At 50.4% G+C, this 142,555-nt stretch overlaps 3 protein-coding genes and 1 long non-coding RNA gene across 8 annotated transcripts in view; 2 read left to right on the forward strand and 2 right to left on the reverse strand.

Annotated features, from left to right (window-relative positions):
• Positions 1-8,889, reverse strand: part of NCF4 (neutrophil cytosolic factor 4) — a 20,564-nt gene extending 11,675 nt beyond the window's left edge. For both annotated transcript variants that reach the window (XR_013994108.1, XM_081061550.1), the window contains exons 1-4: positions 8,651-8,889; positions 4,096-4,180; positions 3,569-3,722; positions 1,267-1,337 (exon numbers count right to left, since the gene is read on the reverse strand). Coding sequence is in view for 1 of the 2 variants with exons in the window: in XM_081061550.1 (XP_080917676.1) it covers positions 1,267-1,337; positions 3,569-3,722; positions 4,096-4,180; positions 8,651-8,682 (342 nt within the window). In the remaining variant the exon portion in view is untranslated. The remainder of the gene's footprint in view (positions 1-1,266; positions 1,338-3,568; positions 3,723-4,095; positions 4,181-8,650) is intronic.
• A 39,884-nt stretch (positions 8,890-48,773) lies between these two features.
• On the forward strand, positions 48,774-66,407 carry PVALB (parvalbumin). Of its 3 annotated transcripts, none has more exons than XM_081061553.1 (5): positions 48,774-48,877; positions 51,051-51,118; positions 52,771-52,903; positions 54,092-54,201; positions 66,188-66,407. In XM_081061553.1, exons 2-5 carry the CDS (start codon positions 51,058-51,060, stop codon positions 66,214-66,216), a joined length of 333 nt encoding a protein of 110 aa, XP_080917679.1. In that variant the 5' UTR covers positions 48,774-48,877; positions 51,051-51,057; the 3' UTR covers positions 66,217-66,407. The 3 variants fall into 3 exon arrangements, with proteins under 3 accessions (XP_080917679.1, XP_080917678.1, XP_080917677.1); XM_081061552.1 differs by lacking the exon at positions 48,774-48,877 and adding an exon at positions 50,478-50,570; XM_081061551.1 differs by lacking the exon at positions 48,774-48,877 and adding an exon at positions 50,561-50,790.
• LOC308502930 lies at positions 63,209-85,129 on the reverse strand. Of its 2 annotated transcripts, none has more exons than XR_013994109.1 (4): positions 84,979-85,129; positions 71,142-71,230; positions 70,332-70,486; positions 63,209-65,783 (listed from the first exon to the last, which is right to left on the reverse strand). It is a non-coding gene; the product is annotated as an uncharacterized lncRNA (long non-coding RNA). The 2 variants fall into 2 exon arrangements; XR_013994110.1 differs by having other exon boundaries at positions 63,209-65,650; positions 84,979-85,115.
• Positions 85,130-85,306: 177 nt separating this feature from the next.
• On the forward strand, positions 85,307-102,893 carry IFT27 (intraflagellar transport 27). The gene is made up of 8 exons (XM_081060720.1): positions 85,307-85,357; positions 85,656-85,753; positions 92,472-92,551; positions 92,884-92,943; positions 93,984-94,043; positions 95,374-95,491; positions 96,329-96,438; positions 102,679-102,893. The coding sequence occupies exons 2-8, from the start codon at positions 85,720-85,722 to the stop codon at positions 102,775-102,777; spliced, it is 561 nt and encodes a 186-aa protein (XP_080916846.1). The 5' UTR covers positions 85,307-85,357; positions 85,656-85,719; the 3' UTR covers positions 102,778-102,893.
• Positions 102,894-142,555: the final 39,662 nt, after the last annotated feature.

Raw genomic sequence — 142,555 nt, forward strand, 5'->3', positions numbered from 1 at the left:
ACCAAGTGTAGGATGAAGGGTCCCAGCTCTGCAGTCTCTTCCTCCCACCAGAGTACTCTACTCTTCCAGACCGTGGAGAGAAGGGTGGAACTTCCAGCCACCCTGAAGGAGCAGCTATCACCGCACCCCCTTGAGGAGAGACACGGCCAGTGCTGGAGCTCACAGGGCTTCCCTTCCTCTCTCATTTGGCTCAGAGCCCAGGCTCCCCTCAGCCGCCAAAGAGGGCAGGCTGGCCATCTCCACTAGGAATCACGATCTCAAATTCTGGAAGCAGGTTCGCAGTTTACAAAGCACTTTCCTGTCCTTTTCTCAATCGATCCCAGCGTCACTCCTGTGAGACCAGAGAGCTGGAGGCACTGCCCCATTTCATAAGAGAACCAAGAACCAGAGAGCATGGAAAACTCGCCCCACGTCACCCAAACAGTTAACATCAGAGCAAAAATGGAGAGACTCCTAGCTCAGTGTTCTTTAGCAGTGAAAGTAGAAGAGGAAGGGGAGCCCTCATGGCTGTGCGGACGCCTCTGCGCTAAGAGGAGGGCTTCCTCCTCCAGTTTCCTGAAGTTGCCATCAAGCCATGGTTTGCACATCTCTAGTGATGGGGTGCTCACTACCTCATGAGGAACAGTGTCCCTTTCTTGCATAGCTCTGTTTGGTGGGAGGCCTTTCCTGGCCAGCCTAGTCTCTGTCTTTAAGATGCTCCTACCTCTGTGCTCCCATCTCCTAGGGATGCAGACAATTTATAGGTTGGGGAATATACAAGGGCACCCAGCCATGGCTCATGAATGCAACTGACATCCAGCCTGTGCCCTGGCAAGGGGCCCTTTCTCTAGTTTGCACAAAGGGGCTATGTGAGAGAGCTGGTGCCCTGTACATCACGCCCCCGTTCTATAGGCCAAGCCTCTTTGTGACTTCACGACCCAGCTGACCATATTCCACTGGGCAGTGGGTACCTCGGGGGCAGGCACCAGATCCCATTCGCCTCTGTATCAGAATGCCCAGCACAGGTATTAGATTTGTCCATTCAAAGCATGGCTCCTTGTATCTTCACGGCTCCTGCACCACCTCTTCCACACCCTTCGGAACCCTGAGACACATCCTGTTTCTCTCCCTAGGCCAGGCCTTCAAGGACTGAAGTTGCAGGCAATTGGAGCAGGAGAACCAGCCCCAGTTCCCAAAGCCGTGCCCAGAGATGGTACCTACACTATCCCCTCCCTCCCAATACCCTGTGCCCTCCCAGGTGCCAGGGTGGCACGGCCCTGCTGTTACCTTCATGTAGGCATTGAGGGCAGGTATCCGCATCTCGGCGATCTCCTGTTTCACACCCATGTAGACTTTGGCTGAGGAGAGGCAAAGAACTGTCCTGGGGGCCCAGCCAAGAACATGGTCTCTGCGGTCTTCCCCTCGGGGCTCTTCCCCCTCACCTTTCCACGGCACTGAAGTGGCCACTGTGGACCATCCCATCCAACTGGCATTCTGTGAGTTGCACTATTGAGAGCTGATGTTTTTCTCGTTTTAATTGTTTATGTATTGATTATCTACCACATACGCATGCACGCACACACACGATTCTTAGCTCTAAGGGAACCAGATCTCTGCTTCACTCACAGCTGTATCCCCATCACCTAGGTCCTTATCCCAGCTGCATATTCAAGTCACCCGAGGCGAATTAAAAATATTGTGTGGTACTCACTCCAGAGCAACAAAAACAGAATTTCTAGACGTGGGACTTAGGCATTGATTGGAGTTCTTTAAATCTCAAGTGACTTCCATACGCTGCTAACATTAAGAGCCATGGGTCTACAATGTTGCCCAAATCAATAAATAGTTGTTGAGTGGATGAATGAATTATTGCTCAAGCAAGGCCCCAGTGTTTGGGGGGAGAGAAACAGACAATGGCTGAGCAGAGAAAAATGGCCTCTCCAGGACCCAGAGGCAGGAGCGCCAGTGGAACCACCCACCCTGAGAGAATGTGAGCCGTGTCTGGCTGTCACTGCCCACGAGGCAGGCAGGCCTGGTGTCTGGCAAGTGGCAGGAGGGTATCATCTGAGGTCTGGGGTAGAGACGACATTTGAGAGTTAGTAGCCAGAAAAGGACAATTAAAGTCACTGGCAAGGGCTCAGATTGCCTGGGGGTGAGGGTAGGGGTGTTGGGAGTAAGAAGGCAAAGGTACAGAGAGTGCCACCTTCCAAGAAGCAGCAGAGGCGGCTTCTGTAAGAAAACACTGGAGGAGCAGCCGGTGAGGTAGGAAGGAAACTGGGAGATGCTGGCTCCATGGAAGGTTGGAGAGAGTTTCCTGGAGGAGGAAGCAGGACAATGAAGACGAGGCCGGAGATGTGGCCGTGGAAGTCAGAGGTCACAGGTCACGGGCCGCCATCCCACGGGGAATTCAGGGGAGCAGTGAGAGCTGAAACCAAGCCTGTGGGGTGAGCAGCTGGTGGGAGTGAGAAGGTGAGACGGCGAGGGAAGATTTATTGTAAAAGGTAGAAAAGGAGGTTTTTGAGGGTTCTTGGGGCTCAAGGAGGCTTGTTGCAAGAGTGCTTACTGATGGCACATGTTTGTTTAAAGACGGAAGAGCTGAGACTGTAGAATCTTGGCAGAGTCAAGACATACTGGAGGAGGTGAGCATAGGAGTCACGCTGGACTAGCTGTCAGGGGAAAGCACCAAAGGAGAGAAGTCAGCTGAGAGCAGGAGAGACCCCCGCTTCCCCTGCAGCCCAGAGAAGGGGAAGGGGCAGATGTAAGCAGAACCAGCTTCAAAGGAGAAAAAGAAAAGCCAGGAGCCCCCAGGGAACAGCTTCAGTTCCTCGTGCGGCAGGAAGCGAAGAAACCATGGGCGTTTGCTGAGACAAAGTAAGAGCTGGTGGAGATGGGGTTTGATCTTGAAGAAGGAAAGGGCAGGAACTGCTGCTGTTGTTTGGGGGAAGGGTGCTCCTGTGTTGCCTGCAGGGCGTGGAGGTCACTCGGAGACCACACGGGTGGGGACTTCTGCTGCAGGGCTCAGGAGGGCAGGTGCGGAGAAGTCAGAGCTTTGGGCCCGTCCAAGATGCAAGTGAGGACCGAGTTGAGGAGGAAGGCCAGGAGGCAAGGGGTGAAGGGACTGTCCAAAAGCAAAGGGGTGACGCCCACAGCATCTCAGCGGAGCAGAGAAAGAGGGGGAGCCGCAGGGATTGGCGGAAGCTGGGACTGCAAGGGGAGAGGGCAGTTCTTATGGAAGGGCCGGAAGGAGTGCTGGAAAATGAGTCTGTGTGTTCGGCTAGGGAGACACAGAGCGCCTGACTCGGCGGGTAGAGGCCGGTGCTCACATGCTCCAACCCATGGCCTCTGTCCCTGGTGGATGGCTAAAGCCGTGAAGGTCATTGGAGCACAGCAGGTCAAGGGCTATGAGGCCAGAGAGCTAGAGGTGGCAGCCTGTGATGCTAGGGAGGGGCCGTGGACTCAATGAATGGGTTTACTGTGGGCGAAACCAGAATAACCGGATAGTGTCCACCTAGCAGGATAGCCGATGGACGCAGCTCCGACCGGGGGAAGGAGGCCCAGAGGGCAGCAGGACCGGGAGCAGCCGGCCTACCTGGGAGGGTGGGTAGGATGCAGGTGAAGGGGCTGGTCTTGCTCTCTGGCCCATACCGCTCCTCCAGCTTGCTCTGCAAGGCATGGAACTGGCGGTAGCGGCGGTAGATGAGGTACTTGGATCCCCCTTTCGTCTTCACTTCAATGACGAAAACCTAGGGAAGACAGAGGCCGGGGGTAGGGCCTCAGGAGCCCGGGGTAACAGTGGGGGAGGGAGGTTCAGAGGTCCTAAGGTCGGAGCAGGGTGGCTCAGCGTCGATATGACATTTGGGCCCAGATAATTCTTTGCTGTAGGGTATTGGGGAGCTTCCCTGGGCTCCACTCACTAGATGCCAGTAGCAGCCCCACCCCAAGTTGTAATAATGAAAAATGCCTCGAGATATGAACTGCCAGATGTCCCCTGGAGAGCAACATCACCCTGCTGAGAACCACTGGGATAGAAGTGACGAGATGAGAGAGGTAAAGGTTCAGAGGTCAGATCGTTAGAGTTTCAGAGTCAGAGGGTGAAGGTTCAGGGGTCTCTCTTACAAAGTGGCTGCTGAAGCCCCTCTTCTCCTCGATGTCGGCGATGTTGGCTGAGATGGCAATGTCGTCGGGAAGCTGTTCAAAGTCGCTGCGGGAGGCCGGAGGAAAAGAGCCTGGTCATCATCCTGGTGTGTCCGGTGGGCCCACGGGGTGTGAGCAAAGTGAACCCAGGTGCATTCGGCATTTCTCATTCAACACCCTTTTGCAAGCCAGGCCCGGACCCAGGCCAGACCTCCCGAGTGCAGGCGTCGGGAGATGGGACCATCCGGCAACAGCCATGGTATCGTCTAGCAATATCCATCCAGAACCAGTGCATTCCTGATCCGGAGGGATGGACAAGGCCAGCGCGGTCTCCTCCCCTTCCCCCGTCTGCCTGCCCTGAAAGCACATGTGACATCTGGACCTGCAACAGTCACATTGCATCCTTGAGGCAAAACCATGAGGAAAACCAAAGGAACGTCTGAGCTGCAGAATCGGCTGTGAACCTCTGCACTTGTTATATGAAAACGAACAAACAAACAAGAAAAACACCCTGTTAGTTTAAGCCACTGTCAGGTCTTCTGTTCCCTGCAGCCTTAGGCATTTCCAGTGGACACACTACCAATTTGCCAGTCGTTCTTGAGTTATGACCAGCAGGGATTGGGGACTGTTTGGTGTGGAGGTGAAAGAAAAGGCAGTGCAAGAGTGACATCCGCATGTCACCCATATTCTGACCAGGATGGGAGCAGCTTCAGGCACGCTAATTTGAGAGGCCTCTTGCTCACCTAAGTGGAGGTCCAGGAAGAGCTGGTGTGTGGCTCTGGAGCTAAGGGGAGGGGGGCATAGGTGGGAGAGGTAAGAACTGTCTGTCTATGACTTGTGGTTAAGACACCCAGAGAGGAGCCGTGAGCGGAGGACAGGGCTGAGAGGGGCAGATGGAGGAAGAGAAGACACACAACCAAGAAGAACGAAGAGGTCACTGAGTCTAGCCATTTGTGAACAGTTAAGGAAACAAGAAGCAATTACGATTCTATGGTTGTAGCAATTGGGAAACAGGCAGTGAGGTGGGGGGAAGGGGCAGCGGTTGCCACATCAGAGGCCTCAGAGCTGGCCAGGGCCTCAGGAGAAAGCTGTTTCAAAGTCTACACTCCTAGTCCCAGCCCCTGCTGGTCCTCACGTGACCCGCACTGCTTGGGATCTCAGGCTACCTCGGGATGCAGGAGGCTGCCATCGGGAGGTGACTCAGGGTGGCTGTGGGCAGGCAGAGGAAATCCCCACCACTCCCAGCACAACTTAGTGGCCACTGGCAACCTCCGCACTCACTTTCCACGAATGCCTCTATGGTGACACCCTTGGGAGACGCTTCCTCCTTCACTTTCTCCCCTGAGGCTGCACATTTCATAGGTATTTCATCTGTAATGTGATGGGGGTGGGGCAGGAAGGAACCAGAGGGGTAGAAGTGGCTTTGCACAGGGAGCCGGGCAGGTTGGGTAATTATAGCTACAGCTAACTGTTTCCTGAGCGCTCACTGTACACCAGGTTCTCTTCTAAGACAGGGTCACCTTGTTACAGACAAGGAAACTGAGGCACAGACAGGTTAAAAAACTTGCCCACGTAAGTCGAGAGGGAGGGCTGCTCCTAGTTTGAAGCATGAACTTAGATAAATCCTAGCCTTCGTTTCCCCCATCTGAACTAATAATAGCAAACTGTTGTTAGCACACACAGTAGCTCAGACACTTGTTCTGAGCACATCAGGACATGGTCTATGCCTGCCTGGGTCTCATGGTGAGTGGTCACTAAACAAAGAATTATATAATTTCAATGGTGATAGATGCTATGAAGGAAAGCACAAGGTGTTTGGAGCTGCAGCAGGAGTCTGGCCGTTACTATTCTCCCTCCGAGAAGCAGTATGCAACAGGCAAGAGAGCTTGGCCCTGCTAAGATGGGGGTGATGTTCATCAGAGAGAAAAGCAGGGATGTTGTGCTTATACGACGGCCAGGCTCGCTCAGACCGAGGGTGGTCAGGGAGGGCTTCCCAGAAGCAGCAGCACTGGGTCAGCCGGGAGAAGCCACGAGGAGCCGGCCACAGGATGACAGGCAAGGGAAACAGTGAGTGCCAGAGGCCCTAGCCAAGCAAGAGGGGCAGGTTCTAGGAACTGTGGGGTGGCGGTGGGGTGTCTGAGTGTGGCTGGAGCACAGAAAGAGAAGGAGAAGGTAATGTGAGATGAAGCTAGCAAGACAGCACGAAGGGCCCTTGTGCCTTGCCCTGGGCTGGGGGTGGCAAGGAGGGGTTGTCGGGCGGGCACAGGAGGAAGATGACGATATGAACCCCCACTCTGCCGTTGCCAGAAGGGACCTTGGGAACACTCTTCTCTGAGCTCTGGCTCCTGCCTCCTCTGTAAAATGGGGACCAAAGGAGTATGTACATCCCGGGAGGGTAAAGTCCCAGTGGAACCAGCACAGCCCGAGAACCCTCACAAGAGCAGGGACCTTGCCCACTCTGCGTCCCCGGTGCCCAGAACAGCACTGGTCACACAGCAGCTGCTCAATAAGGGCTACTCCCTGTGTCTGTGTTTTAGCAAGTCCTCTGGTGGGCAGCGTGGGAGTGACCTGGCTGTCCGTGCAGCCAATCCAGGAAGGTGCTGCACTGGGGTGGGGGCAGGGGTACAGCAACCCCGACTGGATGTCCCCCTAGAATAGCCGCTCCTCAGGTCTCCTAGAGACCTCAGCCAGGACCCCTCAGAACTGAAGTCAACTCATGGGCCCCTCAGGCACGAATGCTCAAGGCTCACACACACGCCTGTTGTTCACGAAAAGTCCACTTGAGAGCCTACACAAGGGAGACCGAAGGTGGGAAAGACACTTGGGTGTCAGCTAGTTCAGGTTTTGTGGCTCCTGCACACAGTAGGTGCTCAAAACATGTTTGTTGGAACCAAACACAGTCTTTTCCATCTTTAGGCAGCTTGGGTCTTAGAAAGGCCTGCTGTGGGGACTCTGTGGCCTTCCCACTGGGTCCTTGGCCTCAAGCAGAACACGCGTAAGGCCCACTTTCAAATAAGGCCTCTGAGGCACAGGGAAGGCCAGTGACCCCAGGACTGGATTTACGGCCCCATGAAGGGCTGGAAGAGGCAGCCATCCTCCTTTGGGAGGCAGTGGGGGCTGATAAGGGACAGGCAGTGGGAGGGAGGGAGGCAGCATGGAGTCCTGCTGGCCCGCTCCTGGTGTCATCTCTCGGATCCACGTACCCCGGGAAATAGGAAGTGCCACAAGCCTCCGACAGCAGCTGTTTCCTGAATGTTCGAGTTCACGTGTCAGGCCCAGAGAACTTGCGGGGATGAGGGGCTGGAATCTGATGGGACCACCTCCACCCAGGCCTCCAGCACCACCCTCTGTGGCTGTTCTTGACCTGCCCTGTACGCGCTGGCTTCTGCAGCCCCTCAATCCACACGGCCACTGACAAGCCTTCCTCCTGACATCCAAACTTTGGAAATCCCAGATTGGGCTAGAAGTTCCATTTCTAGCCCAATTCCGCCGTGGGCCCTCTGTTGCCCACTTCAGCCCAAACCAGCCTGACCCATCTCCCATGATCCTCTGAGTCACCTACACACACTTAGCACACGCTTTTTCTGCTGTCACCTGCTGTTCCAATTCCAGAAGGCAGGAAGCAAGTCTTGTGTCCTCAGGGTCCCCACAGCTTAGAGCACAGGCCCAGCTACTGAGGAAACATTCAGAAAATGCTGCTAGAGATGAGGCTAGGTCCTAGCGAGGCACTACTCCAAGCCCCTGCCTTGCTACTCACTCCCTCTGTCCCGAGAAAGTACATTATCTTCCTTGGGCCTCAGTTTTCTCACCTGCATGATGACAGGATTGGACTAGAAGGATCTAAGGACATTTTCCAGCTCAAAAATCCTCCCTCATTCATTCAGTCAGCAGCATTTACTGAGGACTTAGTCTGTACCAGCATTGTTCTACATCCTAGGGATACAGCATGATCAAAAGAGACAAATACAGTACGCTCATCAGACTTTCTTCTAATGGTGAGCCAGTGATGAAGAAAACAAATAAATGAGTCTAGAATATGATGCCAGTAATATAAGGACTATACAGAAAAAGGAGGTCATAGAGAAATGAGGGGGCAACCAGGGAAGGCTTTTCGGAGGAGGTGACATTTGAGCCAACCCCTAAATAAAGAGGGAGAACAAGCCAGGTTCTGTGATTATGGTTGAACAGAAGATGAAAGGCCATTACTAACCACAATGCAGAGAAGTGAACCCAGCCTGGGACCCAGACCATCTGAGTTCCTGTCCAGACTCTGCCACCCACTCCTGTATGACTCTGGGAAAGTCACTCCCACTCTCTGAGCCTCATGTCTTCATCTGTGCCTGAGGGAGGTGAACCGGAACATAGTTTCCTTAAAACAGTTCTAAGAGTCTGCATTTCTGAGTATTTGGTCTCTGACTCAACTCCCGCCTCTCAACTTTTGACATTGATAAGGGGCTGCAGGAGGGCCTACCTCCATCCCCCAAGAACTGCTGGGAACAGCGAGAAGGCCCAAGAAGGGCTGCACCCATGCACTCACCTCTCAGCCCGCAGTTGCTGGGCCACGGCCATGGTTATCAGTGTTCCAGGGGAGTGAATGACGGAGGGTCTCACCCAACTGGCCCAAGCTGAGTTCTCCTCTCACTTCCCTCCAGCCACCCTACGTCTGGGCTGTGGTCCCAGGAGCCTCAAAAGCGGCCTTTGGGGAGGCCCCACCCCTGCTTTTCTCAACTGTAGAAGAGGCCCCTCCTCTAGGTTCTCTAGATTTAGCTGGTGCTCTGCACTTCCTCCCAACCGTCTCCCAGCTGCACTGCAATTGGGGAAGTAAGTGCCTACCCTCAGACACTGGGTTTGCAAGAGTCCACTGATTTGGAGGCTTTGGGGACTTCCTCGATGACAATTCTTGGTGCCAGGCCTCAGTTGGGCATCAGAGAGCTCCACTCCGTCAGAGACAGGGTCCCAAGTGCTGGCTCAGCCACCAAGGGGTCTGCCTTGTGACCTTGAGGAGTCACACCTCGTCCTCAGGCTCATCAAACCCAACACGAACACCGTCAGTGGGACTTTGCCCAAGGGATTCCTAGGCCTGGAGTGCTGGCCTCTACCAAGCCTGCTATCCCTGGAGCCCAGCTCAAATGCCACCTCCTCCAAGAAGCCTCCCTGGTTCCCCCAACAGAGTGACTGCTCACAGGCTCCTCCTATTAGAGTGTGAAGGTTTGTTTTTGCTTCCATCTTCCCCTTCCTCTGGAGCTCTACGTTATGCTTTCCTCTCTACCGGGCTGCCAGACAGAGTGAGCTGCACGTTACAAACCTAACCACACTTGGCCCTGCTGAAACTCTTCAACTACTCACCCTGCACCTAGGAGAAAGTCCAAACTTCTAGCTCTGCCTGCCTCCCTGCAAAGCTCTAAAGGAACAACTAGCGTCCCCAGGCCCCTCTCCCAGGCTCTCTCCTTCCCACACTGGCCTCCATGCCATTTCTAGGGTGTTCCAAGCTGTCTGCTCCTCAGGGCCTTCGGGCACGCTGTTCCTCTGCTGGGATGCTCTCTCCTGCCTCCTTTAGGGCTTGACTGGGAAGTCACTTCTTTAGCGAGGCCCGCCCTGACCCTATGATATTCTCTCCTCCATCCCTGTGCTTCTACTTCAGAGCATTTGGAAGTACTGTCATTCGTCTTTGTCTGCGTATTTATATGTTTAACGACTGCCTTCCCGGCTAGCACAGTGTGTGGCTCATTGCCAGTACTCCATCCATATTCAGGGAGTGAATGGAAGCTTCCAGTTGGTGATTCTGTGGCTGCTCTGACATGTATGGCTACTGGATTCTGAAGGGAGCTCTCTGAGACGTCTACAGCCGCAGCCAGTAACCCCAGCTGGTCACATTCACACACTCATACACTCACATTCGCACCCACTTGTGCATTACAGACACAAAGCAGAAAGACAGATGAGAATGCAGCCATGCCTTGGGGTCCATGAATCACAGAATGGGCCCTTCTGACTGCCTCTGCCCCAAACCCATGCTATCTTAGGAAATCACAGGACTGGGACAGGTATCTGTGAGGACAGAGCCACCTGGGTGGAACCTGGAGCAGGGCCTCCCACTGCAGTCCCTTTGTCACTTCCCAGACTAAAGGACTGGGGACAGGAGACATCCTCAGGATCCCGAGGGCTGTCTGGCTCCAAGAATGCCCATCAACTGGCATTCCTTCCTCTGAGCCTGGTCTCTGCTCCTCCCAGCTGCCCCAAGGGACCTTCTGCCCCATATAGAGTTCAGGGTGAAGCAGAGTCCCCAGAAGAGAACGTGCTCTAGGCCTAGCCCTGCAGCCCCGAGCCAGGAAGATGCCCCACTCGTCATCCATCCAGGCCAGGGCCAAGGGCTCTTCTGAAACCAAGACGCCTTATGGACTCTTTGGGAGTCAGGGCCAGAGCTAGAGAAAGACAGAGGAGAGGACAGAAAGGAGAAAAAGGGAGAGACATTCTCAACCAACAACCATATTTTGAACAAGGCAGTTGGAATACAGAGATAAATTAAGGTGGCAGGGTGAATACAAGTTGAAATTTCCCATCCTCCTCCAGGCACATAAAAAATGCTGGATAGTATATTTTTAAGTATTTTAAACATACAGAGCCCTGCTCAAAAGCAAGAATTTTCAGGTTCTACGAGAGAGGAACCTATACCAGTGAGAGAGGCTGGTGCCCATGGTTTTCCCGTATGAACCCCATGGGAAAACTATGGGCAGATAGGTTGTTGGGGCTGAGATTTTAGTGCTAATCTGGCTATCGGTCCTGCTGTTGGCAGAAAATCAAGTTGAGCTCCCACGGTGAATGGGTGTCAGAACTGATTAGAGGAACAGAATTTCTCAGCTATCAGCATGGGTCGCTGCAGAAATTGAGATACGCTCCCAGGCCATGGGTGACTCAAGGAATAGGGACACCAGATCAGAGCCTTAAGCTTGAAACATGCTCTGGGGAGAGGCCCAGATCTAAGCTACCTGCTCAGTGTAGAACTCCCAAACTGAGGCATCACCTCAAAGTAGTCTGGAGTCCATGAACCTGCAGGGGCAACAAGAAAACTGCCCTGTGAGCTCACAGCCCCAAATTACAAGTCATCTAAAGAACGCCCACGCCGTGAAAGACAGCTTATTGACTCAACTCACTGAAGAATTCACACCTGAAGAACAAAAAAGAATGCAAACAATGACACCGACCCAATCCCTGGTGTCTCGAGGCTTCCAGTCTGAGGATGAAACCATTCAAGGAGCAGTGATAGGCTTACGTGTGGCGGATGTGGCAGGTAAGCACCTCACCACGGCTGGGGACAGGAGGACGCTGGCCTAGAGTTGGTTAGGAAGACAGGAAGTGAAAACAATTGTAAATAAGTATGATCGAGCCCTGGCACGTGATTGTGTGTATCGTCATATGTTTACAGCTGACAACACATTGTTGTGTATAAACATATAAGAACTGCGTAGGCAAGTGTGAGTGTGTTTCTGTTGTGTCTTACACAAGAGCCTGCAATGTGAATACTTGTGACACTGTGAGGAGAGGATATATTTAGATGCTTGAATCTCAGTGGGCGCATGGTGAGCTTAAGCATTTTCCCCATGTGAATTTGGGCAAGCTCACGCGTCCTTTCTGGTTCTTTCTTTACTCATCTGTAAAACAGGCTGGCTGAATGGGGTGATAGTGTAAATTCGTGTGAAAAATGCATGAAAACTGCCTAGATACCTGAGAATTTCTTATTGTTTTATATTTTTCTGTGTGTGTGTGTGTGTTTGTATTTTGGATAGTTCAACTTCCCAGGTTTCTCAAGGTCTTGCCTTCCTATCCTCTGCCCCTTCACCCCCAAGAAGCCTCCCACGGCCCTGACTCAGTTGCCCCTCCTCCTCGCAGTGTGGGGGTGGGGTTTCCAGGGATGCGCCCAGGGGCCCCTCTTCCCAATGCCCTCTCTCCCTTTCTTCTGTCCCTGCTGTGGTTCTGCTGAATGTGGGTATTTTTCTAGCTCCTCACACACAGAACAGCGCTGCTAATTTTATGCCCGAGCTCTGATACAGTGTAATTTGAGGCCAGACACTCTGTCAGCAGTGGGCTCCCATCCTGCTGCTCTCTGGTATCTTGACCCCCACCCCCACCATTGGTCTCCTGCGACTGTGGTGTGGGGGGGAAGGGGAGCAGTGGGGAGCAGAAGGCAGGGGAATAGCCTGGAAGAGGAGCTAAACTCTTCGCACATTCCATTAAGCAAGTACTTATCGAGCTTTCACGGTGGGTACAAGAAATGGCTGAAGTGACTTCTCGCATATGGAGAACATAACCTCCAGTTTCCACAGCTTGTGAGTAAACAGTCATTGAACAGTCCAAGTGGATAGCCCCTGTCCAGACATTAAAGCTTGTATATATATATATTTTTTTTCATAGAAGAAGCACCTCCAGTCCTCCCTTCCTTCCAGATTATTTGAGAGAACACCAAACCTAACAACCTAGAGATTTTAAGCCATGATTTAGGAAGAAGACAACTACTAGAGGCAGTCAGAAGCAAATGACAGTTAAGTGGCATTCTGACGATGACAAAGAGGATGGAAGGCTGAAAAAAAAAAATAGGCTCAAGAACTCAAAAACAAATACCAGGGGCCATTCAGAAAAGGGGCATCGCTGCATTGTGAAAGTTCACTAACGGCCATTCATAACCTCCTCTCCAGGAAGAAGTTCAAGACACTTAGCCCATACCTGAAGGGTTCCTAGAGCCTGAATGAGAACTGGATCTAAAACTCACCAAATGCTGAAGCACAGCCCTCAGTTTAGAGACGAGGAAACCCACCTCCAAGAAGCCAGTGATCAGGCCAAGAGCCCCCGCTGCGGCAAGTGGAGCTTGGTGACAGGGAAGTGGAGCTTGGTGACATTCGGGAACAGGTGAGCATCTTCTGCAGGAACAGGGGACGCCCCTGGGAGCTCATTATGGAAGCTCAGCAAATGCCTGCTGCCTGAGTCAGCGACTCTCCCAGGGAAAAGAAGGAAAATCCCAGATTAGACTAGCAAGATTCCAGAAGATCCCTTGCCCACTGAATTCCCCAATCCTGACCTACATGTGTCTCCCTTCATAATTTATGAAGGGAACTTCACTGGACTGCCTCCCTGGGCCACAAATAGCCACCCCTGGCAGGCCTCTGGGGAGAAGTATTTGCAGACAGCGAGGGTGTGGATGAAGCCATTAGACAGCAAGCTCCCTGAAGGCAGCGGGCCCTGCCCTTGTCGGTGACACCCCAGCACCCAGCAGAGCTCGTCTGGAATGAGGTTCCTCCGGCTCTGGCACGTGCTAGCCGTGTATCCTCTCTGACCACGAGTTTCTTTGTTCATTTTCTAAACGGAAATGATAATATTTGCTTCATAGGATTACCGCATTATTCATTTGTTCAAAATATATTGAGCGCCTACTATGTGCCAAACACCTACTGTGTGCCTGATTCCAAATGAAAGTCATTTTTCTTGTGACACATACCTTCTGGAGGTGTGTTAAGTAAGACGATGAATGCCAAGTGCTTAGTACAATGCGTGGCACCTAGAAGGCGGTCAATAAATTATAGAAGTTAATGTTATTATTATTGTTGATGATAATTTCTTTGGTTCCTTCTTGGGCTATCTCCCTCTGAACACCTGGTTCCTCTCTGTCTTAAAACTTATCACATTAAATTCTAATTTCCCCGCCTTATTTGTCGTCCACTCGAAGGACACTTGAGTTGTGGCAAACAGCTCTGCCCTTAGTCAAAATGTTGACGGGAATAAACCACCAGGGGGCGCCACGACTCAACAGCCCGTTTCCACTCTGCAGCGCCACCTAGAGAACGAATGTCATAGCATCAAGGACCAGTCCAATTAGAGGGTCAAATCGTGAGCGAGCCAGGCGGAGTGCTTCCTGCTGGACAGCACTGTCGTCTCCAGACAGGCCCCGTCAGTCAGAAGCTGAGCGAGATGCTCCCAGATGCTAAGGATCCTGAATCTCCTCTTCATTAATCATAAATATGGTAGCAGCCAAGATGCATGGAGTTTATTGTTGAGGCACTCCTCCACCGTAAAATTGCAAGACTAAATGAGTTAGCATTTGCAGAGCTCTTAGTACATATTGACTCTGATTACTGCTGCTTAATCCTCACACCAGCCCCTATAAAACAGGTCATATTTTTTATCCCTAGTCATATTTTTATCCTTGGAGATGAGGAAAGGGAAGGGTTGGGAGACTGAACCAAGATGATTTAGTAAATGAGCAGCGAAATAAGATTTCGACTTCAAATTTGGCTGACTCCAAAACCCACACTGTTAATAACTGCTACACTGGCCCCCCTTCATTCGTTTATTCATTCCGCAAGCATTCATTTAGCACCCACTCGGCACAGGTATAAAAGATACAGAGATGAATCTGCCCTCAAGGTGCTCATGCTCCTGTTGAAGTACACATATAAACATGCATGCACGTGTGCATGTGCCACACACATACACAGACATACATGCAAACGGCGTGCACACATGTATGCATGCACATGAATGCATGTGTGCATGTGCCATACATATACACAGACATACATGCACACAGCGTGCACACATGTATGCATGCACATGAATGCATGTGTGCGTGTGCCACACATATACAGACATACATGCACACGGCGTGCACACATGTGTGCATGCACATGAATGCACGTGTGCATGTGCATATAAACAAACATGCACACACAGTGCATACGTATACAGACACATGCATAGAAATACACATGAATGCATGCATACATGCATAGACATACTTACATAGGCATACACACAGGCATGCACACACATGAACGTGCACGCACACACACATGCACACATACACACATGCCCACACATACACACATGCACACGCCCATGCACACATGTGCACATGCACACATACGCACATGCAAACATACACACATGCTCACATGCGCACATACAGAACAAAGTACAGCTCAGGGAGAAAGCAGGAGATCTGTGTTAACAATCCACTTTCCCTGATTCCATCCCAGTACTGTCTCAACCCCGAGGGGGTTGTCTCCAAGGGCCTAGCAAGTATCCTCACCTTTTCAGATGGAGCTGAGGTGGAAAGCAAGGGCGGCTAGGCTGTGGCTTAGGGTCTGTCTGTCTGTGCCATCTCCTTCTGGCAAAGAACACCAAGGACTCCAAGAATTCTAAATTTGAACCTGGCTTTCCAGCTCGTCCTGAAGTCATACTTGCTGAGGAAGGAGGATAGGACTTGTCTCATTAGCAGTTTGTTAGCTTGATGTATAGCTTTGTATATTTAGACATGTACACAGGCCTCCATCTGTATGATTGCCCCAGTCCTTTCCAGTGTTGGGGTCAGTAAGTGGGGCAGAGGGCCTTGTAAGCCACAGTAATCTTCTGGATGTCATTCAAAGAGGAAAGAGAATCCATGAGCGTTTAAATAAACGCTCGTAAATCCATGAGTGTTTAAATAAAGAGCGATGTAATCTGATTAACATTTTTAAAAGATCCTTTTGCTGCTTAGAAGGTGGTTCACAGGAGGTGGCACTGGAAATAAGTAGACCAAGTGTCCCCTTCCCACAGCATTCTAACTCCATTTTTTAAATCAGCTTTATATCGAGGCATCATTTACATACAATAAAACTCACCAACTGAAAGCGTACAAAGTCCATGGGTTTTGACAATTATGTAACCACCACGGCACAATATAGGACATTTCTATTATTCCCAAAAGATCCTTCGTGCCCTTTTGAACTCAATCTCCTCCCTTCCCTACCCCAGGCTCTGGCAGCCACTTCTGTGCTCCTAGCATTCTGTTCTGCCATTCCTGAAATGTCATACAAATGGAATCATACCGCACGTGATCTTTTGTGGCCGGCTTTTTCCACATGGTGTTAAGGCTCTTGAAATTCATCAATGTTGATGTGTACGTCAGTAATGTGTCCTTTTTATTGTCAAGTAGTACTCTAGTGTATGGATATATGTCAGTGTTAAAAAAACCATTTGTGTGCTTTCTGTTTTCCCAACCCTCAGCCAGCCAGGCCCCAAGTCCAATGTCGGGAGGGAATCAGGATGACCAGACAGTTGGAGCCTTGCGCTAGAAGCAGAGGGATGGGCCTTTGGATGACTCACCCAAACACTCTGACCGTCAGTTTCTTTATTTGTAAAGGGCACCCAGCTGGAGTCTGATATCATTGAGAGCTCAATAAATATTTGAGGAAGGAAGTGGGAGAAGGAGGCATTTTATATTAGATACTGAACCTGCTCAATTTGGTTGGGCACGTTACAAATTTTACTCTGATGCTCGATAAGAAATGCAAACTCCTTCCCCCCCCCCCCACTCTGTGCTCTTGTTCTTGACTAGGGACTGCTAAAATCCCCTAGAATCCATGCTCCCCTTCTTCCTTTGGTGATAAAGTCCCTGAGTTGTAGCTGGACTCGTGACCACCCAGCTAAAGGTAACATTTCCCAATGTGTCCAAGTGCTGGCAAGTGGGGTGGGAGGGGAAGCTACGGGCACAATTTCCCAGCTGTGCCCTCAAAGGGACAGAAAGTGTGTCCTCCCTGTCCCTTCTCTCCTTTCTGCTGGCTGGAGCTGCTGAAGACGGAAGACATTTGAGTAACAAAGTAGAAAGAGCTTGGGTCTCAGATGGCTTACATTCAGACTGTTCATGAGAAAGAAAGAAATCTCGATTGTGTTCAAGACACTGAGATTTTGACCTTTGTTACAGCAGCTGAAACTGTGTCCGATTTCATGCACTAGAGCCGGGGTTAGCTAACATTTTCTGTAAAGGGCCAGAGAGTCAGTATTTTAAGCCTTACAAGGTATTGTTCTCGGTCACAATTACTGGATTCTGTTGTCTGAGCACGAAAGAAGCCACAGGCAGTAAGTAAATCTTTGAATGGGTGTGCTCATCTCCCAATAAAATTTTATTTACAAAATTAGGCAGCAGATGTGGCCCTCGGCCATAGTTTGCAGACCCCTGCAACACTTTAGAGCCAAGAATCTCCCTGGTCATAGTTCACAGAGATTCTGGGTAAGAAGAGCTCAGGAAAGTGAATCCTTGGGGATGAGGCAGAGCAGCTGCCCAAGTGCTTGGCCGTGTCCGCACCCAAGTGTCACCTCCTCCCTGGGCGTCTGCCTCCCTCGTTTCTTGGTGCTACTACAATGCCACCACCTTGAAAACTCTGCCCCTGGAAAGGAGGGCTCCTCTAGCTGCAGTTTGCATAGTCTGGACCTATTGGAACTTGACTTTCTTAAAGGCACTAAAGGAGGGGAAATATAACCACCAGAAAAGCCGTGGCTCCCAGCTGTCCAGTGTCTGCACAGGGCTCTATTCAAAATTCAGTGCCATCTGCAAATGGTAACTAAAAAGGAAGGCCAGCCCTCCCTTCCCGTGAGCCCCCGTCCTCCTCTGTCTTCACAGCCCAGCCCCAGCCCCTTCCTCCCCTCCCTGCCTGTTCTTTACCCTTTAGATCCGCTTGGCCTCTCTCCAAGCACTCTCACTGTCCTCCCACCTCCATGATTCAATGGCTTTGCCTCATCCGATTGATTCTCTGCATCACCTAAGATTCAAAGCTGGTCAAAGACTTTCCTCAACCTCTCTCTCTAGCTTTTATGGGTTGGGAGTCTCAGAGTGTCTTCCAGGCTCTATCAGAGCATCTTCTAGAATTTTCCACTTCTTCCTTCTAAGGATTACGTACCACAGGCACATTTAGGTCAAACACTGGGTTACATTCATCTATGAATCTCCAGTGTCCAAAACAAGACCAACAAGAGTTTGTGGGAGGGAGGGAAGGAAACAGGCAGAGGTGAAGAGAGGATGTGAAAAAGAGGGCACAGAAGGTGAGGGGCTTCCCGTCCCAGACACTCCGGCCTCCCTTGGCCAGGCTGGACCTTGGTGACCGAGATCATGTCTTTCCTCTTCCTGTGGCCTTTGCCCTCCACATGAGGGGAGAGCTTCCTCTCTCCCAGCCCACAAAGTACAATAACTGCCTGGGGTGCCCCACCACCCCGAAATTGCACACCCAGGAACCGGGCAGCTTTGCAATAGAAGGTCCTGGACATTCTGTAACTGCTGTTCCATCACCTCATCCTTTGGCAATCTGCTCCCACCCCCAAGGCCATGAGACCTCCTTTCCAGGTCGCCAGTGGCCTCCTGATGCTGTCCTCAGTGCACCCTGCCCCAGCCCTCACGGGGGGCCCCTCTCCAGCCCTGCCCTCTGCTGACTGCCCACGATGCTCCCTCGGTCCCCCCGAACCACATGCTCTGCCACCTCCTCCTACATGTCTGGGGCTCCTTCATCTGCTTCCTCAGCCCCTTTTCACCGCCACATGACCTCTGCCTGTGAGCTTCGTCCACTCCCATGCCTCCATCACCGTCTGCACACTAGTGGTTTCCCAGTCTCTCCCCAGAGCACCAGGCCCATGTAACCAGCTGCCTCCAGGACACCCCACTGGATGTCCCCAGCTCTTCAAAGCTGGCAACCCTACTCTCATCATAGCAGCTCCTCCTTGTGCATTCTGTTTCCACCAGTCACTGAAGCCGGAAACCTGGGGCCTACCCAGGCCTTCCCGTCCTCCATTAGCTGTTATAGCCAGTCCATCAGAAATGTCTTTTACCTCCAAAGGTCCCCCAACAACCCCCTGTCTCCATCTCTGCAGCCTGGTCTCAATTCGGACTTCCCTCTTCTCTTGCCTGAGCTCTACCAGCAACTGTCTAACTCCTCTTCTGGTCCAGTCTCAGCCGAGTTGTCTGTCATTCTCACTGTCTCTGGGGAGGCCTTCCCTAAATATAACTAACTCTCAGGTTTCCAAGCCTCCAAGCTATTCCAAGACGAGTCCAGATTCTTCTCATTTAAGCCAGGCTCCAGCCTGCCTCCTGCCTCATTCCTCTTCTCACCCAACTCAAACCCACGTGGCAGGTTGGTCCCCAGTCATGCCCACCCACACCTTCTCTGCTTGAACAACTCTGATTTCTCCTGAAAGACTACGTACCATCCACTGGAAAGGTGTCACCAGTGTAGCGATAGGGTGTAGACTTTTCCAGCCCTCTAACCCAACTCTTTCCCAGAGTCCCCTTCTTCTCGGAAGAGGGGGAAGACGGGCCTTGTAGTCTCAGCAGCCACACCCACACTCGTGGCCTCCCTGGGCTCCTCTTTGTCCCATATGGGGATGGCCCTGCTGCTCATCCCCCCAAACCGCATGTACAGGCTTACATGGAAGGGTGGAAGGTATAGGCACGACCAGAGGAGCGCGGGGCTCCACACACTCCAGCTGTAGGAAACTTCTCACTGTCTCTGTGTCCCCATGCACGGCCCATTGCATCACTTTGCCCACGTTCGACCCTTCCAACTCTGGTCTCTATCCAGTGGCTCTGATTGTACCCGTTATTTCTTTTCATTGCCTTGTCAATGTTTGAATAAAAGACACAGGCACTTAGTTCACAAGAAGGAAGAAGAGTATCAAAAAGCCTATGCCCTCTTCTGGTTTTATGGATCGTATCATTCAACTTTTTCTGTATAACACCAAAAAAAATCTCGGTGGCATGCAATAGTAAGCAACTTATTTTTGTTTGTGGATCTGTGGCTTGACTGGAATCTTTCTAATCCAGGTGACTCATTCTTGAGTTCAATCTAGAGGGACAGTGTTTCTTCCAGGTTCCACTTTTATCTTTTTAGTTTGGTGTTTCTCTTTCACATTCGAGGGCTTTCCTCTTTGTTCATTTCTATTTAAGACAAATGTACTAAAAATGCTGATCAGAAGTTCTGCGAGTGTAGGTGAGGGTCTGTGGATTGACAGGTGTCCATTTGGGTGTCGGGGCAGGGCGGCAGCTGAGTTGTTGGGAAGCCCCACAAAGGACATCATGCATAAGGCTTTTTCTTTAGTCAAATTTCCAGTCACTTGTCTGGCAGCTGACATTCTATGCTTGGAATGTAGTTACGGAAAGTGTGGTTGCGGGTGGGAAGTTCAGGAGGCTATTCGGACCGTTTAGAATGCAGATTTCCAATTCATACTGTTTTCAGCCCTGTGTCTCGTCCCTGTCCTCTGTCATGTTGGTGGCCCTGGTGTCCTGAGAAGGTAACCTTCCTGCAGGAGGCTCAAGGGTAAGGCCTTGGCTTTCAACTCACCCCATCGTCCCCTGAAGCCATGGACCTTGTCGGGATTCTGAAGGCTCATTTGTTTTCTTCTCACATGTATCCCCCTCGAATGTTCTTGTTTCTTGTGTCTTTCTAAATATGTTACCAGCATTCCACACAAATTCCCCTTCCAAAATATGTTCAATATCTCATCTGTGGATGCCACTTTCTATTCCCTTTGTCCTTGTGGGATTATTCATTTTACATATTTTTTTCTGTAATGGCAGCGAGTGCTGGGGACGGGGGGAGAGAAACCAACTGCACTACTTTTTTTCTACAAAGTGATTTATCATTTTTTCTGTGTGTAAAACTAATGTGCTCAGGAGGTCTCCCTTTCTTACAACACAAAAATTAATCTAGGTATTTTTCTGAGCTAGGAAGTCATCGTCCTCCAGGAATGAAGCACACAGGCATTTCTTTATCATTTTTTTCTAATTGGCAATGTATTTTTCTTTTCTTTACACTACTGCTCTCATTTCATAGATGAGGAAACCAGCCTGAAGAGAGGAATAAACCGCTCAAGGTCACAGAGCTGGGACTTGAGTTCCACTCTTCTTATTTCAGAGTGCTGCCTGCTTTCCTTACATGACGTGGCCTGGGGTCCAGAGCACCACTCAGTGGAGAACACAGGTGCGGGCGCCATGGGCTGGCCAGATGCTTTACCTGGCTCATTCCACATTGGTGGCCAGAGTAGCCCCCATTTATACACAAAGAAACTGAGATTCTAAACTGCCAAAGTGACGCAGTACACATCTTCATAGGGCAGCTCCAGTCACATAAAGCTGACCTCGCCATTTCCTACTTATTCCCTTATGGACATTTCTTTGTCACAAATTCAAAGATGGTTTCCCAATGGATCCCACAGTCATCCACTAAGCTGACCCATGAGGCGCCATGGAGAACATGGAGCAACAGACGCTTAGGAGAGGGTTTTCCCTTTGAAGCCATCATCCTCCATGACTGGTGGGGACCCAGAGGCCTGGAGAGGCTGAGTACCCGGTGGACGGTCACCCGGCTCCCATCAGCCCAAGAACTCTCAATTCTCACCACCTGCCACCTGAGGGACCACACTCTTCATTTTTAACATGGTTACTAAACTGTTGTCTCAAAGGCTAACCCAATTTGCAAACCTATTTGAATGAAGGTCTCAGGTGGTGAATTATTATTTTTGCATGCTGCCCCTGCTGTTTATTTAGCGTTTGCTGGAGAAAGATGAGACGTGCAGGCTGGGAGCTCCCCATCCTCATCCTGAGTTTTGGGGGTGAGGGGTGGGGGAAGGACATAGACCTTTAGGCTGAAGAACCAGGCCAGATGGGTGTCCACAATGCCATGTGGGGAGGAAGGCTTTCCAAGCCCTGTGGACAAACTCAGAAGAAAAAACAGGTCACCCAAACCCTGTGCAGACTTCAAAATAAAAGCCTCCAAATAGTAATGGGCTGGAGGTAGCTGGCAGGGCACAGACAAGGGCTGGCGACACTGGGGGGGAGGGGGGAAGGGGCAGGGCCAGGCATGGGGAAGGAGCTTTCTGGGGTAGCAGGCACAGCTATACCATTGTTCACATATTGAGATGCTTCTACACCAGCCCCTTAAAAAAGCACTGCCCCAAGGTCCCTGTGCCACCTAACTTTCCCCCTGGGCCCCCCAAAATCCTCACAACCTGGCAACTGAAGGGTTAATAATGCCTGGCAGGTGGGGAGGCTGAAGACCAGACAAATGTGGTTACAGATTTTGACTATGACCCCTGTTAAAAGAATGACATTAACTGACCTGGATACCACGCTGGCTGAGAGCATTCAGTTCCATGCATTCTCCCACCAGCTCATACAGGGACCAAGGTTCACAGAGCTCGTGCTGCACGCCTGCGCTAGACCTGGGGAATCAGGCAGAAGGCAGGGACAGCCCAAAGTCAGGCGAGACCCAGACACCTGCACTTTGTTCGTTTAGCTGAAAATGGAGCAGGAGGGGAGAAAGAGGAGAGGAGAGGCAGAGAGATCAGCAGGGGACAGGGGACAGAGGGCCTTATAAGTCAAACTAAGGAGTCTGGACTTTATCTGGCAGCCCAGGAGCAGCCAGGGAGAAATCTGCATGGGGGAGGGGCCAGGTCTGATTTGTGTTTTATGGAGAACACCAGGGATGCCGAGGGGAAGATGGGTTTGGACAGGGCAAGACTAGAAGCTGGTTGCGTGGACAGTGGGCTGAGTGCGTATCCAGGGGAGGGTTGATAGGGTCTGAGGAGAGGGGCAGTGGAGATGGACAGTTAGAAAGCAGGATCACAGAATCCCTGGCTGCTTCCACAGGGCCACACTGCGCACTGAGCAAGGTTCCATATCATCCCATGTGAAAGACTGGGAATGTTAGGGCACCAGAACAATAAAGGCAACCCACCTCTATTAAGTGCTTACTGCATGCTCAGCATTGTTCCAGGGGCTTTACAGGTAAAGTACCCAATGACGTTTACGTTCCTATCATTCCCATTTTACAGATGAAGAAACCGAGGCAAAGAGTGTGTAAGTGGTCAAAGGTCACGTTGCTAGGAGGCAGTGGATCCCAGACAAAACCAGCCAATGTGAGAGGAGGAGAAAATTCAGAAAGAGACTCATGCTGGTTTTGAAGAAATTTAAATTCATTCTGTGTGTCTTTAGGGCACCAGGGTAGTAGCGACTAGAAGGAAATGCAGCTCAGTATAAAGAATTTTTGAACAATCCAGGCTACCTTGTGAAGCAGTAAGCTTTTGGTCAAGGGCAGTATTCAGGGGTGAGGTCATGCCCCTGCAGGGTGAACCACCTGGAGGTGAGGGCGGTCGCTGAGAAAGACGTTTGGACAGAAGGGAGACTCTGGATCCAGACTAATTGGGTTCAAATCCCAGCATACTACTTATCAGCAGAGTGACTTTGGGAAAGTCACTTAGCCCCATGTGACTCAGTTTTTTCACCTGTAAAATGGGGCTAAGAATAGTGTGTATCTCATAGGGTGGTTAAATGAGTTAATAGTGAATTTACTCACCATTACCGGCATCCCCATCACACCCCTGGGGGTGGGTGGCAAACAACACTGGGCCCAGGGAAGTAGGCCAAGAGCTAATTAGTGAGGGATCTAAGAAAGCAATCTCTCTGCGTTCTGTCGAGGGGCAGATCACAAGCAGGTTCTAGACTGGGTAGTGAGCAGGATTGGCTCCAAATTTAGGCCTTCTTTGCGTTTACTTCTCAGCTGTCCTCCTTTAGGGTTTAGGAAAGTCTTTTGACAATTTCGGACTGAGTCCACCATTCTAAGGATAAATGTAGGAAGGAATTTGTGGCCCTGGTTGGGAACATTAAAAGGATAACAGCGTCCCCTTCCCAGCCCTTGAGGCCAGAGTGGAGGTGTTGGGAGACGTCAAATCCAGAGTTTAAGGAAGGTCATGTCCACTGACCATGGGACATTGGACTCTCTGAGCTCCACCTTCATTTCGTTATGCTCATGCCCTTGCCTGTTGGGGTTATCAAAGTGAAAAACCAAAACCAAGAGGAGAGAGAGAGCTCAGAAAGTCATATGAGAAGATCCATCTCATGTCTTCATGGTCAAGCTTTATTTCTGATGGAAAATGGTGTTAGCTTACTAAAATTGGTATAGAAGGAAAATACCTCAACATAATAAAGGCCATATACGACAAGCCCTCAGCTAATCTCATAATTAATGGTGAAAAGCTGAAGCCCTTTGCTCTACGTTCAGGAACACGACAAGGTTGTCCCCTATCACCTCTGCTTTTCAACATAGTATTGGAAGTCCTCGCCAGAGCTATCAGGCAAGAGAAAGAAATAAAAGGCATCCAAATTGGGAATGAAGAAGTTAAATTGTCACTCTTTGCAGATGACATGATGCTATATATATAGAAAACCCTAAAGACTCCACCAAAAAGCTATTAGAAACAATCAACGAATACAGTAAAGTTGCTGGCTACAAAATCAACGTACAAAAGTCCATTGCTTTCCTATATGCCAACAATGAAATCTCAGAAAAAGTGATAGAAAAAAAAGTTCCTTTTGCAATTGCAGCAAAAAGAATAAAATACCTAGGAATAAACTTAACCAAGGATGTGAAGGATTTATATGCTGAAAACTATAAGACATTTTTGAAAGAAATTGAAGAAGACACAAAGAAATGGAAAGACATTCCGTGCTCATGGATTGGAAGAATCAACATAGTTAAAATGGCCATATTACCCAAAGCCATATACAGATTTAATGCAATCCCCATTAAAATCCCAATGACATTTTTTAAAGAAATAGAACAAAAAATCATCAGATTTGTTTGGAACCACAAAAGATCCCGAATAGCCAAAGCAATATTAAAAAAAAAGAACAATACTGGAGGTATCACACTCCCTGATTTTTCCTTGTACTACAGGGCTACAATAATCAAAACAGCTTGGTATTGGCGGAAAAACAGACACATAGACCAATGGAATAGAATTGAGAACCCAGAAATAAAACCACAGAAATATGGACAGATAATTTTTGACAAAGAAGCTAAAAACATACAATGGAGGAAAGACAGCCTCTTCAATAAATGGTGCTGGCAGAATTGGATAGCTACGTGCAAAAGAATGAAACTGGACTGCTATCTGTCACCATGTACCAAAATTAATTCAAAATGGATCAAAGACTTAAGCATAAGACCTGACACAATAAACTGCATTGAAGAAAACATAGGTACTAAAGTTATGGACCTTGGGTTCAAAGAGCATTTTATGAATTTGACTCCAAAGGCAATGGAAGTAAAAACTAAAATAAACGAATGGGATTATATGAAACTGAAAAGCTTCTGCACAGCAAAAGAAACTATTGACAAAATAATGAGGCAACCAACTGAATGGGAGAAGATTTTCGCAAACAGTTCCTCTGATAAGTGGCTAATATCCAAAATATACAAGGAACTCATGAAACTCAACAACAAAAAAACAAACAACCCAATTGAAAAATGGACAGAGGACCTGAAGAGACATTTCTCCAAAGAGGATATACAAATGGCAAATAGACATATGAAAAAATGCTCAACATCGCTAATCATCAGAGAAATGCAAATGAAAACCACAATGAGATATCACCTCACCCCAGTCAGAATGGCTTTCATCAACAAAACAAATAGTAACAAGTGTTGGAGAGGCTGTGGAGAAAAAGGAACCCTCATCCACTGTTGGTGGGAATGCAGACTGGTGCAGCCGCTATGGAAGGCAGTGTGGAGGTTCCTCAAGAAATTACGAATAGAATTACCATATGACCCAGCAATCGCTCTCCTGGGTATCTACCCCAAAAATATAAAAGCATTTCTCTATAGAGACGCGTGTACGCCAATGTTCATTGCAGCTTTGTTTACGGTGGCCAAGACATGGAAACAACCAAAATGTCCTTCGATAGATGAATGGATAAAGAAGATGTGGTACATATACACAATGGAATACTATTCGGCGTTAAGGAAAGATGATATAGGAGCATTTGTGACAACATGGATGGATCTCGAGAGAATAATGCTAAGTGAAACAAGTCAGACAGAAAAAGCAGAGAACCCTATGATTTCACTGATATGTGGTATATAAACCAAAAAGAACAAGACAAACAAATGAGAAACAAAAACTCATAGACACAGACAATAATTTAGTGGTTACCAGACGGTAAGGGGGTGGGGGGTGGGAGATGAGGGTAAAGGGGATCAAATATATGGTGATGGAAGGAGAACTGACTCTGGGTGGTGAACACACAATGGGATTTATAGACGATGTAATACAGAATTGTACACCTGAAATCTATGTAAATTTACTAACAATTGTCACCCCAATAAATTTAATTTAAAAAAAAAAAGAAAATGGTGTTAGATGGCCCAATCCAGTCCCTCTCCTCCCCCTCCTCCTCCTCCTTATCCTTCTCCTTTTCCTTCTCCTACTTCTTCTTCTTTCTAAGAATAAGGTCTGAAGAATGGTTACTGCCCCAAATCAATTTACCTTGTGCTTCAGCCGGGATCCAGCCAAAAAGGAGAAAGCACACCAGTTATTTTAATACAGAGAATTTACTATAGAGCATTGTTTAGAAAGGCTTGAGAATCTAGAAGCTCAAAGGGACAACATAGAGCTGGGACTCAGACCACTGAGGAGGGGCATTACTCAGCTGACTCTGGGATCTTGAGGGAGTGTAACGGGTCTGGTTTTGGGGGTGCTGGAAAAGCCTGGAGATGATAGCCAAGTGCTGCCCCTCAGATGAAGGGCCATTGCTACGGTGAAGTGGGGCTGGGTGACACCCAGCAGAACAGCAAGCAGAAGGGAGAGTGCAAGGCTCTCCGCCACCCTCCAGCCTTGCAGTCTCCCTCCAGCACCCACTAGTGGCAGAGCCTAACAGGAAGCAGCTGGCAGTGTGAAAACTGGTTTGCAGGGTCTCTGCCTGAGCAACACAGAGTGGAACGTAGAAAAGAGTGAGTTTGTAGCTGAGATAATAGCTTAATCACCAGCACATTCAGGAAGGAAAACTGTCTTTACCATTGGAGACTCAGAAAGCAATAGACCACAGGCCTTGGTGCAACTCCCAAAGCACAATTTAGAGGCACAAATCTCTTTTAGAAAGAAATTCTGGGGCTGGCCAGTGGCTCAGGCAGTTGGAGCTCCATGCTCCTAACACCGAAGGCTGCCAGTTCAATTCCCACATGGGCCAGTGGGCTCTAAACCACAAGGTTGCTGGTTCAACTCTTCGACTCCCACAAGGAATGGTGGGCAGCGCCCCTGCAACCAAGATTGAACACGGCACCTTGAGCTGAGCGGCCGCTGAGCTCCCAGATGGCTCAGTTGGTTGGAGCGTGTCCTCTCAACTACAAGGTTGCCAGTTAGACTCCTGCAAGGGGTGGTGGGCTGTGCCCCCTGCAACTAGCAACGGCAACTGGACCTGGAGCTGAGCTGCGCCCTCCACAACTGAGACTGAAAGGACAACACCTTGACGTGGAAACATCCTGGAAGTACACACTGTTCCCCAATAAAGTCCTGTTCCCCTTCCCCAATATAAAAAAAATAAAGAAAGAAATTCTGATTTAGCTGACATTTATTGGTCATCTGCTATGTGTCAAGCACTGTGCTGGGCCCTGGTGGGGGGCTTGGAACCAGAAATGTCTTCAGAGTTGAGTGTCCAAATGCTGGCTCTTTATCAAGAAAAAAAATTACAAGGCAAATGCTGGCTCTACTGTGGCCTGCTGGGTGACCTCAGATGAGTCACAGTTTTGACCTCTATTTTCTTGATCATAAGATACAGGTGAGGCGGTCACCTTATGTGTAGACCTCATGACATAATTACAATTGCATGAGCTAAGGAATGTCAAGGGTCGGGCACATAGTAGCCTCCAGTTGGCCCTTCCTTTTTCCCTGTCTTTTTCATTCACCTCATCAAAGACCTCTGCTCCTGGTCTTTCTTTTTGTCCTTTTCTTTTACCATCATCAATCATCATCATCATCATCACTGTTTATTGGTTACCTCCTAAAAAAAATGATTTTCCAAGAAATGCCATTGACAAAGTCCAAAGTGAACAATAAAATGGGAAGAAAAATATTTGCAGCACACACAATGGAAAAGGGGCCAGTTGCTGCTGGTTTACAAAGAGCTCAGAATCAATGAGAAAATGAGGAAGAATCCAGCAGCATAAAAGGATCCAGGGCATACACCGAGGGTAGAAGGAAAAGAAATACAAACGGCCAATGAACGTGTAAAACTGCTGAGCCCCATTCACCATCAAGAAAACACAAAGCAAAATGAAATGCGTTTTTTTTAACCTGTCAGATGGACAAAGATACAAAATTGTACACCTGAAATTATGTAATTTCATTAACAATTCTCATCCCAATAAATTAAATAAATAAATAAGTAAATAAAGGTATAAAGTATGATCCCATCCAGCGATGGCAATGAAAAGAGGAAATGTAAACTTTCCTTTTATGAGGGAAATTTGGTGATTTCTATGCAAATGAAAAATGCACAAGCCCTTTGGCCCAGAAATCTCACCACTAGGTAGTTACCCTATGGATACTTACCACTGTTCCCCCAAAGGAATGTTTATTTCAGAAGATTTGGGTAACCGCAAAACTAAACAATAAACAATTTAATTTGCCGTCATTGGGAGACACCTATGAGTTAGCCATACAATGAAATATGCTGTGGAGTTTGTTTTTTTTACCATGTACATAATTTATTTTTATTAAAAATGGTAATGGGGATAATCTGGGTCACAGGATGATTAACCCATTTTTATTTTCTGACTTAAAAAAACCTAATTACATGCAATAAAAAACCAACTAGAAAAACCTGCAGCTGGTTTCCGCAAGCTGAATTCCAGACATGCGGCCTGGAGGTGGCATCTGATGGCTTTGCCATGTGTGAAGACTTTGGGTAAGTTATCTCATTTCTTGGGACCTCAATGTTTTCATTTGTTTAAATGGGAGGAATACTTCCTGGTTTTTATTGTGACTTTGGGCAAGTGAATTCTCTGAGACTCAGATTATCTCCATAACTATTTTTAATAAAAATAAATTATGTAATGTACATGGTAAAACAAAAAAAAAAACACCACAGTATATTTCATTGTATGGCCAATTCGCAGACCATACAATGAATTCATCAGTACATGGGACACAGTAAAAAAAAATGGCAAATTAAATTAGCGTTTACTTTTGCTGTCAAATCTTCTGAAATAAACATTCCTTTGGGGGAACAGTGGTAAGTATCCATAGGGTAACTACCTAGTGGTGAGATTTCTGGGCCAACGGGCTTGTGCATTTTTCATTTGCACAGAAATCACCAAATTTCCCTCATAAAAGGGAAGTTTACATTTTCTCTTTTCATTGCCATCGCTGGATGGGATCATACTTTAAAATCTTTGCCCATCTGACAGGTAAAAAAAAAAAACACGTTTCATTTCACTTTGTGTTTCCTTGATGGTGAATGGGGCTCAGCAGTTTTATACGTTCATTGGCCATTTGTATTTCTTTTCCTTCTACCCTCGGTGTATGCCCTGGATCCTTTTATGCTGCTGGATTCTTCCTCATTTTCTCATTGATTCTGAGCTCTTTGTAAACCAGCAGCAACTGGCCCCTTTTCCATTGTATGTGCTGCAAATATTTTTCTTCCTGTGTTATCCTTCGCTTTGGACTGTGTCGATGGCATTTCTTGCCTCGCAGAAATTTCTCACTGTCCTGCAGTCACGTTTGTCAATCTCTTTACTGATGGGTTCTGGGCGGCCTTTTGGCTTTAGAGCTGTTCCTCTCCTTGGCGGCGGGTTGGAAGTATTGCTCTGGGCTGCTGGGCGACTGGGCATCCCTGCATCGCCCTCTGCCACCCACACGTGGAGGTGCTGCCCGCTCAGAAGGTTTAGTACTGCTGCCGCTCCGAGAGGGTTGCTGCCTCGCCTTTCACAGCCAATTTCAGAGTGCGCGTCACTTTGCTTCTCCCTGATAGCAGTTCCTTTTAAGGAGCTATGTATCTTATATGTGCCTTAATCCTCCAACTAAATTTACCAGCTCTTGCCTGCAGCCAAGACATCAGCTAAATTAAACTTTGGAGTTGCAAACACAGTGTATCAGATGCACTTCGGTGGTGAGGTGTGGTGGGAGCAGCCATGCCCCATGTGTCCTGAGGGCTGGGGGTCAAGCTTTCCCTGGCCCTCTGGCATCTTTCTTCACTCAGAAACGCCACTGTCCCACCCCCAGGACCCCACTTACATTGAGCTACTTCCACCATCTCAAGGATTCATCCATTCATTTCAACAAATATTTACTGAGTGCTTCCTTTTGCCAGGCACCGTTCTGGAGGTGGGCAAACTTCTGAGGTTTTTCCTTCTAAGTGGGGGAGATGAATCGTGGACAAATGAATGTGTGGCCCCAGTCAAGCAGCAGAAGAGCCTTGAAAGTAAAGCAGGGGAGAGAGAGAAGTGGAGAGGAGAGCTGGCATGCCGCCAGAGACATGGTCACTCCCATAGGAAACATCGTACAGAGACCCAGAAGAAGTGCTAGGGAGCCATGAAGGTAGGGTGAAGGCCTGGAGGTGAGAACATGCCTGGGAGCAGCAGTGCTTTCAGGGCTCCCGGAGCTTCTGGCAAAGGAGGAAGGGCAGGGTGGGAGGTGAAGCGAGAGAGAGGACGAGTGGAGCACCCGGAGCCCTGTAGGTGTAGGTCCTGGGAAAGAACTGGGGAGTCATGGGAGGGGTAAGAATTGGAAGTAAAGTGATTGAATTTCCATCACTTGGGTTTGGTTTGCATTTCCCTTCTATAGCAGCTACACTCAGGAAAGGCCAGACATGGATTTCTGCTAAGGACACCTGGCTGGTGGCACCATGCCAGCTGTAATGGCCGTGCTGCAGGCATCTACGACCGCTACTGTTCCATCATGGAAAGCTGCCCAACGCCCTCCTTGCTCTGGGCACAATCACAGGCAGCAAGGCCCACCTGGCCCAAACCTGCAAGCTCACCTGGAGGGAGGAAGCCCCTCCACCACACCTGGAGACTCAGGCCCACCAAGCTCTGTGTGGGCCCAGCTGTGACCCTGCATCCTGGTGCCAAGCTCCAGCTGCTCAGCTTGGCCTTGAGGATAAAGTGGGAGTGGCAGGGGTGCCCATTCTGTGCAGACACCACGGACTGGGTCTGGCTGGCTGTGCTGAAGCCTCCAGAGTTGGACTGGCCAGTGCACTCAGAGCCAAGCCAAATGTGCAGCCCTGTGCCAGCTTATGAGGCTGGCAGGAGGAACAATTACAAAGCACCACGGCGGCACACCTGGTGGACAGAGAAGCCTGGGTAAATACAGCTCCCTCCCCGGCTCCCTCTCCAACCACATAGCAGCCGAGACCAGCAGACACTGCTGGGTGCTGAGACAGGACGAGCCCAGAAGGAGCCCGACCACAGTTTGCTGAGTTGACAACACACACACACACAGTCTGCTCCATACAAATACATCCCATAGTCCATTTCTGCAGAGGGCTGGCCCCCAGGCCCAAGTATCACCCCCATCACTGCTAAGCCCCAAATTTCACCATGAAATTCCACCTGAATCACCAAACTCTGCACCTATGTAGCCAGGGCTCACTCAATTTGACTTTCATTGACCATGCAGAACAAGCTATGCCACAAAGAAATGCCTCCTAGCCATTCACAGTATTCCAATGCATTGGAAGTAGGAAGTTTATGCCAATCAGAGAAAAGACTGCGTTTTGGGGAGAAATCATCCAAGCTGGATGTATCCACGTCCTACTATTGGAGCACCTGCCCAGGTCGAATGGGCATTGACAGTCAGTTGGAAAATAAACACAACCACGGCTTCTTTTAAGACATTCTTTAATCTTCCTGCATAAATCTTCATCCAAACCAAAATGAGCTTTGCAAAGAGGAAAGAGCATTCTTCTGCCATTTCCACTGTGAGTTAATTCTTCCACTGTGAGGTACGGGGATGATGGCAAACATGAGAGAAAAGCTCTTAGGAGTTGAAATGATGGCTCAGCATTGCCGGCGCCCTTTTAATGTAATCAAAGGGAGACGCTGGGAGTTAAAACATCCCTGGATAGAGGAGCCTGTCACATCAGCGGGATATGCAGCAAGTCTGAACAGATTAGTTTCCTCCTGGCATAAAATATTCCTTCTGATCATAAAGAAAACTGCTTGGGAGTAACGCCAGCAAACCTTAGAACTATTACAGGAGGGCTGCTGAGTGACAAATCACAACTTTGATGGTGACAAGAAAGAGAAAATGAACATCTCTGAATTCAACTTTGTCCTTCCCTGTCATCTTTCAAAAATGAGATTCCCCAACCCCCCATCTTACCTCCACTAGAGAACCGTAAGTCTCTCACAGCTTAGTATGAATTAGACTGTTTGTGACCAGATGGCAGGCAGCCAGGTGGTCCTAAGGAGGAAAGACGGCACAAAGGTCAAGATGAAGAGAGGATCAAGAATTCCTGGCTCCAGGGTCCTGTCTGAACATCCACCATCTTTCACATCAGGCAACAGGAGTTCCCAAAATGTGTCACATGAAACACAAATTACGTAAGAGGCTCCAGCAGACAAGGTTCCAGAATATTTAGGAAAACAGCATGTTATCGGCCCCTTCTTGCCCCCTTGGAGAGAAGGCTGCAGTTAAATACTCTTATTTACCTTTTGTTTTTCTCTTGTATAGTTCTCACGCTTATTTGGCCATGGAATACTCTATTCATCAAATATCTGAAACGGTATGTTAAAATGAAAGCAATTCCACCTAATTTTCAGCTGAGAGTCCAAGACAAGAGCTACCAACTTTTCCCACACACCCAAGTGAGATTCTAAATTGGACAATTTTCTTAAAGGGCCTGGTAGTACATACTTTAGGCTTTGTGGGCCATTGCTCATGAGTTATTAAAAACATAAAGAAAGGTGGTTGGTTGGATTTGGGTGAGCGTTTGCCAAGCCTTTTACTAGACCCCTGATGCTGGTTTTGCAGAAATAAAAGGGTTAAAAACAGTTTTGTGACTGTAACCCCTCATTCACTGGAAGCTATAAAAGGGTTAAAGTCAGAGAGGCAGAGAAGTTGAAGACTGCAGATTTTTCTTTAGATGGAGTTGTTGGAGGGCCATGTGTCCCAACCCCAAGTGTAATTATTGGAGTATGTTTCAATGATCTGTTACTGTGGTAAGAAAGAAAAAAAAGAAGAAAAAAAACAACTCAAAACTGAATCTCCAATGCTATACTATTTCTAATGAGTCTTTGGGTTCAGTACTTGGGGAGTTCTTTTGCTCTATGTGGTGTCATTTGGGGTTAGAGCTGGGATTTAGCTGGAACTGGGAGCCCAAGGTGGCATCGCCCACCAATCTGCACATGGGTTGCAGAGGGCCAGAGAGGCTGGTGGCTGGTTGGGCCCCTCCCTCCATGGAGGCACTCATCTTTAGGGGTTTATCTCAAGCTCTGTAACATAGTGGCTGGATGGTAAGGAAACCAAGGTGGAAAGAGCTAGGCATCTTGAAGCCTGGGCTCTGAAACTCACTCAGTGTGACTTCTGCCCGTGCTGTGGGTCAGTGAGTCACAAGGACATCACAGAGTCAAGGGGGTGGGAAACAGACTTCTCCTTGTGCTGGGAAGGGTGGCACGCACACGCAGGGATAAGAGGAATTGTTGGTGTGGCCGTCTCTGAACATAATCTACCGCAGTCTTCGCTCTGGCCATAAAAATTTATAATTCTCCAATAGGAAACATACACCCCCTCTCTGCCAAGACTCCCCCCCCCCCGCCCCGTGTCATCCAATCAGAGCACCCACTGCAAGGCCAGCACCTTTTCATCTGGGATGCAGATGAGATTCCTCTTGGTCTGGTGACTGAAAAACTCAAAGAATCATTTACTTGCACCTCCTGTCTATCCACACGCACCCAACATACAATGGTGAGATGGGGACAAAATAACTGCAATGGACACTTTCATGAAAAAATAAGAGAGGAAACAGAAGGCGCATATCTGTCAATGGGCCACAGCAATTTGAAATCAGCAGACACATGTCACCAGTAGCTTCAACATTTGCACAGGTTCAAATCTCACTGCTAGTACTAGCTTCTGTATCCATTTTCCATTGCTGGATAAATGTTAATCCCAATGTCTACTGTGTTAAAACAACAACAGCTGTTTATTTGCTCATGATTCTGCAACTAGTCAAGGCTTGGTGAGAACAGCTTGTCTCTGCTCCACGGGGTTTGGCTCGGGCTAGAGGATCCAAGGTGGTTTTGCTAACATGTCTGGCACCACAGAGAGTGGCTGGTTAGGTTCTCTCTTACCCTTTGTTGTCACTCATCCTCCCGGGCCTCTGTCTCCAGCAGAGTGATCATATTTCCTTATGTGGTGACTGTTTTCTACTGAATTGCATTGGTCAAAGCAAGTCACAGAGCAGCCTGGTTTCAAAGAGCAGAAAGAGACTCCACTTCTTGAAGAGAGAAGAGGCAAAGAATTCACGACTATCCTTAATCCACCCTGTTTGGCCACAAGTATCCCACGTGTAAGATACATTCCTTCCCTTCCAAGACTTCCCAAGTCTTATTTCATTTTGACCTCCGGCTCGAGGTCCAGAACCTCATGATCTCAATCAGGTCCACGTGTAGCTGAGGCTCCGCAAGTTCAGTTTCCTCTGATAGACTTGTGAATTAAAATACAAGGTTTCTGCCCCCACACACCCCGCATATGATGGTGAGATGAGGATGAGATAACACTCTCATTCAAAAAGGACTAGCTGTCACGAGTCCATAGCAAATCCACCTGACCACACGTTACCACTTTCCCTGCTCTAAGGCAGGAGATGCTACTTCACTGGGGAATAATTCCCTAATCCATTGTTCTTGGTCTGCCCTCTACATTCCTGGCTTCTCCCACTGAGTCATCTTTCCTTTCCCAGAAGAAATGGCTTTTATTTGCAGCAGAGTAACTTTCTCAGCTTGCTTCCAAATTATAGAAAGCTGGGATCCCAAATACCTCTTTTCAATTGGAACTGTCTGTTTCTTTAAGTCCAGTCTGATGGTTCTTTGACCGAACTTTCCTTCAACACTTTGTAGGTTTCCCATGAATCTTACTGGGAATTACTCTGAATCCCAAAAGACCCATCCATAATTTTTTCCAAGACAGAATTCTTTCAGTGTGGAGCATAGCAGGCCATGTGGAAAATTTCCCTTAATATTTTAAAAATCCTTTGGTCTAGCTGAGAGGGTCTATGAAGAACAACCTTAAATCTTTCAAATCTTTAAAGAGGTCACATAGCCTTCATACAATCTTTCTTCTGGCAGCACTCCTTCTGTGGGTATTCTTTGCCCTGAAACTATTTCTTACTTTGAGAATTTTTTGCTGTTTCCTCAAAATCCGACTTGAAAATTGGACAGTTTCTTCTTTAACATACTGTTCTCTTGAAATACCTTTCTACATATCACTAAAAGACACTGTCACTTTCAACATTTTACCTGAAAACTTCCTTAGAAGATCCATAAATTCAGGAGGTACATTTTCTACCACCTGTATTATTGGAGGTAACAGCGTTGTTAAAAGTTCTGCCACTCCATAAAGGGGTCCCCGCTTTCTATAGCCTCTAGAAGCAGTGTTCTCACTGTTCTTGCAGCCTCTGTTAACACCTTCTTTCCCGCCCTTCCAGCTCTACCTGCTACCAAGTCCCAAAGCCAATACCATGTCTTTCAGATCTCGTTCCAGCAGCACCCACTTCCAGGTACTGATTTCTATTTCAGTTTTCTATTTTTTTAATTAGTCGTCTAACACAAAGAACAGTGTATTGTGACTAATGATTCTGTGGGTCAGCTGGGCTTAACCGAGCATTTCTTCTGCTCCCCATGGTGTCATCTAAGGTGACTGGTGGCTGCATTCAGCTGAAAGCTGGAGTGGTAGGTATAGTGGGGTGGGGGGGCGGGCTGGCCAACGCTCTCTCTTCGTGTAGTTTCTAATCACTGAATAATCTAGTCCGAGTTTCTATACCTAGTGGCTGGATCTCAAAAGAGCAAAAATGAAAGCTACAGTGTCTTGAGGTCCAGTCCAGACTCCAGAACTCGTGCAATTACCTTTTCAGTGGGTCAACGTAAGTCACGAGATCATCTCCACCCATCAAAGGCGTGGAGGAATAGACTCCACCTCTTACGGAGATCAATGGCGTGCCCATACTAATGGGAGGGGTTATTGGTGGCCATCTTTACAGATGAGTCCACCATGGAGTGCTTGAGAAGCTCCAAGGGGACCAATGGGAAGAGTTGACCCAAGTATCCTGGGTATTTATGGCCCCGGGCATTGCTGTCTGATGAAGTGACCAGGGGCAGCAGAGTACAGAACTCTGATTGGGAAGGAACTGTCCTCTCAGCTACAGTACGTCGAATGCTGTCTGCGCAGTTTATCTTCTATAGACTGTGGCCACACAAGAGAGCAAGCCAACGTAAGGTCATCTTAGACCCTGCTCTTGACAGCAGCCTGGAGGGGTAAGGAGACCTCAGCAGAAAACTGTTACAGGGGTAAATCTGGATGCCCAAGGGTGGATCAGGAGGGGAGTCTTCAGTGTCCTTCCTGAGAAGTGTCACCCACATAAAGGGGAGGAGTCTCCAAGGAACCCACACAAGTGACCTCCTGAAAGACTCAGCTTTAAACATCTGCCAAACCCAAAAAGAGCCGACACCGGTTCCCAAGAGTGCCAGAGAGCTCAGAACTTCCCGGCCCCTCACCATCAATTCTCAGCCAGTCAGGAGATGAGTGATAAAAGTGAAACGTAGGGAACCAGAAAAGAGTGGGTCCCATCCCCCTCTTGCTGCAGGCTCCAGCTAGAGGAGGGACGAGGCTTTATCTCAGAATAAAGTTTGAAGTTTTGATTATTAAATAAAATTAGACATGCTAGTTACTGAACTGGCAGATTTGGGGTGGTTACCAACACAAGAGAGCTTTTGATCACTTCTAAGTGAACCATTACCTCCAGGAGTAGGGCAGGAACTAGCCCCACAGTGTTGGGGCAGGGCGGGAGACAGGAAATCGCTTTCTGGTTATACCTGCTCAGTTGTGTGACAGTTACAAATTGACCCCCATCCCAGGAGACTGCTTGGGAAAGACTCTGAGTGAAAATTAGTAGGACGTGCTGGAGCCTCATTAACGCCAGCAGGGCCTGGTTCTCACAATGATGTATGCTTTCGTTTCTGGCTTCATTTAGAAGACGCCCTCCCTCTCTACCCCGTGGACCAGAGAGCAGAACACCTCATCCATCCTAAATGCCTACGCTACCATGTGGATTGCTCATAGCACGGGATTTGGGGTCAGAAAAACCTAAGTTCAAATCCTAATGCTGCCACTTATTATTCATGGACTCTAGAATAATTCATTTAATTTCTCTGTGTTCATTTTTCTCATCCATAAAGTGGAGATATTGTGATGCTTCCCTCCTGAGGTTATTATGAGGATGAAAGAGGTCATGGCTGCCAAATGGGTCCGTGTGTGCAGTGGGCGACCTCCCAGTAATGAAAAGGAGGAAGACTGCCTCTGTCTGGAGTTGTTGCGTAGACGCAGACAATGTCTCAGAGGAAGTCAGGGAGCTGGTAATGTCAGTTGCCTTTGCGGAGAGAGCTGGGTGCCTGGGACAGGGATGAACCGAGAGTTTATACTGTTTAACTTTTTGTACCTTCTGAATTTTGAAGCATGTCAATGTAGTGACTATGCCAAAAGTAAATTTAAATTTTGAATTTTCCAACATTTTATTATGAAAGTTTTCAAACGTACAGAAACGTTGAATTTTACAAAACACTACCTAGCCACTGCTGAGAATGGCCATTCTGCTATACTGGCTTTATCTCGTATAGATGACATTTTTTAATAAAAATGAATTGATCTCTGAAGCCTAGGCAAGTCGCTTGGCTTATTAGAGTCTTGATTTCCTCTCTGCAAAATAAGAAGCTTGAGGTATTAGAGTTACTCACTACACCCGGAGCTCATTTGAGCGGTACCGCTGTTGGCTGCCTGGCCCATAGGCCATAAGCTCCTCGTGGCTTAACCTCTCAGGTTTAAAACCGTTTCCTGTCCTTGAGAACCGCCCCGTCACACATGAGTCCCCGATGGCGACATGGGTACAGCATAGCCTTACCTGGTGGCTCAGGGATGAAGAGCAGATATCCTTGCTGCTCACTGGTACGTCTAGTTCTTCTCTCTGCAGGCCACTATGGAGGATTGCACTTCCTGCCTCGCGAAGTTAGGTGGGGTCACATGACTGACTTTGGCCAATGAAATGTAACTGGAAGTCAGGTGTGTCCTTTCTATGGGAAACAATTTAAGAGCCAGTGTGGTGGTGTCCGTGCCCTGTGATCCCCTGATGTGCCAGCCAATGAGTGAGTGTTCCAGAAGTTGCAGGGTGATGGAAACGCCCTCAGTGTAGGCTGTTGAGTTGCTACGAGGAGATCAGTTGCCCTGAAAAGTTGTCTGGGCCTTCAGTGGCCCATATGTCCTTTGGATTGAGTTCCATTTGAAGTATGTTCAGATAAAAAAAAAAATGCTAAGGACAAACTATGCATAAGGTTCTGGGTTTTACACTTTACAAATACTTCCCCTTGCTGTTCATCCATCCATTCATTCATTCACTAAAATTGACACTGACAGAATGTCATATGCCATATACCATAGGACGTTTCGTGCTGGACCCCAGGGATACAGCAATGACAATGACAACTTTGTTACCCTCAATGAGCTCACAATCTAATTTGGACAACAGACATGTAATAAGAATAACAAAAACAATAAGAGAAAGAAGACTTGGTACGTAAAGAGCATTTTCTGTGTGCCAGGCACTGTGCTAAGCAATTGACATGCTCTATCTTACTTCATTCTAACAACAATCCTGTGAAATAGCATGTCAGCCTGTGCTCGGTCATCTGCTGCTGTGTAACAAGCAATACCACACGCAGGGCTTAAAGCAACCATCATTTTGTTATCCTTCCAAATTCCGTCGTCTGAGTGGGGCTCAGCTCTGTGGTTCTTCTGCTCTTGCCTGTGATCACGGCTGTGGCTGCATTCAGCTGGCAGGTTGACGAGGGACTGGGCTCAGCCGAGACACTGGGAAGCGGGGCTTCTATCTCGTGAGGGGGTGTCCGGACCTCTCCCTTGCCACATGGCATCTCCAGGGCCCCTGAGCTCACACGGCCGCTCAGGGCTCCCAAGAGCACAGGGGCTGTCAGGCCTTCTTCAGGTTCCGGCCCAGAACTGGCAGAGCATCGCTTCCATCCCGTTTCATTGATTAAAGCAAATTGCAACCCACCCACAGCCAAAGGGAGGTGACAGCACAAGAGCACGGATACTGAAAAGCATGGTTCATCAGGAACCATCGATATAAGAAACTGTCATAGTCAGAGCTTTTTCTGTTGCAAGTGAAATAAATTTGACTCATGCTAACTTAAGTTTTTTAAAAAGGGGTGAGGGAGACTTTATCGGCTTTGAGAACTGGAAGCCAAGATGTGTGTCTGTCTTCAGTAATGGCTGGATCAAGGGGCTTGGATGATATCACCAGGGTTTCATCTTTCTCTCCAATTCTCAGAGAGATTCTATGTGGAGGGTGAGATGGCTGGGCACCCCTCGAGAATCACATCTTACCTGCTTAGCAACCCTGTGTGAAGAGACAATCTCTTCCTATTTTCTTACAGAAAGTTCCAGACAGATCTAGGTTAGCTTATTTGGGGCTACGTGCCCATCTTTAAACCAATCACTGTGACAAGGGACTGGTCTGGAACACCTGGCCACCACTGTGAAGCCACATGGAACAGATTTTGTATTTAAAAATAGGAAGAAAGGAAGGAAAGATAGAAGGAAGGGAGGGACGAAGGAAAGAAGGAAGGGAGCAATGGAAAAACCAGCCGAGGTGCAGAGACAATGGAGTAGGGCTGTTTGCTGGGCAATGTTGGGAATGATGAGTCAGGAAGGACTTCTCAGAGGAGGCCATGCTTGAACTGGGCCCGTGCTTGGGCCTTAACTTAGGATCACAGACAAGATTCTGCTGAAGTGGATGGCTTGTGCCCATTTGACAGATGGAGAAACTGAGCCCAGGTGGTGAGAGCATTTCCTTGAGTTCCCAGGTGGTCTAGAATTTGCAGTACATTTCCTTCCATGATGAGTAAGAAGGGAAGTGAGAGGAGGGAGATCAGGGAACCATCCCATGTTTTTTATTTATCCTGCGGACATTTCTTTATTCCTTGTGGATCTAAGACTTTAATTTCACTCCTGCCCTGGAATTTAGAACCTTTAGGAAGCTGCTTGCTCTAGCCTCTTCAGCCTGGAAAGTGGGGCCCCTGTCCATGCCCTTGCTCCAAGGTCACTCAACAAAGGAACTTGACTTTCACTTGCCCTGCAGAACAATCCTGCTCGGGCTACTCACCCCCCCACCCTTACCCTCAAAAAATGGAGGGGTCTTAGCCCACAGCTGTGGTCTGACTGAAGTAGGGGCATTGTTTCCTGCCTCTGGCTTCCCGTGTCCCTTACCTGCTCACCAGTGAGCCTGCCAGACCAAGCACTAGCCATACCAACAAGAATGGAGCTCTCTTTTCTTGCTTGTCTGCAAATCATTTGAAGTTTGGGTAGGAATTTGAAGTCCTCGAAAGCTCACTTACCAGAGAATCTATTCAAGATCCAGCAAAGAGTTAAGTATATTTACATTTCTGTTGCATGGCATTCTTCTCCTACATAGCATGTACATGACACAAGCAAGAAGTCATGGTGGCCCGCTCTGAATCTCTGCAGGGACTGAGTGCTTCCTCTGATCCTCTCTCTGCATTCGGTCATCCTGTCTTCGTTATGTTCATTTCACCTTCACAGCACTCCAGGGAAGTGCTCTCCTGAGTCTCGGTTTACAGAGATAGAAACCAAGGCTCAGAAAGGACAAGGCTGTGGTCGCAGCACACAGATAGAGGCAGCAGCTCAACCCAAACATGCTTTCTTGTCCAGCAGGAGACAGCAGCAGAAATCTGCCCCTCAGCACTCACCCCGGGACTCCCTTCCTCGCTGCCTCGGCTCCCCCAGCTCGCCCTCCTGTACCACCGCCACCCACCCTCATGGACATCAGTTGCCGCAGAGCACGCATTCTCCCCATTCTGTTGTCCATATGGTCATTGAGACTGTTCGAAAGATTTAGGAAAAAAGCTAAAACTATGGGAAAATCAAAAGTAATATAATAATAATAATTAATAACAGCAACAACCATGGCGTGGGGGGAAAAAAGGAGAAGGCGGAGAAGAACTTAAAACTCTCTCAGGGGGGCCAGACCGGTGGCTCAGGCGGTTAAAGCTCCATCCTCTTAACTCCACAGGCTGCCAGTTCAATTCTCACATGGGCCAGTGGGCTCTCAGCCACAAGGTTGCCAGTTCAGTTCCTCAAGTGTCGCAAGGGATGGTGGGCTCCGCTCTCTGCAGCTAAGATAGAACACAGCACCTTGAGCTGAGCTGCCTCCCAGATGGCTCAGTTGGTTGGAGGGCGGACTCTCAACCACAAGGTTGCCGGTTCAATTCCTCAAGTCCCGCAAGGGATGGTGGGCTGTGCCCCCTGCAACTAGAAACGGCAACTGGACCTGGAGCTGAGCTGCGCCCTCCACAGCTAAGACCGAAAGGACGACAACTTGAAGCTGAACAGCACCCTCCACAACTAAGATTGAAAGGACAACTTGACTTGGGGATAAACAGGCCTGGAAGTACACACTGTTCCCCAATAAAGTCCTGTTTCCCTTCGCCAATAAAATATTTTTTAAAAAAAGAGTCTCTCGGGGAATGAGAGCATATAACCAAGACTCCTTGGCACAGCCCTATAAGGAAAATATTATCTTCATTCTCCACATGTGATACCGATATTCCTAAAGGTTAAGCAACTTGCCCCAAGGTCACACAACCATTAAGTTGGCCGAACCAGGTTTTGAACCTATGTTAATGTGGCACCAAGATCTACGTAATTTCCTTTCCACTCTGCCTCTGAAGGGTCCCTGACCTCAGCAGGCTCACAGAGAAGATGGGGAGCAGGCAAATCAATGGGTCATTGCTCCCCAATAGCAGTCATGGTAAATGCAGGGAAACATGGGAGCGGCAAGGAAGCAAGGAAGGCTTCTGGTAAGAGGTGATGCCTGAGCTAAGCCGTGAGGAAGGAGCAGCAGGCATTGAGGGCCTGCAGAAGGGAGAAGGCAAAAGAAACACCCGGGGAGGGAGCACGCTGTCACTTCCAGCCATTACTACAAGCCACTGTCATAGAGGTCTATGCAATCCTTCAACACATGCTGAAGGCAATGGCTCCCTTGAGTGTGACCCATATGACTAGATCAGTAAAACAGCCATCACTTGATATGTTGTCACCTACAAGACTCACTAAGAATTTTGTGGGGGAAAAAATTAATGGAAATGACAGTCATACAGAACATCCACCATTTTAAAGTGCACAATTCAGTGGCATTTAATGGCTTCACAGTGGCCACCACCTCTATCTGGTTCCAAACCATTTCCATCACCCAGAATAACACTCTTTACCCATTAAGCAGGTACTCCCCATCCCTGCCTCTCCCCAGCCCCTGGCAACCATCAACCTGCTTTCTGTCCCTATGGACTTACCTATTCTGAATACTTCAAATAGATGGAATCACACACTACGTGACTTTTGGGCCTGGCTTCTTTTACTTAGCGTCATATTTTCAAGGTTTAATTTGATATTTTATACCTTTTCTAGTTGAGAAGGAGAGAGCAGAGCTCGGACCATGGTCTAAATGACCCAGCATCTCCTGCTCAGGCCTGGGCTCTCTCCCTCCACCCTGCTCTTCCCCTCCGCGTGGCCTCCCCTCCCTCTGGGCCCAGTAGGTGACCAACAGGCCTGGGTGTGACCTTGCTCTGCCCACTGATCTCTGACATGCTACATCCTCTCTGGTCCTCAGGGTTCCCATGACATGACACAACAACGTAAATATACTCAACACTGGACGGCACACTTTAAAATGAAGAGGGTAGATTTGGTTATGTATTTTTTAATCACAATTAAAAAAGCAATACAAGGGAAAACCTAGAACAAAATTAGATGGCTGGATTGATCAATCGATCGCTAAGGGCCTCCCCATTCTACAGACATCTAAGACCAAGAACTCATGACTGAGAGTTGGGAGAGAAAGGCGGGCCAAGGAGACAGGAAAAGGAGCAATTCAGTGAAGAAAAAGAGAAGGGAGAAAGGGAGGACGGGGGAGGGATATGGTGAGAGAGAGAGAGATCGAGAGAAAGAGAGACAGTGGAAGAGAAGGGATGGGGAGGAGAGAGGGGGAGGCAGAGGGAGAAAGAGAGGGAAAAGGAGAGGCAGAGGGAGGAGGAGAGGAGAAGGAGGGGAGAGGGAGGGCTGTACTATAACCCCAGCCAGTCCTTCTCTGTCTTGTGTTTATTTCCTGATTGTCAGCCTGATAGTCATTCTTCACAACTCAGTCCTAGTCTCCACCATGATCTGTGGGTCCTACATACAGTACTGGAGCAAGATGGGAACGACTGGGTTTTCAAATTGATTTGGCTTCTGTGATTTAAGATTTTTTTTCAGTAGAACTGGACCCAGAATCAGGATGAAAGCAATGCGTATTAGATAAGAAGAAACAATGGTCCAATATGACCTTAAAAAATATCGGTCACATCACCTAGGGCTTTCACAACACACAGGGGCCAACCTCAAGGCCCGCCCCTCCCCCCACCCCATTTGCCAAAGGGCTACCAAGACGTATAGAGACCACACAGTCCAGATTTGCTCAGCCTGGTTTCAATATCCAGTTCCCTGTTCCCCAAAGCACCCTCTTTTATCAGAATATGAGCTGCAATTTGGGTCAGGAAGAGAGAGCCCTGTGGATATGAGGCTTGAACCCCAAGGGAAGATCCCAGTTCTTGAAAGACTAATTATACACCAGCAGAAATGGATTTAGGCAGCATTATAAGTAGAAATCCAATAATGTTTTAGAGAACAACGACCGTTGTCCACACACAACCAAAAATAAAATATCAGTTTGATTTATTCTCCTCAGAGGCCCCCCTAGATAGAGGCTGGATGCCAGCGTTGGTGCCTCAAACTCCCAGCTGAAAGGGAGGATGGAGAATAGTGGAATAATGGGGCCATCATTGAGGTAGTGATCTAGGTCAATGCAGCTGCTAGGAGGAGCTTGAGGTGGGGGGAAGAAATCCAGGAGGGCTTCCAGTAAGTGGTAGCAAACAAGCTGAATCACCAAGGGTGATAGGCAGGTGGATGGCCCAGCAGGAGTGAGAAGACAAAAGACTCCAGAAATTATAACAGTGGTTGTACCTGGGTAGCAATGTATTATTGGCAACTCCTCCTCCTCTTTAGCCCCTCTATTTTCCGTTGTTTCTTTAAAGAGTATATGTCACTTTTTAATAAAAAGTTTTTGAAGAATGGAAAGGTAACCATTTCAAAGAACGTGGAGAGTTTCCATGAGAATATGGTCCAGCGTCTGTGTCATGATCATGGGAATGGGGAGCCTTTCTCTCTTGCACCCCCTCCAGCAGCCTCTTTCCATAGCTGGTATATTAGGTCCTGGGGCTGCCACAACCAGGGACCACGGCTGGGGGCTTAGATAACAGACATCACCTTTATCTCCTTACAGTTCTGCAGACTGGAAGTCCGAGATTAAGGTGTCAGCAGAATTGTTTCTCCTTAGACCTCTCCTGGCTTATAGATGGCTGTCATCTCCCTGTGCCCTCACGTGGTCTTCTCCCTGTGCGTGTCTGTGTCCCAATTTCCTCGTCTTTTAAGGACACTGGTCAGATTGGACCAGGGCCCACCCTAGTGACTGCATGTTAATTACCTTGGTAAAGACCCTATCTCCAAATACAGTCAATTCGGAGGTCCTGGGGGTTAGGACATCAGTAGATGAATTTAGGGGGACATAATTCAGCCCATAACACTGGGATACACATAAATGGTTCTAGATGAGTCTTTCGTTTTCGCCCTTTGCTATGAGAGAATTCAGAACATTAGTACTTACCTGATTTAGGTGCAAAGAAGCTGGGTGCTAGAGAGGATGCCTGTGGATGGTCAGAGCTCCTCAGCCCACCTGCGGGGGCCTGCCAGGCATGGGGCATCCCAGGAACACACGCGCTGGGAGTCCCAAAACAACACATGGAAACTTATCACCTGTCCCCTATGGGAACACGTGCTCACACACACATATGCACACCACACCATACACACCACACACACATACACATGCACGTAGACACACACTTTTTTCAATGACCATTCTAACTCTTGTTATGGGATGTGGGTCAGTATGAGGGAGACGCGGATTGAGGAAGAGATGATACTGTGAGAAGGGCTGTTGCTTTTATCTTCTAGGATTGTCGTATCATGCTCAGCGGGGCTCAAGACGTAATGTCCTCTGCAGGCATCTGGGAGACTAGCGAGTTCTTAAAGACGGCAGACCAGCCTCTCTCTGCTCCTCCATGCACCTCACCCAGCACAACCCAAGAAGGGAGAATCCAGAGACCACCGAGACCAATTTCTACCAGGGCTTCTCATTTCCACAGGCACGAGCTGGGGATGCCCCGCTCCCCTTGACAACACCAGCCCACACAGGGACCAAAAGCTCCCCTGGTTTCCTCTGAGCACCACTGAGCCGCAATGGGGTTTTCAAGGGAAGGACACAATCCCAGGTGGCCAAGAGCCATAATCACCTCGATTTATACAGCCCCAACCCCAGCTTCACCTGGGACCAGCCTGGGTCTGAGACCCACGCTCAGCCACTTCCATGCTTCACGTTCTCCAATTGCCCCTTCTTTCTCTTATCTGTAGCCCCGGACTTCCCCAGCAAGGACACTGAGGCCTAGTCTTGGAGACCTTCCTGACCTTCCTAGGAAAGCCACGGGTGGTCAGGGGCTGGCAATCCCTGCTTCTCTACCTTTCTATCCATAAACCACTCTGGGGTCCTCTCATCCAGTGGCAGGATGGGATCAAGGGTAAATGCCTCACAACAACCCCCACCCTGACGATCATTTGTGTAGGATTTTGCATAAACCTCTGACTCAGATGTGATCTCATTTAGTATTCACCACAGCTCCATTTTACAGATGAAGAAGATGAGGCCCAGAGAGGTGGAGCAACCAGCTCAAGGTCACACAGCAGGTAAGCGGCAGAGCCAGGATAGGAACCCAAGGCTGTCCTTACCACCCTCAGAATCCTCTACCCGTTGGCCTGTCAGTGGTGAAACTGGGCTTAAATATGGGTGAGGAGTGGGAGAGGAACCCAGGCCACAGCCTTGAGATCTGGGTCTCAGGAATGGGACTGGGATTCCTCTGAGTTGATACACATCATCTCCCCGGGCTGACTTCATGAATATCATTAGATCTTGCAGCATCACCCAGACCACCAGGGCCCTGGATGTGACGAAGTCTGTATCTTGTTCCCGGCCACAGCAGGTGGAAATAGTGTGAACTAATGAAATATCACCAGCAAAGCTAACAGCTGAATGCTCATCTCCTGGCAGACGGCAGCTAAGAGACTGCTGACCCACACACACTGGCCTCCTCCCCTCCGCCAGCTGGGAGGCCAGCATGGCCTTTGGGGAGGGCACTGGACAGGGGTGGAAGGCACACAGACCAGGCTCTGGCCTCTGCATGCTGTGTGACCTGGGGCAAGTAACTGCACTTCTCTGAACCTCAGGTTTTCTCATGTGTAAAAAGAGGATAATGAGATCCACTTCCGTAACATGTATGTGGAAGTGTCCAGCTCAAGTCCCGGCACAGTACTGCGACCCAGGGGTTAAGAGAGGTGGGGTCACCGTGGGAATGTCACAGCATGTATCCACCCAGCAGCCTCATTGCTGCTCAGAGTTAAAAGCCTGAAGCTATGGGGAAATTCTACTGGGCACTGCTGCTGCCTTTCAGCACAGGCCCAGGGGCTGGGAGTAGCTGCCTATGAGGCCCCACGGGTTAGAGATCTCAAGTGCAAAAAGGCCACTTTGGGCCCCAGGGTGAATCATTCTTTGAAAGTTCACTGCATACTGTCATCACACTCCCCAAGAACTTAGGGCATACGCCTCTGCAGCGCCTGGCACGCCTGGGTGCCTCCCAGGGACTCACTCAATGAACAGTTCACAGGCTTACAGTCCTCCCCATGCGGTTCCAGTGCTGTGGACATTCCGCCCTGCCCAAGCTTGAAGGTAGCTTGTGGCCCAGGCTTGTGTAACACATGAAATTGACAGTGACTGGTTCCTGGACGGTGTATGACCAAACCGAGCTAATCACAGCCAATGGAGGAAGGGCTTTGGAGTCAGAGAGACTTGGGTTTAAGTCCTACTTCTGCTCTGTGACCTTAGGCAAGTTGCCTAACCTCTCTGAGCCTCATTCGCTCATTCGTAAAATGGGGAAGGCAATGCCTACCTTGTAAGGAGGTACAGGACAAAAACATAATGCGGCGTACTCCACACTGGCACATTGCTCAGCAGTGTGATTATTTTCCCAGGCCCTGGCCAGGGATCTTCCCCAAGGGTTGGTCCTCAAGACTCTGCCGCACTCTGTCCTCCCTGAGCTCAACCACGCCCCTGACCTCCCTGATGACCACCAAAGCTCTGTGCAGGCCCATCCTCTCTCCAGAGTTCAGGCCTCCTGGGCATCTCCACCAGAATGTCCTCCAGGCACCGCAAACCCAGCACAATGTCCTGGCTTGTCCACTACTCTCTGTGTGACTTGGGTCTGTTACCTTGGCCTTGATCTCTATACTATCACATGAGCAGGTTGCAGTTGACAACAGAGGCTCTCCGGGCCCTGATATCCTAGGATTCTCCACTCCGCCATGTGCTCTCCCCAGCTTGTCTCCACCCCCTCCCCAGACTTGCCACCTTCAAAAAACAGCACCTCCATTCTCCAACGGATCCCAGCTTAAAACCTTAGAGCCAACTTGGATTTCTCCATCTTGTTCATCACAGCCCCCAAGTCTGGGAGCGTGTCCCTCGGAAATGCTACCCGGTCCCGACACTCCCTCCTGGGGCCAGCACCCTAGTCCAGACCCCCTGCCCCTCCAGGCTCCAGCACTGGCCTCCCCATCCAGGCCAGCCTCTGCTCTGTCCATCGTGGGGCCCGTGCTCTGGCGCAGCTCCTGCCCCAACGGCCTTTGCCTGAAGGCTGGGCCTCCTCCTGTCACCGTCAAGAACAGGATTTCAACAATGTCAGCACCCTGGACACTCTTTCTCAGGTTTGGGGATGAAAACAAGAACCGTTCATGGTATTCAGACTAGATAACAAAGATTTGTCAAATTCAGCCGTTCATTCCTGTTTTTCAAAACACACCCCTTGGATAGCCACGTCCAATCCAAGACAAACCACAGCATGAAAGCTCTGGGCCTTTGCTTCACAAAGGTGCACTTGCATGTAACTTCTTACATATAATTTCAGGGTGTTCATAGCCCCCCGCACCCATCTAGAGAGCAAAGTTTGTTCTCAATTGAGCTCATTTTACAGATGGGGAGACTGAGATGCAAAGAGAGGAAGGGATTCATCCGAGAACATGCAGATCCTGACTTTCTGCCAGGCGCGCAATCATCTTACGAAAGTGCTGGGTCCTCTCCCACGCCAGGCCCACAGCTTTGAGGAGTAAATCATGTAACTCCTAACATCTTTGCGCTCTATTTCCTCACCCTCACGAGACGGACTAGGTCTGCCCTGCGAGGCTGTAGTGAGCTGATGTGAGTGCAGGAACCCAGCCCGGCCCCGTGCATGGAAGACAAGTCCTGTTCTGTTCCTTTGCTCGCCTTTCTCTTCCTTTCTTGATAGGATTTGGGAGCACAGAAACATTGCTGCCATCTAAAGTGGTCGTGGAAGTCTTCGTGGAAGAGGAGAGCCTGGCCTGAGCCTCCATTTTGGGTGCTAAAGAGAGGCAGGGGCCAAGGTTATTAATAGGCCTAGCTAGATGGGCCCAGGGAGGCTGAATGTGATACAGATACCCAGCACCACAGTTGAGGAGTACCTGACACCGGAAGGGGAGGGGGCCAAGGGCTGTGGGGAGCGCCGCCTCCCAAAATAGCCAGAGCAGAAGCCTATATAGGCGGCCATCCCACCACAGGCTCACTTCCCAACAGGACCTCCCAGCAGCCCAGCATTTCACGGCAGGTTCCAGCCCTCCACCCCTACCTGAGGTGAGTGGCAGCTACTGAGGTTGGAGGAAGATGGAGGGATACAGTGGGGAGGAGGCCAGCTGGAAGGGACAGCCACATCTCCCCTTTCCCCAGTGACACAAGGGCTGGGGTGAAGGCTGCCGGAAGGTAGGCAGCTGTGGAGTGCAGGCCCGAGAGTACGACATCCTGGGATCTCCGTCCTCACTCCTGGCTGGGCCTCAGGTTCCCCACCTGTAGGAGGAAAGGGTGGAGCCAGACATCTGTGGACTCCAGCGATGCCATCAGAGGAGGCAGGGAGAAGGGGTGTGGACGGCTGACCTAATGACACGCTGATGCCGTGGTGTGTGTCGAGCCGCCGGGAGGCTTTGCAGCAGGAGACATGGAGAAGGATGGGCCTCTGTGGAGCCCCTGACGCAGGGGTCAGTGCTTGGGGGCTCTCAAGGAGCCGTTCTGCGGCTCAGCCATGGGGCTGGGTCCGGAGCACTGGGGAGGAGGCCCACGGAGGGGGTCACTGAACTCCAAGTTCGCGGCCCTGGGGGCGGCCCCTCTGGGCCACTGCCTCCCTGCATGTCCTTAGAGCCTTCACTGACTCGCTCTGGCCTCAGTTTCCCCACCAGTACAGCTGGGGAAACAGATTTTCCAACAAAAGTCTCGGGAGTGAACTGAACCTGGGGCTTGATAGATAGCACAGAAGCCCAGTATGTCCAAGTTAACAGCCAGGCTGGGGTGGGGCAGCAGGGGCTGCTGAGGGCTCCAGGTCAGGAACTGCAGCCTCGGCTGGTGGGCTATTGCCTGAAGGAGCTGACTCACAAGGAGGGGGCAGCCAGAGCCAGCAGTGTCCTAAGGTTTCCAGGAAGGGCAGCCATCCAGGGCGGAGCAGAGGGAGACAGTGTTGACAGTGTGAGGGCACTTGAGGTACGGGGCAGCTAGATAGCTCTACCCGGCACCCCATCCCCAAAGGCCAGGGTTCTTAGCCCCTGCCAGTTGCCCACACTTTAAATTGGAGTCTCAAGATCCCAACTTAGGAACCAACACCATGAACACAAGAGAGGGAGACAGAACCCTAGAGATGGGGAAGGTCACAAGCCAAGATGACAGCGGACTTCATGCAACCGCAGATCAAGACCCCAGGCCTCCTGACTCCCTGTCCAGTGCTCCCCACATGCTAGAGGCAGCTGGTTGCCGTGTGAATCCTTGGGAGACCGTGGGAAAGAATGCAACTGGTTTCTGGCTGCATAAAGATTAGGAAGTGTCACATTTCCCAGAGATGACGGTCAGGCCATCAAACCTGCTTAGGTTGTCTGGAAACTATGGTCTAAAGGGGCCACCCTCTCCCCAAACCTGGGCCTTCTGGTCTCCAGGAGGGTGCAGAGAGATTTCAAGTAGCCTCTCCCACTACCTTCCCCCAAAAGTTTTGTGGGGACCGGAGGAGTCTGGACCGCACTATATTCCACGGCTCAGGAGACCAGGAAAGCAAGTCGCTATGGGGATCTGAGAAGGGTTCTTTGAAAAGTCAGACGAGGGAAAAAAAAAAAAAAGGTTTCAGTAGCGCACCCTGAGCAGATGTGGGACGGGGCACCCGCGGAGAGCCCGCGGAGAGCCCGCCTACCTGTGCCACCCCCTCCCAGCGTCCAGTGGGTCAGGTTTCCAGACCTCAGCGCTCAGATTTTGCAGCATAAATTTGCAACCAGGACAGACAGGAGCGGAGGCTGAGGTAGGAGCAGAGAGAGAATGGGAGCAGGGCCACGGGGCCCAGAGGGCGTAGGTCTGGCCCCTGCCTCCCATATTCTCCGCGAAGCGGCGGGACACCCTCCGAGAAGCACCGACCCGAGACCCTGCGTTGCACCACCAGGCCGGCGCCTCCTGCGTGCCCTTGAGGGCCAGCGAACCCTCCAGACCCGGCTGGTGACACCGGCGCCCCATAAATTCCAGAGGTCCCCCACACTTGCCCCGGCGCCCCGGTCGTAGCCCCTGGGATGGGCAGGACCCCCGGCGGGGGCGGGGGCGGCCGCGGGACGGGCGAGCGGCGGGACGGAGCTGCTCTGGCTGCGCGCCCGGCCCCGCGCCCCCTGGCTCCGCGCCAGGCCCGCCCGCGTGCGCCCGGCGCGCAGCACTGCAGCGCCGGTCATATGAGCAGAAATGATGAGAAAAGCACTTTTTAATCTTTTCGCACTTGCTCTGCCCGCTCAAACAGTTGCAGGATGTCGATAACAGACTTGCTCAGCGTTGAGGACATCAAGAAGGCAGTGGGGGCCTTTGCCGGTGAGCAGCGCGCTCCCCTCCCCAGCCCTCTCCCCTCACCCACCACCCCGGCCCCAGCGCCCCGGCGGCCGGCAGTCCGCCCCGGCGCCCCCCTGTCCATGCCTGTCGTCGGGTGCCCGCGGGCCGGGGAGGGGGTGTCCTCAGCATTTTCCCAAACTCCATCCAGGAGGGACGTGGAACGGGTGGGGAGGCCGGGCGCCCTGAAACCGACATCGCGGGCGCCAAATGCTGGGTGGCCAGGTGGCCGAGCTGGGAGCACTGGGGTCCTGGACCCAGGGTGATGACCTTCGGGTCCTCGTGGGCGCTCGGGGCTTCCCCTTCCAGGCATGTGGAAGGGGCTACAGGCATGCACGCCTTGTCTCCGACCCCTTTCCTCGACCCCCACTCTGGACAGGGCTCTTCTCGTCCATTGGTGGCTGGGGCTGGCCCCACCACTGTCCCAAGCCCCACTCCGGGGTTCAGAGCCCCCGTCCAAGGAGCCCGCGAGCCAGGTGACCTTCCCGCTCCTGGCCCCACCCTGCCGGGCCATCCTCAGAGCTTGCAACTTCCAGCCCCCTGAGCTGCCCGGGGAGGGAAGCAGGCTCTCACCTCCGTGAGCTGCCCTGGACTCCAGCACTTAGCTGCCTTCCTTCCCCCGCCCTCCCATTACCAGGATGGGGCAAACTGGGGCTGGGAGAGGGTCAGAAACTTGCCAACAGCCACCTAGTAGGCAGAAGGGAGATTAGAACTGCGGTCCCATCCAGGCCTTGGTCCCCCACCCTAGTGTCAGAGGTGGAGCAACTTCCCTTCCCTCCTGCCTGGGGTGAGCGGAGGAGAACATGACTCGCAACAGGACCCCCCCCACACACACACACATGTTACTTGGCCTAACATGGTACCCTTTCCTGGATGTTCTTAGAAAGATGCTCAAGACATAGAAAATTGGGAGGGGGTCCCATTTCCTTTCTGCTTGGTGCCTCTTCCCCTGGGCATGAAGAAGCTGGGAAAAGCCACCCTCCCAGGGCCCTGTGATAACCCACCCACTTCTCCTTGACCCACCTTGCTCCCTCTGAATTCCTGGCGAGCTTTCTAACACCCCCCAAGTCCCACTGGAATGGATTTCTGCAGCAAAGCCAGGACTCCTGGGTCCTCCCGGTCTTTCTCTCACTATGTGACCTTGAGAGAAATTTGTCCTTTTTGTGTTAATTTTCCGGCAACACCATTGGTGACCAAAGAAAAGGTGGCTCCTGCCCTCACTCCTGATCCCACTCCCCCACCCCCAAAACACACACCATTTTCACACCCCCTCCAATTCCCCTGCCCACTTCCACTCAGACGCCACACAAAAGGCTTCCGGAAAACCAGGAACCCTCTGCCTTCCAAGGCTACCCCCACCATCAGCAAAGGGTACAGTGAAGGGTGGGGGCTTGGGAGCCAGTGAAATGTGGGGACCTCTTCCACCTCTAGCGACGGGGTGACCTTGGACAAAGCCCCCGCTCGTGTCCTGGCTGGCATCCCTCAGCCCTCTAATGGAGGCCCATCCCCTCGTCCCCCAGGACTGGCACAGAGGAGTCCATCAATAAATGCTGTGACACACCCCATTCTCCCCCCTTTGCTGCTGCCCCTTCTTTGTCCTCATTTTAACCCACACTTCTCCACCCCCACCCCCACAGCTGCCGATTCCTTCGACCACAGAAAGTTCTTCCAAATGGTCGGCCTGAAGAAAAAGAGCCCGGATGATGTGAAGAAGGTGTTCCACATCCTGGATAAGGACAAGAGTGGCTTCATTGAGGAGGATGAGCTGGGGTAAACTGAGGGCTGCGGGGGCTGCCCAGCCTGAGGCTCGGGGAGAGGGAGTAGGGACTGGGACTCCTGCTTCTACGTTCCCATCAGATCTGCCCTTCTCTCTGCATCCTTCACAGAAAACAACCCTGCCCGACCACTGTCGCTTCCGGAAGAATAAAATCCTCAGCAGAAAGTGTAACTAACTAGGTTAAACTGTCGCCACTTAATATTGCTAATGGAATGATGCTACTTAATAATTTAATACAACTGAAGAGGCCGTTTTTCTCTGCCTACCACCACAGGCTACACAGAGAGAACTAGCTCGAGGATTGCATTGATTTTGCATTTGTCTAAAAGGCACCTTCCGCCACCCCACAGACCCCCACTTTTCTGTACCAGTGTCGCTAGAGCAGTTTCTGGGCAAATCAGGGTTGCAGGATGAGCTTTGGGGCTTCGGGAGTCAGGGGAGCAAAGCAAAGCTCCTTTGCTGATGCAGTTTTGCATTTCCCGGCTGTGCCTTATATCACTCTGGACAAGGCTGCCTCGAATTTTGTCAGAAAGAGAAAGAGGAGGGTGTGGAGTGGAGCCTTTCAAGTAGGGACTTCCCCATCCATCCAGCCTCACCCCAAACCATCCCACAAGGATACCCTTTGTCTAGAAACTTCTACCCACCCACAACTTCTATGCCCAATGCATGTGCGCATGCACACACACACACACACACACGCGCGCGCGCTGGCTTCTCCCTGTCCTCCAGGTATCACTTTTTCCAGGAAGCCTCCCCCGACACTTCTCACCCCAGGTGGGATGGATGTGCCCTTTCAGTAGCTGTCTCTGCTGCCTCTTCATTGCATCCATCACACTGCACGGTCCCTGTCAGAGTACTTGACCCTCCTCATTTCTGCAGGCAGTTTCCTAGGACCATCTCTGTGCCCCCAGTTTCCAGGATGGCCCAGCACACGGAAGACACTTTTGTGTTGGTTGTGTTGGCTGAATAAATAAACAAGTGCAGGGGCCCTGCCTGAAGTGAGGTCAACCCTTCACTGAGGACAGCCTGTCCTTCCCACACACCCACCCACAAAGGCACAGCCACAGCCCGGGCTGCCTGGCCCCTCTGCCCGCGTCCCCAGCACAGATGCCAGCCCACCATCCATCCTGTGTTCCTGCAAGGTGACGAGACCTGACTCCCTCCTTGGCTTTTCTTCCCAGATCCATCCTTAAGGGCTTCTCAGCAGATGCCAGAGACCTGTCTGCTAAAGAAACCAAGACGCTGCTGGCCGCTGGAGACAAGGATGGAGACGGCAAGATTGGGGTCGATGGTGAGTAGCCATGACCTGGGGCCTGGGCACATGGTGGGTCTTGGGATGTCTGGATGCTAAAAGCTCAGCGCTATGTCTGCCACGTGAAAAGGAGAGGAGGGGTCCCGCACTCCCCACGATCAGAAGAGAAAAGGCAATCGGTTAGGTCTGAGGGGCTCTGTTGTGTGAGCCAGGCAAAGAAAATCTGGTATATTTTTTTCTAAATTTGAACAACCCCAAAGGAACACATTCTTTTTTTTCTCCTACCTTGTGGAGAATTCAGGAGAGTGTGGGATTTTCCCTCAACTTTGCCTGCACTTTTGCTGGGTTCTGATCCCAGCTCTTCCCAAACGGCTGTGTGACCTTGGGTACTCTCTCTCTTCCTCTGGGCCTTAGTCTCCAATCTGTAACCCAAGGAGATGAGGCCAACTGATCCCCCAGGACCTTGCCGGCTCTCACGTTCTCAGATTCCAGGGATGGAAATTCCTTATCTCCTATCCTCCTCAACATCTTGTCCGGGTGTCTTGTAACGTCAAGTCTCAGAACCTGTTTTGGCTTCACCTAAGTCCAAGGTTCCAGCATTGTAGGAGAGCCAGGAAAAATAGCCAGCCAGGGATCGGCTGGGAATTAGGAAACGGAATAGCTTGCCTTTCAAGCTTTGTTTTCAGAACAGGTGAGGGGCTGGTGGTCCAACATCTCCCATCCTTCTCTATTCAGATCTAACCTGTATTCACAGAGTACATCCCATCATCATTCTCTTTCTTAGCATCACAATATCCTTAAGAGTTATCTCCATTTTGCTGGTGGCTAACTGAGGTTGAAGATGCTTAACCTGGTCAAAGAGCTAGGACAGGAATTTCTGGTGAAGCAGGAATTTTGAACCAGGTCTGAATAACGCTTTCCAACATGCTCTGCTGCACCTGCTTCTGGGCCATCCTTTCTGCCGGGCTAAGAGAAAACTGCATGGAGGTGTTGGCCTCTAGATTCAGGTTGTCTGGGGTCAAATCCCAGCCCTGCCACTTTCTAGCTGTGTGACTTTGGGCAATTCAGGTACCTAACTTCTTTAGGCCTTCAATTTTCTCATCTCTGAACTGAGGATAATTCTCATCTCTAGGATTGTCGTGGGGATCAGATGTGTTCATGTGTAAAGTGTTTAGAATAGTCTCTGGCACAGAGCAAGTGCTATTACGTGTCTGTTAATTGCAGTCATCCTTTTTGCACCCAGCGTTGAGCCCATAGCTGCCCCCATGCTCTGCTTCCTCTGTCCTTCGCCAGCTGTGACCTTGACCAGACTTCCGATCCCATACCAGACAAATGGGATACGCAGTTTTGTCCTAAGACTTCCTTGGGCTTGTTGTGAAAATTAAGTGGCCATAGACAGAAAATTGCTTTAGGAAAGGTACAGGATTCTGAACGTGGGCATAGTTTATTAAAGTTTTATGCCAGAAACAAGAACAGAGAACCTCTGTCAAGGTCAGAGACAGCAAGTTGCCTGGCCTTGTGATGCCAGCTGCCCTGTTTGTGGCTGGGGAGGAGGGAGGTAGTTTTAAAGGAGCCAGAACAGAGGGTGCTGGAGAGAAACTGGTGGCTGGTCTTGGTGACTCTGGTGAGTGGCACACTCCCTACACACCCATCCTCACCAAACCACTTATCAGGTAGCTCTACCCGATCCCAGATTCCCACCGTGAGCCCATCCCAGGCCTGCAGACCTGCCTCCCATTTTTATGTGTAGCCAATACGCCACCGCCCAGAAGCCCGAGGCAGGGTCTTCATGACTAGCTGCTCAGCAACCACCTAAATGATGAAGAAAGGCCAGATTCTGGCCTGCTTGCCTCCCTCGCTCCCTCCTTGCTGAACTCAGATCCCAAAGAGCTCACTAAACTCTTCCAAAAGACATTTACGGAGAGGCAACCCTGTGCCAGGCAATGGGGGAAGGAAAGTCGAATTAGGCCCAACCCCCAGAGACACCATTTCCTGGCTGGGTGCCCTTGAGCCCCCGTTTCTTCACCTGTAAATTGGGCACCATCATACATACCTCACTGGGATTGTGTGAGGAGTCCCTGACAGGACTTAAGGGAGCGCTGAGCGCACAGCCAGGGCGTATAGTAAGTGCCCAGCAAACAGCAGTGAGACGCTATTTCTCATCTACCTGCATGTTGCTTGCAGTCCTATGTACACGTAACACAAAGCAACAGCGATACAGGCAGAGGCCGGGAGGCACAGAGGAGCTCTGCGGAGAGGGCACGACAGCAGGCGATCATGCAGGTCTGGAGGCTGTGGGCGCAATGCCTCCGGCTGGGAGGGCAGTGGAAGGAAGGCCAGGCAAGGCGCTGGTATCCGCAAAGGCACTAAGGCTGGGCATGTTTAGAAAGGGGCGAGATGACTGATTTGCCCAGAGGAAGAGGGGACAGAGAAATATTACCAGGGCGTGTAATGTGTGCCCAGCCTAGTGCTGGTTCTACACAAATGTCACATTTGACCTTGAGACGACTGAGGACATAGGTGTCGATGCAGAAACAGCAGCTCCAGTGCCCGAGGTGACAGTGAATTCAAACCCAGGTCTGTCTGCCAGGACACAATTGGGGTGGGAGGGCAAGATCACTTGCGGTGCTGGGGCCCCACACTTCATGCTTCTGATGTGAAAAGATGCAGACACCTCCCCCGAGCCACTTCTGCCCCAAACACAGTACATTTTCTGGAGGGTGATGGGAGGGATGGGGTGATGTTGCCCAACAGGCAGATGGGAGGCAGAGCCCCAGGGGATTCTAGTTCTGCTTTGCTGCCTGCTCCCTTTAAAGATTGAACAGTATAAGCCCAGCTTCCCAGCTGGAGGCTGCTTTCAACGCATGGTGGGGCCTGGGGCATGTCGCAGAAGCCCTGTGACCATGCCTGCTCTTTAAAGTCAGGAGTCACATCTCTAGCCAGCCACGGGGGTCCCTTCCAGAGCTGGGACTCCACGGATGCCCCAGGGAATAAACCTCTAGGAGAGGCCCAGCTCGGCAGTTAGGCTCGGCTGTGTGACCTTGAATAACGATATCAATAACATCTAACATTGAAACTTCCTAGCTATGTGAGATGGATACTGTTACTATCCCCATTTGATAGATGAGGACACTGAGGCTCAGAGAGGCTAATGGTTTGCCTACAGGTCCACACCTCAGAGGAGACAAGGTCAAGATTGGAGTACAAGTCTGTTTAGATCCAAAACACATGCCTGTGCTCCTCGCTTCATTCATTCACTCAGTTTAGTGACCTCCCACCATAAGATGATTTATTTATTGACTTATTGCTTGTTTCTATCTCCCCCACTGGGATGTCAGTTCCACAAGAGCAGGAACTTTGTTTTGTTCAGTGCTGACCCCAGCACCTAGAATAAGACCTGGCACATGGTAGGGGCACAAGAAAAGTTTGTTGAATGAATGAATGAATGAATGAATGAATGAATGAACGAACGAACGAATGAACGAACAAACGAACGAACAAATGTGTCTAGCTCTGGGGATGGAATGATGAGGGAGTGTGGGGTGGAGGGAAGGAAGAGGTCTGCCAGCTAAGATTGGAGATGTATGTGGGCTGGGGGGCTTGCATGTAGCAGGCGCTGGGGATTCTAGAAGCAGGGACTACCTCCATCTCCAGCTCTGTTTGCCCTTCTGAAGGTGAGTGACATTGACCAAGTTCTTGAGGACCCCAGACTGAAGGGAGGGGAGAGAAAGACAAAGTTCTAATAATAACCCTTTGCATTCGCATCTCTAGGGCAACTGCTTCCAGGAAGCTCAGACTTTTATAGATGTGGTCGATTGATTCTCAAAGGCCACCCAAGTGCAGAGCTAGTAAAGGGGGGTTTTAAGGCAGAAAAAGAGAAGCTGGACATAGGTGGAAGTTGCCCAAAAGGTCAGTTGGGCACAAATAGGTGAGACTGAGTGGCATATTCCTTCCACGCACTCGCCCTTTGCAATGGTGGGTCCTGAGTGAGAATCACCTGGAGGGCTTTTCACAACAAGATGGCCATGCCCCATTCCCCAGTTTCTGATTGCTGGGTGGGGTGGGGACCAAGCTCCCAAATGGTGCTGATAATCCAAGGACCACACTTGGAGAACCATTGCAGTACAATAATCTTATAAAGCAAGTACCATCATTCTTCCCATTTTACAAATGAGGAAACTGAGGCACTGAGAGGTTAAGCAACATGCCCAGGGCCACTCAGTAGCAGAGCGGGGATTGGGGCTCAGAGGTCCAGCCAGGACCTTCTGCCACCCTGCCTCTCACACGGGCATGTGTCCCCAGCCCGGGCTCTCCACACCCGGTGTCTGCCCACATTGAATGTGCAGGCGGAAAGGAATAGCGATTACCATCCCTGGGGCACTTCCTGTGTGTTGGGGCCTGCACCCTGGCCTTCCTTCTTTTAGCTCATTCAGTCCACACAACAGCTTCTCAAGATACACCATCACTGCACAGACAAGGAAACTGAGGCTCAGGAAAGTGGGGCAACTTGCCCAGGACCACACAGCTATTCAGCATGGGGGCCTTCTGCAAACCTTGACACCTTGATTCCCCATATCTCACTCCTCCCCACTAGGCTGCAGACGAGGTATGCGTGCCCCATACAAGCACGCAGGCAATCCTGGTTCCATCTTCCCTGAAACCCGATCCCGTTTCCTGTGCTTCACGCCTATTTAACTCAAGAGCTTATGGTGTGCTTTTTGCTTCTGTTGCTAAAAAAATTTAGTCATAATGATTGCCTGACCTTTGCAGTCGGCTCCACTCACGTGCCTCAAGACATTTTTGTCTCTTCTGCTTTCTTCTGGCAAAACCTGTTCTCTTTTATCCTTATGTAGCCTATGGAACAACATGGGAGGTGGGAGAGGGGAGGAAACCTTGGGGCTGAAACACCGGAAGTCCGGTAGAAACAATCGTGGCATCAGCATGCGTGCTACCGCGCGGGACTGGCCAAACTTTCCTCTCTCTGGGCATCCATTTCCTCACCCCAAAGCGGGGCTAAAAATACCCACCTCAAAGGCTTGTTGCTTGAATTAAGTGAGTGCTCTGGAAATGATTCCTTTCCTCTTATTTTATGTCAGTGCTTTCTTTTGGAAGCCACCCCGAAACCCTTTGGAAGTAGTGGAATACCAGTCCTCAGAGATGAAATTGAGTCTCAGATGGGAGGGAAGTGAGAAGGATGGAAGGAGTCTTGCCAGCCTCCCTGTAATGCTAGCCCGCCAGCCCCTATGAGATTGGATTTCCAAGGCAGGCCGGATGTGCTTATCAGGGCCAGCCCGCAGTCCTGATGGCAGGGCCCTACGGTGTAGTGTTTTGTCCCATCTTACTGCATCCTCCACCAGCCTGATAAGGTCTGGGGGACAGAGTCTGTGTTCAATACTGAGATGTGGAAACCAAGGTCCAGTAGACAGGAAGTGCCAAAGTCACAAAGCAAATCCTTGGTCTAATGGAACCGGTCTCCTGACTCTGCCACTCCCTCCACAGGCTGAGCTGAGACATTCAAGTTATCAACGGTTTCAGTGCTTAGTAAGATGCGGCTTTACTTCCCACGTGGAACTCCCTAACCCTGGCCTTAGGCTGCACTAGGTAAGATTTAGCAGAGGGAGAGAAAGCAGCACTCCTTATATAACTGCCCTCCTGTAAACAGGGCAGCGAGAAGACACTCCCTCTCCATTGATTCCTCTCCTGCCTCTGGGTTGTAGCTTGAGTCAGAATCCAGGGCAACTTCTACTCCAACCTCTGAGGAGACACACCCTGGCCTGAGTCAGGCCTGAGTTAGAATCTTCCTGGCCGAGTGACTCTCAGCCTTAGTTTCCCTGTAACTAAAATGGGGATGAGAGAGCCAGAGAGGATGAAACGGGACGACACACAAGGCAGTGCCTGGGACAGCCTGAGCCCCCAGAACTGTTTACGCAGGCTCCTTGAGGCCACCTGGCATGCCCCCGGATGACCCTGCCTCCCCGTTCTCAGGGTTCAGAAAGTGATCTCTGTTTGCAATAGCAACTTATAAGAAACCCAGCCCAGGAGCTATTTAGAGGCGAGGTGATAACAGGAGGTCGGTGCCTTCATCCTGGTCATCACGACAGAGGGAAGGAAAGAGCCTTCCAGGCGCTGACTCAATGTCCGTCTCAGTTTCACTGCGGGCTATCAGCGTGTGCTGGTCTCACCTGTCAATGGCTTCTAAATTTGTCCAATCCCCACAGCACCCAGGACTGGGACAGACCTAATTAGGCTAATTTCAGTTTCCTAAGGGAAAGAACTGAGTCCTCCCATCCTCTGACCCTGTATCTGCAGCTCCCCAGCCCCCACCCCTACCTCTCTTTCTGATTGGATGATGAAGAAACCAGTAAGCTGGCCCCAGAGGCTTTGGGTGAGGCTTCTACTGCAAACAGAGGGCTGTACTTGCATTCTAATAGGATGGAGGACTCTGGATCCCTCCAAAGGCACATTCCCTCGCTGCCTCTCTCCAATAAGACTGATTTCACTTCATTCCCTCTGTGTGCCAGGCGCCACTGTAAACGGCACCTCTCATCCATTGTCTCCTGTAGCCCTCACCATAACCTGATGAGACTCAATATCCCCATTTTACAGATGTGGAAACTGAGTGTCAAAGACTGAGTTTCCATGGATGCTGGAGGTGGGATCCTAACTCGGATGGGATAGGCAGTGTCAGAAACTTCTACCAGGTCAGCTGCTTGATCCTTAGGCTTCTCGTGCCCTCTGTCTGTTTACATTTTCCTGGTCTTAGTTTCACAATTTGTGTGGCTATTACTTCAGAGCTCCAACCTATGGCAGTTGTGCTGAGATCCTAGGGAGGTTGGACTAACATGTATAGACCACCTACTATGTGCCAGGCCCTTTCTGTGTTTGCTCATCTCGTCTTCCCAATAGCCATGCAAGTAGGCATGATCATACCCACTCTACAAATGAGAAAACTGAGGCTTGGAGAGGAAAGTAGTGATCTAAGGCCACCCAACCAGGAAATGATGGAACAAGATTCAGCTCCAGGGTTGCGAGAAGGTTGTATGCAGGTACTAGGTGGGGACAGGAAGTGGTGGGGGACAACAATAATGCCAAGAAACAGAAGCTACAGTGCCATTGGTGGAGACCTTGCTCCGTGACAGGCAGTAACCAGGCATTTCATAGGCTTAGAGCTGTAGAAGCATCTTGATAACAATAGCTACCAATGGCTGAGTGCTGGCCATGAACCAGGCCTGTGACAGAGCTTTAGTGCTGCTTCCTCTGAACAATCCAAGGAGCTCCATTGTACAGAGGAGGAAACTGAGGCACGATGAGATAAAGTAGCTCGTCCAAGGTCACAGAAGCACGAAATGGGAGTTGGGAATGGATTCCCAGCTCCTGTACTCCAAACACTGTGGGAGCGCTGGAAAGGTGTCTTCTAGACCCGACACTGCAGATAAGAAAACCAAGACGTGGAAGGGTAAGGTGTCTTGTGCAGGACATGAGTGATGGCAGAGCCAAAACTAGAACCCTGTTCCTCCGACGCCCAATCTCCATCCCAGCATCCTACCGCCAACTCAGATGACCTAGACTTGACAGGGTCTTTGTATGTTTGCTCATTTGTTTTTCTCTAAGGAGGGACATGGACATTTTAGAGGAGACTTTTTTTGATAGGAGACTGCTCGTTAATTGGCTTGCTCCTAAGAGCTCTGCCCTGAGGGAGACACAAATGGAGCAGAAGAGGTGACCCCTGCCCTCAATTTGTCTACAAAGTGCCCTTCTCCACGTTCTGGGACGATAAAATTAGAATCCTTTGTTTTCTGCAAAAACCCAGGGCATATGGCCATTGTGATATCCTGGCTGCGTCAGAGTGGATCCCAGGTTGAGCAGAGGGGTCTGTTTGCAGAGGCTTTTAAAAACCCCAAAGGTTCAAAATCTCTCCCATAGTTGGACCCCAAAATGCCTGACTTTCCACCTTCGGGGAATCCCCTGAAAAGTGTTCCTTGGTCCCCCGCATGCTGACTGTGCCAGATGCCCTCCAGTGTGAAAGCGATTAACGAGCTCTTTACTGATGAGCATGGGAGCCTGTCATTTCTAGGGTGAGAGTTAGGGGAACTCATCATTTCTAGGGTGAGGGTCAATGCAGGCCGGGAGAGGGTGAGGACCAATTTTCCCTCCTAACAGTCTCTCCATGAGCTGGCGTTGGCAGACGGATTCACGTCTCCTTTATCCCAGGACAGAGCAACTCGGTGCCCAAGGACAGGATATACTGGTTCTGGCCAATTTCCAATTGAATGGCAGGTGAATCTAGAGAGAGCTCATGTTTCTACCCCACCTGGGATGTTGGCCCAATCAGGAATGGCCTCTCCATATTCATGTAGGGGGTGTTCCTGAGACCACAGACCAGGTCCTGCCTCTGCCTCTTATTTCCCATGTGATGCTGACACTTCACCTCCCCAGACCTCTATTTCCCCATCTGTAAAGTGGGAATCATCTCACTTACCTCCCAGGCTCTTGTGAGAATTATGCGAGGTTAAGTCAGTACTTGAACCCTCAGGAGAACTCAGGAGCCACCCAGCCAGCCAGCCAGCTCTCCACCCATCAGTCCATCCATCAGGTATTTGTTTACTAGCACCTGCTGTGCCAGGCCTGTTCTATTACGAGGAGCATGGTGAACAAGACAGATGGGACTCCCTGCCCTGCTGGAATTTACATCCTAGTAGGAGAAGGCCAATAAGTACATAAATAAGATCATTCCAGAGAATGCTAAGTACCAAGAAGTAAATAAAAAAGGGCTGATGTGACAGAGTCATGGCCGGTGGCAGTATCTGAGCTGGTTCAAGTGTCTCTCTATACTTAGGCCAGACTAGTTTGGGAACGTCCAGGGTAAAGAAGGAAGCCCAAGAGCATAGCTTGAATCACATCTGCTATGTGACCTTGGTCGAGCCACTGCACCCTTGGGCCTCAGTTTCCCCATCTCTAAAATGCAAACAAAAGCATCTCTCCCGTGGGATAATGGTGAGCGTTTAATGAGATAATATATGCAAAACACTCCAATGTAGGCATTCAATAAATCGTAATTTTTTAATTCTATAAAAATGGACAATGTCCATAAAAGACATCTCAAAGAACCACCTGCCCTATGAGTTGCTCTAGGATCACAGGTGCTCATTGGCTGAGAAAGAAAAACACTTTGACACCTGGTTCGTGGGAGGGATTTTTAGAGGGTTTGGTGTTGGGGTTATGTCCCCGCCACGCATTGTTACCACCCAGCCTGTGACCCCGGGGTTCTCAGGACCAGCTGGAGGCCCCCCCCCCCCGTCCTACCTTGAGTTGATATCCAGGCCCCCACATCCGGTCATCTGCCTTTCCTATTCTCAGGGACAGCCTGGGGACAGGAGAAGGCAGTATCCACTTCCCAGGTCAGACCTCAGAAAGGTGAGAAGCTCAGGTACGAGTCCCTCCATGTGGCCATCAGCAGCTGGTTATTTCTATGGCGACGGCACGTGTTGGTCTGGTTGGTTTTGTTTTTTTTTTACCTGGAGATAGTTCTGGCTTACAGAAGAGCTGCAATAGTAGGACAGAGCTCTGTGTACCCCTCCCCCAGCGCCCTCTAATGCTAACATGTTATGTAGCCCTGGTACCGTGGTGAAAACTAAGACATGACACATGTGCTTCAACCAAAGTCTGGGGAGGGCAGGGCGAGCCTCAAGGGAGCCCCAGATACTTCTCGTGGCTTCTTTGAAGCCATTTCACATCTAGTTTTTCGTTTGTCTCTCAAGGGAATTGTTACTGCTTCTCCTTTCACTCCACTGATGAGGGGGGAACTCACACACAGGGATGGACATTTCCCAGGACACAAGGCCGGGCTCGGCCTGGAACCCTAACTCTTGACCCTTACCCACACTATCTCCACCTTATGACACTGAATTTTCTAGAGGCTACGGGGGCCCACACTCTCTGGCAGGCTGAGTCATGCCATCTCAAGGACCCATAGTGGCAGAGGATGGCAAACTCCTTTTTGTTCTCTCTTGTCTCCTAGAGAGAAAAACCACAGAGGAGAAACTCCCTGGGCCCCCCTTTATTCTACATCAAGGTCTCAGAAGAGCTGGCTGCTGAGCAGCACCCCCTGTAACCACCACAGGGAGGACCCCACAGTTCAGAGGCCATGGAAAATGGGCAGGGGGGGTTCACAGTGAGAGCTCAGCACCCCCTGTACTCCAGTACGTCTCTTCCGATGACCCCCAACTCAAGATGCAGAGTCGACTTGCTTCCTTTATGGATAAGGACAGTGAGGCTCAGAGAGGCTAGGCGTCTGAGGTCACACAGCCCAGCAGCGGCAGAGCCACCTGGGGCCCAGGCCTTTGCAGCTGTACTCGTCCTATCATACAACATACTAGTCCAGCCCAGCTACTGGGTCTTTCCCAAATACACGCCATTGTTTCTGTCCTCTGAGTCCTGATGGTGAAAGCCCCCCTCTGCCATCCCTTCCCCTCCATCTTTTCTTCCATGGGAATCCTACGTCTGCTAACAGGGTTCTATCAGAAGCCACCTTCCCACTGAAGCTTTTGCTGACACCTTAACTAGAAGGCACCTCTTCTCCCTGTGACACGATCAAGTCTCGGTGCCTCTTTGGCCTTTTCACAAACATGCCCGACGCCCTCCGTGTCGGGGGCTGAGCCAGGGGGTGGGACGGAGCAGTGAACAAGACGAGTGGCATCTGGAGCTTTATGTTCCAACGGGGGAGGCAGACAATAAATGAATACACCAGAATATACTCAAAAGTGTTTGGAGAGTGGTAAGTGCTGTGGATATAATAAAAAATGGTGACAGCAAAGAGGATCATGGTAGAGGAGGGTCACTGCTTTCTCCAGAATGGTCAGAGAAGGTGCCTTGGAGGGTGACATGTGGGCTGGGTCCAGGTGAGTGAGAAGGAGCTAGCCAAGAGAAAGTCTGGAGAGTGGACCAGGGGGCGCGAACAGCAGGTGCAAAGATCCTGAGGTCGGAATGTCTTCAATATACCTGAGCTTCAGTGAAAAGGCCAGCAGTGTGGAGCACTTCCTGCCGGATATTGTCTTCCTCCCCGACTAGACCAGAAGCTCCTGTGGAGTAGGGGCCATCTCCTTTTCCCCTGCATCTCCCCTCATCTGGAGGCTCTGCAAAGTCACGTCTCATCTCTGGGCCTCAGTTTTCCCTCCTGTAAAATGGAGACAATACCTCCAGTTTTCCTTAGTGTGAAGCTAAACGAGGAGCTGTGTGAGACAGAGTCCAGCTCATTCTGAGCCCCTCTGTGGATACGCTCATCCCTCTGAGCTGTGCGGAGATGTCACGTACTCAGGGTCTTGCTCTGTCCCTGAAGAGGATGAGCGCACAGTGGTTCCTGAAGATGGCTGCTCACCAGAATCACCTTCTAACAAATAAAATAACTCATCCCTTTTCCCAGACCTCCGAAGTCAGAAATTCCAAGGCCAGGGCCTGGGAGTCTGTGTCTTCTTAGATTCTGCTGGTGATCCTTGGGAAACAATGAGACCCAGGTGGTTAACAAGACGTCAAAGTGGCACAGACCTGGGTCTGAATCCTGGGTCTGCTTCTTAGTAGCTGTGTGACCTTATAAAAACTGCTGGACTCTGAGCCTGTTTCCTCATCTGTAGCATGGGCATAATGATAAAATACTCATTACAGGATTACTGTCAGGTTCAACTAAGATATTGTATATAAAGTACTTAGAATAGTGACTGGCATATCACAAACGTTCAGAAAATCATCGTTGCTATTATTAGTGCAGTTATCATTAATAATTATGGGTGGCATGACACCATGAAACCAAAGGTATGGTAGGCTCACCATTTCCCATCTCACTTCATTCATTCATTTATCCATTCATTCATTCATTCATTCCCACATTCACACATGCCATCACTCCAGGACTTCCACAGCAGATGTGAAAACTAATAGAAAGCACCGTGCAGGATACCCAACGGTCAGGCTGTCGCCAGTCTCTTCTGCACCGTCCACCTCTGACTCACCTCTTTGTCATTTTCTTTTGCAGAATTCTCCACTCTGGTGGCTGAAAGCTAAGAGGCTCTGACTGCCCTAGGTCTCCCACCTCTCTACACCAAACCCCCAATCTCCGCCCCTCTTGCTGCCCTCCTGCGTTTCTGTTCAGTTTGTTTATGTTATTTTTTACTCCCCCTGTCCCCCTCCGGCCCTCAAATGCCACCATCCTTCTGGAAAATGCTGGAGAAACAATAAAGGCTGTACCAATTGGATTCTGCTGCTCAGGAGGATCCGACCCAGGGATCCTGCCTTGGCTTTCCAGACATATCTGCACAGGATTTAGACAGAAAAGATGGGATGGAAGAGAAATTTACTGAGCCCCTCCTCTGCATTTGGTACTGAGCATGGTACCATTTGGTGATGGGCACGGGGGTTGCCCGTTAATCCTTGAAACCACCCCATAAAGTAGACGATGAAACTCCCACTTTACAGATGCAGACACTCAGTCTTAGAGAGGAAATGATGTTTCTAAGCCCACACAGCTGGGAGTCGTGGATGGATGGATGGATGGATGGATGGATGGATAACAATTAAGATTCTTGTGACAAATGACAGAAACCCAACTCAAAGTGACTTAAGCAAAAAAGGAAGGAAAAAAACAAAGGCTTGATTGGTTATGTACCTAAATAGTCTAGGGGTAGGTCTTCAGGAACGGCGGGATCAAGGGACTCAAGTGATGTCATAGGATTCAGTCCTTCTTTCCCCACCTCTGAGCACTGCTTTCCTTTGTGCTGGATTTGCTGTCAGGCTGGCTGTCCCTCATGATGGCAAAATTCCTCCCGCAGCTCCTCCCTATGTATATTCAGCAATACCAGTAAAAACAAAACAAAACAAAACAAAACTGCTTTTTCCCATTCACTCCATCAGAAGTCCCCAGATTTAGTCCCATGAATACCTGCAGTTAATGTTTATTGAGCACCTACTCTGTGCTGAGCTCCTTCCGTGATTCCATCTGTACAACAACCCTACGAAGTGGGGGCCGTTAGTATTTCTGTTGTACAGATGAGGAAACTTAGGCACAGAGAAGTGAAACGTTTGTCCAAGATCACGCTGTGAGAAAGTGGTGGAGCCAGGACCTCAAGCCCGGCAGTCAGCAGTCACGTTCGGAAACTGTGTCCCTCCCTGAACCGGTCATCGTGGCCAGAGGATAGGAGCCAGGGTTGGCCTATTCTGGGTGGGGTCAGTGACACCAAAAGCTCATGGCCTGAGAGCCAGGAAGAGGTGTCCCCAGTGGGAATCGGGCGGCGGGCAGAAGCTGCGTGGGCAGCTCAGCAGCAGCCCTGCAGGGTGGGTTCTGCTCTTTCCCACGACAGCCTCGAGGTGGGAACTGAAGCGGTGGTCTTTCTCCCTCTCACGTTGGGTTTCCGGACCCCATACACAGTGCTGCCACCTGCCCCTTCCCCGAACCTGCAGTATTGCCCTAGCAGGGCTGTCGGGGAAGGTACTCGCTAAGGGAAAGGAGCAGGCTGAGGAGCAGGGATGGGCTGGCCACCTTCCTGGGGGGCAACCAGGGACAGCCCACAGCCCAGGCCTGGGAGGGGACTGGGGGCCAGAAATGGATATTGGGCCAAAGCAGCAGCAGGCCCTGAAGAGCCCACAGGACACAGGACACAGGAGGTGCGGGGTGGTCTGCATGAGACGGCAAGTATGAGCAAGCGGGTGGGCGTGAGGGCACATGCGCACACACGTGCACACCTGCTCGTGACAACAGTCAGGATCAGGGTGGACCCAGGTTTTATGTGAGGCTCTGAGGAGGCCTGACTTTGGACACTGAGGACAAGGTGGGGCTGGGCAACCCCGTGCGGGGCCCGAGGGGAAGGCAGGTCAGGACAACAGTGACAGCCGCTGCGGCCCGCTGGCCTGGGCTGGCCCCACACCCAGATGGCCCTGTGGGCAGTTCAGACTCGGGGCAGCACATGGCACAGCAGCACAGCATGTTGGTGAGCAGGGCCACTGGGGACACGGGACATTGTCTCCGGGGTCCTCGATGTAGAAAGGATTTACCTGGAGCCTGGGCAGGACAAGGTCAGGACAAGTTGATGGGGGGTTGGGGGGTGCTTTGTGAGGGTGGGGGGCAGCAGTGTGGTCAGAGGGCGTATAATGACAAGTGACACTGACAACAACAGTCAATTGCCATGTGCTCAGACTGTGGGCATCGCTTCAATGAGGCAATACCTCCAGTCACTGTGTGTCACTCAGGTTTGGCATCTTCATAGACTGGGACCTTTACCACCGCATGGACGTGACCTGTCATCAACCAGGCTCTGAAAGATGCTGGTGGGAGACGCCCCAGCCCCTGGACCCCCGTGTGTCTCCAGCTGGTGCCTGACCCCCCCACCTCCCCAATGCACTCTCCACCTCAGAGCCCCCAGGGCTCTCTCGAAACCAGATCTGGTCCCTTTGTTCTTCTGATTACAACTACCTAGTGGCTGCCCCATTATAGAATACATTCTATTTTATTTATTATTTTGTAACATATTTATAATAAAATATTCTATAAATTAGTTTCCATCATAAAAATCCAAGCACGGCCTTCCGTGCCCATAGGGATGGCCCAGCCTCCATCTTGGGCTTCTCCCTCAAGGCTCCGCTCCAAGCTGTTCCCTCAGCCTGGACCATTAAGCTCTTCCTGCATCCCCACCCCCTTGCCCCGGCTCAGGCCTATTCATCCTCAGGAAAGCCACCCTGGCCATATGACCCCTGCTGGGGTTAGAGCCCCTGAACTTCCTGAGAAAGTATTTATCACAGGGGAAAAGGGGGCGCGGGGGTGGGGGTCAGAGGGCAGAGTGTGACAACCTAATATACGGCTATGTCTCCCAGAGATCAGAAATGCCCAAGGCACATCTGTGGGGTTCCCTGCCTGATCCCAGGGCCTGGCACACAAAAGGGTGTCATGACGCAAATGTGGCCACAGAGGCCGGGTGCGGCCAGTGACCCACTCAAGGTCACACAGAAGTGCCGAGCAGAACAGGGTCTGGCCCCACCTCCTGCTTTCCCACCCTGACCAGTGCCTCCTCCACAGAGACCCTCTGCTGCAGCCAGCAGAGAGGGGCACAGCGGGGAGCCTTCCCTGCCCAGGATCTGGGCTCCAGCTCCCACCCGCCTCCCAGCCGCCCGTCACCCCCACATTGCCCTCCAGCCGCCCCCACTTGGTTTGCTCATCGGCTGAACACACCCGTTTCCTTCACTGCTATGCTCAGAGGAGCCTCATTCATTACCTCAGTCTCCCTTCTGTCTGGGGGTGGCTGGGAGCAGCGAGGGAGGGAGCTGGGGCCGGGAGGAGGGGTCACAAACCAGTTCCTGAGTGGCGTTTGATCCGAGTGGGGTCAGCCTGCACGTGGGCAGGGGACTAAATGATGGATTGAACGTCCAAGGGTGGAGCGAGGAGAGGATGCAGGTAAGTGGGGTAAGATGGAGTGACGTGGTCAGGACGCAGGCCCAGAGTGGGGGAAGGATGCAGAGGAGAGATCGTGGCTGGGACTCTCTCCTCTGTCAGCCATGGGCTTGCAAAACATGACAGTGCCAGGCTCCAGCTTTGGGGCTGGACCGAGCTGCTTTCCCAATCTGTCTTTTCCTCCTTAGAGCACCTCCTATGTGCCAGACGCTTGGTATATACCACCACTTAATCCACACCGTACCCTCCAAGGAAGAGAAGTCTCTATGTTACAGGTGAAAAAGACCAAGGTTCAGAGAGGTTAGGTAACTTGCCCAAACCACACAGCTACTAAAAATGAAAATAGAAAATGAAACCACTCATCCATTCAACAAGTCCATTTTAAGTGCCTACGTGCGCCAGACACAATCATGGCACTTAAGAAGCGCTACCTCATGGACCCATCATAGTAACTGCTCAAACTCTTCCCAGAGCACTCAGTCTCCTCGCTCAGGCTCGGACAGTAAAGATACCCCACCCCCGGAGCCCCTGCCACCACTCTACAGGGACAGTTAGCCTGGGAACATTCAAAGTGGGCGACTCTGCTATTCGGGTGTACAGAGGACCCGGGGCGGCTCCACACTTAGGACAGAAGTCTGGAGCTCTGCCCACATCGCATCCTCCCCCGCCAGACCAGCCAACGAAGGGCCTGCGCAGCCAGCCTGGACCCCACACTGTCACAAAGGGCCCTCACCTGACTTACTTTCATTTCCGCTCTCCCTGTATCTTCTCAGGGAAGTGGTAGAAGAAGACGTGTCCTCATCTTTATGAGGATCAGACCTGGGGCTCCCCAGCGCCGAGGGCAGGCTGCCCCATGCCTGGTGGCACTCAAGTTAGGGTACCCTCAGCATCCCCATTCTGCAAATGAGGAAAGGGAGTGTTAGGGATCTTGGCCGAGACTCCAGACCCATCTGCTTGATGCCACTCGTTGCCCGATCGGGGTCAGAGACAGGATTTAAACTTCGAGGAACCTGGATCCTGAGCCAAACCCCACGCTCTTCTCCTGCCTCGCCTGCATCCTCTGTGGGGTGCCTGGGAGCACCCTGGGGCCTTCGGGGGGCTCCCACTCATTTATTAACCAGTCACTGCTTTGTGCTTCCTCTGTTTCTCAGAGGGCTCCAGACTCCTTAACAGCCTACAAAGCCCTTTGTACCGTACCCCTTCCAATCTCACCATGCTCCTCTCTCCCCACCCCTGCTTAGACCCCCAACCCTACATCACTCCCTGTATTGTCTGCTCCAAGTAGATAGAATGCTCCATTCCTCAACCCTGCCATGTCCTCTCCCTCCTCTGGGCCTTCACACAGGCTCTTCCTTCCACCTGGACCACTGCCCGGCTAGTTCCTATGCAGGCCTCCAGCCTCAGCTAAATGAGGCTGCCTCTCAGAAGCTTTCTCCACTCCCACTGAAACCCAAGTTTCATGTTCATTTTTACATACAACTTTTTATTGAGCACCTAGTATGTGTCAGGCACAGTGGGGAGTCCCACAATAAGTAAACCAGATGAGACCTACCCTCATGGAGCTTCCATTCCTTTGTGCTTTGTGCTTCCTTCAACACCCACTCCACTTCATGTTTATTGCTTCTTTAATAATCTATTTTCCTAAAGGGAAGAAAATAACTTTAAATCATGTATCTGGTGAGGGTTTAGGATCATGAATATATAAAGAACTCTTACAACTCAACAACAAAAAGACAGCTAACCAGCATTGTCAGGGTTCTCCAGAGAAAACAGAATGAACAGGAGAGACAGATATATGGATATAAATATAGCGATACCAATATTTATATATAAGGAGATTTATTACACGGAATTGGCTCAGGTGATTATGGAGGCTGACAAGTCCCAAGATCTGGAGGGTGAATCAGCAAGCTGGAGACTCAGGTTGTTCCAGCTCAAGTCTGGAGGCAGGAAAAAAACCAATGCCCCAGTTTGAAGGCAGCCAAGCCGAAGAATTCTGTTACACGAGGAGGTCAGCTTCTAAATTCTATTCAGGCCTTCAACTGATTGGATGAGGCTCACCCACATGGCAGAGGGGCAATCTGCTTTTCTCAGTTTTATGCCCATCCAAAAACAGCCTCCCAGAAACACCCAGGATAATGTGTGGCCAAATACCTGGGTACCTCATGGCCCAGTCAAGTTGACACATCACCTTAACCATCACCCAACCCAATTTAAAAACAGGCAAAGGACTTGAACAGACATTTCTCCAAAGAAGACATACAGATGCCCAAAAAGCACACGTAAAGATGTTCAATAATACTGGTCATTAAGTAAATGAAAAATCAAAACCACAAGGAGATGCAACTTCACACCCACTAGGATGGCTATAATCCAAAATATGAAAAGAAAAATTACCGGCAGGGATGTGGAGAAATCGGTACCCTCGTGTCTTACTGGTGAGAGCATAGAACGGTGCAGTCACTGTGGAAAGCAATTTGGCACGTCCTCAAAAGCACAGAATTTCTATGTGCCCCAGAAATCCACTCCAAGTACACGTCCAAGAGGAATGAAAATATATGTCCACACAGAAGCTTGCATACAAATGTCTATAGCAGCATTATTCATGATATGCAAAAGATGAAAACAACCCAAATGTCCCTCAGTAGGTGAACGGATAATCAAAATGCGGTACATCCCTTTGATGGAATATTATTCAGCCATTAAAAGGAAGGAAGTACAGACACGTACTCCAACATGGATGGACCTTGAAAACATTATGCCGAGTGAAAGAAGCCAGACACAAAAGGTCACAGACTGCATGATTCTTTTTAAATGAAATATCCATAATAGGAAAATCCATAGAAATAGAAAGTAGACTAAAGGTTGCCAGGGGATGGATGGAAAAGGGTCATGATTACGTAATGGGTACGGGGTGTTCTTCTGGAGCGATGAAAAAGGGCTGAAACTAGAGCGAGATGGTATTTGCCCAAGATTACGAACACACTAAATGCCACCGGATTACTCACTAGAATGATTAATTGTATGTTATGTGAATTTCACCTCCGTCGTCGTCATGGCCAGCATCGCCTAGCGTTCCCATGCGGTTGTCAGGTTTCCTGACAGCAGGAATCACAGTTATCACTCAGCACTGTGACCCCAGCACCTAACACAGTCCCTGGGCCAAAGGAGGTGCTTAGTACATCTTTACGGAGTAAACACATAGAACAAAGGAGAACATTCCCGGGTGAACAAGAAAGCGAAGCATTGATGTGGAGGATGGTAAGCCTTTCCATAATTAAAGGCAGGGTGCGCTGCCTGCACAGGCACTGGGTTTACTGTGATTCTGCGGGCACAAAATCAGGAACAACGAGGAGGATTTACAGGGCAACAGCTCTTGAGTAAACCTCAGGGAGCCCTGTCTACCCTTAGAGCTACTGGGCAGTCAGACGGGCTGTCCTGTGAGGCGCTGAGTGCCCTGTCATGAGAGGCGTGCAAACGGAGATGAGGGAACTTGTTGAAAGGACTCATGCATCAGCAGGAGACTTTCCCCAGACAGCGAGTCCCTTCCAACCCTGAGAGGCTGTGATCTGAGCTGACTTACAGGCCATTAGGAATCTACTTAACCTCCCGCTGACTGCTTGCTACCTTATGAATCAATCATCTGCCCGATGTTTACTGAGCACAGATGTCACGCAGATGGATCCAAAGAGGGTGCCATGTCCTGAAGAGGCAGAGAAGTTTCCAGGTCGTTCTTTCTATTTTCTCCCTCCCAACCTGATCCAGTATTCAGAATGCCACTTCAGGGAGGCTCTGATGTGCTGCTGTCACCAGGCTCCTTTAATGTCCCCTCTGTGGGTTTCTGCTGCCCCCTTGGTGCCTTCGCCACCTCCTGGCTCCGGCACCGACTCCTTGTGGCAGCATGTCCACCACCTGCCACTCCTGCTGGGCTCACCTTCATTCTCACAGCCTGGGCCCACTCTCCCGCAGGGCCTGACACGGGTGCCCAGAAAAGGGGCTCCCGCAACGCAGGGAGGGACGAGGCTGATAAAAGTTAGGGGGCACCCACAAAGGGATTATTAATGTCCTTTAAACTAGACATTGTGGCTATTTTATAACATGGGGAAAGAGCTATGATGTGACTTCTAATTTATATAGTGACTTATGTTATATTATGTTATATTATATATTACAATACTGTATTTCCCTATTCATGATTATAGTTGCCTACATATCACTAATTCTCACCTCTTTCTTTCTATCACAATCCCATTTGGTGGCAGGACAGCAATTTGCCCTGTGAAAAATACTCACCTGACCAGCGGCACAGTTTTGGTCTATGAGACGTAAACATACATCCCTGGGTGGGGGGAGGAGGAGGGTTTGCAAGGAAGCTTCTAGAGAAGCGGATCCCCTTGGTCTTTTGGTCTTTGCCTTCCCTGTCACCTTGTCTAGGATGCAGCCTTGTGCCCAAAGATGGATGCCTTCTTACAACCATGCGGACTGAAGACTCAGCTGGTGACGACGGTGCCAATAGGAAGCTAGGAGAAGCCTGGTCCCCGATGGTCCCCACCTTGAGAGTGCTCGCAACAGGAGGAGACTAGCCCCTAGTTATTTAAGTCCCTTATGGTTAGTACATGAAGCAAAAATAATTCTACCAGTAGTAGTTCATGAAACACAAAATGCAGTGTAGTGGATTGAATAGACATGTCCTCTTGGAACTTAGAATGTGACTTTATTTGGCATAAAGGTCTTTGCAGATGTAATTAAGGTAAGGCTCTCAAGATGAGATCATCCGAGATTATCACAGGCCCTAAATTCAACGACAGGTGTCATCCTAAGAGACAGGAAAAGAGAAGACACACAGGGAAGAAGGCCGTGTGAAGACGCAGGCCGGGGTTGGAGGGATGCAGCCGCCACAAGCCAAGGAATGCCAGGAGCCACCAGAAGCTGGAAGAGGCGGGCAGGGTCCTCCCCCAGAGCTTTTAGAAGGAGCACGGCCCTGCTGACACTTTGATGTCAGAATCGGGCTTCTGAACTGGGAGAGAACAAATTTCTGTCATTTGAAGTCACCAAGTTTGGTCATTTGTTACGGCAGCCCTCGGACACTAATATATGCAGAAAAGTAGGTGTCATAGAAAATGTGACATAAGCTGTGCATTCAACGGATAAATAGTTCTTTGGTTACGCAAGACAAGGGCCTTCCAGAAACACAAGTAGCAAGGTATACCTGTAATAACAGCAATGCTTGTTGGCATGGCCTCCGCCGTGTGCCTTTTGTCCCCTCTCCCTGAATCCTTACACCAAGCCCCTGGATAGATATCATGGTCCCTGTTTAACAGCTTGGGAGGCAGAAGCAGAGGTTCACGAGTGTGCTTGGGGAGTGGCCGCAGAGGTGCTGTGCTGCTCCCCACCCTCCGCCCACTTACACTGCAGACCGGAGGCTCGCCTTCCTGGCTGCGGACGCCTGGCCCCCCTGCTCAGGGCAAGGAAGGGTGCCGAGGGGAACAGCTGTACAGCCCTCTGCCAGTGCTGGGAGGTGAGTCAGGTAAGAACTCACCAGCTTCCTCAGCCCTCATCTGGGGGGACTCCAGGCGTCCTCCACGCAGTCTCCCCGAGTCCCTAGCAGGGCGGAGGTGCCCACTGTGGCAGCTGGCTTAGTGGCGCCCTCCTTGTTCCTTTCTCCTCCATGTGTTATGGCCCCATTCCCCAAGTGGTGCTTCCAGAAACTGGCTTCCAATAAACCAGGGTACTCGGTCCTTACTCAGGGTCTGCTCTGGGCGAACCCCAAATGAAGACAGTGCTGGAGTCGGGGCCCATCCTGGTTTATCTGACCCCAGAAGCCAAGCTCGGACCCACTAAATTCCTCTGTCCTGTGGGGGTATGTGCACGACAGCCCAATGTGCACCCCATATTTAGGGGTACAGATTAGAAAGAGCAGCAGCAGCCGGGGGACCACGTGGGAGCTGCCATTGAACGTGATGCTGCGAAAACAGAGAACATTCTAACGTTTTCTGTATTCGCCACGGTGCCTGGGGCACCAAGTTGGATGTGCTCCAGGAAGAAACCTGCCCTCCTCTCACCACTCCAGCTTCTCTGGGTCTCAGGCCACTTGTCCATCCCTCCTCTGAGGCTCACATCTGTTCACTCTCAAGACACGGGCAGAGGGCAATCGTCTGGCAGAGCACATCAGAGATGGCTGTGAAATTTGCTGGGTGAGCCAGCGCCAGATGAGAAATTGCTCTGCCCCAGCAGTTTTGCAAAATTCAAAGCTTCTTGCCGAAGCGGAGGGTCAGTTATTGGAAGGTTTCCTGCATCATCATCACAAAACGCCACCCTGTCAGCATCGCCAGAGAGATGGTGGCGGATGGGCTGCTCCGGGCGGCAGCCCTGTCTCCGCTTTGGGAAAGAGCCTTCAAGAATGCAAAGCACACAGAGAAAGCGATGGCCAAATCTTCTGCCACGAGAAACTGCTGCAGGGGGCACGTTCTTTCCATCTAAAGGAAATTGCCTTCGGTTCTCCGGTTTCTTGTAAGGAAGGCTTCCCACCCTCCGGTAGATGGTAGACGGCAGGAGAACATTTCCGTTCTGCAGTCATTCATGTAATCATTCGTTCAATGCCCCAGAGTAGTACTAGCTCCCCACCTTTGTCGAGTGTTTACTCTGTGGCTCTTTCAAGTGCTTTATATGCATTATCCCATTTAATCCTCACAGCTCTCTGAGGTAGGTCTTTGGTCCCATTTTACAGACAAGGAAACAGAGGTGCAGCCAAAGTTCATTAGCTCCCCCAAGGCCACCCAGCCAGGGAGCAATGGAGCCGATTTGGAGAGAGAAGATCTGAAGTCTAATCCCACTCTCCCTTCTTACTATCCATGTTGTGTTGTACATGTCTTTAATTCATTTCACTGAGCTTCAGTTTCCTCCTCTGAAAAATGGACGTGCCGACTATTGGAGCTTGAGAGAACAGAACAGAACAGAGAGCTGAAGTGCTAGCACCTTGAGGGGCTACTTCACACAATTTGGTGTCTGCTCTTTGGTTTCCCATATCCCCAAGTGGGGTCCCCCCCGAAAACAAAGATTCTGTTAGGCAGATTTAAAAAAAATTTTCCCAGAAAGCAAGATGTCTCTTTGGGGAGACTGGGGGGTCTTCCCTCTGAGAGAGTGAAACAGAGACACTTTTCTGTGTGGAGTCAGACTCCGAGACCAGATCTGGTGACTAAAGACTCCATCTGTCCTTCCTGTCCCACTACTGGGCACCGAGCCCTCGGTTGAGGTGCGCTCAGAGGCTCTGTGCTGCGTGCATCTCGCCAGCTCCCTCTTCTTCCTCGGCGGGGTGCCTGAGTTTAGAAGCAATCATGCCTGTTTACAGCTCCCAGAAGCTCAGGACGCGGACCTGAGGCCGCCCAGGCAGGCAACACCTTCTGCCACCGGTGTTTATTCCTATGGTTCCATTGGGAAGAGACTCTGGGACTTTTCGTTCCGAACAGCTATCAGGTATTTTCAGGCTGTTTGAAGGCCGACAGATTCCAACTCATGGGTGCCACGTTCAGGTGCTAACCACAGGCTCCAAGAATACTTGAGCAGGGAACAGGGAACCGACCTCGAATGCAGCCAATCATGGTAACAGTGAGAGCCCTTACCTTTGTCCAGCACGTCACAGTTTGCAAATGTTATCTTAGGCGATATGTGGTGTCCATTTTGACCCTCATATAACTCTTTGAGAGCAAGGAGAGTGGGATATAGTTGTTCCCAAGTCTAGCCATGTCAAATGGCCTGTTGTGGGGGGTAAGTCACGGCCTGAGTGCACTTGCCAGGGAGCACCTAGAAGGAAGGAAGGGGGAGCACAGAGCCCTAGGGGACTACCATTTCCGAAGCAGGGGGCAGAGGAGCCTCCAGTGCATTGGAGAAAGACCAGTCAAGGAACAGGAAGAGAACCAGGAGAAGGGACGACACCAAGCAGGTGGAAAGAAGGCCAGGAGGGAGGACAGGGGGGCTGTGCCATCTCAGCAGAGACGCCCCGTAAGAGACAGTGTGGCCGAGTGGCCAAAAGTGTGGTTTGAATCATGCCCGCTGCTTCAAGTGTATGATCCTAGGCACGGTGCTAAACCTCTCGGTGCCTTGTTTTCTCCATCTGTAGAATGGGGATAACAACAGCCCCCCACTTCGCGAGGTTACCGTAGGGCTTAATGCTTATCACAGGCCTGGCACACTAAGGACACAGTGACTCTGATTCCTGCAGCCTGGCACTGGAGTTGACCACTCAGCCAGGAGTGACCTTTGACACAAGTTCAGAGCGAAGACCGCAGTAGATTATGGAATAAGTGGGAAATGAGGGGATGAAAGAGGATGGGCAAATGCTCTCGGAGGAGCCAACCTTTGAAGGGAGGTGTGGGAAACGCAGGCCTGGGAAGGATTTCAGCTTGTGGAGGCAGCATGAGGGAGGGGGCGGGCAAATGGGCAATGGCAATGGAAGGCCTAGGAGGGAGAGGGGATACCTACCAGAGCAGGGCCTGGAGAGGAGAATAGGGGTCTGAACCCCGGTGGAGGGACTGGCCACCACTCCTGCTGAGGGTCCAGAGGGTCCTGATCTCAGGACATGGGCTGGCTGGTTGGAGGAAGGAGGGGATCTCCAAACCTGCCCACAATTCAACCAGGGAGAGATGGATGAGAAGGGTGCCCTGAGCACAGCCTACCTCAATCACAGAGAGAACTGTCTTTGAGTGAAGACAATGTTTTTCAAATGTTTATTAGAAGAAACCCAGGCTTCCTGGGTTTGACTCCTAGCTCTGCTCCTCTGTGACCTCTGGCAAGTTACTTAACCTCTCTGTGCCTCAGTTTCCTCACCTGGAAAATAGCAATAATGATGCTACCTCCCTGTCAAGATTGTTGTGAGAATGACATGCAATAATCTAAGGATGAGCCTGGCACCAAGATCCATTACGGTTATTTTAACTAGTATCACAAGGGGCACAGTTTAAAACCAGGCACAGGGATATGACATCTGCAAAGAGGACCTGGTCCCTGCCCTCAAGGGTTTGCACCCACCAGGTGAAAAGAGAGTCACCAGGGTCCTGGAGCCTTGCTCTGTGCTGACTCACCAGTCTTTGGATCCTCCCGACAAAAGCCCAGGACGAAGGATCTATTATTGCTCCCATTCCACTTGGCAGAGAGGTGTGGCAAGCTGCCCAAGGTCACACAGCTACCAAGTGGCCAAGCTGGGATTTGAACCCCAAGAGTCTGGCTTTAGAGCCCATGACTTCTTCACTGTGCTATCCTGCAGGCAACTGCAAACGATGGTCCGCGCTGTTATGGAATGTGCAGGACACGTGGAGCAAGCGATGGCTGAGCTGAGGAAAACACAGTTGGAGCAAACTAGGTTAGGAGGGGACAGCAGGGGCAGAGGCCCAGGAGCAGGAGAGGCGAGTCCAGATTCAGGATGGACGAAGCCAGTGTGCCCAAGGCACGGAAAGTGGGCTACAGCTGCAGACGGGCAGTGACCTACACGCCAGGTTGACAGCTCTTTGGGAAAGGCTGCTTCCTACTTCCAAGGAGAGTAGGAAGACTTTGAGAGCGTTGCAGTGGAAATATGACAAGACTTAGAAGGACCACTCTCTGCAGCTGAATAGGACACAGCCATTGAAAAACAACAACAACAAAGAAGGAGGGGTATTGTGGGTGCTGACATGGAACCTCTCCAAAGTATACTGTGAGAAGGAAAAGCAAAGTGCAGAAAAGAGTGCGTGTGACAGCTTCTATTTAGGGAGGAAAGGAGGAAAGAAAGGATAAGAAAGAAGGTGCCTGCCTATTTGCTGGAATATATGTAAAGTATGTCTGAAAGCATGCGCAAGAAACTGTTAAGTGTGGTAGCCCCTGGGGATGAGAACTGCAGGCCTATGGTGGGGGTGGAGGAAATGTTCTCTGTGTCTCTTTTCCTTCTTTGAAATTTTAAAACAAAGGAAGAGACTGCCTATTCAAAACTTTAAAAATATAAAGATGACCCCAGCTGCTGGGTTGAAAATGCAATGGAGGGGGTCAAGAGTGGATTCAGAGAAATTATGAGACTCACTAAAGTTTTACAGGGTGCTGGGGAACAATATGAGGTGCAGCTGCTTGGGGTGCTATCTGGGAAAGGGCAAGAGGGGGTGAGGTGACCAGTAGGGGTAAAGGAACCTAGAGCAACAGGAACCAGCTTAACCTTGCCCCCAGCAGAATTTGGCCTAGGTTCCGACTGAACCATCTGGAAATGGGCAGACATGCTAAATGTGGACTGTTCTAGAAAAGCAGCTCTTGGCTCCTGCAGAGGAGCTATTGTGGGCTGCTGAAGGCCTGTGTGGCTCTGGAGGGATGATTTGCTTAACTTTAAATACATGCAGCTGCAAAGTAAATCAAAACCTGGCAGCCCTCGGCGCTCTCCTGCACAGGCAGTTCCTCGTCTGCTGCTGCCCCCTGCTGACAGAACCTAGCCATTGCAGCCTCCGTGCAATTCCAAGGCTACAGCTCAGAGCTCCACTTTGCATTCTCGGCGCATGGAAGGTGAGTCAGTCCCATTTCCTCTGCCCTTTATTGAGCCGGCCACACCAAACACCGCATCAGCCGAGGCATAAACAACCAGGCCCACATGGACAGTGGAAAATCGAACAGCAAAGGTTATTACCGTGAGAAGGCAGAGTACCAGAAGGCAAATGTGACACGGTGCATTATAGAAAATTGTAAAACAGACACCACTACTGCATTAAAGAGCACCCTCGGGGGATTCAACAGCACCCCAATGGCTGTTACTAAGAGCGGGTGTCTACTGGGTCTTACTACCTGTCAGGCACTGTTCTAGACCCCTTATCTGTGTTAACTTAGCTGATTCTTGGGGTGAGGAAACAGACACAGAGAGCTTACGGCAAAGCAGGATTCAAACGTGCCTGAGCTGAGGTCCAACCCTTGCAGATTTCAATTTTAAAATCAGTATTTCCTACTCGTATACCAGGGGTCCTCACCCATGGGCGATGTGCACCCCAGGGGACATTTGGCAATACCCAGAGACATGTTTGGTTGTCACAGTGCGGGAGATGATTCTGGCATCTAGTGCGTAGAGGCCAGACATGCTACAAGGCACAGCACGGCCCCCCACAGCAGAGAATTATCCAATCCAGAATGCCAATAGTGCCAAGGTGGAGAAGCCCTGATCTAAATACATGAAATTCCTCTGACTCCACTAGCTCTCTTTTTTTGCATTGCCCACTGACACGCGGGCATTAGTGCAAATCTGCTTTAATGCATGAAAAGTCTTCTTGAGGATTCATGCTGAATAGCTCTCAAGAGACCTTTTCCCACTAATTTCTCTCTTACTTACCCGAAGGAACTGTTGTGCGTCCAACAATCCTGCTAATACACTCTACAAGTGATGGGGTTCCGAGGAGCAGCTCCAGCAGAGGACAACCCCCAGGAATGACGGCGGAGGGATTCGTGCCTGCAGTGGGCGCGATGAGGCCGGCGCCGTGCGTGGAATACCACGGCTGTCCCTGGCTCCGAGCCGCGGCTCAGACGCATGCTGCTTGTCAAGGCTGTCGGGAAGCATTCAACCCCAGGATGATTGAACGGTCCCTGAGAACAACTTAGCAGCAGCTGCCTCTCTGCTCCCTTCTCACTGAAAGCCCTCACTTCGTAATTAGCCCAAACAGCCCAGTTCCTGGCTTTGGGGAGCAGCTGTTAACTCCTCCTCCTCCATGGAGCCTACAGGTCTGCAGGTTGTATGGGTCGGGAGCTGGCTGTGCAATGGGAGGGGGGGCAGGGTGGAGAACCCAGACATCAGGTTGCCGCGATCTGATTAGCCCTGGCACCCCTTCCAGCAATAAGCCCGTTACCTACACAAGAAGCCTTGCTTGCTGAACGAATGAATGGACAGAAAGGAAAATTCTACAAGATTCATTCATTCATTCAAAAATATTTACTGAGTGTCTTGCCATGCTGGGCATTGTCTTAGATGCTGGCAGGACAAAAGAGGCCAAATCTCATGAAACTAACCTTCTAAGGGAGGAAGACAAATACTATACAAATACATACAGACTATGATATCGGGTAGTGAGTGCTATGAAGAAAGACAAGTAAGACAAGGAGATTGAGACTGACAGATTGGGGGTGATTCTTTACATTTGAACAAAACTCAGAAGGTCATGAGGGCAAGTCTCATGCAGCCATGTTAAGAACAGTAAGTGCAAAGGCCCTGAGGTAGAAAGGATCTTGAGGAGATTGAGAAACACTAAAACGGCCAGAGAACAGGGATAAAGGTGGGAGCCAGCATGACCTACGGGCAATAGTTGTCAAACATGAGCACGCATCAGAATTGCTAGAAAAGTCTATGAAAACACAGAGAATGGGCCCTCCCCACAATGTTCAGTTGTTTGGTGGGGATGGGCCTAGGGACGTGTATTTCTAACAAGTCCCTGATGCCGTTGGTCCAGGCACCACAGCAAAGGGTATTTAGTCTTCGTACAACAAGTCCTTTCCTGCTCAACGTTCACCAGTCATAGGTCGCCACTGCCTGACTATCTGCCTCCCCACTGGAAACCAGCACCTATGATGGTTCTGTCCATGGTGCCCAACAAAATAGCTGTTGAATGAATTCCTCAAAGAAGTTTCCACACCAGGCCTTGCTTCACTCTCTTTTGTCGTTCTGCTGTCTACGTGGCTCCAAGCAGGCGCTTGGGTCAGACCTACCTCTTAACAATCTCCCACTTAACACCTGAGCAAAGAGTGTCACCTGCTGTCTCCAAATGCTTAATGCACGGCCACCGCTGGTGGAATACCTCTACACGTGCTATTCCATCTACTCAGGAGGTCCTTTCTCCTGTGTCCGTCTCATAAATTCCTACCCATTCTTCAGGGCTCTCCTTCCACAATATCCTTCCCAATGCCCCTCCACCTGTCCAGGGCTACAAGTGCTCCGCGGCGTCCTGTATCCACTCATGCCGCAAGGATTCGTTCATACATTTGTCTTCCCTTCTTGAATCGAAGTCACAGGCAAGCAGCCCTCAGGGTGAACCAGTCTACAGAGATGTTCTACTGTGGTTACAGTGTTTTCAATTTAAGTTTATTGCCAAAATTTGAGTCAGGGGATTTCACACAAAAGTCTAGATTCTGGGCTCTTCTAGAAAAGTCAGGGCTGGCATTCTTACATGGCCAGGACCTACTAGAGTTGCTTGGGACTCTGTCACCTTCACTCTGGTGGCCCCAGCACAGTGCCTCGTCCAAGGCAGGCACTCAAGAAAGCTTATTCGTGAAGCCAGAAAGATGACTCCAGGTAATGGAAAAAAACCACCAGTCCCAAGAGCTGGTGACCTGAGGCTGGTTTTGATTCTAGCTGACTTGTTGCATGACCTTGGGCTCTCTCTGGACCTCAGTTGCCTTGTCTGTTACACTGAGATAATGAGAGTTTGCACTTCCCAGGGTCACTGCATCCAACAACAGAGAGGATGTGGAGTGCTTAGCACGTGCCTGGCATATAATGTTCAATCAGCATGAGATAGTACTGCAAGGAACACAATCAATATTTACTCTCTAGGAGGGGAGGAAGTGAGGAGTTAGAGGCAGCAGAGTTCCCTTTCGGGGCCAGTGGAGTGATAGACTATTTGTGTTCAATCCTCAGTTCTGCCATTCACTAGCTATGTGACCTTGGGCATGTGACTTAACCTCATTTGGGCCTTAGTATCCCTATCTATCAAATGGGAATGATACAAGCCTCATATAGGGTTATTGTGAATATCAAATATGAGTATGAATTAACCCTTGAAAGCACTTAGAATGAGGCCAGCATTCCACATATGTTCAACACATGCCAACTCTCAGAGAGGGGTTAGATTAGAATCTTTCAAGGCCCCTCCTGGCTCTAAAACTCTCGGACCACCTTAAACCTGTGACTGTGTCATGCGGCTGTCCTTTAGTCACCAAGAACGTACAGAAGGCCCTTGGGATGAGGGGAGCAGAATTCAGTATAAAGGGATTACCATCTCTCTAGAAAGATCCAGAATGCTGACTATAGGCACACTGAGTAGCAGCAACAATAGGGAGAGTGGATATGGTGCAGAGGAGTGCAGCGCTGTGTGGGAGGTGCTATGACCCCCTGGCAGGAGGAAATGAGGCTTCAGAGGCTGCCCCCAGATCGCTATCAGTGTCTCAGCCCCGTGGAGCTGCCTCCAAAGGTTGACTCACTCGAGGGGTTCTTTAGGGGATGAAGGGCGTCACAGTGAACAGGACAGCCTGGAGGGGGAGGCAGGAAGACCAGGCCGGTCTGACTCACGCAGGCCTGGGGTCTCTGAGACAGACACGCAGGAGGTCTCCAAAGAAGCAAAGTAGGTAAGGGGGATGAAGGAGAGACAGCTGGTAACCAGAATACCAGGAATGATTCCCAAGAAGACAAAATTCCAGACAACTTGGATTGTTTTACTCTGGATTCAGAACTGAAGCTTGCAGTCATTTGCCAAGGGTGTGTGTGTTGGTTCCCCTGCACAAGGCTAGTAGCGACACTGAGACAGAGAGCAGCTGAGACAGCAGAACGCTCCAGGTAACCGAAAGGCACGTGATGGCAAGTCCTGAATGCAGGTATCTGTGCTGAGGGGCTTCTCTTCCCTTTCAGCATCAGCCAAGGGTTGGCGGGGTTCGGGGAGTGAGGGGTGGGGGTGCGGCCGGGGTGGGAACAGGGGTGCATCTGACCAACCTATGACGGTGATGATAGACCAAATCTGTCCTGATACATTTCTTCTCCTTCATCCATTCAGCTGTTGAGTGTTGAGTACCCACTACGCCCCAGGCACTTACAGACTTTCTCATTTAAACCTCAGGACCACCCCATGAAGCGGGTTCCACTGGCCCATCCTTAAGGATGAGTCAGGAGGCTCAGGGGTGAGATGGCGCCCGGGTCAGGAAGGTGGCAGTGATTTGTCTGGGTTTGCTGACCGCAGAGCAAGAGGGGGCCCTCCGGGTGCGGCCTCCGCGTCCTGGATTCTCGCTTTCATTCAATACGGGGCACACAGACGCTCTCCGTTTTACAGGACAGGAAACGGGCCCAAGGGAAGGATGACTTCAACTGCCTGAGTCCAACCGGCTCGCCCGCATCCAACCAACTTCACTTGTTCTCCCTTTGTTTACAGACATCACTTTAAACGCTTTAAAATTGTGGAGTTTAAAGCGCGTAATATCTCCGGTCTTTTACAACGAGATTTCCCCGCGGAATGCGGGGCAAGGGCTGAATTTTTTGATGCACCTCGCGGCCGCACTCCCCGGCACCTGGGACCTGGGGCAGCATCGGGAACCTCCACCACGTCCAGCCCGTTCTCAACTTCGGCCCCTGCGGCCTCACCCAGTGCGCAGGCGCCACTGCCGTCTCCCGCGCTCGCGACCGGCCCCCTCGCGGACGAACTCACCTCCACGAGGGCGCGGGATACGCATTCCTCCCACAGATGGGCCCGGCCGGCTTCTGGCCAATCAGAGAGCTTCTTTTATCACCGCTTCTGGCTAAAAGATGTTGGAGCTTCTTTTCCTAGAACTTTCCGGCAGTGCCGGGAAGAGGGGTGTGGGGAGGGGGAGGAGTGGAAATGATTGATGTCTCCTACAACCATTAGCCAAGGGGGATGAGTTTGAAAAGCAAATAACACTACCAATTGTCTTGCAAGAAAAGCCTGTGAGCTCCGCCCCCTCCTCCCACTGGTCTCGGAGAGCCTTCAGGGTGGGAACTTGTGGTGGCAGCCAATCGGAGGTGAGTGAGGACGGAGGAGGCGGGGCAGGCGGTTGTCTGGCCGGAGGGTCAGACGCGGTGCTAGGGGCCCCGGGGTTGTGGGGTCACTCTTCCGGATCCCCACCGGCAGGGGCTGGGCCGAGGGACTGGGCCGCGAACGGGCGCTGCGTCGCCTCGCTGGCACTTTCCAGGCTGCCTTGTGAGGCCTGGAGCCAGACCCCATCTGGCGCTGCCCTGCGCCCCCGCCCATCCCTCGCGCCGGACAGCCGCCCCCTGTCTAGCCCAGAGGGTCCAGGCCCCATCTGTCCCTGCTCCCACCGCGGCCACGGGCACCTTGAGCGTCATCCTCTCCACTTCCCTTCCCAGGCAGCCCCACCAACGCCTCTAGCCGCCGCTCTTCCCGTCTGGTCCGTGGAAGTGGCTGGTTACTATGGTGAAGCTGGCGGCCAAATGCATCCTGGCAGGTGAGTGTGAAATTTACAGTCTCCAGAGTCCAGAGACCTCATAAGTTATCCAGAGCTTTTGTTCCCGTAAATTGTCTGTCTACCCTCTTTTCCTTTCTCTCTTCCAAAGGCGAGTTAATGCAGTTACCAACAGTAAATTCCATTAGGTGTGGAAGCAGTATCTTCCAGGCTACACTGGTAGCTCCAGCTGATTTCCCCCGCTCCCTGTCGGACTGTAAGACCATCTTCACCAGTCTGAGCTGTACTCAGGAGGCGCAGACTCCTTAAAAATCAGGTTAACCGCACCCTAAGTGCTCCAACCAAACCATGTGCCGTACCCCAAAATTAGGCACCCGTGGCTTTGGTAGTCTTATGGGATTTTTTCCCCTGCCCCTGCCCCTCTCATGACAGGGACAATAATGTAAAGTTGACCAGAGTTTGCAAAAAAGGTGCAAGTGTATTGCCTTTAAAACCCAAAGTTACTGCGCTTCCCTACGCTCAGGAGGACATAAATGTTGAATTCCCCCAAAGGCAGGAATCTTTGTTTTGTTGACTGATGGATCCCAAGCACCCGGAACAATATCTGGAACCTAGTAAGTCCTCAATAAATATTTGTAGAATGGATGAATATGTGGCATTCACCGGTGTGGTGCTCTTTGTACCAGTCTGCACATTTAGAAAAACATTTGCCTGGATTGTAGACCTGGACCCACAGAACACATATGTACTGAGTCCTTACTGCACGCCAGGCACATGTATTTCATTTCAGCCTCTCTCCATGGTAGGTTAGCACACCGGTAGGTGCTCTACTGTTGCCATCTTAACTGGGGCACTGAGAAGTGAAGTCTCGCCCAAGGCCTTGCCCTAGTGAAGGAAGGTCATAGGCAGGATTTCAACCCCTGGATCTGCCCAATTCCAAAACTCTTAACCTGTGTTACTCTTGGAACCTGTGACCTTTCCGGGGTTCCTTGACCAGCTCAGGAAAGAAGCAGTGAGAAATTATTAAGAGAATAAAGAGATTCTGACTGAAAGAGATGATACTTTTAATGACTTTTCTAATTTGGAAATAAAAGGGTCACAGGAAGATGACTGACAACAGTAACTCAAATCATACTAGAGCAAAAGAAATTAACGGTTCTCAGGAAGGGGTCTCTAGTTTCCAGAACTCCGGAGGAGGCCGTATTGTGCAACAAAAAGAATTCTGGCTGTTCCTCTCATTGGCTGTGTCATCTTGGACAAAGCACTTCTCTGAGCCTCAATTTCTTCCTACATAAGTTGGGACTGTTTTTGTTTTCTGACGTTTGATACATTTTTTAATGTGTTTCTCCCTCCAACTCTACTTTCTCTTTATTTCTTTTGTAATTCGGCTTCTGTCATGGAGCCAAGTGTACTGAGGACCCTCCATGTGCTGGCACTGTGGCAGACCCTCACCACAGGTCGTCTCACTGAATCCACACAATAACTCTGTGGGGTCAGTATTATTGTCATCGTCATTCACAGCTGGAACAACTGAGCCCAGAGAGGTTAAGACACTTGCCTTGGGTCACACAGCTGGATGTGGCCGAGCTGGGATCTAGACCCAGGTGATCTGATTTCCAGCGCTTTGTTCTTAGCCCCAAGCTAAACGGTCCTCAAGCCTCGATTCTAGACTCTTTGCCCTTCTTTACACCCATTCCCTCAGGTACTGTTTCACCTGATTTCAGCCACTGCCTGAGTTAGTGATTCCTGAACTCCAACCTACCTCTCCATCTGCAGCCTCAAGACTATTTCCTCTTGGAAGTTTCTAGGGACTAGAAGATAGTGAATCAGCCCCACCAGAACCACGCACCCAATTCTTGTTCTCCACACCACCCAACTTCACACACACCCCCGTCTGGTTTTATTTTTCCTTTCCCCTCACAGGTCTGCTGTTTAAATTGAGTTAATCTTTTCCTCTCACATAACTAGTCATTGAAGGACCCGATATTCAATTCAAGTGCTTATTCATTCGACAGATATTTATTGAGCACCTACTATGTGCGAGTCACCATGTGAGGTGCGGTGGGGATGCAAGCATGAATCAGGCCAGCACCTGTACTCAAGGAAGCGCTGAGATGTGCATAGTAACTTACAATGCAGCAAATATGAATTGAATGACCTTTGTGTGCCAGATACCAGAGAAATACCTGCTGATTGTTCTGGCTCAGATCAGGAAAGAAAACATTTGACGTTTATCTATATTTTATTTACTTACAAAATCACTTAACTATTACTTAATATACATGAGACACTCTACATATTAACTCTTTAAATCCTTATAACAATTCTATGAGATAGGTGCTGTTATCCCCATTTTGCAGATGGGGCAACTGAGGCTCAGAGAGATTACTGACCCAAGGTCACACAGCTCATAAGTGATGGAGCTGGAGTCTATGCCCTATGTCCTATGATTTACTGCCTCTCAATGTCAGTGGGGATGATAGAGCCTCACGAGAAGGTGGCTCTGACATCAGGTCTCAATGAAATGGCAATGACCCACATGACCACACAAGTAAAAACAAAGGAGGGAGAGACGACCTTTGGAGGTTGTACAGGAAGGATGCTATTTGAGCTTGGCCTGTCAGAGAATGGGCAGGATCTGGACTTGGGTCGGGAATACGTAGAAAGAGGTTATCTTCAAGGGATTCTCGGAGATCAAGAGAATAGGCATACAGATATCAAGTTATAATGTTGTACATCTGAAGCTTATATATGTTATTAACCAATGTTACATCGATAAAAAAGAAACATATATTTGTTATTACAGTTCCACACAGACCCATAAAAGAGAGAGAGAGAGAGAGAATGGGAGTGTAGAGCTGAGATTTTGTGCAAGGGAAAGCCGGAGAGCGAGTCGGAAGGTAGGGTCGGGGTTGGCAGTGGAGAGGGGTATGCAGTGGAAGGAACCCTTGACGGGCTTTGTGTGAGAACGTTACAGGATGAAAGAAAGCCCTACGTTGGGAGGTTCATCTGTTGATGTCGAACTGAATTGTGTTAGAACAGGGAGAAGATGAAAAGGAGAGAGGGCAGGTTGGAAAGCGTTTTCAGGCAAGACCCAGTCAAGAAAACAAAATGAATTTCAACAGAGAAATCTTCATATATGGAATTGGTTCAACAGGTATTAGAGACCTGAAAAAGCTAGAAGGAAACATTGGGATGACATGGAACTGGGAGATGAAAGTGGGGTTGCCTGAAGCTTGAAGAAGAACCCCCAAAGCAGGATCCAGACCTCTGAGGAAGGGGACGCTGCCCAGCTCGGTGATACCTCAGGAATTCAGTCACCAGCGTGGGAGGCCACCCCACGCCACAGATCGCTGGGACCCATTGCCCCCCCCCCCACCCCGCAGGGAGCTCAGGCTCGTGTTCAGGGCGAGACATGACCAAACCGATTCCAGGCCATCGTGAGGGTCTGTGCCTCGAGACCACTCGTGGTACAAGTGCTACAGAAGTCAGGGTCCAGGCAAAAGGCAGATTCCGCACTAGGTGCTTCCACAGTGAGGATTTAGATGTTACTTCAACGTGCTGGAGGCTGGAAAGACAAAGGGGGACAGTAGGGCCGCACAGAGAATAACCAGGAAGGAGCCTTGCCCCAGGGCTGGGGAACAGCGGAAGGGGCTGAGTCCCCAGGACCTCATTGCTCAGGAGGGCCCTGGGGAGCTGAGAGGCAGACCTCTGGGAAGGAGGCCCTGCTCACTGCTCCTGGTATCTGGGAGGGGCTGTAATAAGGCCAGTCTGGGAGTGCAAAGGAAACAAACCCAAAGTGGAGACAGCGCCTAATAGTGCTGCTGGGGTGGAGGCCATTGCTCGGCTGCTACGAAGAGAAACAAGCAGCAAATGGGAAGGAACAAGTCCCGTCTCCCCTTCCCGCCTTCCAGGCTTTTTCTAGAACTCGCATTGGCAGAGCCTGACAGGGAGCGCCTAGCAGAGGGGAAATGTGTTGGCAGAGTCCCAGCCCCAGCATACCATGCAGGGTCCGGATGGGTAGGTCAGGGGCTGCGACAGAAGCCCAGGTATGAGGTAACGAGGGCAATGTCAGCAGTGACCACCAAGGATACGTGGGCTGGAGACACTGCAAAGGAGATAAGGAAGGAAGAGAGTCAGCGGTGACTGTGGGGGAAGGCGGGACAGTGAGAACAAAGTGACATCGTGAACAGAACAAGTGTGATGCGGGCAGAACCTTTCAGGACCCAGGGGCCTGGTATGAGCCTGGCTGTAGACGCACTGACATTGAGTGAAGTCCTGTCATTGCAGGGAACCTCCACCGGTTGGTGGAGATAGAGACAGGCTGGGGAGAGAAATCCTGGCCCAAGAAGTGATAGGCAAGGTAAAGAGAGTAGATGGGAGCGGAGGGCCGAGGACAGACGCACAGGGGTGCCCACGTTTGGAGGCAGAGTGGCAGGAGAACCAGGCCAATGCATGGTCCCCAGGGCCACGGGGCCAGAGGTCTCAGGAAGGAGCGGACCGCCTCAGACTGACTCCTCCTTCAGAGCTGTCATGAAGCATGTGGACAGAGGAAAGGCCAGTGGACTTAGCGATTCTGAGGTCACGTGACCTTGCACCGCGCCTTTGCGGACGCCACCCTCCCTGCCGTCTCCCCCGGGCTCAGCCTCGCCCTGGGAAAGTCCATCCACTGATGAAACCACTCGTTCATCCTTTCCTTGATGCACCCTAAGACGCTTGGGTTCTCAGCTTGTGCTATTTGAATCTGCACTTGTCATTTTGTTACTGTGCAGATGTTTGTCAGCTCCTTCCCGTCCCTGTGCTCAGAGCCCTCCTCAGCTGACACCGGAGGTTTTCCCTAAGTGTGGGTGACTGACTGGCAATCGGAAGAAAGATTTTTTTATTTTTATTGAAATTCACCAGAACAAATCTGTGGGGAATTTCTCAAGCAGGATGAGCCAAATCCAACTGGATTCAGAAGCCAAATTGGAGTCAGGAGGGTGGATGCAGCCATACGCAAGAGGGAGAGTGATAGGCTCTCTGCTCTGAGACGGATGGGTACCCAGCGACAGTCTACCCTGTGGTTGCTCGCAGGGTCATGGAAGGCTGGGTGAGGAGGGTTGGTAGGGACAGTGTTAAAAGTGGTCAGAAGGGTCCCTGAGCTCTAGGAGTGGAGCCTGGCCAGGAGAATGTGATGTTGGAATCCTAGGGAAGTCACCCAGCTTCTCTGAGCCTCGGTCTCTTCATCTGTCAGATGAGGTTACTGATAGTCCCCATGTGGGGAAGGGAGGCTGGGGCGGGGAGGGAATGCATGAGATTGTATGAATGGCTTCAGGAGGAAGGCGCCCCACAGGTTGGTTCCCTGTAAGAAGTGGTGGCAAATAGAAAAGCAGGACCTGAATAGCTCACTCAAACCTGGAGAAATGAACATGAAATGAAATACCACGAGTAGTCAAATCATTGTCTCACAAGAGAAAATTACAGGTGGGAAAAGTCAAAACTGAAAAGTGAACAGAGCAGCAGGCTATCCAGAAGTCAAGTAAAGAGAAGCGTTGAAACCGACTTGTAAACTACAGAGTGAAAGCGAAGAGCTTGTACCAAAGGGTGCCAAGCAGGGTCGCAGCGGCTGTGGCGACCTTGCTACGGGTCAAGAGGGCGAGGAAGGGGCCGGCCGGTGGCGCAGGCGGTTAGAGCTCCGTGCTCCTAACTCCGAAGGCTGCCGGTTCGATTCCCACATGGGCCAGTGGGCTCTCAACAAAAAAAAAAAAAAAAAGAGGGCGAGGAAGCAGCAGACAGGTGTTCTCTCGGGGCTGGGTGATGGAGAATCTGTGGGAGGCTCTCTGGGCGGAGAAGTTCTTACAAATGAAAACAGCGTGGCATTAAAAGAAGCCAAGCAGCGCCATCGGTGGGAAGGTGGGAAGGGCACAGGACAATTGAGGTGGGCACGTAGAGCCGCCAGCACCCTTGGGGGCACAGGAGGAACTCCAGATTCCAGTCCCCCAGCCGTCTTGTGCGAGGTCCAGTTATCAGACTGAAACCGACCTCAACCTTTAGTTTCAAGGTACCCATTCAAGGGGCTGTCAAAAGGAAAGCCAGGAAATAAACCCAGTAGGTGCGAGACAGCGCGGAGAAAACTTGGCCCCTGGAAAGATGGATGTGCAGTGGTCACAAATGGGCACCCTGAGGTGGAGGGGCAAACGGATTTCAGGATGGCGAGTGTAGCACCTGACTTTTTGTTTCCTATAGATGCAGAAAACCCTCCCAACTCCCACCTCCCCTCCCACGCCACCCCTGTCCCCCAAAGAAAGGATGTAGGGTCCTGAGTATGGAAGCTCTGAACTCAAATTGGTTCCTTCCGTCAGCTGAGCCCATCAATAGTCTCTGACTGGTTGCACCTCTTTTACCTTCAAGACTTCAAAGTGTATTCCAGTTTGAAAGTGACAGGTTTTCCCTGGGGTATGGGGTATGTTTCAGTGGAAGAGTGTCAGTTCTATTTCCGGGGCTCCAAAACCCTGAAGCTCTGTTACCTTCTGGGTCAGTTCTCTTGGATGAGAGCATTAGCCTTGAAGAAATGTGACTCTGGCCATCAGGGGTTTTGAAGCTTGGTCCTCACGGACCCACTGCCCTGCCAATGACCTCAGAGCAAGTTCCCATGAGAATCAAGCACGTTTTCTCTGAAAACTCTTAGAAGTTTTTGGTTTCTAGACGAGCATTCTGGAGCGGGAGGGTGTTGAGTCACGAGGATGGAAGTGATTTTTTTTCTTCTCCTTTGGCCTCACAGGAGACCCTGCCGTGGGCAAGACCGCCCTGGCACAGATCTTCCGCAGCGATGGAGCCCATTTCCAGAAGAACTACACCCTGGTGAGATGTGGGCGTCTAGGCCTGGCCGAGGCGTGACAAGCAGTGATCAGAGAACCCTGAGGGACTGACTTCCCCACACACCTTACGAGGCCCTAAGATGGTCTGGCGAAGGGCTGCTCAAGTGGCGCCATGTGGAAATCGTTTTTCCATAAACCACAGGGTTTGGGACCGGAGTGGGCAGGGAGTTGGGTGAGATTAGTGGACCCTCAGCGATTTCTGTACGAAAAGTGAGTCCAGAACACAAACAGTTAAGCTGGGGAAATGCCTCCCAGGCAGTGGGTGCTGTAACAAGCCCCCCGGCTGATGCAAACATTCTTGGTTTTCCTCCGCAGACGACAGGGGTGGATTTGGTGGTGAAGACAGTGCCAGTCCCTGACACAGGAGACAGTGTGGTAAGTGACGGCCTCGGCCTGAGGGGGCCCAGTCCCCTCCAGCCGCGCCCAAGGTCTCCATACTCACCGTCACCCTCCCTATGAGAGCCGTAATGCAAGGACTTGAGGCCATTTGAGAACAGGATCGTGGAACACAGGAAGCCTTCTAGGGAGGGGCAGAAGAGGAAGTGAGGCAGACTGGAATATGGGCCTCGCCCTCACAGAACTCATCTGTGCAAGTTCTCAACCCGGGTCCCTCTACGGGAATCCACCACTCTCAAAATTGAATTGTGAGATGTTATGTTTGTAGGTGTTTTCCTTGAGAGAAGTTTCAGAAATTGCCAGATTCTTAAAGAGGTCCATGAGCTCCCGATGCAATGAGAAGGGATCAACACAAGTATACACATAGCCAACGTGCAACACAGGTTATGTCACTGACGTTCAGGCAGCGTGTGCCAGGGTCAGACGCCAGCCAGGGGATATCCAGTGCCCAGAGGGAGCTGGAGGGGGAAATTCCTAGGTGTCAGCATTGGGAGGGGCTGTCCCCTGGCGGGCTGAGGTTTGCACTGAGGCAGGAAGGGTCATCCCGCGTCCTCCATCACAATCATCCTTAGCCATGCAGGACGATGACAGACTGTCCCACTCTACACTCCTTCCCAGACCTACTCAGTGACCTCTTTAAAAAGAATGGTTTTCAGAGTTAAAAATCAATTTGGTTAACAAAGTGCAGAATGACCTTTTGGAAACCAGAGCACTTGTCAGCCTGTTTAGCATTCTGTTCCGCCAGGTGGAAAGGCAGCTTGTTCCTGGTATTTTTGCACTTGAGGTGAAGAGAGGTGAGATGGCACACAGAAAGTGCCGGTTGGTGTGGGGACAGTTGTGCAGCCTTGCCAAGATGCTTGAGGTCCTTCCTCTTCCTGTCATCTTCCTCGTGCCGTGGGGAAAAGGTGGAGCCTGTCTGCATGAATGTGTGTGCACATGTGTTCATGCCTGCACCTCGCCATGAAGTCAGGGCCACAGTGAGCTGACACTAACACTAAAACATGCCTTTCTGATTCCAGGAACTCTTCATTTTTGACTCTGCCGGCAAGGAGCTGTTTTCTGAAATGCTGGATAAACTGGCAAGTAGCGTGCGGTCTGTTTCCTAACCACCTCCTCCAACTCCTGCCAAAAGGTTTGCCCCTTACCATGTTCTCACAGAAATCTCACCGCACCACGTGCCTACTGTGTGCCCGGCGGGAGGGAAGATGTGCCTGGGCCAGGATCAGCCCACACCCTGGCTCCGGGCTCCCCCTCTCCAGCTCTAGCTCCATCCTAGGACGATCCGGGGTCCCTCACTAAGGCCCGGAGAAAGGAGGTGGCTCCCGCAGGCACACAGGGGAGGCAGTGTGGTTCTGTGAGAGTGCTACGGTCAGTCTGTGGGTGAGGAGGTGAGGCAGCAGCCGTGCAGTTCACACGCCTCCCGTCCTGGACGCCTCCGGGAGCCCTCGTAGCTGTGGGGTAGGGAGGTGAGCCCTCCAGAGCGACTCCAAGCTGACCTTCCAAGGACAACTGAAGGAAAAGGATTCTCCCTCACACCCTGGGAGGTTATGACGCCTCAGATACAAACCAGGCTGTCACTGTGCAGGGTGGGGGTCTCGAGACCAAGGCGTGGCTAAGAGTCACAGGCACCAGGATTGGCATCACGGCCTGAGCAGGGCTATCCTGTGGCCCCGGGCCAGGCAGCAGGGTGGCCCAGCACGCTGAGCAGCCGCTGAAGGTGACAGGCCCTGAGAGCATAGCCCTGGTTCTTCACTGGGACAGCGAAGCAGTCGCCGGGTCTGGTTTGGATGAGGGCTGCAGGAGAAGCAGAAAGCACCCTTTGCATTTTGAAAAGCCAGTCCTTGTTAGGAGACGCACGCAAACAAGCGTTCAGTGGCAGCTGAGAGAAAGGATACCCTTCTAGGCCTGCAAAGCAGAAAGGCCTACCAACTTGCAGAACAGTGAGCCCTCGGTAAGAATAAGTGGCAGAATGAATTCATGAGGCAAACGCATTTCTGGGGGGAGAAAAGCCGCAGTCCTGCCCTCATGTTGAAAGCATATCTGACCCGGGCAAGTCAGTCCCTCTACTCTCCAGCTACACAGTAGGGACATTCAGACCAGCCCTGCAAAGTTGGAAGTTTTCACGATGACGCTCAGAGCACCCAGCAGACAGCCTGGCGTGGATGTGAGCTCTCGCCCATGCCATGGTCCCAGCACCTGCCCCAACCAATGCGGAGCCCACCCTCCATTCCTTCCTTCGGGTGAACTGTTTCCTTCTGTGGGTGTGGCTGTTTTCTGAGTCACATCCCCTGTACAGTGTTTCATTTCCCTCCACTCAAGTCCCTGCCCTTGGAAGACTCAGTTTCCCTCCTAGCCTAGAAGTCACTTTCACTGTTACTGACATGTGCTCATCCTGTCCCTCTCGCTTAGTGGGAGAGTCCCAACGCCTTGTGCCTGGTCTATGATGTGACCAGTGAGCAGTCCTTCAACAACTGTAGCAAGTGGCTGGAGAAGGCTCGGGCACAGGTTCCAGGCTCCTCCCTCCCAGGTAGGAACTGCAGGCATCTGGGTTCACCAGCAGCACCTCTCTCCTTCAAGTTCAAGAGTACAAGGTCATTGCAGAGCTGGCTGTGGGAGCAAACAAAGGGGTGCCCTGGGTTTTGGGGTGTGATGGTCTGGCTTGTACACGGAAACCTCAGTGAGTCATCACACACCTCTGAATCTGTAAAATGGGCATGATGACATCCACCTGTCAGGGATGTGGGGAGACTCGCGGTAAGAAGGGGGGAGGTGCTGTAATGGAAATGTGAGTTTGCTGTTTCCAGGAAGCTAACCCCAGGGAAGAATTCCTCATTTTCTCTTGTAAGACACAAGTAAACATGCAGGTCCTGTTGTCACTTCTGAGAGCTTTAGATCGGTGTAGTTTTCATCCCTATGTGAGATCAACAAATTCTCCTCATTATAGACCAGGAAAAACGATCTCCAGAGACAGGCTCAAAAATTAGCTGCAGCTGATGCAGCTGGAGACGGAACAAAATTACCTCCAAATCCCTGACTCGGAGCCCAGTCCGTAGATTAGTATTAATGACCATTTTTAAAGTTTGCTCCATGCACTAGGAATTACGCAAATGCCCACATAAATTTGGCCCTTGCCTTCACGGCATTTGCAGCCTCAAGGAGACAAGGCAGACAGATAGACATGAAGTCTAGAAGGGCAGAGCAAAAGCTGAGTGTGAAAAGCAAAGCCCGCCCGCTCAGCTGACGCCCTCCGGGCTAACACCGGGGTCTATGCCTCTCAGAATCAGTGTGCTTGCTCTTTTCTCTCTCCAGCTGGCCTCCCAGACTGCCAGTTCTGTGCAGTGCTTTGCTTGTTTCTTTTGGGCAGGTGTGTTAGTGGGGAACAAGACAGACCTGGCTGGCAGACGAGTGGTGGAATCGGCTCAGGCCCAGGCGTGGGCGCTGGGACAAGGCCTGGAATGTTTGGAAACATCCGTGGTAAGTATTCTCCGCTTACTCCTTGCTACGTCTGGAGCGGGCTGCTGCTGGAAGTGGGTTTTCACATGACCTCAAGTGCATTGCGTCGTTATTCCGCCCTGTGCAGAGTCGAATTTGGAACTGATGTTTAAATCCTTGGCCCAAGATCTTTCCTCAGTGTAGCGAGAGTCACTCATGTGTTTCAGTGAAGCACGTCAGCCAGCCAGCTCACTAATTTCTCAATTATATTGTGTTCGATTACAGTGACCCTTGATATTTGCATAAGATATTACAGATTAGGTGTTGTTGGCACATTACTTCAGAGACCCTCACGCTCAGTCCCGTCACCCAGGAGCTGGCCCCACAATCCTCACTTCTATACTGTGGGTGAAGTGACTTGCCCAAGGTCACATGGTTAGTAGAGGGTTGGGCGAGGACTAGGGTTCGTAGTTTCTGATTCCCATCAGTGTTGCCTATCCCACCTTGCTGCATCCCCAGGGTGACTCTGGTGAGTGGCAGAACTACCTGTGGGAGCCCCAGTATGGTACTTACTTAACTTATGGGGGCCTCAGTTTCCTTGCCTATAAAGTGGGGATAATAAAACATATCCCTCACCGAGTAATAGATATGAAAGTCAGATGGTGAATATAAAAATACTTAGCACGAAGTCTGGTGCGTAGTGAACACTCAATAAATGGTAGCTTTTTTTAAAGTATAGATATTTCCTCCTAGTAATCTTACTTATATTGTTATTACTTACTAAATTCTTGCGTTCACAGATTGTACAAAGATAAATGTCACTCTTGCCTGTGGCCCAATTATCGCAAATTCTAAATTAATGAAGTTCAAATTAGCGTACTTTTACCGTATAGAGGGTTTCGCATCTTTCACGCAGCACACCTTCAAACAAAGCAGTAAGCCGTACTACCCACAGCAAACGATATTTTAGTGTTCCCTCTTCCACCATTCACATTTGTGACATTGCCTCCTCACCCCAATATCCCATATTCCACAGAACTCTTGATGGAACTCAAAAATTAACACCCAACACATTAGTCAGCAAAGACCACTGGGTTGCGTGTTTACACTCCGCTCGGTGTTCGTAGCTACACTATTGAAACAGGTGGGTATAAATTGTGCTTGCAGAGGCTGCAGTTAAGCATTTGGTATTAACTGTGCCAGTTAACTAGTCCCCCCTGAGTTCATGCTAACAGAAGCCGCACTGGCAGCTCGGTTAAGAAGCTGTAATTAAAAAGGAAATATAACCAAGTGCTGTTTGAGACTCAGCCAAGTCTTGACACCAAGCCCCTCTCCTCTTCTTACTGAACGCAGCAGCGATCGTCTTGCAGACCTAAAGGTGGTACCTACACGGTAGCTTGACGTTCTTTTTTTTGTTTTTAAGTCCATCCCCAGAAGTTACCTATCTTAAAACTGAAAGCTTGGACCCTTTGACCACCTTCACCCCTTCTCCATCCCCCACCCCCAGTCCCTGGCAACCACCAATCCGCTCTCTGTTTCTATGAGTTTGGTTTTTTTCAGTTCTACATATAAGTGAGATCATACAGTATGTGTCCCTCTAAGTATGATTTATTTCACTTAACATAATGCCCACAAGTTTCATCCATTTCATCCAAGTTGTCACAAATGGCAGGATGTTTTTCTTTTTTATGGGTAAATAATATTTCATCATGTATATATACACATTTCCTTTATCCATTCATCCATCAATGGACACTTAGGTTGTTTCCATGTCTTAGCTATCATAAATAATGCTGCAGTGAACATGGGCATGCAGATACCTTTTCAAGCTAGTGATCTCATTTCCTTTTGATATATACTCAGAGGTGGAATTGCTGGGTCATATGGTAATTCTATTTTTAATTTTTTGAGGAACCTCCACACTGTTTTCCAAAGTGGCTGCACCAATTTACATTCCCACCAACAGTGCACAAGGCTTCCGTTTTCTCAACATCCTTGCCCACACTGGTTATTTCTTGTCTTGTTGATAACAGCCATTCTAACAGGTGTGAAGTGATAGCTCATTGTCATTTTGCGCTGCATTTCCCTGATGATTGGTGATGTTGAACGCCATTTCATACACCTGTTGGCCACTTGAATATTTTCTTTGAAAAAATGTCTACTCAGGTCCTTTGCCCATTTTTATCAGATTATTTGTGGTTTTGCTATTGAGTTTTATGAGGTATATATTTTGGATACTGTATTTCCCCGAAAATAAGACCTAGCCAGACCATCAGCTCTAATGCATCTTTTGGAGCAAAAATTAATATAAGACCCGGTATTATATGATATGATATATTATACCTGCCATTATATTATATTATATTATATTATATTATATTGTATTATGTTATATTATATCATATTCTATTATGTTATGTTATGTTATGTGTTGTTATGTTATGTTATGTATCGGTCTTATATTAAAACAAGACCGGGTTGCTCCAAAAGACGCATTAGAGCTGATGGTCCAGCTAGGTTTTATTTTGAGGGAAACACGGTATTAACCCCATATCAGATTTGTGGTTTGCAAATATTTTCTCCCATTCCATAGGTTTCTTTTTTATTTTGTTGATCATTTCTTCTGCTGCACATAAACTTTTTAGATTGATATAGTCCTACTTTTTGATTTTTGCTCTTGTTGCTTGTGCTTTTGGTGTCATGTCCATAAAATCATTGCCAAGATCAATGTCAAGGAGCTTTTTCCCAATGTTTTCTTCTAGGAGTTTTATGGTTCCAGGTCTTAAGTTCAAGCCTTTAATCCATTTTGAGTTAATTTCTATGACTGGTATAAAATAGGGATTGAGTTTTATTCTTTTGCATGTGAGTATCCTGTTTTCCCAACACCCTTTATTGAAGAGACTATCTTCTGCCCATTAAGTATTCTTTGCTCTCTTGTCAAATATTAGTTGACCATGTATGCAGGGGTTTATTTCTGGGCTCTCAGTTCTGTTCCATTGGTGTCTGTTTCTATGCTGGTGCCATACTGTTTTGATTACTCCAGCTTTGTAATATGGTTTGAAATCAGTCAGTGTGATGCCTCCAACTTTGTTCTTCTTTCTCAGGATTGCTTTGGCTATTCGAGGTCTTGTGTGGTTCCTCTTTGACTTTGTAACACCCCTTGATAGGACATTTTCAGGCCAAAAAATTAAAAAGAATTTCTTTAAACAGAAGTTAAAATTTTTGAAAACGTTGCTCATCACTGTAAGAAGTTGGACAGTATTAAATACAAGTGAGTTCAAGAAAGGTCCACAAGGATGGCACCCTTGCAGGCAGATGAGGGCAAGGGCACTGAATGCTTGCTGAGCACCTACTGCATGCCATTATCTATGGTGCCCATTATCTATGACTCTTCTCTACCAGCCTTTCCAGGCAGCCACGCCTGTCCCCATTTTACATACGATGAAGAGACGCAGAAAGGCTGTGTAGCTCTCCCGGGTTGCCTAGCTCAGGAGTAGCAGAACCAGGACTAGAATGCAGGCCTGTCCAGCTTGAAAACCAGGGCCTTCTCGCAAGGGTTTTGGCCTCCCACAGAGCCCACTTTGGAACTCTCCGGAACAGCCTTCCAGGCCACATTGAGTGCTCATCTGAGCCTGCCTGAAGGACCCTTCATGGACGAAGCAAACCTACTCTATAGATTGCCAGCGAGATTAGTCATTTAACAAAAGGATTCCTGTCATTGGCAAGCTCTCCTAACGCATCTGGAAAACAATTCTGTTTGCATCTTCCATTTCAGGAGTGCTCCAAGGCTCACCTCCACTGAATTCCTTACTTCTTAAGTTGCGTTCTCCCAAGATCTTGCTTTCAAGAGCTTCAAATCCATTTAGAAATCACTGTGCTGTGCATGGGCTTTGCAGGCCTCGTTCTCTTTCCATTCAGTACTTAGCTGTACTTTCAACCGATCTAACATTTTACTCTTTGACATTGGCATTACCTAGGACATTATGCTCTGCACGACCACAGGAGTCTTGCAGGTATAACTGAGTTATTTCTCTCACGTCTGCCTGGAGAGTGACAGCTTCCCTGTCCTTCGCAGTCGCGAGTTCATTCGGCTACAAAAGGTCCTGAGCTCTCTCTTAGCACCGCCTCCTCTGTCTCTCCTCGTGGCCAGTTTATTTCCTCCACCTTATGTGCAGGGTTTTGCTTGGTAGAAAATCCAGGTAGCGTTCTCTACTGGAACTGGTTTCCTTTGCGTATTTCTGCCCTGGGTTGGCAGAGAAGAGACGCTGCTCTTCTCAAATTGGGGGATCTGAGTTCTGGGCTGTGCACGAAGCAGCTGGGCCATTGCACCCCCGGGGCCCCAGACTGCTGTCTGTAAAACACAGGCATTGGGCTTGATGACTTTGTAACATTCTTCGGTGTGGAAATTCTTCCATTTATTGGGGATGGTTCATTGCCTCTTATCAAGGCTGCACTCTTGCCAGCTGCCAAGGATTGCTTGAAAACGGGTTCTTGTGCATTCATAGCTTGAGCTACCGTCTTGAAAGTAGTGAGTTCTTCTTTATGCCAACTTCTTGCTTAAAAAAAAATTAAAAATATGTTCACACAGTGCAGCCACCATGGAAAACAGTACGTAGAAGGCTCAAAAACTTAAAAAATAGAACTACCTTATGACCCAGCAGTTCCACTTCTGCATTATTTATCTGAAGAAAACAAAAACACTAACTCAAAAAGATATCTGCAACCCCCAAGTTCATTTCAGCATTTACAATAGCCAAGACATGGAAACAACTTAAGTGTCCATCGATGGACGAATGGAGACAGAAATTGTGGTGTATATAAATGGAATATTATCCAGCGACAAAAAGAAGGAAATCCTGCCATTTGCAGATGGAGTTTGAGGGCATCAGGCTAAGTGAAGTAAGTCAGACAGAGAAAGCCAAATACCATATGATCTTTCTAATATGTGAAATCTTTCTAAAAACAAACAAAAAACAAACAAACAAAAACAAGCTCATAAGTAGAGAGAACCAATTGTTGGTTGCCAGAGGTGGGCGGTGGCATATGGGTGAATTGTTTTGTGTCGTTTTTCTTTAGTTGAATTAAAAAATTGTTTAATACGTGTGTGCACACAGAGAATGAGAGAAAGTCCTTTGGGCACCTTTAGTCACAAAAGTATTATTTCATTTGTTAAAATGCCCAGTCCTGAGTGACTGTCAAAATTCCTAACTTGATTTCCAGTCAGTGCCTTCCCCTGGCCTGCTGTGGGAAGCGGGGCCCGGCTGGCAGCTTCTGCGTTTCTGCACCTGTGCTTTCCCCCCAACTCAGCTCTCAGCCTGCGAGGGAGGGGCATGTGGTCTTTGTTGGGACCTGCTGTGACTGCTTTGGACCTGACAGCGTTCTCAGGTGATGCTTGCTGAGCATGTCACAGGTGCCCTCTCCCTGCCCCCATCAGTGGTGCTCTCTCACCTGCAGTTTCCATCTAACAGGTTATATACCTCCTCACCCCTCCTGTAGCCGCAGTTCTGGCTGGTTCCTGTCCATCTGCTCTTGTTGGGACCCATTACCCTCCTGGAGGCCGTCCCCGAAGTTCCTTTAAGACAGCTCAAGGCTGGCACTCTTGCTTGGCCCGCCTGCTGCTGGTCCCGGGAAGTGCAGCTGCAGCCTTAGTTTGACAGCAGAGGCAGAGCTGCCGTCCCCAGTGCAGCCCTCCTCTGGCTTGGCCATCAAAACCGCCAGCCCCCGCCTCACCTGGATTCTTCCCAGGCCTGGGTCCAGCCCTGTCCTAAGCCCCCAGGCCTCAGGCTTTCTCTTGGAACGTCCCACTGAGCTGCAGGGGAGGGAGCGGTGCCCCTCCTGGAGGGACATGCCACAGCACAAGCCCGACCTTGAGGTGAGGGTGGGCCCCTCCTGTCCGGCCCGCCCTCCAGTGGGAGGGTCCTTGCCGTCTGTTATTTTTCTTTGGCCTTTGAGGTCTCCATCAAAACTAAGCCAGAAAGAAGTCTCCTTTTAACATCCTGTCACACACACAGTGAGTGGCCAAAAGGACAGGCTCTAAAGAAACGGATCTAGGCCTAGACCCAGCTCCACCACGGCCAAGTGTGCGGCTTTGGGCAGCTTACCTTAATCTCACCATATCTCAGTGTCCTTCCCATGAAACAGGCATAATGATAGGAGCCTCCCCGAATGGTGTAGAGGTGAAATGACGCAACCGCGTCTAGCACCCGACACGAGGTACGAGTGGCTGGACGCTGGTTCTGCGGTGATGGCACACCTAACACAACGGACTTCTTGTCTCTACAGAAGGAGATGGAAAACTATGAAGCCCCCTTCCGCTGTGTGGCCAAGCAGTTCCACCAGCTGTACCAGGAGAAGGTGGAGGTTTTCCACACACTGGTGTGAGGCGCTGCCGGCATCTGGCAGTGGGCCTCGTCTCCTTGGAAGACGAGAGAAGATGGAATTGCCTGGGCCCTTCCAATATATCCTGACAGCTTTAAATAAAGTGAGGAGGAAACGTAGACGCAGCAGCTCCTTCTGTTCTTGGCCGGGGCAGCCCTGGTTCCATTTTGCACTTTGGCTGTTGGTTCCAGAGCAGCCCTGGGAGCCAGGCTGGGAACATTGGTGGCCCTGCCTCCTGGGGGGTGGGGGGACTGGCACTTGTCCGAGTGGATGGTCCCACCCCCCTGAAGGACCTTCCACTGAGAGTAAACGCCACCGTGTGATTTGAACTTGCTTACGAGTGGCTGCAGTTGAGATACTCAGCTTGGAGCTTGCCGCAGGGCTGAGGGGCCGATGGCCCACACCTGATTCTAACAGGTGCAGACTGCTGCCTGTTCGCAGTCCAGGTGCCAAAACTCCCTCTCAGGGGTCACTGTCACTGACAAAACAGTGCCCTCTGCCGGCCTCCCTTGGTGCCTCTTCTTAATAAGGGGCCAGCCCCTCCCCGCTGCCGGGAACCCTGAGCGTCCAGGGAGCCAAGAACCAGGCCACTTTCCTTTAATGACCCGACTCCCAGTGAGCGGGGCAGCAGTCATAAGTCTCTGCACCGAGCTTGACTGTTTTCCATCCTGTCTCTGCTGCCAGATTAATCTTCCTAAAACACCACTTTCATCGTTTCACTCCTCTGATTAAAGACCCACAGAGGTTCCCCCCTGCCTTCACAGAGGGCCAAGGGCCATGGGCTGACATCCAAGGCCGCCTCCGACTGTCACCCTCACCCAGAGGCCTTGGCTTCTTTCAGCCCCAGAGGGGGACCGTCCCTCAGTCCCCAGGGAGGCCTCGCACCTTGGAGTGAGGACCTCGTGCTGAGAGTGCCAGCTTTGGGGGTAGACAGACCTGGGTTTGTCCCAATGACAGTGATGATGATGGAAATGACTCTGGTTACTGTGTCTGACCTGCCATGTCTCTACATGAGCTAAGCACATTACGTGTATTAGCTCATTTAATCTACAACACAGTCTTATTCCCCTTTACAAATGAAGAGCCAGAGTCAGAGCTGTGACTTAGCCAAAGAATGGCACAGCCGGATCACGGACGCCAGAGCCCCGCCCACAGCCACCGCCCTCTTCTGCCTCCGGAGCTGGCCCTGGCCTGGAGCAGGCGGAGGTCCTTTCATCTGCAAAGGGTCGTGGTTAGGCTGCCCCTCAAGGTCATTGTGATGAGTGAAATGATGGGTGAAAGACATCAGGCACACGGTGTCACCTACGTCAGGCCCTTCCCATCCCTCTTCCCCTTCCGGTTACTTGTCAACATGAACTCACTGTAGCCACAGCCATCTTCCTACTGAGTCATTCTTTCAGAAGATCATACCAAGGGCCTGGAGCGTGCCGGGTGTTTTCCTACGCACTAGCAACACCACACTTCCAGCCTCATGTCACGTGTTCCAGAAGGGAAGACCTGCAGAAAACAACCAAGGATACATGGAGGGGAAACTGGGGGTTGCCCCGGAATTGGTTCCGGGGATCCACAGCTGTGGACAAAGAGACGCTAAGGAACCCACTTCCTACAGAGATTGCCAAGGCCGGGGCTGCCTTCGCTATAGCGTAACAGGATGGCAGAATCGGCGCTGCTATCAGGGGCCACCGCCGACCCGCGTTCCTTGCTCTTCCTTGTTTATATAAGAAAACTGAGTGGTCAAGAGGGAATGAGGGCAGACATGGTCCTGGCGCATGGGTACCGCTCCCTCTCCTGCCCCACCCCCAGAACCAAGCAAAGGAAGCCCCGCGAACCTCCTCCTGAGACGGAGGAGCTGCCAAGAAGAGGAGGCTGGCACCTCGCTCCCCAGCTGGATGCTTGCTGAGCTTAGGGACCTGCTGCCAACTGCAGGCACAGGGTGGTGAGGGTGTCCTTGGGGGAGCTTGGCACATCCCCTGGAGTCGGGGAGACTCACTGGGGAGGAGCCTGCACCACCAGCGGGGAGAGCAGGTGCCCCCTCAGTTGTGGTCCATATAAGGAACCGTGGAAAGGGCAGCACTGGGCTCTCCAGACGGGTCCTGGCAGAAAGAGCTGCTGGAAAGGTTAGGGGTTGTTCTGCTGGCAGGGCTGGGGGAATACGGCTGCCCCCTCCTGAGGAGATGCCAGCCACAGAGAAGGCTCAGCCCCCAAACAGCCAGGCACCCCATCTCAGGGGGAATGCAGCGGCGGGAACCAGACCAGGAGCAGGCCTTCAAGGAAAACAAGCACCCCACCGCCGACCCCTCTGCTCCAAGGCGCCCCAGAGAGAGAAGGAGACAAAGCCCTTGCTCCCTTCCCGCTTCTAGAGCGGAGCTTTGACCCAAGACTTGGAGTTTTGGACTGGCCTGGTCTGAGTTTTAACAATGCAGAGTGCCTGAAATACGTTCAGATCAGCCCGTTGTGAGGACCCAGCAGGGAGGGACTCAGCAGAGTGTGACGAAATGAAGCAATTAGGAAAAGTAAGATGGTTTAGGCTTGGAGCCCACGGAGTCGAGATTCCCCAATAAACTGGTTCTATAATGAAGGATGGAGGTCATTTCAGACCATGTTAAGTACTGTGCAGACAATAAAATGAAGCTGTGATAGCTGGTGATTGGTGAGGTAACTGGGTTAGGTGGGCAGGAAGAAGTCTGAGGAGAAGTGACATTGGAGCTAAGGTCTGACCACCACATGGCCATCTGGGGGAGGAGCCATTCAGCAGCAAGGACAGCAAGTGCAAAGGCCAGAGGTGCGAACAAGCTTGCAGAGTCCAGGAACGTCAGGCCAGTGAAGAGACTGTCTGGTGTGTTGCCAGAAAAAGCAGAAGGAGGTGAGGTCGACAGGGGCCGTACTGGAAGGAATTTGGAGTCTATAGCAAAGGCGACAGGAAGCCACCGGAGGATGGACATCATAGCTTTCTTATGCCCTCAGTGCCCTGCACGGTTTGGGGAATGTAGTAAGTGGATATTAATTATGTCACTTCCCTGGAAACCCCATCCTCAATGAGCAAACGTTTACAAATGCATGCCGTGTCTGATTTATTCAGTCAACATGTGCCAAACATCTACTAGTGTTGGTCCCCATGCTAGGAACTGGGGACTTATTGGTGAGTATATCAAAATTCCCTCCCCTCGGAGCTTACATTCTGGCAGAGAGAGAGAGGTTCAGCGAAACAGGGAAATGACTGACAGAGCTCAGTACTGCAGGGAGCGCTGCGGGTATGCCAGGGAGGGAGATGGGAAGGTGACACAGGGAGCTCAGGACAGATCTCCTTGAGAAGCCGACATTTAAGCAAGATTGGAGAGTGGGCAGAGCAACTGGCACCCCCTGGGCGTGGTTGGTTCACTGACCCCTCAGAGGTGGGCGTGACCACGATGGCCCATCTTCTACTTTCTTTCACTGGCGCCCAGCACTGGGACGCAAAAGATGGACACTGGCTTTGTATACGGACTTCAGGGGGTTACGGAGTTGGATGGGAATCAGGCCCTGTGCGAGAATCACCTACATTCCATAGAGGAGAAAGCTGAGCCACACTTGACTCCTACACCCCAGTGGAACCCCGAAAGCACCCCAGCCAGGGTCTCCCAACTGCCGCAGGAGGGCACGGGAGCAAATGACTTCTCTCACTGTCTCCTCTGGGATTGAGGAGGAAGTTTCTGTTCACTGCCCTCCACCGTTTCCCTCCCGCTGTGAGGAGTGGTTGCTCCCTGGCTCTCTGAAGCTGACCTTCTGCAGTCTCTTTGGCTGCCTGCTGACACCACTTGGGTTCACCCACCAGGAGGGCAGGGAAGCCAGGCGACTGGGGCGGGTGCGGGGGGGGGGGGGGGGGGGGGAACGACACAGCAGGCCAGTCACATCTGGAGTGGGTGTTCAAAAACGTAAACCGGTAGGTCCCCCAATTCAAACACGATACCTCTGTGACACGGAGGCACTTTCCTTTGTTGGGGTCCACTTTCAGATGTGGATGGTGTGGGAGGCAGCCCCTGGAGGGGTCTCCGTACCCAGTGGTCCATCATGACACTGTTTCTGCCGTGAGAGCCAGCCGTGGAGATGCCCGTGGCTGTGAAGGTGCATTGGTTAGACTGTCTTCTACCAGGAGACTCAGGGGCAGGAGGCAGCCTGCTTCAGTGTCTGTGATAAAATACATTCATCTTGGTGCTAAAATGTTGTGTTTTGAAGAAATGGAATATTGAAAACTAAAAATTTCCTGTCCAAAACTGGGGTGGCAATAAACAGATTCAATTGAGCCCAGGACAGAAACCCAAATCTGTCGGAGGTTTGCCCATTCTGAAGATGCAGAGGGAAGCCTTTGGTTTTGCACCTGTGGGCCCCATTCCTGTATCCATCTCTGTGCAAGGGCCCTGCTTATCCCAAAGATGACGGAGGCTCTACCCTTGAGCAGGTCAGGTCTAGTGGGCAGGGAGGGTTTCCAGGGACCTTGCGGCAAAGTACCTGATGCTACCCAGGAAAGGGCATTCCAGACAAAGGAAATAGCATGTGCAAAGGCCCTGAGGCATGAAGCTGGGGGCCCTCTTGGGGAATGAGGAGTGCAGTGTAGGGTGAGCAGCTAGTGGGTGCCCAGCAGGTGAGAGGTTGGAGAGAAGGACAAAGCAAAAGCATGGAGCTTTTTGTACACAGAGCAGAGGAGTTGGGCTTTTTCCATAAAGGAGTGGGAATCAATGAAGTTTTAACAGAAGTTATTCACCTGAATTTCTTCTTTAGAAAGATCAACCTGGAGGGAATTGGAGGATGGAGTGGGAGAGGAAGTGCCTGGAGGTAAAGAGGCCAGTTCTGCGGCTGATAGGCTGAGGAGGAGACAAGGTTTTATCCATCTCTAGCACATTAGCAAAACCTTGGGAAACCTTGCATTTTCAATCCAACTTAGAGTTGTCTTCCCCTCTTTTCCTTAGAACACCAATTGATCTTTTTAATGCATTATCCTTTACTTACTTTAGAGACAGAAAAAACAGAGGGTAACTTCTTTGGGTTACAAATTGTTAGTGATGTAGCCAGGATTGAGAAGTCGGACTTGTCAGTCCTCTGTGGATTTTATGATATTTATGTATATAATGCCCATCCACTCTTCCTCTCTGCCAGTAAACAGAGCAGATAAATATGAAGAGGATGGCAGCAGAGAGCTCATTTACACCCCAAAAAGGCAAGAAGACTGGGAAGGCTCATTAGGAGAAAATATCGACCGGGCAGTGTCTGAGTTTTACCTGTGATTTGAGGGAAAAGTGCATTTTTTTTTTTTTGCCAGAGCCATTATGTAACTGGTTGTAGGGGCAGAGAGGGGTGACCCCAGATTGAGCGTGGGGACAGAGACCCAGAGAGCAAAGACAATGTCAGTTCCTGGAGGGTAGGGACACATCTGATACTCAGCATAAGTCCTCTAAAAGCCAGGGTTTCGTGGAAAGAGCACTGGTTTTATTGACATCAGAAGAGTGGAATTAGAATTGCAGCTGTGCACCCACGAACGAGTCACCTACCCTCTCTGATCGTCAGTTTCCCCGTTTATCAAATGAGCATAACAGCATCAACCTTACCAATTACTGTGTGTGGATGCAGAGATGCAATACCTCCTTTTACCACGCGTGGTCTATAGTAATGACCAACACGTAGTAGGTATTTCCAAATGTTCTTCAGTCACCATAAAAATAATGTATGCTTATTCCAAAAAAAAAAAGTCGGAAATGGAAATTATTCAAATCCTACCACCCAGAAACAGCCACCAATCCCATTCTAGTAGATGTGCTTCCATCCTTTTCTTCTGCATATAAAATTCTATACGTATTTTTTTAAATAAAAATACAATGCCATATATGCTATTTGGAATTTTTCTCTTTTCACTTAATATCTTGTGGACATCATTTCAGGCTTCACACGACCACTTTGTTTTTTTTTCAAATCATGAAAAATTTTAAACATACCCCAAAATAGAGAGAACCACACAATGGACACTCATTTACCCGTCAGCCAGATTCAGAACTTGCAAGAGTTTGCCACCCTTGCTTCACCCTATCCCCGCTTCCGTTACTGTTACTGTTAAAATAGTTTAAACCAAATACCAACATGCTGTCATATGTCTCTAAACCAATCTCAAGGCCATTATCACACCTGATAAAACGAACAATAATTCCTTAGGAAATACACCCAGGAATTACATCTAACACCCAGCTGAGATTCAAATTTCCCCAATTAGCTCCAAAAGGTTCTTTCCCAACTGGCTTATCACATGATCATTTTTAATGACCCCCTGTGGAAGGACACCAGGTTTCTAAGTTGTCACTCAGGAAAAGCACTGATGGCCACATTCTTTTGGGCCTACATGTGGACCCCTGTCCAATTATTTCTACAGGACCAGTTCCTAGAAGGGAGCTTTCCAGGTCAAAGCCTATGCACATTTCAAAGCCTTTTAATAGCATTTGACATTGCCCTCCAGATAAACTGTACCAATTTACACTCCCACCAGCAGGGACTGGCACCCTGGACAGCCCTGGGTTGTTAATGAAAGGAAATTAAAGGGAGAGAAAGCAGGAGAGGAGAAAAAGAAAAAGGAAGAGAGACCTGGAGTGAGAGGGGGCACAGTGGCACCACACAGTTCTCGGTGCCCCCTGGCTGCCAGCGGGCGCCAGCCTGAGCGGAGCTTGGAGAGCCAAGGGTCCAAGCCCATCGGTGACTGCACCAAATTAAGTCTTAAAGCAACGATTCAGTGGAGACCGAGAACAAAGCTGGAGCGAAGACCCTTCGATCCATTCTAATTAGGAGCTGCCTTTCCACAGAAACCAGGAACAGGCTGCCACAGCTGAAGGCAAAATAAAAAAAAAAATGCTGCAGCCCAGTGTGTCCTAGGCTTGTCTGTTTTCCTAAAATCCCAATTAAGAGCTCCATGCATTGGGCTCACAATCCCCTGGGACCCTGTTCTGAAGGTTACAGAATTCACATCGGGGTGAGGGTGTCCACCACTCAATGTGAGGAGACAGTTCTGTTCTTGCACTTGCGAAGGGTGGGAGAAGAGACCCACCTGTGACACATGGTAAGCGTCTCCCTTGCTGCTTCTTTTTTGATTGATTGATGACTATACCTTAAAAACTGAAATTCATTTCAGGTTTGAGAAGAGCAGATAAAATTCAGATACTTTTGAGGCCTGGCTCTATACGCACAAACGGGGCGCCGGCTGGTCTGGCTCCCGCAGCCTGCAGCGCGTTGGGGTTCACTCCACAGGTGGACGTCGTGAGGGTTTGCTCGACATGGCTGCTCTCTCTCCAGTTTGCACCATGATATTCGCATGTTGAGCACAAGCCCTCGGAGACGTAATCCAAGGATCAAAGCTGTCCAGCCTTCAGCTGACGAAGCCACGCCCACCGTAAGCACTGACTATGGCAACATAAGGACTCGGTGAGTTCAAATGCCAAGTCTACAATTTCCTGAGGTGCTGTATCGTTTCCAAAATGATGTTTAAATGAAGAGCACGCAGGATCCAGGTCATGGTGGGTTCTTGCTGGTGTTACAGAAAGTTTCCGAGTAGAGATCAGAAAACAGTTTCATGAACCGTATATCGGCAGTTCACACATATCTCAATTTTCTTGTGTATGGCGACTCTTTGAAGTGGGCGTTTGGCTCCCACTTCACAAAAGAGGAATCTGAACCCTCCAAAGGTGACAGGTGACGTGACTCACCTGGCCAGTAGGAGTCAGGACTGGCACCTGAGTTCCCTCCAACTTAGGCCTCATTTCAGGACCTCTGGCTGCCTTCTCAGCATCTGTGAGCCTTTTTTGTTGCAGATTCCAGCAGGAGCTCCCGTGCCCAGGGGTGTTGGGGCTCAGGAGCCGAGTGCAGGGCCCAGCAGGAAGGCTGAGCCCCTGTGACGCTTCTTTGGGCATGGATCTCCCCAAGGCCCCTTCCAGCCTGTCCCCTCACAACCTGCACAACAAGCCAGGAGGCCAAGGTAACGTTCCTATTTCACAGCTGAGGACACAAAGGACCTGCGAGCTTCCTTCCGAGTGCAGCTTTCCAGGAACACGCACAGCTGCTTTCCGGGATCTGTGAATCTCAGGAAACATCTTGGGGAAGATTGGGTTCTTCCCAACAGCCTTCCTTCAGCACCTCCCTGGTCTAACAAGCAGGTGGCAACAGCTCGGAGAAGCAGAGCGTGGAGCTGCGTGCCTGCACACAGCCTTCCCGGCTCTGGAGCCAACAGCCTCGGGGGCGGATCTCCACTCAGCCCTTCCTCACTAAGTGACCCTGGGCAAGTCACTTCGCCTCTCTGGGCCCTGATAGCAGCTCCCTCGGATGGTGGCTGAGGATTCCCAATGTGGCAACACTCCCTGTGCTGGGACAGTCCGTGTTCCTGCCTCATGATTTTTGTTGCTAACTTGCCCCCATCCTGGATAATCCCAAGGGGTTGAGTCTACTGCCCCCCACTCCTCATTCAAAGCATCTCTGGGGCTGGGACGCGGGGGTCCCTGCACATGACCTCTGGGAAGTAGTCTGCCATGGCCCCAGATAACCTGGGGAGAGAGCTGACTGGGGGCCAGGAGACCGGGGTTCAATTCCATCTCTTCCCCTCACTGGAAGGGCCTTTGCTCCAGGACCTCTGTCATGACTAGTTGGACTAACAGTCCCTGAGAGTCCTGAGCTTCTAACTTCTTTGGTTCTCCAAGCACAGCAGGCAAGCAAGAAGGGTTTCATGAGCACATCCAGGCACAGAGACGTGTCTCAATCTGCCCCGACTTTCTGAGCACCAACCGTGTGCCAAACCCTATTGTAGGTGCAGGGGCTTCAGGGCTGAACAGGAAAGGTGACATCCTTCTGGCCTCCTGCAGCACATGGTCCAGTGGGGGAGAGAGACAATAAGCAAGGGAACAGACACATATATAACCAAGTGGTAAAAGCTGCTCGGAGGAAAAGACCAGAGTCCTCTGAACAAGTCTACAAAGGAGGCCTGTTTTAGACTGGAGGGGTCGGGGGGGGGGGGAAGGGGTCGGGGTGTCCAGCAAAAGCCTTTCTGTTGAGGTTGCTCAACATGAAGGTGTAGGAGTTGGACAGTGAAACAGAAGTTATATACCAGCCAGAGGGAGCAAAGGTCCTGAAACAGAGAGGAGCAGCAGCCCCAATCCCACAGCAGCTCTAAGCAGAGCCTCCTCTGTCCCCACTTTCCCTGGGTTTTCACATGGCGCTTCTCTCCCAAACACTGGAACGCCCGTCCTTGAGAGACTAGCAGATACCAACTATGAGCCTTGAGCTAGGGTGGGGCTTGAACTCTCCGTTTCACAGCATGGTCAGCCCTGGGGTCCCATGCAAGACTGACCCAGCACCAAGCCTACCCACGGGCTGCAAAATCAGAGCAACGGCCTGAGGTAGGCCTCCACTGACCCTCGGAGGTGACAGGGAACGACAGCTACGTGGGGCAGGGGAAGCTCCAAGACCCCCAGACTTTAGCTGGACAACGGGGTGGGAGGCACGTACATCTACCCAAACCTCTCGTCTCATGGATGGGACGATGCAGACACTGGAAGTCCCAGCCCACAGCCCTCGCAGCCCATACACCATGTGACCCTGTGTTCTCTCCCTCCCTCCCTGTGGCAGTGCAGGGCATGCCCACTTTAGGGCTGAGGAAGCTAAGGCCCATGGAGGGGAAACAACGTGCCCAGCAACACGGCGAGCAAAGAGGGGTGGCAACTGAGCTTCTAGCGAGCACCGCTGTGCAGGTAACCTACGTCCTTCACCAGTTTTCATCCTCACAACAACCTTTTGAGGTAGATTCTACCCACTTTACAGACATGGAAACTGAGGCTCAGAGAGGTGAAGCCAATTAGACAACTTTAGTCAAGGAGTAAAACCCACATAGAACCTGTGCTCTTTGGGTCACTAAAAAGCAGCCCCAGTGGGCAAGCAGGTACCCAGGAAGGACACAGGCTGGGCACATCCGAATACAGGCCTGCGGGGAAGCCGCTGTCCTGGAGGATGTGCAAGGATAACGCCTGTAATCAACACTGTGAACTTTGGGAGTTGGAGAAAGGACCCCGGGAAGGGTGGAGGTAGGGGTCATAAAGGGGCCAGGAGGGACAGGTAATAGCCCAAGGACATACTTCCTGGGGCCAGGCCCATGGTAGGCCCTGGCCAAATGTGAGCTCCCTTAACTGCCTCCTTCAGGGACCCCAAGGAGGTTCTGCTGCCGCCATAAGCCCCCCCGTGAGGGGCCCACTGTGCATTCAGGGGCTCCCTGAGGCATCTGCAGGGCAACCCACATCCTCGCCCTCTCCTGCCACCCTCCCATCCTCCAGTCCTGCCTCAGCTGCACCAGAGCCCCCATGTTCTGCACCAGGCACTACTGGACGCCTGCCTGGGCGATGTCACGTCACCCCTGCCATGCTGCATGGTGCCCCTGGCCAGCCGAGCTCACCGGCCCCTCGAGAACAGTGACAAGGGCAGTGGAGCCCAGCCCAGCAGAGGCAGAGGAGGAAAAGGTGGAGCTGACAGACCCTCCGGACTCCGTTCAGCCCACACTCACTTCCAAGACCATCTGCTCAGGCGGTCACGGGCCACGCAGGGCACTGGGGCAGAGACGGCCGGCACCTGGCCGGCTACGTGCTGGCCTCCAGGGCAGCCTGGTCAGGAGGCCTGGCTGGCCTTCCCGCTGCAGCTGCCAGCATGGCTGGGCAGCAGGGGTGCAGGGCTATAGACAGACCCTCCCTGACAGAGGTCCCAGGGATGGGGGACAAGAGAGGACCCTGTGACCTAAGAGGGGACGAGCAGAGGCACCAAGTGTGTGTCACCCCTTGGGAGATGAACAATGTGGCTGGGCAGGGCATGAAGCCCCTCTGATGCCCGGGTACTCCCTGGCATTCATGGTACCACTCAGAGCTCTAGAGACCAGTGAGTGAACTCAATGCCCCTGCCCTGGTAGGTTTCCAGGGCCCCCCAAATAACTGCCACACCCCCAATCATCCCTTTGCATCTGCTTGAGCCCCTCTAATCCAGGTTTGCCTAGGTCACTGATGATGATGACGCTGTCCCAACATTAATCACAACATGTCACCTGATCTGCATAAAGCCCTTCAAAAGCCTCCTGTGTCCCTAAGTTAATGACCCAAATCCTTGTCCTGGCCTGCACACACACCTCACCAGACTCATCTTGTCTCCTCTCTCTCTCTCTCTCTCTTTCTCTCTCTCTCTCTCTCTCTCTCTCTCTCTCTCTCTCTCTCTCTCTCTCTCACACACACACACACACACACAGACACCACTGTTGGTGCTTTAGTTTCAAAGACTTTCTTTCAGTTCCGTGTTTACGTAACTCCCCTGTGCCTCAGTTCACTCATCTATTAAATGGGATACTTAATAGCATCTTAGTGTTTGGTTACCCTGAGACAAATGTTCAGGAGCAAATCATTATTTTTAGGTGATCCCAGAAGCACAGTCGTGCTTGACAGAGAGGGAGAAAAGCCACTGGCGTGGGCATCGATAAGGGGTAGCCTGGTGGCAATGAGCCTCACATCGCCTTGGGGCCCCTGAAAGTTAGTATCAGGTGTGCCTCAGATTTGCACATCCTGGGGCGTGGACGCTGGGATATTTATCCTCCAGTTCCCATCAGTGGTTGGTGAAGGTAGACCGGGGAAGTGTGGACTCTCCGGCTTTCCAGCCTGCCCCTTGCAGGCCTGCAAAGCAACACCAGAAGTTGTCGGAATGTATGAGAACTGTCCTAGGGGACCTCCGGGGTGGGCTGAAGGAATATGGCAGGATATTAACGGCCTCTGCTATAGTATCTCTCATAGCATCATGCAAGTTAACTGACATAATACATGTAAAGTGCTTAATAGAGAGTCTGGCACATAGAAAGGACCTAGTGTGTCGAGCTGTAATAATAGGAAGAATGTTATTATCACTGTGCTTGAGACTGACGGCATGCTGTCTCGGACCTCAGGGCCTTTCCCCAGGCTGCTCCCCATGCCTGGTACACGGTACTCATTCCCTGCCACCTGATTAATATCTGCGCATGCTTAGGTCACAGCCCAACTGTCACCTCCTCAGGAAGCCTTCCCTGAATCACTGGATCAGATCATGTCTCCCTTCCATGGGCTCAGAGCACCTACCCTGTCCCTTTCTTTCAGAGCATGGAATTTCGTTGTCACTTTAAATCGATTTGCACCATTGTTTGTGATTCTCCGCTCATTGAGGGTCTCTCCCACTGGACTGCAAGATCCCTGAGGAATAGGCAGGATCTGTTTTGTTCACAAAGACGAGCCCAGAGTCTAGCATGGTGTTACCGCACAGAAGGTGCCTGAGAAGAAGCTGGCGGAGTCAAGAGAGAAATCTGGCAATGAGTGGGGAACAGGCACAGAATGAGCACAGTGATGTCAACACCAGATCAGAGGTCCTTACAAAGTGCTCCAGGAGCACACATGAAAGACCGATTCATTCCTTTCTTCAGGAACTATTTCTAGACTACCTATTCTGTGCTGAGCATGGGGCAGGCAGTGATAGACAAGACAGGCACAGTCTCAGCCCTCACACAGCTTCCTACCCCATGGGCATTGGTGCCGGGAGCATTGTGGAGAAGAGGCACAAAGTCAAGAAGGAAAGGTGTGGTGGGATAGGGCTGGGTGCCCACCAGACCTGCTTCACCTCCCTCTGAGCACCAGGAAGACTACATTTCCCAGCCTCCTTGCAGCGTGATGGGGTCACGTGACCAGCTGTCACCAGGAGAATGTGGGAGGAAGCCATGGACAGCACTTCCAGGCCTGACCCATAGAAACCTCCCTCACTGTCCTCCACACTCTCTCTTCACAGGCCTACAGAGCCTACAACAGGGTCCGCAAACACTTTCTGTGAAGGCCAGAGGGCAAATGTTTTCAGTTGTATGGGCCATACAGTGTCGGTTGCAGCTCCTCAATGCTGCCTGTCATTGTAGCACTAAACCAGCTAGACAATAAGTAACTGAATGGGTGTGGCTGTGTCCCAATAAAACATTATTTACAAAAACAGGTCATAGTCTGCCAACCTCTGTCCTAGCGGATGAGGGAGCCCCATGCCACTGTGTGGAGCACAACCCACCCATCTCACCCCAGCCAACTTTCATTCAACTGTGTTCTGAGTGAGAAATAAAGTCTGTGTGTTAAGCCACTGAGGTCGGGGTTGTTTTTATTACAGTGAGCATATGCTAACATGGAAGGCTTCACAGAGGAGGTGACATGCTTTCTGGGCCTTGACAGATAAGGAAGGCACTCTCCAGGGGGACCTTTCAGAGGAAGGGCATTCTCAGGGAAGACGGGACCCCTGTGAGGCAACCGGTTAAAGAGTGGAATGTTGTATGGGGGATATAGTAGGGCTTGGGCTGCAAAGGGACATGAAAAGAGGCCACACAGAGTGAGAAGTAGGAACTAGATGCATGAAGACGACAAAGGTGAGAGGGACAGAAAGAAACTGTGTAATTGGCTGCCAGGCTGTCCTCTACCACTGCGCACATCCTTCCATTTCTGTTCCTTGGTCCACTTGGTGCCCCTGCACGGAATGGCCTCCCTTCTCCCACCTGCTTAAACCCTAACTTCCCTGCAGGAGTTCCTGAAGCCCCCGCTTGCTCCACTGTGAACACAGGCAACGGGGCCTCTGGGCCAGAGTGCAAGGGTGGAGAGCACATAGTGCTGGGTGCAAACCCTGCCTCTGTCAAGAGGAGAAGCCAGAGAACAAACTGTTCAATATAAAGGAGCCCAGATGTGCTGGCTTTGAAAACTTTTCCCATTCCCAAGCTGACCACAGGACAAACAATTCTCAAAGGAAGAAATGACTTTCAGGCAAAGATCAAAGCCAGGGCCACCATCAGGAAAACGGTTTAAAGATGAATCCCAGGCCTTTTGTTAAGACCTCGGAAAGATCTCAAGTGCCTCAGAGACCCTCCTGACAGACAAAGGCCTTCTGCGGACCTTACCAGCGTATGCTGAAGACCCACCCTGTTCAACAGCCAAGCTTTGAAGACTCTGAAGGGCAGCCTCGCCAGGAGCCCAAGTTAACAGAGAGATTTGTGGGTGTAGCTTCAAAATGAATGAAATGGAATGAATCATAAGTGGACTCATAAGAAGCACACGAAACTTTTAAAGGAATTGTTTGGGCTATGCATGAAAGAGGCAGAGAGTACATCAAATAAAAAAAGAGCCCTTTGGACCCTCAACTCTCAATGGGCAGGAAGCAGGCTCAGAAAACTGTTCAGCTCCAAATACTGGTCATTTCTTGTGGAAATACCAGGGTGAGTCAGAGGAAAGAACCAAAACCCCAGAGAGCAGATTCAAGAACCATGAGAATGATTCTCAGGCAATAGGACTGAGTATAATCAAGAAACGGGCCACATGTGCCCAGGTGGAGCTCAGAACGGCTACGGACCAGTGACTGCAGAGCGAGCGCCTCCCACATCCACCCCTCTAGTGGGAGTGTCTACGCCGTTATCCTATGCCTGCCCCACCATCGTTTGCTGGATACTGGAGAGAGGGCAGGGAACTTGTGTCTTTAGCTCATAGATCTTCCTACTGAGAGGAGTGGTTCTCAAGGAGTTACACCCAAGGAACTCCACCTAAGGAGACATATCCCTACCTGCATCTGATTTGATGACAAGACCCTGGTCTTTGGGCTGATGCCACGAAGAGAAGTCTTGGAGGAGGAGAATGAACATATTTGGCTTGTGAAGGTGTGTATTCGTTTGCTGGGGCCACCATAACAAAGTCACAGAGCGAGTGGCTTGAACAAGAGAAATTTACTCTCACAGTTCTGGAGACTGGAAGTGCAAGATCAAGGTGTGGGCAGGGTTCTTTCCTTCTGAGAGCCACGAGGGAAGGGTCTTTTCCAGCCATGTCTTCTTATACATGGCTCTCTTCTTGCTGTGTGTCTTCACTTCTCTTTCCTCTGTGTATGTCTATGTCCAAATTTCCTGCTCTTATAAGGACACCTGTCAAGTCAGATTGGTGTCCACCAAAATGGCCTCATTTTAACTCAACCACCTCCTTAAAGACCCTATCTCCAAATACAGTCATATACTGGGGTATGGGGGTGAGGGCTTTCACAGAGGAATTTGTGGGGGTGGGGGGATACAATTCAGCATAACAGGGGGATGGGAATCATTTTGAATCATTCTGGCCAGAGGGCGAACTGGCCGATTTTATTTCTTCCCACAAGTCTTATCTGTCCCATCAAGAGGTGGGGTCTACATTCCTTTGCCTTAAACCTGGGGGTACTATAGTCAAAGACTGCCTTTGACTATAATATCAGATTGGTGCACGAGTAATTGCGGGTTTTGCACTTATTTTCAACCTTTTAAACTGCAATTACTTTTGTACCAACCTAATACTATTGCCAATAGAGTACCACGGAAGAGACACTAAGTGACTTCTGAAGATAAGTCATAAAAGCCTTCTTTAAGCCATAAAACAGCTTCTTAGGACCCAGTCACCCTGCTGTGAGGAAGTCCAAGCCACATGGAGAGACCACATGTAGGCATTTTGGCTGCCAGCTCCAGGTGTGGTCGTAGCCACCAGACATACGAGAGAAGAGGCCTCAAGCCCCAGCCACCACCGAACGGTGACCCCATGACACCCCAGGTGGGAGCTATGAGTGGAGCCCAGTGACCCCTATAACCATGAGCGATATTAGCAATAATAAATGATTGCCATTGTTTTACCCTCCATTAAATATGGGACAGTTTGCAATGCAGCAAAGATAGCTGATACACCTGGGGGTAAAAAAGAGAATAAGAGCAAAAGAAAAGGGAGGGGGTGAAGACAGGAGGAAGGAAAAAAGAAAAAAGAAGAAACTAGAATGGATGTGCCTTGCTCACTGAAGAGGCCTGGCACACAGAAGGGACTCAATCGATACTTGTTGATTAGTGAATAAGTGAAGGAAGGGGAGAAGGACTGTAAGTCTGGGTACACTCAGCTTTTTTAACGCACAATTTGAAGACAACATTCAGGATGGGCCCAGGAGAGACTACAAATTCCCAGATAGAACCCTCGGTTGCACCAGATCTTCCATATGAAGGTTAAAGACGAGAGAAACCAAGTCCACGGGTGTGACCCGATCTTCCAGCAGCAGGCCTCCCAGGACTGATGACGCCCCAGAAGGACAGGCCAATGTGAATTGTGGGAGACCCTGCAGAGGAGACAGGCTCCGTGGGCTGGATATGCCTGTCCTGGGGCGACAGCACCGGCCAGCGTTCTGAGGCCGGTCCAGTCGTTGCCCACAGCCCCCAGCTGCCCCCGGCCCTGCCCCAACGTGCTTTCTGTCTCGCCGACCAACCCTTCCTTCCCAACTCTGACCTTTAAGTTTCATATATTCTTGTTCTATTTCACGTTCTCTGTTTCCTACTTTCAACAATCTGCTTTTTGTTTCTTTTGTCCCATTCTCCGAGACCCTTTCATGAATTTTCTTCCAGAACTCTTTTTTTTTCTCCCTGTTCCCATCCACTTACTGTTCTTTCTAAGGCTTCCATATGTTCTTTTTAGAATTTTAGTCCCTCTCACCTTATAATCTCCCCTGAATCGCTTTTGCTAATGTTTCCTCTCGCCCCTGTTTTTGGTCTCTCTCCTTTTCCTGGCCCCTTTCTCCTTTGACTTTCTTGTCTCATCTACCCCACCCCTTCAGATTCGTGAGTATCTGCCTCACTGTCTCCTCACCACCTCCCTCCTGCATTTTCTCTTCCTCAAACTGGGTTGTAAATGCCTCTTCAGAGCAGAACGTGCTGTAAAGCCAAGGTTCCCGGCGGGCCAGCTTCTTCTGATCATTTTATTTTTACAACGTCCTTGGATGGATGGAGGTGTTTGTGCAGGGTGGGGTTGCGTGCTGGGTGGGAGGGGATCACGACAACGAATAGCACTTGCGATTAATATAGGTCAGTTGCAGAGCAGCGTCCCAGGGGTCCCAGGGAAAGGTGAACCTCATCTGGGGCCGGCTCTGCAGAGGTGGCCGTGGTGCCATCTCTGGGAAGCTGTGTGGAGGGGACCTGGCATGGTGGAAGGAGAAGATGGGCGGGCTGCTCTTCTGGAACCAAAGGACCCGGGTAAGAGGAGCTCCTTCTGCTCCTCCTTGGGGCCTGTGAGTGCAGGAGGGCTTTTTCCGGGCACTGCTTCAGAGAGGGTACTGCGACCGCACCCCGATGGCTGGTGAGTGGAGGAGGCAGCCTGATCTCACAGAACCCACAATGCCCAGCTCTGCTGTCGTGTTCTTGGGCTAACTGCTTAACTTCTCTGGTTCTCAGCATCCTGAAATATCACCCACAGAGGAAGCAAGGACATTTGTAAAATGGGGAAGAAACAGCATTTTTTAAATACCTTCACTTAGCTACACACTTCCATGCCTTATCACGTCTAATCTTCCAACCTGTGGGGTGGCCCCAGTTACTCCCATTTTACAAATGAAGAAATCAAGGCTTAAATGTCATGAGGTTAAATGAGACGAGAGATTTGAAAAGAGCTCTGGAACTACTACTGGTTAACAATTGCAGCTGGGGGCAGATTCCGTCTCCCGGCAATTTCCAGGCCAAGACAGAAACGAGCCGTTCCGGGCATCCTAGGGACCCACAGGGAACCTCTTCATTCCTTCAACTGAAAGTGCCAAGTGCCTTTTCTGTGCCAATGACTGTGCTGGCAAGGGGGACACAAGGGTGGGCAGAGCAGGCAAGGTGCTTATCTTCACAGATCTCACATTCTCAGAGGGAGACTGACATCAAAACAAGACAGAATCACACACACACGTAAGAACACAACGACAGGTTGTGCAGGGTAAAGGAAACATGGCTGCAAGAGAGAAAAACTAGGGAACCTAATTTAGGTAAAGAGGCAGAAAGGAGCCGTCTTGAGAAAGTGGAGTTTCTGCTGCGATCTGAGGAGGAGCAGGTGTTGCCCAAGTGAAGAGTGACAAGAACATGTTCCAGGCAGCAGGGTGAGCCTGTGCAAAGGCCCTGCGCCAGGAAAGAGCACAGTGTGATGAAGGAACTGAAAGGTGGCCAGTGGGTTGACAAGAGAGAGCTAAAGGCAGGGGCTGGGGCAGGGACAAGAGGTGGGCCCTGGGGAGACAGGCAGAGCCAGGTCATAGAGGGTACTAGGAATGTATGTGAACCCACATAAAGGTTTTCAGAAAGGAAGTGACATGGACTCATTTTTGTTTCTAAAAAATCCCCATGCAGAGAAGAGGTTGCAGAGGAAGGAACAGGAATAAACAGGAGTAAAACCCTAAGAAACATATAGGCAAAAGATGACAGCAGCTCAACCAAAGATACTCAGACTTTATAGTCCATAAAGCTCTCTCACTTGGCACTGGGAGATCAGCATGAGTGTTCCCATTTGACAGATGAGAAAACTGAGTTTTTAAGAGGTGAAAATGGCTTGTACAACATGACTCATCTAGTAAGTGCGGGACTCTGGATTGCAAGCCCAGGTATCCCCATTCCTACTCCACGCCTCTTTCCTTTCTGTCTTATGGTCCTAGGAGAGTTAAAATTGTGAGTCAAGTGAGAGTTCAAAAATAAGCTGTTGGACCTTTGAAATGTGCAATCTTTGGGTGTCCTCCTTGTTGTTGTGCTTTTATTAAATTGTTCAAATGTTAAGCTTAATCTATTAGATGAGGACGATGACCAGCCCTTCCTGCCAGGGCTATTGTGAGAATTAAATGATTGTCAACGTAAAGCACTTAGGAGAATGTCTAGCACACAGTAGGTGCTTAATCAATATCAGCTCTCCTTTCCTTAAAGAGGACAGAGGATGCAGCCTGTCGAGCTTCAAGAGCTAGTAACATACGCCCACTGTCATACCACTGACCCTGGGTGATGGATTTGACCATCAACCCTGCCGGGCAGCCAGCACAGGCTCTGAGTGCCAGCCACAAGGCTGACTCAGTTCTCTGGGTGAGTCCCCAAGCTCTGGTCACAGATTTATAGAGGAAGAGCCAGTGACACAGCTGCCCTCTGGCTGGCATATCCCTGCATAGTTCCCAGCAGCAAGCCTCCCATGGTTGATTCTCGATTCCATCTCCTTCCAACCACATGCCCAACTCCTGGGCTCAGCCAATTGACTGGTCACTCCTGGGCCCAAGAAATGTGAGAATGGGAGAACAGGGAGCCCTTCCCTGCCCAAGAAGGGCTTCCTGTCAGCATCACATGAGTCCAGGCTCTCATGGAGCCTCACAACTGTCTAAAGGTTATTCCTCTCTGGATGGACGGGGAAAGGGTGGGTGCTCAGAGAGGCAGAGACGTCCCCCAGTGGCAGGGATGGTAACGGATGGCTGGGTCAGGGACTCAGAGCCACCCGACTTGCCCTGTTCTCAGGAAGGGAAGACGGTGCTACCCAGAGCCCAAGTGACTTAGGTCTGAAGCGTCACTGTATTTAGTGTCATCAGGGCCGCTGCTGTCCCCAATAAGAGCAGGTTAGTGGCGGCGTGAGGAAGTGGTCCCAGCAGAGACAACTCTGAAGGCCTGGCTTGAAGGTGCCAGCCGCAGAGGGACATGTTGCCACAGGAGGGTTGGGGGTACTTCTCTGAAGAGAACAGAGAAGGGGGCATGTGTGTAGGCCAGCAGTGAAGGAGAAGGAGGTGTTCGGGACACAGAGCTTTGTTTCTGCCATATCTGTGCCTTTCATCTCAGGCTGCCTCGTATCCTATTGGAAAATCGAGTATAAATAAATGATCAAATAATAAGACATTGCTCATTCCCTGCCATATGGTGACCTTGAAGGGTCTTTAGAACAGTCTTTGTTCTCTCCCGGCTTATTTCAAACTTGCTCTACTGTCAGCAATAAACAAACACTGACAGGGCAACTGCCACGTGCCAGGCCCAGGGCCAGAGCCCAGCCTCCGCCCTCAAGGAGCTCCCAGTCAGATGGTGCAGTGGACATGCAGACGAGCCCAGTGAGACAATGCGACCCGTGCACTGAGAAACACACAAAGCGTGCAAAAGTCAGTCAGAGGAAGGAAGGAGTCTCTCCGGACTGAGGAGAGTGAGGGTATCAGGGAGGACCTCAGGGAAGAGACAACACCTAACCAGGGATTTGAATGACACCCAGGATCCCATCAAGCAGAAAGGCATAGCACGTGCAAAGGCCCTGAGGTATGACAGAGCAGGAGCCTACAAGGACATTGATATTGATGGAGCCTAAAGGCGAGAACAAGAGTAAAATGAGGTGAGACTGGCAGTGGCAGCAGGGGCCAGGTAGCAACCTGGATCACCTGCATAGTTTAACAATACCTTTTATAGTGGAATGAATGGATGCTCTCCTGTCCCCCATTTCAGGGAGCAAGTTGAGGATCAGAGAAAAATTATCCGGAATTCATTCACAGAGTGTCTGCTGTGGGCCAGGCAGTATTCCAGAAGCCTATGGCATGTGGGTACGCAAAACAGGGAAAAACCTTCACCCATGAAGAGCCCTCATGCAGGTGTCAGGGGTCAGACAATCAACGGCAATCCGAATTCTCCTTAAGTCAATTGTATAAGATGTCAGAAGGTGATAGTTGCTATGAAACAAAGAAAAAAGAGGATGGAGTACGGGGGATTGGGAGTTTGGGGTGTAGGGCATGGGTGATACGATCTTAGTGTGGTCAGGGAGGAAGAAGCAGAGACTCAAAGGGGGTGAGGGAGTGAGCTGTGGATATATCTGGGGCAAGCGAGAGCAGCCAGTGCAAAGGGCCTGAGGCAGGAGTGCCGCTGGTGTGCTGGGCAACAGCAAGGTGACCGGTGTGGCTGAGCAGAGAGGGCAGAGGAGAGCTGGGAGGTACGGGGCTGGTTAGGGAGGGCCCCGGAGGCCCCCTTAAACCTTTCACTTTTCCCCGGAGGGAAGTGGGGAGTTGCCACCCTGGCTCAGGCAGCAACATGACATGGTCTGACTTGTTTTAAAAGGATCATTCCGGCCGCTGCCTTGGGAATGGATGGAGGAGGAGCCGGGTAGGAGCAGGGAGACCAGTTAGAAGTTAATCATCCAAGCCAGAGAGGATGGTGGTTCAAAGCAGGCTGAAAGCGGATCCATTCTGAATACAGGATTTCCTGATGGATTAGATCGGGGTATGAGGTGGAGAGAGGAGCCAGCGATGACTCCCGGGCTTTGGGGCTGAGCACAGGAAGGATGGAGTCGCCGGCAATCAAGGTGGAGGAAGCTAAAGGAGAAGCAGGGTCTGGGTGGAGGAGGCCGAGGGTTTCGAGCTGGAAGTGTCTACCTGACACCCGAGTGGAGGTGAGGAGGCTGGTGGAGGTGCGAGTCTGGAGAGCACGAGAGGGCTCTGACCGGGGGTGGAAGTCCGTGTGCGGAGGGAATTTGTGAGGATGACACCGTTTGTCCCCTGGGATGCGGACTTGCCCCAGGGAGGAGGGGAAGTTCCCGTTAGTGTCTCAGACCCAGGATTATGTTTAGAAGGAGCAGGATCAAACCCATATGAAGTGTATGTGTTTCTGATGTAAAGCAAACGGCTGTCTCTGGAAGAATCAAATACTTCTGTGTTTGCCTGAAGTAAACCAGGAGAAACCAGCCACAGCCACTGCTGAAGGAGAGACACCCAATGGACCCCAAGCACTTTCCATGTCTCCCCAGCAACCTCCCTTGGCCTGTTTACGCGTCCGTAATATGGGCATAAGCTTCCCCATAAGAGTTCTGGGAAGAGTAACTGTGATGATGTATGTTGCTGTTGTTTTCAGGCTAGGGTTGTCTTTACTATCATAAAGGGCCTGGCACATAGTAGGTGCTCAGAGCGATGATTGTCACTCTTAAGAACAACACAGAGGATGACGCTGGGATGAGGAGAATGGTGAGGCTAGCCCTTCCGGCTGAGGCCCTGCCTGCCTGCCGGTGAGAGCCGGCAGAAGTGCAGGACAAGATGGTCAGCCCCAGGCTGGGGTCCCTGGCCCACAGTGCAGGCAGCAGCAGGGCTGGGTTCCCACAAACACCGCCCACCCACCAGCCCACTGAGCCCGCTGCCCACTGCCATGCTATAACATGGTCACTTCGTGCCAGCTGTGGTGAGCGGCCATCTGACGTGGCACAAGCATGTGCCTGGTAGGAACTGAACCAGGACCTGTCGGCTCAGGTTGCCTGAAGATCACCAACAGCCCTGAGGCCTGGAAGGACCAGGCATGGTCCCTGGACCCCAACCTGAATCAGCGCCAGAGAGAACAATCAGAATAATAGCAGTGGTCATTTGTTAAGTGCCTGACCCTGTCCTGAGCACTGTACATGCCATGTCTCATTGAGACACACAGAATAGAGGCGTTCCCATCAGGCAAAGAGCGGGACCTCCAACACCGTGCTTAGGGTAGTAGACAGGATTATTAGATCGCAAACAATGGAAACCAACTTCGCTGGAATAACATGGGCGACAGAGGGGATCAGTGGAAGGATATTGGCTAGTTCACTGAACTGAAGGACCAGCTGGAGAACGAGGGTCTCACAAGAAGCAGGACGGCCGGGGTTCCAGCATCAGGGAAGCCCGAGCCCCCAGTGCCGGAGTGACTGTGCTCCAGCTCTTCTCCTTTGTCTGCTACTCGGCGGGGGTGGGGGGATGGTATTGGTCACTGTATGTCTCTGTTCTAGACTAAAGGTTCATCCAATTAGCTAAGTTTGGATCAGGTGTCTAAGGGAGGGCAGGCCACCTGAATTGACGGTGCCCCCAAGACGGTACCCAATGGGGTAACTGCCTCAAAAAAATCAGGGTCTGTGACCAGACAACGAGGAATCGATTCTGGGTGACCCCAAACAACCAACACCCATCACTTCTGGACTTTGAAGACGGGCCGACCTAAATTCAAATCTAGGCTCTGCCACGTGCTGTCTGTGGTACGTCAGGCAAGCCATCTTACACCTGAGCCTGTAAAATGGGGATAACAGAACCTGCTATGAGGGTCGTGAGAAGCATCACCAGACATTTATAAAGCACCTGCCAGGGCCTGGCTCAGTCGGTGCCAGTAACAGGATGGGTGAGGTCTGGGCTTTCCCTACCCACCCTCCCTCTGAAGCGGTTGCAAACGTTCACTGCAGAGAATCCAGTGGCTTCATTTTCCAGAGCCATCTCAAGGAAGGTCTGATTCTTGGAGTCCTAGGAGTTCCTACAGCCCCAGGGGCAGGAGACGGCACCTACCAGTCAGAGGCGCAAAAGAGAAGTGCGGGGAGAAGCACAGAGTTCACGTCCAGCTGTCTGTCCACATGACCAGGAATGCCCGAAACCACCTCGCCTCCCCCCCACACACGCCGTCAGGCGCCAGTGAGCAAATCTGCCATGAACCTGCAATACGTCCTGTGCTACCAAGCCTGACGGCTGGGCCGAGAGGAGGATGCCCACTGCTTGGTGCAGCCAGGACCCATGGCTTCCCTCAGCATGAGTGGACATCATAGGGGGCGGCAAGAACTTAAGTCAACATCCTGGCCCACTCCCAAAATCAGGGGCCCTGGGAGTCAGAGCTGTGAGGTGAACCATCCCTTGCCCGTGAGCACTGAGAGAAGGGAGGGACGTTTAAGCCTGAGCTACATCTGACCAACACCTCCTCCCTGGAAAGCCTGCCCTCGGGAACCAGCCTCACAGAGGGAGCCAAGGGCTCCTGTGTGTTGGACAGAAATACGGGCAAAACCATGGGCCGGGGGCTGTAGCACACTCGCCATCTCTGACATGGGGCCGTCTGCAGAGGGGGCAGCAGGCCTGAGCCTCCAGGCGGGCACAGCCCACTCGCCGATGCAGTCACACGAGGAGGCAACGTTCTCTTGGACCCAACTCCAGAGGCACGTGTGCGTGCGCACGTGCAGGCACGGATGGACACATACGCACACGCAACCCCAGAGGGGTGCCCCAAGCTTCATGTGAGATTGACATTTTAAAATGAACAGGATTGAGTCTTAAGAACCAAAATGAAACTGTTCTGTTTAATAAGTGAAAGTGACTGGAAAATGATGGGATTGGCCTGTGGTGTTCTGAAGGAAACCAGCCACCCAGCAAGAAAGATAAAACTCAATAGAGAGGAGAGACCCAAGATGGCAGAGCAGATAAACACTGCGTTTGCTTCCTTCCAGGAACACCTTAAAATTACAACTAATCAGCCTGGAGAACCATCTGAAGTGTCGCGAAACAGAAGTCCTATGACTAAAAATATAAAGAAGAAGCCACGTCCAGACTGGTAGCAGGGGCGCAGACGCAGAACAGCCCCCAAACCTCTGTGTTGCGGTTGAGAATTAGGAAGCATATCTCAGCCATGGAGGTTCCCCCCAGAGGAGTGAGGGACCCCAGCTCCACACCAGGCTCTGCAGCCCAGAGTACTGGTGCCGAGAAGAGGAGCCCCCACATCTGGCTGTAAAAAACCGTGGGGATTCTGACCGTTTGGGTGTGAAGGAAGACTGTGGGAAACCCAGACTTCCTCTTAAATGGCCCCTGCACAGACTCACCTGCTTGCAGGCACTCACCTTGGGCTCCAGCAAAGGGATAGACTCCGGGGACCTCGGAGACGTCCCGGGGTGCAGACTGAGGTGTGTGGCTTCAGAGGGAGGACTGAAGGACAGTCAGCATTTTCCCAGCGAGGGATCCTTCTCCTGTGTAGCCGGGCAGGCAGCCGCCGTCTTTCCTATGTTGAGCCCGCCCCCTGCAGCCCAAATCTGAATGTGATTGGCCTGTTGAGCTCTGCTGCTCCACCCTGCTGACTCAGCTGGGATCCCACCCCGGTCATCTCTCCAACAGCCGGAGGCAATTTCTCCAGGAGTAGCCAGCCCCTCCCGCATTGTATTCTTTGTTGGAAAACTATCGGAGTCCAGGGGCCCCAGGTCGGTGGCAACTGGCGTTGGTGCGCTCTGAGACTTTTGGTAAGTCACTCCAGGCTCAGCACTGACACTGCACCAGAGTCTACATTAACCTGGTGACCACAGCTCTCCCAATTCTAGTGGCTCCCTGAAACCCTACCTCACCCAACTTACTGCAGGAGGTTTTATCAGTGACTGAACCTTAAGGGAACTGGCAGGTGGCCGTAGGCCTCCGGGTGTCCTGACTTTTTGTGGAGTTACCGCAGGCCAGGTACTGATGGCAGCCGTCCTTGGTTTGCAGTGTGGCCTCTCCCACACACCTTCAGGCTTAGCACAGGCAGTGAACAACTACGGGTCGCTTTGCAGCTCCTACTAGGTAGCCCCCAGCCAGTCACAAGCAGTGGGTGACCTGGCCCTGCACCAGAGCTCCTCCCACAAGGCCCCAGAACCAACATACCTGGAGGTTGGCTTCAGACAACAGCAGAGCACTTCCCAATTAGCCCCACAAGTGGCACACTCAAAGAGTGGTCTCAACAGGCACCAGAGTCCACTGAGATGAATCGTACTCAGTGGGGTGAGCCCTCACACAGCAGCCCATAAGCTGTGGATGTGGCCAAACCCCACAGTCAGGTCAGCCTAAGGGTCAATTCCACCCAATGTTGTGCCCATAGCAATCAAGGCTCAACTATAACAGGAGGGCACAGACAACACACAAAAGGTGCCACTGGACCCCACAGGACACCTACGACATAAGGCCACCCGGCCAAGACTGGGAGACAGAGCAGATCTACCTAATACATAGAAACAAACACCGAGAGCACCCAAAATGAGGAAACAAAGAAATACATCTCAAATGAAAGAGAAGAAAACTCCAGAAAGAGAACTAAATGAAATGGAGACAAGCAACTTACCAGAGACAGAGTTCAAAACACTGGTTATACGGATGCTTAAGGAACTTAGTGAGAATGTCAACGAAGAGATAGCAAGCATGGAAAAGGACATAGAAACCTTAAAAAAGAACCAGTTAAAAGTGAAGGCTACAATAACTGAAATGAAGAATGCACTAGAAGGAATCACCAGCAGATTAGATGAAGCAGAAGATTTAATCAGCAATTTGGAAACACCCAGAAAACAACCTCTTGGAACAGCAAAACGTAAAAAATATCCCAAAAAATAAGGATAATTTAAGAGACCTTTGCGACAACATCAAGCGTAATAACATTCACATCATACAGATACCGGAAGAAGATAGAAAGCAAGAGACTGAGATCTGTTTGAAGAAATAATGACTGAAAATGTTCCTAACCTGGTGAGTGAAATAGACATACAAGCCCAGAAAGTGCAGAGAGTCCCAAACAGGATGAACCCGAACAGGCCCACGCCAAGACCCATTATAATTAACATGGCAAAGGTTAAAGACACAGAGAGAATCCTGTGCAGCCATATGTTCATTGCAGCACTGTTTACAATGGCCGAGACGTGACGGCAGCCTGGGTGTCTGCCGATGGAACAATGGATAAAGAGGACATGGTCCATATATACAATGGAATATTGCTCAGCCATGGGAGGGAATGGGTTCTTGCCATCTGCAGCAGCACGGATGGACCTGGAGGGTATTGTACCAAGTGGAGTGTGTCAGACAGAGAAAGACAGATGCAATGTGATTTCACTTCTATATGAAATCTAAGAATAAAATTAACAAACAAAACAGAAACAAACTCATAGATACAGAGAACATATTGATGGTTTCCAGATGGGAGGGGGTTGGGGGCATGGTGAAAAAAGGTGAAGGGATTAAGAAGCATAAATTGGTAGTTAGCAAATAGTCATGGGGATGTAAAGTAAAGCATAGGGAATGTAGTCAATGGTATGGTAATAACTATGTCTAGTGCTAGGCAGGTACTAGACTAGTCAGGGGGATCACTTCTTAAATTATATAAATGTCTAACCATATGCTGTACACCTGAAGTTAATATAAAATAATATTGAATGTCAACTGTAATTGATACATTTAAAAGGGGGGGGAAGGTGAAGGGGAATAAGTAGTCCAAATTTCCAGGTATAAAACAAATAAGTCATGGGGCTGTAATACCGTGTTTCCCCCAAAATAAGACCTTATTAGACGGAATATAGTCAATAATATTGTGATGGCATGGGACGGTGTCAGATGGTTCCTGGACTTACCATGGTTGTCACTACTTTAGGCATATAAATGTTGAATAACTGAAACTAATGTAATATTGTATGGTAGCTATGTTTTTAATAAAAAATCTTTTTTAAAAACTCAGTAGAGCACAGTGGGAGCAGTTATTAGAAAAAAATAAAATATCACCTTTTCCTGTTTCCTCTGCAAGCTGAGGCCTCTCCCCCAAACCAGCTTCATTAATTATGATTATTGCCCCCATTTCGGGCTGGGAGGCTTTCTTACCATCCTCCCAGAACTCAGGGGAAACCTCCATTAAATTGGGAAACTGATGTGTGAACCAAAAAACTGGTGAGTTGAAGGCTTTGTCACTGCAGCCGAGTTGCTTTCCTGTCACCAAATGTTGGCGAAGAAGCCCGCCAGCCTACAGGGCCTGCAGAAACTTCTATAAGCAACCAACGTACAGTAATGCTCTCCTCCTCACACTGTGTGGCTGTTCCCTCTCTATCCTCAGAAGTTTTCATTTCCTCCCAAATTAAGATGGAGTATGAGAAGGTTCTGGGGATTTGGAGGCCATAGATCCAGACTGTAGACTAGGTTCTGCCATCTACTAGCTGTGTGACCTGAGACAAATCACTGGCCCTCTCTGCTCCCTAACTCCTCGCCTGAACCGTGATCAGAGCACCCGGCTCAGAGTCTGTATGAAGAGCAGATGACAGAGACAGTAGGGGACCCACTAGACATGTGAGTTGTTACCTTTAGAAACATTTTCATGACTCCAGCTCCTTACCCCTCACAGAATTGGATCTGATGCTGTGGAATGGACTCTTCATTCATTCATTCAGGACCGGTGGAGGGAGGTGCGAGAGTTTATCCCCATCTTCTAAAGAAACAGGAAATTCTCTCCACTCTCCCCTAACAAGAGAAGCTTCATTTTGTGAGCCCCTATTTTGTGCCTGGCTCCTACTAGCTGACGGGGGCAGCGGGGTGTGGGGGGGAGGGTGATGACAAGTACTAGCCCCCCCCAGCCACTTCACGGGTGAGGCTCACCAGGCAGTGCTGGGATGTGAGCTCAGACCTGTCTACCCCAAGCCCAGAGCGAGCGCTCCGAGTGCTCCCTCCTTTCCCCATCTACTCCCAATGCTAACTAACCAGCTGAGGTCTCCACTGGAATGAACGTCCCCTCTCTGGGAGGGACGCTGCTGAAGGCCAGGACGTGCCACTCAGGCATTTCCTCCAATTACCACAGGATGAGTCTTCCCCATTCACCGATCTTCCTGTTGAGAATCAAAGCTTCTCTTTTTCCCTCCACCACCAGGCCTTGAGTTTCCAATTTCGCCATTAGCTCATGGAACAGTGGCAGTGTTCCCAAGCCTTTTTCAGGAAGACTCCATCTTCTGCAGGACTCAGAAGGAGAGCAAGGCGCCAGAGCCCAGAGGACAGGGGTAGAGTCAGTTGGGACCACCGCAGAGGCAGGGCTTTTGGCCCACATGTGACTCTCTCAGCCTCCACACCCTGGTCTCTAAGTTGAGGGTCGGCCTCCCTAACCGTTAGCAGACGGTTTGTGATGTATAAATTGTAACGTGCTGGAGGCTGGAGGTACAGGTACACGAGGGCTAGCCCTGTGAGGGGTAGTTACACATTGTGAAGACTCAGGGGCTTTGTAAGGTGTGAAACGCTGCATCCACGCTTCTGCAAACACCAGGGAACTACTGGGTTGCGCCTTTCACATTGTCAGGGGGCCCGCGTGTGGACAGCCACTGGGCCTGCAAGGGTGAGACACAGCAGTAATATAATGTTCCCTCTCTCGGGCCAAAGACACCAGGGGTCCCCAGTTTTAAGGGTTGTCATTACATGAGATGATTGCAATGACTGTGACTGCCATGTGCCCTAAATGCTAAATGCTACATCTGCTCTACCTCATACTGTCCCTGCCACAACTCTGCTCTGAGGGAGAGTCCATCGTCCGCTCCATTTGACAGATGAGCAAACTGAGACCTGGAGAGTGAGGAGACTACCGAGGTCCCACAGCTGGGGCGTGGTGATCCTGGGACTCTGGCGTGCCGGCTGGCTCCAAGAGGCCCTGTTCACCTCTAGCTGGGACGGGGCGGGGGGGAGGGGAGCGTGGTCAGCACTGCATCAGCCCCGGGGGAAGGGGGGCCAGGAAACGTGGCTTCTCTCTGCTTCCTGTCACCTCCACGCTTGGCCAAGTGGGGCAGGCCCAAGGCCTGAAGGACTGAGCCACACTGAGTCACACTGGACCCGGGGTTGAAAGCCACAATTCAGCGTCTGGAAGCAAGCAACCCTCACGCCATGCTCGGGCTAAAGAGGAAGCGAAGGTGGGACTCTGGATCTCAGGATAGCTGACACATTTAAAAATTATTTGTCTGACCATTTGAAAACCAAAGCCCACTTGTGTAAGTCATTGTCGGAAAGAGTGAGGCCCCCATTAGTTTGATGCCTCTGTGGTTTTTGACAAGCCCCACATGTTCTCCAAACCCGAGATGTCCGCAGGCCAGTCTGGAGGGTTCAAAAGCTCTGGGGCAGGAAGACCTGGACTCTTCTCTGGGACCTCCTACTAGCTGGGGTCTTTAGGTGAGTCTCGGCCCTCTCTGGGCCTCAGTTTCCTCATCTGTAAATGAGGTGGTGGGCTTACCTATCCTCCAAGGTGCCTTCCCACTCTGGCTTTCAGAGAGACCAGCGTGTCACATGCCCCAGGTCTGCAGAACTGATGGAGTGCAAGTCCACATAATTTTTAAAACATCTTTTTATTAAGTACCTACATTGTATCAGCTCTCATACATGCACAGCCTAAGATTATCTCAGTTCAGCCCGATAAAGAGAACGAGAATCATCCCCATTTTGCAGAGGGGGGAGTTGAGCTTTCAAGGTGTAAAGTTATTTGCCCTTTGTTTCACAGCTGGGATTCCCATTTCACAGACAAGGACACTGAGGCACAGACGGGCGACCACAGTCTCATGAAAGATAAACCCCCACCATCTGGCCACAGAGCCTGTGAGCTTCACCATGAGGCTAGGCTGCAGTCCCCACCTCGAGCCCCTCAGAAGATGCAGGGAAGAAGACAGCAAGATGCATGCAGGTCCCAGGTAGTATAACTAAGTATGAGAGAGGGTCGCTGTGGAGGCCGAGACGATCCCAAAGGGGCTCCCATTCCAGGCCAAGACAGCAAGAGGTTTCCTGGAGGGGTGGCATCATGGAGGCCAAACAGAATTAGCAAGGCAGAGGAAGAGGGACGAGGCCCCCCACGTCATGCATGTGGGGAACAGTATATGACCCAAGCGAAGGACATGAAGTTTGGAAAGCTGACTCTGCTTTCTCCAGGGTTGGGCTGGAGACCAGGAATGGGGCTGCAGTGACCGGCAAGGTGGGGAAAGCCCTGCAGCGGACAGTGGCAGCAGGACGGAGAGGAAGATGTGTGCTCAGGAGAACAAGAAAAGGAGGTGTCTGCATACAAAGGGGGTGTGGAAGGAAGCTCCATGCCCCGGGGCATAGAATTCTTTTATTAAAACTACTTCATGAACATCGATTTGTGACCCCTACCGCTTTTAGTGTCCTTACGGAGCCAGTAGAATAATCGAGGCAGACAGGAGGAACACGACTTACTTGAAATGAAATAATAATGAGTAATTTCCTGAGTCCTGGACCAAAGCGTAGTTTGAGGATGTGATGCCATCAGAGGCCTGAATGTGAGAACTCGAAAGGCCATTTTGGTTTCTGGGTTCCATGTTCTGAGAGACGGGGAAACAAAACCAGAAGGGCCAGTGCCTTGGCCAAAGTCATGGGGCAAAGCCCACCAGGTTACGCTCCTATTAAAAGTCCCTGTGATTTGCATTCCTAGGAGTCTACCCGAAGGCAAAACCCGGAGACCATCTTATGTGCTAAGGTGCTCTCCTCAGTATTATTTATAATCATGAAAAACAGGAACATCCTTAACGCCAAAAATAGGAAAATTAATCCCATTTTCCCCCAACCGCACGAACCCTGGATTTAAGATCCATTAAACTGCCCTCTGCTGTGGAAAACTCATTGCCATTTTAAGCCTCCATGCCTTTGCCTATGCTGTTCCCTCTGCCTAAAATTCCCTTCCTTCCATTGTCTGTCTGTAAGCTCGTAGCCTCTCTTCAACACACAGCTCGACATCACCCAGAAAGATGAAGCATTTCTCTTTAAATGCCCAGCCCCTCGCTCAGGCCGGGACACACAACCTGCTCACTCAATAATCTATTGAACCAAAGGAAGTAAGGACGAGCATGGAGGTCTCTTGGGCCTCTGTCTAGAGCTGTTTATTTCTTCTGGCTTTTTCACCTAACACCTAAAACCAAAAGACGAATTCTAATGTCTACACAGTATCGTTAGACATGGACTTTCGCCAACTCTATGGCCAAGATACCATCTTCTCAGAAGAGCTTCCCTGTCAGCCACTCCTTGGCTCTCCGGAGTCTTGTTACAGCCTTGACCCTTGTGGTCCAGCCCACCAGGAGGTGTAAGAGTCAAAGAATCAATCCAACCACCGAAATGCTCAAGATGACCCAAATTCCTTAACTGTGTTCCTCAAGCGTCATAAAGGGACACATAATCTGAATCAATATTTCTTAAAATCCACCTTTCCATTCCCATCTGCTTCTCTGTGTAGATCCCCCAACATCCTTTCCTCCCACACCCTGAAAAGTTCCTCCCGAGCCCCACATGGAGGGCTCCCTGTCCATTTCCTTCTCCCCCAAAGCTGCCCTAAAAAACTCGGTCAAGAATCAGCAAAACCTCACTAGCTGACAGTCTGAAAGGAGAAACCGGGAATTCTCATTCATGAATAAATTTGTGCTTTTTAATGGCTTCGTCTGACCCAAAGAATACATTTTATTTTATGGCATCTCCTTTCAGTCTATTTAATGTCTGCCTTCCTCCTCTTTTCTTCCAGCTTACAACCTCAGGGGTGAATCTACCTTGCGGTGAACCGAGTAACTGTCTGCCCCAACCTTGCTCGTCTATGATCGCACTCTCCAGGCACAAGTCAAAACGGCAGAAGGGCCTACTGGCCCCTGTGCACACATCCCCGTTTTCTCCAAATAAGGGTGCTTTTTGTGCAGGCTGCTACAAATGTGCCTGTATTGCCAGCCATTTTTCTCAAGGGAAGCATTGTCCTTAGCACGTTTTAGCTACAGAATTCACTGAACTTGACGTTGTCAGATACTTATTTAGAACAAATACAAACTAGCAAGGACTGTGTAAAATATTAAGCACACAAAACGTGAGCTGGATGCAGGCAATTAGCACCACGGGTGCATTGGGGATGCTGCTGGGACACTGGCGCTGTTTTACCACAAATTCCACTCATTGAGGTCATCAACGCCTGCTCCCCAGCCTGCCACGCACACTTTTCTGTCTACGCTCGTCTTCAGCACTCACTACCCACTTGCTGCCTCTGCGACCAGAGGCAGATCTAGCACTTTAGAAGCAGTATGGATGAATTGGAAAAGTGAATTACCCCTGGTTAGTGACTAATAACAAGATAATCACATTATAACCACCCCCCCAAAAAAGTGTGGAGGAGCTGCAGGAGATGTGGCAACAGCAGAAACATTGAATCAAGTTATGCAAAAAAGAAAAAGAAATCAAAAGCGGGTGACTTTGCAAGAAGGTGAAGAGCAGTTCATTTGGCTTCAGAATTAAATTATTCCTCTGTTAGAGATGAATTTCACACTGCGAAATGTAGGAAATGTATTCAGATGATCGTTGAGCTAATAAATCCAATAAATCGTTATGATCTTACGGAGCTACCGTAGTTCCTGCTTGTGAAACTGTAAATGCCTGACCACCGTCTGCAGTAAGACCTGCTCCCAGCACTTTGCCTCCCGCCCTCATCCTGGCCTGCTGCGCCCCAGCCCCACCGGCCTTCCTGTTTCTGTCTCAGAGTCTGTGCACTCGCCACTCCCTCTGCTGGAGCGCCTGCCGGAGATCGCCACGCAGACTCCCCACCCACATTCAGGTCTCAGTTCCTGGGAGGGGGCTGCTCGGTTCGCCCTTGCTGAAGGAGGACCCCACCCTCCATCCGTCCTCCTGCCACGACCAGTCTTTTTTTCTGTCCCACATCCTCGTCTGAGAGCAGGGCCGTGGAACCAGAGAGCTCGGCCACTTCCTCGCTGTGATCCTGGGCAATTGATCTCATCTGGGATGACATAGCCACCTCAGGAGTCTTACTATGGACTGAATTGTGTCGCCCCCCAATTCACATGTAGAAGTCCTAACGCCCAGTGTGATCGTAGCTGGAAGGGTGGCCTTTAGAAGGAGTTCTCATGATGGAATTAGAATTACTGCGCTTATAAGAAGATCTCTCTCCCTGTCTCTCTCTCCCTCTCTCGCTCGCTCTCCATTGTGAGAACACAGTGAGAAGGTGGCCGTCTGCAAGCCAGGAAGAGAGTCCTCACCGGGAATAAATGTGTCGGCACCTATATTTTGGACTCCCCAGCCTTCCGAACTGCACGAAATAAATTGTCGTTGAAGCCACCCAGTCTATAATATCGTGTTATGGCAGCCAGAGCTGACTGACTCAGGGCTATTTTAAGGATCTGACGGATTCATGGATGTAAGGCAATTAGACTAATGCCTGAAACATAACAAGCTCTGTATGCATTCTAAAAACATTTTTATTATGAAATATTTCAAATATAGACAAAAGTAGAGAGAACGGTATGATAAATCCCCATTAAACCATCACTGAGCTACCATAATTATCAATTCACAGCCAATCTTGTTTTGTCTATACTGCCACCCATTTCTCCCAGCCCTAGCTTATTTCGAAACAAATTCTACACTTCATATAACTTTACCTGTAAATGTTTCCATGTGTATCTCTAAAAGACAGAGGGACTCTTTAACCATAACCACAATATCATTATCACACCAAAAGATAATGAACACTATCCCATCGTCACACCCTTAAAATCAAACTTTTGACTTGTTCTTGCCTACTCCTCTATCCCCAGTAAGTGTTCAATAAACAGGTATTGAATAAATGAATGCCTTATCTCTTTGCTTCTACTAGGGTCTCAAATATCACAACCCCCTGAGGGTCTCAACATATCTGAGGCTTTCTCTATTCAGTTAGATGTGTCAGCTCTGTACACATTTTCAGGTTAATGACTTTGGGCTTTACTTTTTAGAGTCCTGGATGTGGAGGGACAGGGCCAACTGGGGAAGGAGAAGAGCAGCGACATCCCCTTAGAATGCGTGGCCCCATGTAAGTCACTGGGAACCAGTGGTGACTAAGACACCACTGAATAAAATAATGTTAAAGGTTGTGGCGAAGAACGAAGACACAGCAGTAACCAGATCCCATGGAAGAGAGGAATATTGGGTATTGGGAAAGAACTTGGCTTATTGGAGATCAGATATATTAAGGCTCCGGTAATCAAATCCAAATGGTGCTAGCGAGGAAGCGATACATAGATCAGTGGAACAGAACAAAGGGATCAGAACTCGATCAACGTCTTCATGAGAGTCCAGTATGTGGCAGCGATGGTATTCAGTTGGAGAACGAGTAATTGTTTTATTGATGAAACTTGCAAAACCAGCTATCTTCTGTAAGAAAGTTGAAACTTCATTTTACATTGTATTCATAAATAAACCCCAGATGGATTAAGGAGTTAACAGCCAAAAAATATTAAAATAATAAATATCTTGGAAAGATATTTGCAAAGAAAGAAAAATGCAAAAAATGACAAGGGCAGTCTCAGGACATTAAAAAAACAAGCAAGTCATATTTAAAGAGAGACAGTTTACTTCACAAAATTACTTTTATGGCACAGATATTCACAAAGTCAATATAAAAACAAGAAATTTGAGTATGAAACTATTTGTAACAGAGCTGTCCCATAAAAGGTGAATGTCTACAGCATACAAAGAGCTCTTGCAAACTGGTAAGAAGTGAATGAGGAGAACTGGAGTCGGAAAAAGGATTCGACTAAGCAAGATACGGAGCAAATCCAAATGGCCAACACACATACAGGAAGATGTACAAGCTCATTGGCTGTACGGAAACTTGAAATTAAAGTTAACTATGAGATTTTATTTCATCCCTATCAGACTGGCAAATAATAAAAATAAAAATAATTCTAACACCTATTGCTAGAGTGGATGTGGAGAAATCGTAGGCTCCTGAATTGTTGGAGAAAAATGTAATGTATTACAGCATTTTTGGAAAGCAATCTGGCAACATCGACTGAAATAAAAAAAAAATACATACACCCTTCAAGAGAACAATTCCACTCCTGGGGATCTACTCCATCCAAATAAATGATTCGGTTAGAAGGATGTATGTACAAGGATTTTTATTGCAGCATTGTTTATAGCAGGCGAGAGGGGGGCCAGGAAATAAAGTGCATGCCTGTCAATGAAGACCAGAGGAAGAACCTGATAGCAGTTCTCACTATGAAATATAATGCTGCCTTTAAAAGAAAGAATCAGAGCTACTGCAACTAACTTGGAGAGTGTCCCACGAGTATTGCTGTTTGAATGACAAAGCAAGATGCAGAAAGGGTACCTCACGTGATCCCATTTTGGAAACAATGGCCCAAGGGCCACATGGAATGCGTGTGTGGGTAAGTACAGGCGTGTGTTCATGTGTGAACATTATCTGCATGACTCTTTTGTTTACAATCATAGGGTCATGCAGAAATACACAGGTTGCTAACATGGGATGAAAGCGATAAGGAGAGCGACAGGTGTAGGGAGGAGGGAGGCAAGCAAAAGAGAAAGAGACCGACAAAGGGCTGGCATGTATGGCATTATCTCCATTATGCTCTTTTGCAGATTATCGGCACACGGACCTACATCGAAAGACAAAGGGAGGCGTGGGAGAATGGATGGCATGAAAGAGCCTGAGAAAGAAGGGGAGAGTGGCTGGCACTCAGTGCGTATGTGGGGTTTGGGAGGGGAAGTTGGGGGAGAGGATGAAACCAAGGATGAGCTTGGAGGAGATGGGCCAGGTTTCACAAACGGGGCTAGACCTCATTAAAGGGCGATGCTTCCGTCTCGCACCCATCCTGAGCACCCCGTCTGGACCCCACAGTCATAGGTGCTTGGTATAAATTAATCTGAAGGAATCATTATTGTTTTCCCATTTCCGAGGTGAAGAAATTGGGGGTTCGGGGGGGGGAAGCCCCTTCCCCAAGGTCCTTTGGACTCTAACCCATCTTCTCCGTCCAGACTCCAAGTGCTTTGCACCACCCTGCTCAGTCTGGCCTCCACAGCTAATATTAATATAACCCCCTTCGCAGCAGGGGACGGGCCCAGACATGAGCCCCGCGGGGCAGCCCCGTGCCCGCCTGCCCACCCGCCCGCAAGGAAGATGACAGGGCTCCGTAGAAACCTACTTGTCGCTGAGTCAAGCGGGAGGGGAGGACGCAGTTGACCAGCAGACTCTCCCCACTCTGGGGCCCTGGTGATGCACTGGCGGGACCTTTCAGACATGTGAAAACTGCGAATCTGCCCTTCGCTAGCTGTCTGCTTTGGCACGTTCACTCCACCCCGCCCCACCTGAGCCCTAGTTTCCCCCAAGGTTTCTGCAGCATGAAAGGAGAAAGGTGCCTGGCATGCAGTAAACAATCCATAAATAATATGAGGCTGTACAGTGTGAGCGCCTCAGGGCTGGAATCTTGCTCGATTATGTATTAGCTGTGCAACCTTGGGTAAATTGCTTGACCTCTCTGTGCCTCGAGTGCCCCATTTGTAAAATGGGAGCCAGGTTTGCCACAGGATTAAATGAGTTCATACGCTGTGACGTCTACCTGGCCATGTTCAGCAAAAGTCATGGGAACTGGGGGATCAACAGGAGTCCCCTGTCATTCATGAGAATGTGCTGCTATTATCACTCTTCCTCCTCTTCTCTCTGCTTCCACCCAGTCCCACCCCATTTGTCTGCAAACAAGGCCTGAGAGTCTGTTCTGTGCCTAACTCTGCCCAAGATGCAAAGGCCATGACCAGGACAAGCACGAGGGACAAGGACCCAGCCTCTCAGAACCCAGGGCTTCTCAGGAAAGACAACAAAAGAGCATTTGCAGTGCTAGGAGGGAGGAAGGTTGGGGGGAACCCAGCTAGGGCACCAAGCCCGGCCAGGTCAGGGGGTGGGATCCACCCCACCACCCACCCCGCCAGGCTCCACCTCCAGGGCCAGGCTCCACCCCCCAGGCCAGGCTCCACCCCCCTCTCTGGAAGGCCCCATGTCCCTCTGGGAGACGGGGTTCTGAATTCCCAGCAGGCCTTAGATTGGGTTGACGCGTTAGTGCACAGTGAGTTACTTGGCTCGGATAACAGACTGTCCACGATGTACAGGAGTCTCCACTGACACTGACAGGGACTTCCGGTACACGTGGGGTGTTGAAGAGGAAGGTGTTCTAGGGACAGAGGGATTTGACACCTGCGAAACCCATCAGGGTCAGGAGAGGGGTCATTATCCACCCACTTCAGTTGGTCCCTAATCAGACCTGGCCAAAGCAGGTGCTGGGCCGCATTCCTAGGTTCTCAGAACCTGCTGCCCTCCCCACGCCCCACCACAGAACACCCTTAGCCGTTTTGACCATTTCTGTCAGGGACTCCTAGAGAGCTGCTCCTACTCTTTTCCAAATGCTTATGTCTGGTTCCCCTTGCTTCATAATCCCCACAACCATACCCTTTTCCATTCACCCAAGAAACATTCACTGAGCACCTACAACCTTCCGGGCACTTTCTCGGCATTGGAGACACTGCAATGGATAAGTCCCATGTGGTCTGACATCCTGGGGGAGGCAGACGGGAGACGTGTGGGGAGAGGTGGCTGAGAACACACAAGAGAGCGACAAGTTGCAACAAGCACTGTGATGAAACAGAACCGTCCAATGTCAGATAGAGTGACATTGGAAATTGTGTGACCAGCAATGCCTTACTGGAGGTCATATTTCAGCTAAGACCTGAATGATGAGCTAGGGGACCAGCGTGCAGGGAGGAAAGCATTCCAGCAGGGGGAACAGTCAGTGCAAAGGACTTAAGGTACGTAGGAACAAACTACCCCCTTTACAGATGAGGAAACTGAGGCTCAGAGGAGTTAAATCGCAGTCTAAAGTCACACAGAGAGGCAGCAGCAGAGCTGGGGTTCAAATCCAGACCCATCTGACTCCATGGCCTGTTCTCTTCCCACTTCATTGCTTCTGCCTGGCAAGGGACACCAGGACAGTGATGTCAGTGGGTGGCCCATCATCCTGGGCACAGCAGCTTCCCTGGATTCACCCCAGCCTTCCTGTCTGTCCCCATCAGTCACACCCCCTCCTTGAGGTTCCCCATGCTGCTTCAGACCCCTTTACGTTTGCACGTGCTGTTCCTCTGCTTGCAATGCCCTGCCCTCTTCCTTGGCCAATTGTGACCTTTGAGGCTGACCTTGTCATCAGAGCAAAGCCTCCTGAAACCCTCCACGACAGAAATAAATGTCTCCTGGACTTTCACAGCACACGTCTTCATTTCATTCATTCATGTATTCACTCATTCATCAAATATGCATTGTGGACATACATGTGCCAAACATTACACAGCAATTCTAAAACATGGGGAGAAGTGCCACAAAAACAGGAGGGTGGGGGCACACAGTGGGGAATGCCAGACACCCCAGATCTTCCCTGGGCTGGGTCTCACTGCCCTGGATTGGCTGTCTACTGGCCAACCTCCCTGATTTGGGTATTTTAATTTCATCTGCAACCCTAACACCTCGGCACATTGCCTGGCACACAGCAGACAAGCATTTGGATTTTTATATCAAGAAAGTAATTCATTCTTATAGAGCACGTGCTATGTGCTAGGTACTGTTCTAAGTGCAGGAAATACAATGTGAACAAAGCAGACCAAAACCCCTGCCTTCCTGAGGCTTACATTCTACTGGGGCTAGAATGTCATTGAGGGAATGATTTACATCCCTCGCTTATTAATGAACATGCTGAGAAGAGCCAGAATGGGAACAGGGGGTGAAATGGTAGTAGAATATAGCAAAACTCGGTACGTGACCAAAGCAGAAACCAAATTTTCCTCCAGTCCCCACACCTCCGACACATTCCAACCTGCTTCTTCCTCAGAGTAGCCCATATATTGGTAATAGACACCAATATACAGCTATTACATCCCCAATACCCCCAAATACCTCTGCTTCTTGCCATCCCCATTGTCACACGCTGGTCCAGGCCACCATTGTCTCGTGCTTGGAGCCCAGCAACAGTTGCCTTACTGTCTCCCTGCCTCCAGGTTTGCTTCTCACGTTCCATATTCCACCAGTCTCCTCCAGGTTGCTCCTTTCCATGGCCTCCAGCTCTCAGCCTAAAACATTTCCCATCATTGTCTTTAGTTAGATGAGCCGTACTTAGCATTTCTTTTCCCTAAAACTGGCCAATCATCTTTCCCACGTGTGCACACTTCTGAACCTTCATACGTGCTGTTCCCTCTGCCTGAATGCCCTTCCTCTTCTCGGTTCCCCTCCACTCAGTCACCCCATCTTGGCCTAACTGACTCTTTCTCATTCCTGCATCTCAGCGTAAATGTCCTGTTCCCCGGAACGAAGTCCGCCTTGGCTGGGCTTACTCTCCCTGCTCCGTGGCCGCACAGCGTCCCTCACCTAACATTCCCCTCACCTCACTGTGAGGGGTATTCCTTATTTTTCCTCCTGCTTGTCTTCAGCTCCATGGAGGAAGGGACCTTGTCTGCCCTTCTCCTCATCCCCAGGATTTCACATGGTACCTGACACATAGTAGGTGCTCAATTTGTTGAACAAAATAATGAGCAAATGAATAATCTGTGGGACTTGGAGCAAGTAGAACTTGAAGCAGTACAAAACATTCAAATCTCTGCCATT

Source organism: Rhinolophus hipposideros (genome assembly GCF_964194185.1).
Source record: "Rhinolophus hipposideros genome assembly, chromosome: 9".
In the NCBI taxonomy this organism is placed as follows: Eukaryota; Metazoa; Chordata; class Mammalia; order Chiroptera; family Rhinolophidae; genus Rhinolophus; species Rhinolophus hipposideros.

Bases quoted from the DNA above. Each gene is read 5' to 3' on its own strand.
- PVALB (XM_081061551.1), top strand. From the start codon at position 50,588: ATGGGAGCAGGGCCACGGGGCCCAGAGGGCGTAGGTCTGGCCCCTGCC. The intron at 50,791-51,050 runs GTCCCCCACACT...CCGCTCAAACAG, and splicing joins GCGCCCCATAAATTCCAGAG to TTGCAGGATGTCGATAACAG. The intron at 54,202-66,187 runs GTGAGTAGCCAT...TTTCTTTTGCAG, and splicing joins CGGCAAGATTGGGGTCGATG to AATTCTCCACTCTGGTGGCT.
- IFT27 (XM_081060720.1), top strand. From the start codon at position 85,720: ATGGTGAAGCTGGCGGCCAAATGCATCCTGGCAG. The intron at 92,552-92,883 runs GTGAGATGTGGG...TTTCCTCCGCAG, and splicing joins TCCAGAAGAACTACACCCTG to ACGACAGGGGTGGATTTGGT. The intron at 95,492-96,328 runs GTAGGAACTGCA...TCTTTTGGGCAG, and splicing joins TCCAGGCTCCTCCCTCCCAG to GTGTGTTAGTGGGGAACAAG.